Source organism: Abrus precatorius, unplaced genomic scaffold, assembly GCF_003935025.1.
Source record: "Abrus precatorius isolate BTA unplaced genomic scaffold, Abrus_2018 Scaffold6, whole genome shotgun sequence".
NCBI lineage: Eukaryota > Viridiplantae > Streptophyta > Magnoliopsida > Fabales > Fabaceae > Abrus > Abrus precatorius.
In genome coordinates, this window is record NW_020874406.1 from 8,812,910 (window position 1) to 8,957,088 (window position 144,179).

General features: G+C 32.8%; 6 protein-coding genes and 1 non-coding gene across 8 annotated transcripts; 1 reads left to right on the top strand and 6 right to left on the bottom strand.

Moving 5' to 3' along the window:
* Positions 1 to 13,383: 13,383 nt before the first annotated feature.
* Positions 13,384 to 15,156, bottom strand: LOC113869668 (cysteine-rich and transmembrane domain-containing protein WIH2-like). 2 transcript variants are annotated; one of them, XR_003505489.1, is made up of 4 exons: positions 14,979 to 15,156; positions 14,574 to 14,799; positions 13,753 to 13,856; positions 13,616 to 13,714 (listed from the first exon to the last, which is right to left on the bottom strand). XR_003505489.1 is itself a non-coding variant. In XM_027506113.1 (3 exons), the coding sequence occupies exons 1-3, from the start codon at positions 15,028 to 15,030 to the stop codon at positions 13,811 to 13,813; spliced, it is 324 nt and encodes a 107-aa protein (XP_027361914.1). In that variant the 5' UTR covers positions 15,031 to 15,156; the 3' UTR covers positions 13,384 to 13,810. The 2 variants fall into 2 exon arrangements, 1 of the variants encoding a protein (XP_027361914.1); XM_027506113.1 differs by having other exon boundaries at positions 13,384 to 13,856.
* Positions 15,157 to 35,211: 20,055 nt separating this feature from the next.
* LOC113870001 lies at positions 35,212 to 35,971 on the top strand. The gene is made up of 3 exons (XM_027506589.1): positions 35,212 to 35,592; positions 35,711 to 35,794; positions 35,888 to 35,971. Exons 1-3 carry the CDS (start codon positions 35,212 to 35,214, stop codon positions 35,969 to 35,971), a joined length of 549 nt encoding a protein of 182 aa, XP_027362390.1.
* Positions 35,972 to 41,307: 5,336 nt separating this feature from the next.
* Positions 41,308 to 45,979, bottom strand: LOC113868363 (magnesium transporter MRS2-3-like). Its single transcript, XM_027503826.1, has 4 exons — positions 44,880 to 45,979; positions 44,654 to 44,782; positions 44,158 to 44,565; positions 41,308 to 41,833 (listed from the first exon to the last, which is right to left on the bottom strand). Exons 1-4 carry the CDS (start codon positions 45,381 to 45,383, stop codon positions 41,546 to 41,548), a joined length of 1,329 nt encoding a protein of 442 aa, XP_027359627.1. The 5' UTR covers positions 45,384 to 45,979; the 3' UTR covers positions 41,308 to 41,545.
* A 527-nt stretch (positions 45,980 to 46,506) lies between these two features.
* Positions 46,507 to 51,043, bottom strand: LOC113870114 (serine carboxypeptidase-like 18). Its single transcript, XM_027506712.1, has 13 exons — positions 50,856 to 51,043; positions 50,579 to 50,724; positions 50,317 to 50,396; positions 50,085 to 50,207; positions 49,711 to 49,813; positions 48,590 to 48,627; positions 48,363 to 48,464; positions 47,896 to 47,982; positions 47,657 to 47,818; positions 47,488 to 47,559; positions 47,291 to 47,409; positions 46,922 to 47,183; positions 46,507 to 46,815 (listed from the first exon to the last, which is right to left on the bottom strand). Exons 1-12 carry the CDS (start codon positions 51,041 to 51,043, stop codon positions 47,012 to 47,014), a joined length of 1,392 nt encoding a protein of 463 aa, XP_027362513.1. The 3' UTR covers positions 46,507 to 46,815; positions 46,922 to 47,011.
* A 1,941-nt stretch (positions 51,044 to 52,984) lies between these two features.
* Positions 52,985 to 74,661, bottom strand: LOC113870115 (serine carboxypeptidase-like 18). The gene is made up of 17 exons (XM_027506713.1): positions 74,172 to 74,661; positions 62,511 to 62,580; positions 62,151 to 62,287; positions 61,941 to 62,017; positions 61,687 to 61,809; positions 61,434 to 61,536; positions 61,305 to 61,342; positions 61,093 to 61,194; positions 58,243 to 58,327; positions 56,885 to 57,177; positions 54,307 to 54,393; positions 54,077 to 54,229; positions 53,881 to 53,952; positions 53,566 to 53,684; positions 53,334 to 53,447; positions 53,165 to 53,219; positions 52,985 to 53,068 (listed from the first exon to the last, which is right to left on the bottom strand). Exons 1-17 carry the CDS (start codon positions 74,659 to 74,661, stop codon positions 52,985 to 52,987), a joined length of 2,202 nt encoding a protein of 733 aa, XP_027362514.1.
* Positions 74,662 to 91,383: 16,722 nt separating this feature from the next.
* LOC113870116 (LEAF RUST 10 DISEASE-RESISTANCE LOCUS RECEPTOR-LIKE PROTEIN KINASE-like 1.1) lies at positions 91,384 to 107,129 on the bottom strand. The gene is made up of 4 exons (XM_027506714.1): positions 106,381 to 107,129; positions 93,400 to 93,444; positions 92,446 to 92,697; positions 91,384 to 92,348 (listed from the first exon to the last, which is right to left on the bottom strand). Exons 2-4 carry the CDS (start codon positions 93,419 to 93,421, stop codon positions 91,384 to 91,386), a joined length of 1,239 nt encoding a protein of 412 aa, XP_027362515.1. The 5' UTR covers positions 93,422 to 93,444; positions 106,381 to 107,129.
* A 15,613-nt stretch (positions 107,130 to 122,742) lies between these two features.
* LOC113870607 lies at positions 122,743 to 122,849 on the bottom strand. The gene has a single exon (XR_003505627.1). It is a non-coding gene; the product is annotated as a small nucleolar RNA R71 (small nucleolar RNA).
* Positions 122,850 to 144,179: the final 21,330 nt, after the last annotated feature.

The following is a 144,179-nucleotide window of genomic DNA, read 5'->3' on the forward strand; positions in this document are numbered from 1 at the left end:
TAGGAATACTAAAGACAAAAAGGGATTCATTAGCCTTCTCTTCAGTAATTACATTACTTTGTGAAGACGCAGGAGTAGAGTTTGGTGATTACCAAGAGAAAATCAGAGCTGCACCATCCATTTCTGCAGCTCTGATAAAAGAGACTTATGCAACTATTTCCTGCACCTCTGCAGCCCCAATTCCTTCACAATTCAAGAAAGAGAAACTGATGATGATGAAGGACACTATGAAGCAGCTAGCTAAAGGGCAGAATCAATTGGCTGAAAGGCAGACTGAGCTGCACAATAGCCTCAAAGCTGGAGTTATGTTAATGGAATGTATTATGCTGAATATTGGTCAGAAATTGGGAATGACCAAAGATGAAATGTATTATACTCCAGACTTGGTAGAGAATGCCCATTACCTTCGTTCTTCTGTTTTCAAGAATATGCCAATATACAGAACCCACTTTCCTCAGCCACCATTTGAAGAGGTAGTGGAAGAAGAAGAAGAAGAAGAAGGTTCTGAAGAGGAAAGCTCAGAGGAAGAAGATGCAGCAGAAGACTAGTTTAGGAATTTATTTTCTGTTATTAGGAGTTTGTAAATTTCTGGTAGTTTTAAACTTTTTGGGTTGTAATCACTAATTGGTACAATTTGGGTTAAATTTCACATACTTGTTCTGCATTTATATTAGTTTTCTAACTAATTACCTTTCTCTTGCTGCAAATTGATGGAATTCTGGTGTTTTTGTGCAAAGAATGTCACACACACAACACTCACACAAATTGGATGGCGACTCTTGCACAAGCTGCCATGAAAGGGGGGTTTCATTCTCTACCTCTTATTCATGTGTTAGCATCACATTACACTGAATTGTTTTTGAAAAACACTAAAATACTAGAATAAATAATAAACTGTCGGCTGTGAATTCTATGTGAATTTCTTTTTAAGTTATTTTTCCCAGTCTCAAAATGAAATCACACTTGTATTTTCAAAACGAGGCAGTCTTGCCACTAGGTGCATATATTTCTGAAAAGTGCATTGTGTTTTCATTAATCCACATGATCATTTATAAATACCTAGTAAGATTTGAGCTGTATAATTCTTTTTCTTGTGTGATTAATCATATTTGGCTGCATTCTCTAGAACTTGCCCCTGTTCTTAATTGAATATGCATGTTACAGTTTTCACCCACATGATAGAGGCCATGATTGATATCCTTAGTTAGCCAAAAATGCCTTCCCTTATGATTATTTGTCTTAGTTCACCCCTTTGAGCTTAATATCTCTTTTCTTGAAATTACCTCACTATAAGCCTTGCTGAAAAACCAATTTTACCATTCAAAGGAAAAGAGGCATAGTGAGTTTAATCAAGAATGAGTTTTAAAACTAAGTTTGGGGTGGCATCCACATTTTAATTGCTTGAGGACAAGCAAGGTTCTAAGTTTAGGGTGGGGAATAGCAAGCTATCTAAGTTTGAGTTCAAAAAGTCAGAAAGAAAGAACAAAAGTGCTGCAGAAAAATGAAAAATTATGTAGCAAAACTGTAAAAATAGTAAAACATGAGTTCAAAAACAGAATCTGAGTTGAAAAGAGCAAAATGGAGATCAAAAAGAAGAAATTCGCAGTAAACTGTTGCAGAGAAAAAGAAAAAGAAATTCAAGGAAAAGAAAAGAGTAAATGGAAGCAAGAGAAAAAAAAGGAAAATGAAAATTCTGCTGCACAAACAATTTATTTGCTGCATAATTGAGGGATTTAATGTGAATTGATGCTAAACCAGACTAGTTTTAAAGTCATTCACTCAAAATGCCTCTGATCTTTTGAAACTGCAACTTGTTTCTTATTTTGTTCAGTATCTACCTTAACCTAAGCCCTGTTATAAACTATAAAAAGTCCTCTTGATGTGTGATTGCCTGTACTAAGTAGAGGAGATGGAGAAATTGGGCAAGCATATGGTAGAGTGTAGTTGAATTGATGATTAAAGAGAGAAAACAGTACCTAAACACTGCTGAGAAATGAGGGAAACACTGTCCAGTGAGAAGTGATCATGATTTTTAATGTTTCTCACATGAACTTGGCTGATATATATTCACTTAGATAGCAATTATTACTTAAAACTTGAGGAATGTATTGTGATTGCCATGCTGAGTAATTGGAAGAACATCTTAAATGAAAACTATGTAGAAAACACAGAATTACAAATTGGAAAATTCTGATATAGCAGTTTGTGAATTGGTTTTTGAAAATTGGAAGAATTACCCTTGGTTTAGTTTGATTTGCTTGAGGACAAGCAAAAATTCAAGTTTGGGGTAGTGATAAATCTATATTTTGACTGATATTTTAGCATAATTCTAATACATTTGATAAGAAAAATATATAAAGAAAGCAGAAAAACTCAGAAAAAGAGAAGGAATTGAAATTTTGTTTAAATTTGTAGTTATTTTAGCAATTGTGAATTTTTTGCTTAGGAATTAAGTTTTTAATCTTGTTTTTGAAGGAATAATTTGAGCAAGGATCATATCCATGGAGGTTTGATGACAAGGAAGAGGAAAGAAGCAAGTCTGGACTCCAAAAACACAAGAATAAGAAAATGCAGACTGGGCGTAATCACTATTGTTAGTGAAAGTGATCACTTCAGAGCTCAAAGAAGAAGTGAAACCTGGGCGTTACCACTTTTATCATTAAAAGTGATAGTTCTAGAGAGGCAAAATATTAGTAAAGCTCTGCGTAACCACTATTGTCATCAAAAGTGATCGTTCCAGAGAGCCTTTAACTTGGCGAGTTACGCGTAGTCACTTTTATCTGTAAGAGTGATAACACGCAACTACTTTGGTCTACATTATCACTTTTATCAGCAAGAGTGATAGTTTCAGAGAGCTCTCAATATCAGGAAGTTGCGCGTGGCCACTATTACTGGGAAAAGTGTTAACGCGCAACCATAAACCCTCTGCGTAACTACTATTTCTTATAAAAGTGATGACGTGAAAATCTGGAAAATTCTATAAATACCAGAAACGATCCGGAAAGAGGGGATTCTGTTCATTTTCAGTTTTTTTAGTTAGATTCTTGTTAGAGGAAGTGAGAGAGAGGAGTGGGGATTCGAATCTCAGAACTTCACGAAGAGGAATTGGAGTGGAGCAAGCTTCCATGGCGATTCTGATTTTCTTCTTCTCTTTCTTTTCTTTTCTCTGCTGCCATGGCTGTGTAATTTGTTCATAGCTAGGGATTGTAGATCTGGAACAAATATGTTGAATTGATTTTGGATCTAGATTTCAAGCTTTGAATAGATTGAGTGATTGATTCTGCACTTTACGTAAGAATTGAATGGAAATTTGATTAACTAATTTCAGAGGAACTCTTGTCAATGGAAATTGAATTTGTTCTTCAGATCTGAACCAATCACAAAGATTATAGTTTTCTTAGGGATAAGAAACTTTGATCTTGCAATCTTTTGGTTTCTTATACTTAAAACAATGTTGAATTAAATCAGATCTAAGGAATTAGAATGTTTTAATTGAATGTTAGGCTCACTGAGTTAAGGAATTAACCTCTGAACAATAGAACGTGAAACTGATTGTCTTTCTTTCCAAATGCTTGTTAATTCAGAACTTTATTGATTAAACATTGGAGTTTTGGTGAAGCAATTCCCTAGCTATGGTTTCTTATACTTATCACATAATTGTTTGTTCATTGTTCTGTTTTCTGCAAGTTCATTATACTTTTAATTGTTCTAGTTTGCTGTTATTACATGTTACTACTCTAATTCCAATTTCAAAAAATCTTAAATGGTTATAATTCTATGAAGTGGTATTTGAAACCTAAATTCCCTGTGGAGACAATATTTGGATCTTAAATTTACTCAGTACTTGTTGCAATCCTAGTGCACTTGCTAGTGTTAGATTGCGAACAACAAGAGACTAGCAGAACTGTATATCAAGGAGGTAGTTAGGCTACATAGAGTGCATACAAGCATCGTATATGACCGAGATCTGAGATTCACTTCTAAATTTTAGGAAAGCTTTCAAGGACCATTGAGGACTAAGTTGAAACTTGTTTCAGCATATCATTCACAAACCGATGGACAAACGGAGTGAACTATCCAAACCCTTGAAGACTTGTTACGAGCTTGTGTGATGGAGCAACAAGAAACTTGGGAGGATTGTCTATCCTTGGTGGAATTTACCTATAACAATAGCTATTAAGCTAGCATCGGGATGACACCGTACGAGGCATTGTATGGAAGGAAATATATAACACCTTTATGTTGGTACGAGTCTGGAGAAACAATTCTTTTTGCACCTGGTTGAACGATTAGATCAAGCTGATTAGGGAGAAGATCAAGGTTTCTCAAGATAGATAAAAGAGTTACTATGATGGCCGAAGGAAATCGCTAGAGTTTGAAATCGGAGATCATGTGTTTTTGAAAATTTCACCCATCGCTGGAGTCGATAGAGCCTTGAAATCAAGAAAGTTGTCGCCTAAGTTTATTGGACCCTTTGAAATCCTACAAAAGGTTGGCTCAGTAGCTTACCAAATTGCCTTACCAGCCACCCTTTCAAATTTGTATCTAGTCTTCCATATGTCTCAACTTAGAAAATACATCCTGGATTCATCTTATATGATCGAACTTGATCCTATCAAGTTCAAGAGAACCTCTCTTATGATGTGTTTCCAGTGAAGATCACTAATCGTCGAGTCAAGCAAGTAAGAGGCAAAGAGATATCTTTGGTGAAAGTGATATGGGGGGTGCAAATGATGAAAGAGATTGCAACTTGGGAACTTGAAGATAAAATAGAGATGGCTTATCCCCATCTCTTCCAAGCTAGTAAATTTCAGAGGCAAAATTCCTAAAAGGGTGAAAGAGTTGTAACACCCTATTTTTGTTGTTTATTAATTCTGTTTTGTATAATAATTATTAATGCATATTGCTTGAAATTATAAGAGTTTTAAGGGTGTGAGTTGTAGGATTTTTCATTGTAGCGAGACGTGTCTCGCTGTAGTGAGAAATGAGCATCCAGAATCAGGCTCTCTGACGCTCTCTTACTATAGCGAGGATGCTTTTGTTGTAGTGAGGAGCTCTCACTGTAGCTAGAATGACAGATAGTAAAAGGGGAAAAAGTGTCTGATTTTTTCGCTGCAGCAAGAGAAGGTTTTGTTATTGCGAGAATGTCGTGAGTTGAGGGGTATTTAAAGGTTTCCAAGTTGAGAAACTTGGATTATAATCCAAGTTACGATCCTTCTTCATTTCCTCTAAGGATGGTGGATGCTCTTCTTGAATTGCACCTAACAAATGAGAGCAAGAGCACCACAGGCCTCACACTTGTTTCCTGACTTAAACTCCTAACCATGCTTTTGCTAAGAGGGGCTAGGTCGACACACGTTGTATTTGTGTAGTTGTGGCTATCCAGCAACTATCTATGCTAAGGAAGACCTCGAGGGATCTTAGAGAATAGTCAAAGTGTGAAATGCAAACTCTGAGTGTTAATAGACAAAAAATGTAATAAGTTGGATAATTAATGACTTTTACATGTGTATGAATATGACTTCGTGGTAGGATTGATTGTGTATTGACTTTGCTTATATTGTTTGATGTGATTGTGAATGTATGTTTGGTAATTAGAATAGAGACTCATCCTTATATAAACCTTTTAGGGGACCAGGATGACAACACCCAGAGAGAATATTAGGCTCATAGATAGTTTTGTATAGCGTAGGTTAAATTATGTATTTAACAAGTACCATGGATTTTTACTATTTTAAGTTGGTCTTACATGTTGATAATGTACCTCGTAACATTATTATGCTAGAAATAGAACTATCCTATAGTGTACCTTTTGATTTCCCTATAAACAATAGAATCCACAATACCTTATGTATGCACCTTTATCAAGGCAGTTAGAACTCTGGCAACTTTAACCTACCTGTTCACATCTCATGATCACGATCACCTCGAAAGACTAACTCGATGGACTTTTGAGCGAATAACTGGTAGGCAGGCCACTACGGATTCAGGCAATCATTATCTTAAATTGAATGATGATCTCAATTTCGAAGACCTTATAGCGATACAAAGATGGCTTAGGGACAACTAGTATCTTTTTCAGCCTTTTGGTGGATAGAATGCTCACTAGAACTTGTTATATTTTGTATCTTATAAATGTTATAAATGAGTCCTAATGTATTTTGATGTATATTTTGCTAATACTAACTTCTTGTAAACTCTTTAGAATTTTATATATATATATATATATATATATATATATATATATATATATATTATTGCACATTTCCTTTTAACTTGTCTATTCTCATTTTTGCCATTTAAATTTTTATGAGTTTGTTAAAGTATCACTAAATGTTTCAAAATTTTCACACGTTGTATTTGACTTGCAATGAGTTTAATCTAAATATTCATTCTAAACTATGAAATTATTTTCTAATCATATTAAATAAAATAAGGATGTTACAAAGCTTGTGATGACGCGATTTTTTCTTATGTAGGGACAAAAATATAGTAGCAGTGGATACCTTGGAATGAGAGGAGAGAAAAGAATAAGGAGGAGGAATTTAAGTGCAGAAAAATGTAGAATGTGTGGATTACTCACCTGGGTACAGTTTTGGTTCTTTTCGCTAGTAAACATTGATTATGAGAAAGAAGAAGGTAAGGATGGGTGAGGTAAAATGGAAAAGCTTGAATCTGAATTCTGTAGAGTTGGAATAAAAAAAAATAAGAGCTTTTCTTATTTAAGTAGTGTGAAACAAAATGAAAGTGGAAGAGTAATGAGTTGATTTCTTTGGTCTTGTCTCGGTGGATCACTTAGTAGGAGGTTTAGTATCCTTGAATTATAGTGATGAGTATCACAGAGCTGAGAGAACACTAACTAGCAAGTGTACTAGGTAGTTGTAGAAAGTAATAAAATTTGGAATTCAGTTTGAGTCTCAAGTACCGTCCTTAGGGATTAGTTCTTTCAATTATCACTTAACGAATCAATAACTATTTGAGCCAAATGAATATTGGAGAGATTTTGAATCATTTAACAATTGAAGTAGAAAGTGCAAAAAAATGCAAAGGTTCAATAAAACAGAGTGTAAAGTTTAGAAATCAGATGATATGTGAATGAAGTAAGGAATGGTTTCACCTCTTTATCAATTGCAAAACTAAATAAGATCTGAACTCTAAGTTTCTTAATTGATTGATAATCAATTTCACTAGATTAATCAAAGTTCGATTCCCTGACTCATTGATCCTAATATCTAATTACCTACCCTAATTTCTTAGGTGTAAATCAATCAAACATTGCATTAGGCATTAGGCATTAGAAATTAAGCGATCACAAGATCATGAATTCTTATCCCTAAGATACCTATAACCTTGACATTCAATTCATATATGAGAAATTGATTCAACTTCAATTGATGAAAATCTTCTAGGTTCAATTCAATTGAATAGTTAATCCAAGAATTGCATTAAAACAAGAATTAAATATTCAATACAATCAAGATTTTAAATCCAGATCCACAATCAATTTACAATATCAAAATCAGATCCATCAATTCTTAACATAAAGAAATCAGAACATGTTCTTAAAAGAAAAAGAGAAAGAAAGAGTAGAAGAAGAGGAGCTGCAGGATTTCTTCATAAATCCAATCCCCAACCTAATTCCTCAAGGTTTAGAGCTTGGAAGTCACGCCTAATCTCCCTCTCTAACTCTCCTAACTCTCTTAGGGTGTAGAAATAAAAAAAATGAGAAAAGATTTCAAAAGATTTGAGTTTCTAGCTTTTTATAATTTTTGTGTCCTTTCTAACGCTTACAATTTGAATGGTTAAAGTGTACACGTAGAAGGTCTTCTGGAATCTTCCTAGGTTGAGGTGAGCACTTTAAATGCTTAACATGAACACTTAAAGTGATTCTGCAAAATTTTGTGTTGCGCATTAACACTTTGAACGTTTGAAGTGTTAACACGCAACTTTCCCATAGCCAAAACTCTTTAAAGTGAACACTTTGAATGCTGAAAGTGGTAACACCAAGCTGTTTATGATGCGTGTGTTAATTTTGAGCGTTTGAAGTATTAACACGCATGCCTTTTTGGGGAATTAAGGCTGCGCGTGATAACTCTAAACACTTGAAGTGTCAACACGCAACCTCCCTTGCATTTTGCTACTAGAGTGTTTACTTTGAACACTCAAAGTGTTAACGTGCAAGGGCTTATTAAATTTTCACCTCTGAAATGTTCACTTTGAACACTTTAATTGTTGTAGAAAACACTCCAGAATTGTCACTTTATGCTCCCAGAGTGATAACTTTCAGAATTCATCATTTGATTCTTTACTCTTTTTGTCCAAATTTGTCACTTCTATTTTCTCTTATTGAATCTTTATCCTCAAGTTTTTATAGCTTGAAATCTCCTGCAAAACTAGTTCAATCAATAAAATTACATCAAAACTTTATTAAACTCAAACAATTTGAGTTACTAAAGACAAATATTGACTATTGAATATTGATATATTTTTGTGCAGTTTTCACTTTCCAAATTACATTCTTCTATAAAAAACAACCTAGAAACATCGTAATATTTGGATTTATCAATAAGATAGATGTGCAATATCACTATTTTTTCTAAGCCACTCAGCTATATTGAAAGGACAATGGAAGCTTTCATTATTAACTACAAAGTGGGAGGTGAGAGTTTCTCCTAGGCACCGTGTGGCAACTAGCCAAGGAGAATAAGTGAAAGGATGGATAATTATGCAACATTTATATGATGAGAAAGTGTAGGATAGTGATACAGTTTTGTCCTCCTCCATTACATATACAAAGGCATGCAATTTAGCCACTTATTTGTCAAAACCATGAGTGAATAATGGAGAAACACACATGCAGCCCAAAGATTAAAACATTTGCACCCCTTTCATGCAATTAATGAGTGGAAATCAATAATGAGGAGGATCCAAAGAAAGAGAACAAAAACCTTTGCTACATATGATATTTCATGATGCTGTGAGATAATCTAGGCAATTTTGCCTTCTCCTTAGAAACAAACTTTTCAGCCAACACTAATTCATAATTAAGACTTGGTGAGTGGAGAGTTTACACATGCAATCCAAGGGTTGTGCCATTTTCACTTTCTCCATGCAATTTATAAGTGAAAACTGAGAGTTCTTTGTTGCATTTCACGTTACGTGGTGTTAGGAGGCAACTAGGAAAGTCTGCCTTCTTCATAGAAACATGCTTATGCTTACATTTTAGCTAGCTAAGTTTCAAAATTAAGACTTGGCAAGTGAAGGAATGACACGTGCAATTTAGTGACAATGCCAACTATACTCATTTCATGCACATGGTAGTAATAAATTTAGGATTGAAAGAAAAATGGGTGGAAGAGTGAAATATGTACAACATTGCATATTATAGTCATACACGTGCACACATAAATTGAGAATAAAGTCAATGTTTTAAAGAGGAAAAGAACAAGGGAAAATGACATTTAGATTATGAAATTAAAAAAAAAACAAACTTTCTTAAGTATTTTGGGTAGCATTAGATTAACATGTACTAAAAGATGTATGCTAGATTAGAATAATAATTCAAATTTTCTTAAAGAAGACAAAGTGAAAATTTTAGGGTATTACAACTATACCATAATTAGTTAATGGATCTCTAGGATAAAATGAAATAAAAGATTAGGTGGACAAATAAATCTTTCTCTTCCAATTGTTATTAAATTAACAAGTTCATAGACACTTTATACTTTCTTTAGTTGATATCTTTTGCATAATCATTGTGGATGTTAATTTAGAGAAAAGAAAATTAATATTACATGACCATTGGTATTGATAATATTTGTATGAATGATTAGTAATTACAAAAAAATTGGATTTAGAGTTAAACAAAAGAATAACATAAAGGATTGAATGAATAAACTCATATGTCTAAGGTTCTTCTCCTATAAGTTCAGTCAAGAACTGTGTTGTGTTACTTGCTTTAAAGTTCATTGATAATTGATTTTATATTTGAATATTTATTTTTATTTAATTTCACATCTTTTAAGCTCCAACAATCAAATTAAAAAATTCTTGGTAATTAGAAACAGTCCATGTGAGACGATAATTTGGAAACTTAATTTAAAAATCCTTTATTACTTTTCAATAGGTACACTTGCCCATAAACATTGTTCATATTATCCATATTCTTAATTCTAAGCCAAAGGCTCATATGATCATATTTCAGTAAAGGAATATGAATCATAGAATTGTTTTGAAAAGAAGTGTGTCAATCCTCATTAACTACCCTGTCAATCCTCTCTTTAATATTATTTCTCTGTCAGGTAAAAAGATACCCTTTAAACTCCAAATCAATAACCCATAATTAAGCAAGCAATTAGAAAATTTTCTTATTTGGTGGATATTAGGGAGGCTGCTCCAGTTTTTTCTTTCTCATAAAGAATGGAGTTAAAATCCCTAGTTACACACTAGAGATTACTAATAGATTGGCTAAAACTCCTCAACTCATCCTAGCACTCATTCTTAAGACACTCTTGACAACTAGCATAAATTGATGAAAGAAACCACTCAATCGACCATGACTACAAATTTTTATCTGAACCATATATTTAGATTTGGAAATTACAGAGATGTTAGTCCTATTAGGATTCTAGAGGCACTAAATCCCTCTTGAGAAGCCAATGGCATCGACCTTTGCACTACCTTTAAAATTAATCTTGTTAATTATTCTATCGGCTTTGTCCAAACTCACCCTAGGTTCAAAGAGGGTTAAGAAATCTAAATTATACATTACTAAAAGGTCATTAATTAGCCTAGAGAAGGATCTACTCTCATCCTCTTTATAATTCCAGAAAAGACAATTCATAAGAACAACACTTATCTCTAATTAGTATCTTCAAGATACTAAGGACAAGGCAAAATAGGGCTAGCTCTCTTTAAATCACCAGAATTTATGGGTTATTTTTAGTTAGATCATCCACCGAGCCTATTTCCATATAAGGGATCCTATCAAGTGGTCTATCTGTGGGAATATTAATAGAGTTACTAAGATGATGCCAATGACTTTTAAGATTAATACCCATTAGGTCTTAGATGGAATTAATTTTAGGAGCATTACAAATATCTTGTTGAAATCTATTCATTAGGAACAAGATTTGATTCTGATCTTAAGAACTATTATCTGAGCTATTCATCTCAGTTACATGAGGATTACAATCATTATTTTTTAGGTTAACACCTTTTTCCTCCCCCAATTTATCAGTTTTGGGTTTAAATTTATTCTTAGAATTTTTTTTGGAGTGGGTAAGAAAATTAGGGTCTAAGGGGCCTTTACTTAAGACTTAAGTTTGGGTATTTCAAATAAAACCTTTCCTCATTATATCCCATATTATGATTATTATCTAAAGGGATAGGTGCAAGAGGCGTTCCTTGTCCTTCTTCCTAAGCAAAGTCATTTAGAACCTCAAATTTGGAACCTAGAATAGATTCATTACCCTTCCCATTTTAGGTAGATGTTCCACTGGATTAGGATCCCAAGTTTCTTCCTAATAGGTCCTCGAAAGTATTTGCTCCTACATGCAAGAACTTTGGTCCTCTATGGCTGAATTTAGATCCATCTTCACTTTCTTTGTGCTACGAACCATCAAATTTGTCTCCTCAATTGAACATTTCTCCATTTCCAACCGATCCATCTCTTTGTCATGCATCCTTCCAAGATCTAAGGAAGAACCCTTCCTTGAGTTGCCAGTAGCACCACAACCACAACAACGTTAGACAATTACAAAGAAATTAGGATTAAGGAACCTAGCAGAGCAAAGAGACATTCTCTCCACAAAAATAAGAAACTCAATCTTAAAGCAGAGCAGGCTCAATAAATTATTAACATTTGTTTTATTTTAAATAAATAAATTTTGTTTATAAAAAGATAGCATTAACTTGGCTTAAATATATTTTTAGTTTTTACATCTTAATGATTTTTTGTTTGAGTTCCTCTAATTTTTTTTTATTTTCATATTGTAACAAATTATTATTTGTATTCCCTCTTATTAACGTGGTCTAATAATAAATTAACACCTGACAATCATTTAATACGTAAAATCAGCAATTGAAACTAAAAACATAAATTTGTAAAAACGTAATGACCAAAGCAAAAAAAAATATTATTTGAAGGAATTAAAATAAAAAAATTTGTTGAAATATGAGAAAAATATATTTAAATCTACTAATTTTATGTGATGTAAACATTTATTTGTAGGATTTAAACATTATTAAACTTTAATTTTCTTTATATGTGAAGTATATTTATATCCATAGCTTAAATAAATATTATATTTTAACATAAAACAAGCATATATGCATGCAGTAAAATTAAATTAAAAATTAAAATATGTTAAATTGTGATTTTTTTTTAATTCAAAAGATTCATTATTATAAAAAATATAATAAAGTAAACAATAGAAGTATATTTATAATTACTTTTTTAACTACATATATCTTTCACACGAATTGAGTACAATCACAATAAGAGTTAATTAGGTTAACTAGAAAAGATATTATTATTATTATTATTATTCAACTTCATATGTAGGGATGATGTGATTAACTAAAACATTGTGATGTATTAATTTTTATGCCATATGGAATAAGATACCATCTTCATCTGTAAGAGAATGGAGAGAAGAAACAGTGAGAGAAGAAATAGTGAGACGAGAACTAACAAGAGTCAGATTATTTTTTAATTTTAAAAAGAAAAAACTCTTTTAAAAATGTAACCAAACTCTAATTTCTAGAAATAATTTCTGTTTTCACTTTAAATTATACAAATCAATAAAAGTAAAAATTAAAAGGAAAAAAAAATATTTTCTGAAGCCTATATAATTTATACCGTCACTCATATTTTCAACGTAGCCAATGGAGCTGATTTGACGAGAAACATCTATATATATTATACCTTTTTTTTTCCGTGCCTCTGAAGTTAACCTTCAACCATCGCAAAGGTTGGGGCAATCCCATTATTATATCTTTTTTATTTAATTATTTTTGCCGTGACATTAGTGTGTTTAGAAAAAATAATATGGATTGCAATGAAATGGAGGGACTATATTTATTGTGCTCATATATATTAATTCTCATACATAGGTTTAGTCGATTTTAGTTTAATTTAATTTTGACTTGATATTCAACCAGATCATTCCTCAATTGATAACTGATACAGTTAGGACCTGATTAATTTCGGCTGGTCTGATGCTGAGAAACAATTTAAGAATTAAACAATATGCTGCAAAGTCATAACTAACAGTAACGAAATGTTTGACGAGTACCTGATACCTTTTTTAAAAGAGAAAAATGCTTCGTTTCGTATAATAATTAACTCATGAGAATCATTTGTTGTTCTAACAATCAACCACGATTTACTCCATGATCTTTGAAGGTATAACCAAAGTCCATTCAAATTGAGTTGCAACACAACATGCAAAAATAGAAGTAAACGGAATTTTCGTTACAGGCTAGGCTGGCAACAAAAATGTGCCATGAATTGCAGTTGAACCCATTTTGGTGTTTTTTCCTTTTTTCTTTTTCCAGTGGCTCATTATTTAGGGTTTGATAACGGGGTGTGATTGAGGAGGACCATCAGAGAAACATGAAGCTCTGAATCAGGTAGTTTGACCTCTGGAAGCAATATTTGTTCATATTATTTATGAAATAAACAGCGAACAAGGAGTAAAACAAAGAGAAAAACTAGAAACACTTGTCATTGAGCTCAATGCTAAAACACACTTGTCATTGAGCTCAATGCTAAAACACACTTCAGTCCAATTAAAGTAATGTCTCCTCAGAAGCAAGCATCCAATAGGCAGCAGCAGCAGAGAGCAGCCAAACTGCACTCATTTATAGATTCAAACAGATTAATTAATATCAGGGTAGAACAAACTGACACAATAATAAGAATAATAATAATCGAAAGCTACAAGACCTTCTTCATGCATGTTACCTGTTTCTCCCTATCAAATATGGAAGTTTTAAACTTGATCATTGAGAATTTTCTATTTGAATTAGTGCCAAATAATTGCCTTTTATTTGTTTAATATCTCTGCAATGTTCTTCATATGCGTACAAGACAGCAGTTTTTTGACAGAAAGAAAGGAGAAACTGTACTCAAACAAAAACTTCAACCAAATTTGAGTAAAAGAACACTGGCGATGAAAATGAAAAACATAAATTTTATCATTGAAACGTTTATATTGCGTGGAAAGATATACCTACTTTAAATCTATTTTCTTTAAAAATATCTGCTGCTATGGTTTGAATGTGGGACGATATTTTAAACAAAAAAAAGAAGGAAAAAAACAAGTGAAATTGGAAAAGTGTTGGGTTGGGCTGGCCCACGGAAACAATATATTTGGACCACACAGCGTGGTCCGTGGGTGACGAAGACTCCAAGAAAAGAATCTAACTAACCACTAACATCGTGCGCAGCGCACCATAGCTAAATGTAATTATGTCTAACGGTGCGCCCGCAACGCAACGGCCACCGAGTGGACTCGCAATTCCGATCTGACTCAGCGATTCAAATGAAAGAATTACAGGATACTCACCAGCCTTCCAAGCAACCAGGGCCTGATGAATTTTGTTGTTGAGGTGGCGGAGGCTGAGCGTATTGAGGCGCATAGGGCGGAGGATACCCCTGCGCTGGGTACGGCGGCGGAGGGTACCCTTGCTGCGGAGGATATCCCGGCGGTGGGTATCCCGGCGGGGGATATCCCGGAGGTGGATATCCCGGCGGCGGAGGTGCGTCCTTTCCGTATCCCTCCGGTGGATAACCTATCCAACAAATTAAAAGAAATGTAAAAGGAAATTAGAATGAGAAACTCAAAGATCCATCGTCAAATTCAACATAATGAATCCACAATTCCACACCCACATGCAGAGAGGGATACGTGATATAACGCACTTGAGACGCATAAAAATAAAAGAAAAAGAAAAGGGAAAAGAAAAGAGACCGTGTGGCGGTGGAACTCCGACGGGCGGTTGCTGTTGGTTGTAATAACTCATTGTGGGTTGTGTGTGTGTTTGTGTGGCCTTGAGTTTTGGATATTTATTTTATTATTTTGAAGAGGAGAGTTGGAGAATGAACGATGGAAGTCGTGATCATGACACGTCACGTGGTTACTTGTTTGTGAATGAAATACTTTCCTCATCAACGGTGAAACTTACTTCTTAACTATTTTTATTTATTTATATATTGTTTGCTGGGACCGTACTGTATCAAATACGGGTACTTTGCTTCCATGTGATCAGATTAATGCCAAATGCAATGCGCCTTACCATCAGTGATGGAAATTTGCCAGCCTAATTCTATTTAATTAATAAATTTAATTTAAAATTTTAAAAAAATTTAATTAAATAAATAGATCAAATTTAAACTTAAAAAATATTTATAAAAACTATTAAGATAATTTATTTATAATAATATATTAAATAATTTTATATAAAAATTATAATATAATAATATATTAAATTAATTAAATTTTAAATAATAAATTTTAAATTAAAAACTTTAATTTTTTCATTAGAATGGAAGAAGATCTCTATTACATATTTATATTGTAATAGTTTATTTAGTTGGATATAAGTCTTATAAATTTTAAAAAGATATATTTATTTAAATAGTTTAATAACTTATTTACAAGGAAGTTTAATGATATATTAAATGTCTCAATATAAAATAGACTATTAAAAAGGTTAATAGGCTAAATCATATTTTTAAAGTCAAACTAAACTTAATAAAAAATTTATAATAGGTAATAGATTAAGTTTAAGTTCTAAAATTATTAAACAAGCTAGACCTATTTATACAAAATCTAACCTAACCTAACTTATTTTCATTCCTACTCACCATCACTTGGGCTATGCCTCACTCTAATTTTTTTAATCTAATTATTACTGTTTTATAGGTAATTCTCAAAATACCTTATTTTATGTGTTTCTCAAGTAAGATAATTGTTAATATTATATTAAATATATATAATCAATAATTGAGTTAATAATTATTTTAAAAAAATTAAATATTTTAAAAATTTTAAGATATTTAAATAATCATAATTATCGATAAAAAAAATATAAATTGTACTTTCAAGTTATAGAATAATAATAAACACTTTTTTTTATTTATTCCATTAAAAAATTTAATTTGATATGAATGATCAATATTACTTTCTAATAAATTAAGTTCACATTTGAAGTCATTTAAGGGGGTCATTTATTAGCTACACCAAAAATTTATTATATTTTTAAAAATTTAAACCATATATTTATTATCATATTAAAAAACTTAAATTAATCAATAAAAAAAATTTTATGTCTGATAATTTCTAAGTTTGTTGATTATTTAAACGGCATTTTTAAATATACATATACTTAAAATATTTTACTAAATATAGTTATAAATAATTTTTCATATTAAGTCAATGTTGTATAAACATTGGATAAAAAAAAATTAACTGTAATGTTAGCAATTTATATTTTTAGTTAAAGAATATTCTTAAATTAAAAATGATTAAAAAGTGTGTTATTAGATTTGAAATTTAAAATAAAAAAGAGAGAAAAAATAAAAAATAGAGAAAATTATGGGTTATAGTTTAATTAACAAGAGTTAGATCATCGTTAAAATATGGTATTGCCGCTGTATAATCATTCGATGAATTGATACACCGTGCCAAACAGTGTTCCATAGGCTGTCATTATAACATTGTTTGATTGGCCATGTGCATAAATTGCACATTTCGCTGTGATTTTTGAATATTCCATTATTGAATGCAAGTCGAACAACACTCGAACAAAACACATGATCAAAAGGCCATGCCAGCATTATCGTGGGTGTCAAAGTGGAGAAAGTTGAGGATCAGTCCAGAATTTCTATCCAAGTTCATGAAATTTAAAAATTAATTAATATTTCATCACTTTATATAACATGTTATTTATAATATATTATTAAATTACATATTCATAAATATTTAAATTGTGAAAAAGTTTATATACATAATCGTAAACAAGCATATATTTCAACTTCGTTGAGCCTAATATGATTTGTTTTGCTCGATTATAAAGCCTAAAAAATGTTTCAATTAATTAGGAAAAATTAATTTTTTTATCCCTTAACTTTAAGGTAAAATTCATTTTCGTTCTCTAACTTTTTTTGTTCATTTTAATCCTTTAACTTTTACAAAAGTTTCAAATAGATCATTCTCCGTTAAAAACCTTAATTTCGTTAAATAATTTTGTTGTTTTATGCAACGTATACTATGCAGTATTGTTCATCATCTTCCTCCTCAGATCTTCGACATTATTTTTGACACCTCTTTCTCTTCTTTATCTCAATCATTCTCCCAAATACTACAACCTCAGAGAAAACAGTGCAAGGTTCTGTGTTTTCTAGCGCCAATGGCCTCAAAAACAGGCATAGTGACGCCCAAGATCCACTTGAAGATATAAGCGAACGATGACAAGGTCAAGAGCTAAGAAAGTCCAAGAAGCATTAGCACATGAAATACATCCATCCATGGAGTTAAAGCCCATCACTTGTCTTGTTCTTGCTGATTTTGAAGGACATAAGCCCAATGACTCTATTTGAAGTTTTATTTATTTTTCTTTCTTTTTAGTCCATGATTAAAAATATATATATATATATATATATATATATATATATAAAGTGTTTTTAGCAAGACTTGAACTTATATAAAGTGTTTTTAGCAAGACTTGAACTTAGGTACTTGTAGTTAAGTGTTACCTAATAACCACTAGGCCATCTTAGTTTACTTGTACTAAGGGTGTTTTTGTTTTTCTCTTGTTTGATTTTAATTAAGCAAACTCTTAATTTGCATTGTACTAAAAACACTTTGGATTGAATGGAAAAGGGGAATTCAGATTGAACAAAAAATACATAACTGTTAGGTTTTCTCTCAAGGCTAGGGTTCTTCCTTGCTTCTAGGTCTTATCAAGAATTCACTTTCTTGTGGCGATCAACTTAAGCTTATCAACCAATTAGGTTTGTGGCTCATATCCTTTGTTATTTCTTTTTCTAATCCTTTGTTTTTATATAAAATACAATGAGAAACCTTAATCTGACCTAGGGATAAAAAATATGCAAAGTTTCATGATAATCCTAAAATTTCGTTCATAATTAACTCAGATTATATCTCCTAAAATACAACTTCTTTTTCGGTGATTCTTAAGTCAAAATTGCAGTTTAAAACGTGAACTTTCACCTCGTTTTGGAAACACTGTAATCCAAATTTTGTAGCGTGAGATACAGCCTAAATTTAATTACGTCTGCAGTTGCATAATTCTCTTCTTGTTGTTGTTTGTTTTCTTTGCTCAAGTTAATTATGTCCTCCCAATTTCTAGGGTTCAAGATATTCATTAGAAACTCTAATTTCCTCTTTTAATTTGAGTGTTCCTAGTCCTAGTTAGGTCTTTTTCTCTAAGGGGTTTGAGAAACGCCATCACATAGAGTGATGAGACACGATGACTCTCGCACTCTCGCTACAAATCATAGGGTGCTTCATATCCTTGCTATGGTAAACATACTGTTGGAGATAGAAAATAGGTATTTAGAAAGTTGATTTGTTTATGGTTTGAGATTTGAGGATGAGTGCTTGGTATTAGTGGCAAGAAGATGGAGTTTTGAGTATAAGAAGATGAAAATAAAAGGAAGAATGAAGAAAAAAAGCTGCCAGAAACCAAATCAGAGATATGAGGAAGAAAACAATGAACAGTAACACACAGTACACTTAACACAAAATGACAAAATTTTCTAACGAAGTTAGGGTCTTTAACAGAAAAGGACATGTTTGAAACTTTTTTAAAAGTTAGAGGACTAAAATAAACAAAAAAAAAAGTTAGAAAACGAAAGTGAATTTTACCTTAAAGTTAAGGGACGAAAAGAATAATTTTACCAATTAACTAATATATTTATGTTTGTTTGAAAACTATTTTGAAATATATATATATATATATATATATATATATATAAATGTGATTTTAGGCTCTAAGATTTGCTCCAAGATCCTTTCGTCTTAAGTTAAGAGAGAGACATTTTTGAGTGTTCTGCTAGAGTTTCCTTCACCCCAGAGGTTAGACACACCTCAAACATTGTTGTGGCCTTAATAGCCTCTCAATGGTCATTATAAGGGTTTTTCCTCCAAAACCCTTGCTACGTTAAGGATGCAAGCAATGTTGTCTATGGAAGATTTGGACTCTTGTATGCAAGAAGACAACTCTAATAATGGTGAAACGAACCAAGTGTTTTTGAACCCTAACCCCTTCTACTTGCATGTCATATAAAGATAAAGTACTAGCGATTAATGACATAGATATAGTCCTAGGTGATGAGGAAATAATTAAATCTATCATAGAGGAGTTAAATATTCCTCTAGACTCCGAAGAACTTATAATGGAACTGATAATAACATTAATCTCTGTCCTGAGCTTAGGATCCAATTAGAGGATTATGAATCGTGGTGTAATCCATGAAAATTTACCTTAATAGTAAAATTTTTAGAAAAATCAATTAGTTTTAATTTTTTAAGTCAAAAACTTAATAACATTTAGGGGAGAAATGAGAATTTCAAAATTTTAGACCTTAACAATGATTTCTTTCCTGTTAAGTTTGAGAGCATAAAGAACTACCAACATACCCTTTTTGAAGGGCCTTGGGTTATAATGGACCACTACCTTTTGGTTTAAAGATGAAGGCCTTTGATTAGGCCTAAAGAATATAACCTTAAAAAACTTGTTGTTAGGTGTATATACCAAACTTTCCTCTTGAACAATGTAATGAAAAAATTCTTGTGGTAGGTAGGTACTTGCCTAGAATCAATGTTGAAAATTGATTCCCACATTTCTTTTCTAGTTAGAGGTCGCTTTGCTAGAATTTGTGTTAAAATTGACCTAAATAAAAAGCTAATACCATCATTTAAAGTGATAGGGCAAGTATTTAGAATAAAGTATGAAGACTTACATCTTATCTATTTCCACCGTGACAAATATGGGCATAGGTTAGAATCATGTCTAGAGATACCTATTTCCCCATAGATAAGATAGTTCCTGATGTAACATCCTTGTTTTTATATTTATTATTATAGCATTGAATGTTAGTTATATTTGTGAAGTTATTTGAATTTTAGAGTGTTTAAATAATGTAAGTTTGGGAACTACATCAATCAACTTCAAGTAAGTTTTTGAAACTTTTTATTTCTCTTTTTGGTTATTTTCTAAGTCTCTCCCTTCTCAAAATTTTTTCTTTTATGATATCTAGGAAGATCTTGATCCTTTCACCAAAACCCTTCACGAAATCTCTTTCAAAACTTCATTTCAAGGTAAGGAGGGCTCTATTTTGTAATTTTAAGCATAATAACTATTTTGTAACCATGAGAGTACTTTATGTATGAATTCTTGTATAATTCTTATGATTGATTGACATTGAATTGTTATGAAAAATATGTTTGGCTGATTTTGGGTGTTAATGATATGTTCGAGTAGTCTATTGTTTGGATCTTAGTCCGGAAGTTCTTTATGAAGCACGATCTCTTACTTGAATAACAAGTTTAGTACGAAGGGAAGTATGACATAAGTGTAAAAAACTAAATGGATCTAGTGGGAATAGTTACAGAGATACACTAAGGGTATAGAATCTGGAGACGATAGGAAATCTGGGAGAAATGTAGGGTGGTGAGTAGCATTTGCACATGTGTATACATTCTTTCTAAGAGCGAATGCATCACATGACCTCACACTTGTTTCCTGACTAGACTCATGACTATACTTTTGCTAAGGGGCCCGTTATTGTATACATATGCATGGGATAACCGGCGACTATTTACCTAGTTGTGTAAGACCTTAAGAATTGTTGGAGGCATTGTATATCTGTGATCACAGTGCACTGGGAGTGCGTATCTGCAATCACGACTGCTAGAGTTCTCACAGTACCAAGAAATATATATACACAGAGGTATGATATTCTACTTATAGGAAAATCAAAAGGGATATTATAGTATAGTTCCATTTCTATCATAACGATATTCCTAGGCATATCATCAACATGTACAGCAATTCTAAAGTAGTATAACCTTTGATATTCGTTAAATATATAGTTAAGTCTATTATGTACAAAACTATCTACGAGCCTAATTCTCTCTGGTTGCTGTCATCTTGGTCCCCTGAAAGGTTTATGTAAGAATGAGTCTCTATTCATATTACCAAGTATATATTCACAATTAATCACATAGTAAAACAAAGGTAATACAACAATCAATCATATTACAAAATCATATTCATATGCATGTAATTATCTTTGAATATTCAACTTATTACTCTTCATTTCTCTCTTAATACTTAGAGTTCTCATTATGCACTTTCACTGCCCCTGCAATCCCTCGAAGTCTTCCTTAGCAGAGATAGTCATTGGATAGCCGCAACTACATGGATACAATGTATGCCGACCCTGCCTCTTTTAGCAAAATCATGATAAGAAAATGAGTGTGTGGTCTGTGGTGCTCTTACTCTCATTTTTTTTGCGCAATTCAAACCAAGATTTCTCAATCGTCTCCATCTTCCACACCCCAGTATACCTCTGAACTATCCATACTTGTCCATATCATTTTTCTTTTCTCATTCCATTTCTCTATTTCACTCAAATTCATTACTATGTCATATATTAATTAATCATTGCCAAGAGCTGGTCACCCTCAGACTCAGTCACTCAAAACAAGGTTCATACACATTGTAACGCCCCGAATTTCGGTAATATTATTTATTGATAATTATATAAATCTAAATATATATTCATGTGTGTATTTTTAGATATATGTTGTGAATATGTATGTGTGTATATATGTGTATGTATGACTGGATAGGCTAAAAATGCGCTAAGTGCCTAAATAGGAGGCGAGATACTGGGCTGTTCTTGCTGCAGCGAGAGGATTCTCCTTGTAGCAAGAGACGTCTCGCTGTAGCGACAGAGCGACAGTTTGGGGTACATTTCTGGGTGCAGTCTCGCTGTAGCAAGAAGGCCTCGCTGTAGCGAGATTCTGTAGAAACCAGAGTGCAGTTTTCTCTGGTTTTTTCGCTGTAGCGAGAGGGCATGTCGCTGCAGCGAGAATATCTTGCTATAGCGAGAGTGTCGCGACTAGAAAAGGATTTAAAGGGGGTTAGGGGAGAGTTATTCCTCCCTCTCCCTTCAATCCTCTCATGCCCAAAGCCTTTTTCACCGATTAAATTACCTCCAAAGCCGTTCGGGAGCTTGATTGAAAGTTGAACCCATGTGGGGAACGCTTGGAGGACGAAATCCATGAGGGAGAGTATTTTTTGGTAGATTTAGCGTGTGGGACGTCAATCCGAGGTAAGGGGGACTCTACCCTACTCTTTGTATGCGATTTACCGTTATTTAGTTGAATATTGTGATGTGGCTGACTAGAGGATAGGAAATTACTGTGAAATATGATGTGGCCCATGCCGTGATATATGAATATTATGTGTATGGATGAGAGAATATGTTGTTAATGGAATTTTGCTATGTATTGTGGTGTGTGAACAAATGTGGGCCCGAGGGCCGTGTAATATAGATGAATGTTGGCTATGTGCCGTGTAATGTGAAATAAATGTGGGCCTAGTGCTGTGTATTTAAATGCAATGTGGCCTGGGTGCCGTGTGTAAACATGATTATTGCATGCGTGAATGGAATATGTGTGAATGAGCGTGTTAGCGCCGTTGTAATGTGCTGTGAATGGTTCAGCGATACACTGGGGTATGAGAGATGAGGATGGTAGAAATACCTTGAGGAAAAGGGAGTGGTGGTGACACCGACTGCGGAACGGGTACACCACGGGCCACACACTCTCTTCCTGACTAGACCTTAGATCATTACCTTTGCTGAGCAACCCGTGACTGCTCACGTGATATCTGTGAGGCAGGGGTAACCGGCGACCATTCATGGTGTAAATCTGTGATCACAGTGCTGCAGTGAATGTGGCTGGCGTGCATATGCATTGGGTTTATGAATTATACTTATGGATGTGAAATGGTGCTTTGTGCTTGGTTAATGTATTGGAAATGTTCTGGAGGTGAGACTCTATGTTGACTGTGTGTTTTGGGTAGTGTAGAGTACTCACCCTTACATTCATTTTTCAGGTAATCAAGAGGATCAATACCGAGCTCAGGGAAGGGGTGGATGAAACTGTTATAGGACTTAGGACATTATTTTGGAAAACTGTTGTATTAGAATAAGTCATGTAACGACTATTTGATATAATTTGTAACTCCTTTCTTTATTTGAAATGGTTGATGAAACTTGAATTAAAATGAAAATTTTATTATTTCAAAAATTTGCGAAATTTCTTATTTATTAAAAATTAAATTTAAAGTGTTACACACATCATCAAATACCACAAAACCTACTTCAAATATAACAAAAACATGTTCTCATCCAACATATACTCAAAATCATGCATTTCATCATAGCATTTTCATGAACACAAGCATACCACTTTCTTAATAATAAGATAGAGCTCTCCTTACCTTGAAATGGAGGTTTAGTAAAGGGTTTTTGTAACGGCGATGACGACCGTGACCGACAATCCTACTACTTTTAAATAACTTGACTTGTAATGTATACATATTGCTATTGAGAGTCTTGGACCAAATGGGATTTTTTTTTTTGAAACATGAGTGCATAGGATTATTCAACCTGGTTTATGGATACCATTATCATTCTTAAGTATTGAGAAACTTGCTTCTGATATAATTTAAAATGACATGCAGTCACGACATGGATCTTAATTCTTCATGCACTTGATAAGCAACAGTTTATAAAGATTCATGTCATACTCTTATTACTAATAATTACTCATGAGATTTTGTTTTCTTCATTTACTCATAGTTTAGAAAATCATAACATTAGTAAGTACCACTTGAATAATATAGCCATACCATGTATTGACATAACTATACAAGTGGACTCCAATCTTTTTCACCTGCTCATGAGCCAATTACTAATAATATGAGATACAACATGTGGTTTATCACTTCAACTAGAACTCTCTTATGGGACGAACCCACAAAGTTCACGTTCATTACCTGAATGCATTGAAGAACCAATTTTTCTGCCTATTTAATTCCATCCAAATAAAAATCAGAAGATAACTGATAAAATAAACCTGGTCATATAAATAATCTCATAATTATCAAAAGTAACCACAATTTATCTAAGAATCTTAAAACACAATCCACGAACATCAGAGTATCAAAACAAAGTACATTACACCCAAGCTACTAAATAAAATATAAAGTATCGAATTCTCCACCGTACAACAAGAGGAGTCCTTTAACAGCGGACAACAAAAGATATAACAAAACATCGGTCAGGACTCCTTGGAAGGGTCCTCTTCTATCTCCTTGGTATCTGAAGGATCCTCTTCAAATTAAGCTCAATGTGGAGAATAAGACGGAGAAAGGTCATCCTCAAGATCTGTGACAACTAAAAGAAAATGTCTAACACCACAACATATTTCAACAAAGAAAAGAAAGAGTGAGATATATTTTCAAGTAAATATTTTTCAGAAAAGAAATAAAACAAAGTAAGTACGAGTATACATCATATTAATAGAATTGTAACTTTTACAATCTAACAAAATGCAAGTCTAATTACATGATGCATGATTAATGCAAATGATAACTCTTGGTTTGGCAAAATCTTATTTTCATGCTTATGCGACTCTGGATCCATAACAATCCTATTGTTCGGAAGTTGTTGGGAGTTTCACTAACCAGCCTACATTTCGCATGTATGGTGGGGACTCGAACCTCCATCGACCGATCTAGCTCAACCAACAAGATAAACCTCAAGAGAAGATCAGGATAAAGGAGCATCACGTGGAGACTCCCAGCCAGAGTTCCGGGGCCTAGGACACTCATAGGGCTATTGGTAAGTCACCCAACTCCATTAAATCCCCTAGACGTCGAGGTCCTCCCTATTTTCACCAACAGCAGTTATAAAATAACCTCGTGACTTCCTTCACAGGAGAGTGGGATTTCGCACACATTTGCCTTCTGAATAGTCATGCACACTTTTGGAGTTTCACTTGGTAAGTACTTATATCCGTGCCTCAATGCACTTTCTCTAAGTGTTCCAAGCTCACTAGCTTCATCTCTTTCCTTGAGTTCCAACCATTATCTGACTAGAGTTACACTACTCATTTATTTTCAAAAAAAAGAAAGAAAACAAAGCTTTCACAAAGGTTTACTTTTAGTTATTGAATTCAATTATTGAACTCAGAGTTAAAGCTGAAACCATGGCCAAACTCCTTAGAGCGCATATACTTACATACCAATTTACTCTCAGCATATCATCATGCATTTTCCACCCTCAAAGGGCTCAAGTTCACAAATGGTGTCCACTCACCCTGCATATGCCTATATGCATATTCTTAGTGCTTCACACAACACATGCGCCAAACCATATATTTTCAAAGAGCACAACACATAAGATATCCTTTCAAATATACTAGGGATATTACTCATATTGGACATTTTAATAAAACATTTCATTTAATTGATCTTTGGTTTTTGACAAGCTTTGACTAAATAGTTCAATTAAAATAATTTACAATTTTCACAAAGCAATACTTACTCAAACATCAAGTGTAAAATAATTTTCAACCACAAATCAAAATTCATCAAAATCAAAATATACTCATAATTATATTTTAAAACATCAAAAGTCTCAAGTAAATATAAAAATGTCAATATTTAACTCCAACACCACATGTCTCCTAATACATGTGTTCTAGACCTCAGGGTTAAGGGACAACCCTCTTTGATTCATTTCTTTTCTTACTGTTTACTTGAAATACCTCCTCCCCCTTACCTTGGTGAGTGAGGTAGTCCGCAAGTTCTTTTTCTTGGGCTTTCCGGTGTCAAAATTTGCAGTTTCTTAGTTCCTTGCTTTCCTAGTTTAGAGAGAAGATTATCAGAATCCTTTGAGCCAAAATGGCCAAGAGCTAGTATTTTTAAAAATTTAGAAACAGCCATGCACTTATTGCAGAAAACTGGGAAAACTTCAGATTTGTGCAATGTTTGTAAAATTAAGTGTAACAGATTCAAACGATGTCCAAATCACGATCCGCAAATTTTTTTACAAAGCTAAGATCCTAAGGGTCAAAATAAACTTTTAAAAATTAAATTTTCACGCACAGTAAAGTGTAGAAAAATCAAACTTCACTTCTGTTCACGCAGTTTTTTCATATTTGCACCGTTTTTTGTAATTCATTTCGTAAGGTATGCAAACGAAGTTCAAAATTTACATAAAAATATGTGTTGGAAATATGTTTTCATGTAGTTTACAAAACTTAATTTTTCAGGTTGAAACAGATCAATAAAGAGGGCATAAAAATTATTTCTTTACACTGTTTCTGCAGAAAATGTAGAAATGAAGGTGCTAACGTATTCTATGCAATGGAGGGGGCAAACGATGTCGGATTCGAGCTCAAGATACACCGTTGGAAAGATAATTCTGCAAAGAATACATAAGGATATTGCATGTCAGGTTTTGAAGATCACAGAAATGAGAAAAACAGTCTCCTTTGCTGCTGAAACACTAAAAACGCAAAACAAGGAGTGATCTCACCATTTTCACTATAACTTATGATTTTGGTGTCCGTTTTGAGTGAAACCAATTGCGTTTGAAAGATATTTTACTGCACAATCCAAATATGCAGAGGTTAGCTCAAACAAAATATGTTCAGATGGTCAAAATTGATTCACTCAGTGGCTGGACGCAGAAAGATCCATGCTTTTTCATGGAGGAGGTGCAAAATCTTCATCTCCTTTCTTTGATTGGTGAAAACATTGAGAAAGAAAGATGAAAGAGTGTTTTTACCTTGCTTGGATGTTCAGAAAACAATCAACACACTCCTTTCAACATGCAAGGGCAAAAGAAATGAGTTTCCTTGGTGCAATGGAGGTTGCTATTTCAAGTTTTGTAGAAGGAAAAGTAGGAAAATCTTGCTCCAAGAATGGAGGGGAGAGTGTTCAAGGTTTTTGGCTATGGAAGGAGGTTGGTTTCCAGCACAATGCTTGCGGCAAAATGAGAGAAAATGGTAGGGAGAGAGAAGACAAACCGAGAGAGAGTGAGAGAGCTTTGCAGAAGGAGAAAGAATGCATAACTTGGTTTAAAGACGAATTATTTTAACGAAATAAAAATAAGTACTTTTACCAATATCGTAAAATTTTGCAAAAATGCATTTAATTACCTTTGAAACAGATTAAATCGTGCTAACACACATGAATATGGAGGGAGTAAAAATTAGGATGTTACAGTTTTTAAGGATTCTTGCTTAAAAAGTGAGGTTCTTCCTAAATATTACAAGAAATCTCATTTAGAGAAGGAGAATCAAGAAAATAACTAAAGAAATGGAGAACTAAGCTCCAAGAACTTACCAAGAAGCAAAGAAAGTGAACTCCCAAGTTTTGATAAGAGAAATGTTGAGATTTTTCACAGATTTTTTGAAAAAATAAGGAGAGAAGTTAGAGAAAATGTAGGAGGGTCGTAACTTGGATTATAATATAAGTTTTTCAACTTAGAAACTCTTAAATACCTCTCAACTCGTGACATTCTCGCTATAGCGAGCGATTTTCACTATAGCGAGACATTCTCTCGCTACAGCGAAAAAATTAGATAAAATTACGCTTTACTTTCTGTCATTTTAGCCACAACAAGAGCTTTTTACTACAGTAAAAGCATACTCACTACAGCGAGAAGATCCTCGCTACAGCAAGAGAGCATCATAATGCCCGAGTTTGGATGCTGATTTCTTGCTAGAGCGAAAACTCCTGCAACTCACAAATCTAAAACTCTTCTAATTTCAAGCAATATGTATTAACAACTCACACTAAATACAAAATTAATAAATAATAAAATAAGGGTGTTACATAAGCCCTTTCCAATAACAAAAAAAAAAAAAGTACTAAATAATTTAAGTGATAGAAGGCATTAATTTTTTGGTATAATATGTATTAATTTGATTAATTTTTTAAAACTATTTCTTTAATTCTAATCATATGATTTGAAAAAAATGTGAATCAACAACGCACAAATTAATCCGTAACGAATATTAGGAAACTGGTCAATATTGAACCCGAATGGGTAAACTAAGTTTGTATAACACATGAATATTACTTAGTACTTGCATATTATTCTTGTAAGGTTATTTTATTAATTTATTTAATAAAAGATTAAGTAAGACAATATTCATGTTTTATCATAAAATTAAGTCAGTCTTAATATTCTCTGCATGTATTTGTTTCATTTTGATTTTAACTAATATTTTCATATTAAAAGTTTCGAGTTATTATTATTATTATTATTTTACATTTTACTTTCAAACGCATGCAGCAATTTTATAATTGAGTTTAGCCCAAGCGCGGGCACACGCATGGAAAATATTGTTTGGTGTACAATGAAGTAGACAATGAATTCATGATTAAAAGAAGGTTTAAATTGTAAAACGACCTTTTTACCTAATTCCTTGGAGCTTGAACGAATGTGGAAAATGAAGTATGGAGAATTTAGTTTTAGATTTTTTTTTTCTTTTATTATTAATTTAAAGAATTTAATTGAAAAAATGACACCATATTTTTTTATTTGATTTCCTGAAGTTTATACATAGAATAATAAAATAATATAAAGCAAAAATTAGATGATATATTTATGATTATTAATATGATAAAATGTTAAGCATAACATTCACAAAACGGGCTTTTTTTTTACTCTGAATAGGCTTGAACCACACATCCTCTAACATATAATTTAGGGCATGACCAAAAATATTGCAAACAGCCAGGGTTAGTTTCAGTGGCCCATCAAGTTGTTCGACAACACACTCTAAGTTTTGATATAATTCATGACAAAAAAAAGCTGTGATCCGATTCACGAACTAAGAAAAATGTTGTGATGTAATTCAGGTTTACTTAAGATTAAAAAGAGAAGGAATCGATACCATTTTACTTTCGAAAAGAACAGTTTAGAGGAAGCTCCCCTTGGTGGAATTATAAAACAAAAGACCAAATATAGCAAACTCATGATTTTACGAGGTGCTACTCTCTTGCTATAATAATTTGCGGTGGTGTGTCTACTCGCATACGAGGGTCATGAGACATGGTAAGGGCCAGAGATGTCAACAGGTCTGTCCTAACTAATTTAATTCTAATATATGTGAATTAGAGAAAAAAAGCTCACAATATAAACAAAAATTATAGAGCCAAAAAACTCATAAAATTAAGTGAACTAAGACTAATCCATAGGCCAACTACTTTTCAAAAAAATATTATTATTAAAAAATTTTATTTTACAAAATATATTTTTTTATTATAAACTAATAAATAAATATAATTACTGAAAAATAGATAAAAATAATTAATTTTGTATGATATTAAATATTTAGAATAAATTATTTTTATTAAATAATATTAAAAAATATAATAATTTATTATCAAATTAAATTACATCTAATTTTTATCTGCATTCTTGATAATTATTAAATTATAGTAATATTTTCTATTTATATAATTTTATAAATGATTTCTTAACACATTATTTTATAATTTTATTTAAGTATTTATGTTTAAATATTTTTATTTTTATTATTTATTTATTTTTATAAAATTATCTTAAAAATACGTATATTTAATAAATATTTTTAAAGTTATAATAGAGATATAAAAATGATAATAAAAAATATCGTTAGCTAAATTTATTAAGTTGTATATTATTAAAATACTCAAAATGATCTATTTAAATGAAATTTAACGTGTTAGGAAAAAATAAACATAACACTATCATTATAACTTAACAAATTTTGACTCATTTTAATTTGATAAAATATATTTTTAAAATAAAATAACCTGATTTCATTTTGAATTGATAGAATTTTTTATATTTAAAATATAGTTTTTAATTAATTTTAAATAAAATAATTTAATAACAATAATAAATAAAATATATATATTTTTATTAAAACTAGTATAATATTTATTAATTACTCTCTGAAAAAAGTGTTTATTTATTTATTTATATAAAATTATTATAGAAACATCACATATTAAATAAATATTTTTAAAGTCACAATAAAAATATAAAATTAACAACAAACAAAATAAGTTAGCTAAATTTGTTAAGTCATCTATTATATAAAAGCTTAAAATTATTTATTTAAAAAAATTTAATATGTTAAAGAAATAAATACAACACTGTAATCATAAAAATCATAGATATATGATATTTAATATTACAAAATTCATAAATATAGAAAAATAACTTGTAAACTTAATAAAAATCAATAAATGTTGGTAAATTAAAATTTTAGCTCACCTTAATTTTATAAAAAATTTTACTTTTTAAAATATAATTTTTAATTAATTTTAAATAAAATAATTTAATAAAAATAATAAATAAACACATTTATCTTTTACTAAAAATATAATATAATATTTATTAATTACTCTTTAAAAAAGTTAAACTAACTCACTGTTAACCCTAACTTATATTTTTACTTCAGGCCAAAATAAGCCCATTACACATAGGATTAAAAAAAATCATCGTTGTGGAATGGGTTGTGAGCTTGGGACTATATTGCCAGCTCTAGTAAGGGTACTATGTTGGTTAAAACTTAGCACATTTGTATGCCAACGAGCGGTGATGAAGGTTTCTAGTCATAAATTACTTTGCTTTGATATCTGCTACTTCCTCTCGTGTGGAGGATTTGTGGGGTGGTATGAGTTAAGTTTAATAAAAATTACGATAACTTTCATTTAGATATTTTTTACACTATTTGGACATGATAATATAATCCATCTAATAAATTATTCGGTGGGCAGAAGTAAATCAAAATTTGACCAAGTAATAAAGTGAGCCAATTTTGGTAAGTTCCCTTTAGTGACAAATTTTCTGTGAGTTTACTAAACTCGCTTTGACAACTTATGTAAAATTAATAATTGTGAACGATTTCATTCTTTATACACTTATGTGAAATTAATTACGGGATATTATACACTTATAAACTCACTTTGACAACTTATAAATTCATTTTAAGAAAGGAAAATTGATGTTTTGGATAATTGAGAAATAGACACCATATTAAATTAGTAATAATGAACATATTTTAATTTTACAAAAGAATCATTTGCATAATGAATAAACAATTATTTTAATTCTTGAGATTTTAAGTTTTATTAACTAAAATAAAGTTTTTTTTATAACATTTGATAAAATTAAATGTTACAATATTAAGAACTAAAACGAATAAGATTTACAATAATTACTAAAGTAGTAATTTACTTTTTGTCTATAATACCCACACAAAAAGTGTAACTATGGTCTCCAGCTAATTGACGTTGACCCATTGGATGGGGACTAAGTCAAAATAGTCATGGGCTCGAAGCTGTTAAGAAGTCCCATATCTCCACCGTCAAATGGTGGCCCATATGAGCTGGATTTGATCTGGGTGCCTTTAGACATATGCCCCCAATAGAGAGAAATGGTACAAGTAATAGAAATTTCCAATTATTATGCCCTCCTTTGGGAAAGTTCCACAAGGACAGGTTTGATGTTAACCACTCCCTTAAGATATTAGATTTGTTTGCACTGCCCTCTACCCATAAACAATGAGGATCCTAGGGAAAACTGCACATGGCTTTTTAAAGTCTTATCCCTCTCCTTTGTTAACATTCTTTCTCCTTAAGTGAACACTCTAAGCACCTGGCCATGCACGTACTCATTTACACTATTGAAACTTGGCTGCTCCGTAATCCACTCTACATCTTCCTCAAATAAAAATAGACCTATCAACAACCGGAAGCTTCTTTAATTCACACTTTTTTTTTTCATTTATAAAGTAAAAACATTTTAAAGTGTGATTGATCAATTAATGTTATTAACCAAACTTTGACCATTTGCGTCTCTGCATTGTTTTAATAATGATGATTGGTGGCTGGACCATATGACTGGTAAGGAGGTTCGATCTATAATTGGTTGATCTCTAAACATGTTAAGTAATAAATCAAATTTTTTGAAAACTCTGCATATGATTATCTGATGGAGCTGTATAGCACTTTCAAGATGAAGCTTTATCTGAGTGTAGTACTTGATCTTACCTTCATTCACTCAAAGATGAAGCTTGCTAAAGAGGTTATATATATGAGTTATGGCTACTAAAGTAAGTATCATCTTTAATTTTCCTATAATCTATTTGTTGTCTTGGATCTTACATATGCACAACGTTTATAAATAATATAGAGCTACCTGGTGTACAATGTAAAAATAATTACGGAGCTATGTAAACTTCGCTCAAGTATCTGGACAAGTGCAAAATTGAATGAGAATTTTTGCATTTATATGCCAACGGCACGACATTCTGACGTTGAATTAAAAATTTATATTTTTTAAGAAAAATAATATAATTTTTTACCATGCATAATTTTTTACAAAATTATAAGAAATTGATTATAGTCCAATTTAAGTGAGTTTTTATAAATTATTTGTAAAAAGAGGCAGAATAAATAATTCTTTATAAATTAAAATTAACTTATATTATTTTACTTTTTTTAAGTTTTAATTAATTTTTTTAAAATATAATATGTATAAATTAATTTTAATCTATAATTTTTTTTCTTGTTAGTGTTTATAGAAAAATTTCATCGAAACTGAATCTATATAAAAATCAATAACAAAATAACACATTTCCTTTTTATTCTCTTAAAATCTATATCTATATATAATCACCTATTTTATTTTTTTAATTTATGAAAAAATATTTATTATACTAATATTATTTCTTAATTTGTATCTATTTACCATACTTTGTGAATGAGACAAGTAGACTCCTGTCTTTTCCCTCCTCCTCTCGTCTTTTTTTTCCCCAAATGTTTAAAAAGTGCTTTGACCATCTACACGTGCACAACACCTTTTAAGATAAGAATCATCGCTCATATTGCATCAAAATCATATTCACGGGATATTCCTTTATTGCCAAGTCAGTTCTCAAAAATTATTTTGAAGCAAAAATCATAACTTTTGTTTAAAAATAATCAAACTATTTAATAAGTTTTGATATGTCTTAAACGATAAAATAACTTTCCTAGTTTCATTACTGTTCAAGTGAATTTTAAGGTACATCGCATTCGTTTGTGAAAAGATACAAATTTGATACAAGAGCAGTTTAAATTATTAAATATATTACTTCTAAAATATGTAAAAAATCTATAACACACATCGAACGAGTTCTTCGTCATTTAAAATATAAAGAAAAAAAATTAAACTAAATAAATTTTATGAAGTTAGTTGAATTAAATAATCAAATTTATTTTTAGGTACCCGTAAATTTGATAAGGTATTTTATACTCTTTTTATATTAACAGCATGTAATTTTTCTAATATTAGATGAAAAAGTATTAATACTTTTTTTTAAATAAACTATTAATTTTATTATTTGTTAATGTAAAATTAACAATTAAGATTATTTTACGTAAGAGAATGTATCAAACTTTCTTAATTAATTAACAAGATGTCCTATGTTTTACCTTATTTTTATTTAATTTAAGTCAACTCAATTTTAATAAATTCGTTTGTATAATGTTGAATTTTAATCTGATTAAACTTGAACGAATCCAATCACCATAAATACTTATTCTATTAAAATAAAAAAGTTGAAAAGATATCGTATCAAAATAATTTGTTTAAACAGATTACACATATCATCCTAATTATATAACCCAAAATGTTCCTTTGGTGATGAGGTTAAGTTAGTTAAAGTTCGTAAAATAAAAATATATTTTCTCAACTCAAATAAATTTAATCAGTTTTATTTTTATTATTAAAAAACCGGCCTGACTTGAACCGTAATGACTGTATAGTTTGCTGTTAAAAGAATTTTGCAAACAACAATTTAAAATTCAACTTTTATAGAAGAGGGATTTGGATAAAAGTGCGTGTGCACGTGCAGACATGTGTTTGAATATGTGGAAGCCCGCATATGAATATTATGCACACGTGCCCACATGCTTCTGTGAATCCTAGTAGAGTAAATTCTTGAAAAGGAGAGAAGGATTGTGAATGTGATTGCATGTGGATTCATAAAATCCCAGTCAACTGCACCGTGTCCCAAAAAATTTTTACACTCTCTATTGTCGTAGTTCTGCCAAAGCCATTTTTATTTTTATTTTTTCCCCTCTATGCATGCTTAGTAATAGAATCTCTTTACTGTTTTTCTCTGTCACATACACACGCAGAGAAAAAAAAAAAAGAGGGGGTGGTGGTGGTGGTAATGTTTTTATTCGGAGGATGAGACTGACATGAAAAAACAAGCGGCACATTTTGCTCTGCAGTATAGATAAATGGCAGTACAAACTATAAAAGAGAGTTATGTTTCCGTTGTGTGATTCTTTAATCGTGACACATGATGGGCACAAAAAAGGTAAAAGGGGCACAAGGATACTGAATAATGTGTGCTGTTTATGTCCGGAACAGCATATTTCCTTTCCACATTTGCACACTAAATCAGATTTTTAGATACTAAATAAAACCCATTTTTAAGGACCACTTCTGCTCCAACTAATATTGTTCTTAGCTACAAACAACACCCTTTACTAATCATATCTTAGTAATACTTATCCTACATTACATTGGGACTTAGAAGAGAGAGAGAGAGAGAGGAGGCATTACTGCTGAAGGGATAGGTGTCCATACACTGTGGAAGGGGAAATGGACGTGTACCCGGTTTTGTTAAGAGGGTACACAGTGCATCGCTGTCTAGCATGTGAAGGGGTTGTGGTTTTCTCTCTTTCTCTCTCTTACATGCACCCCTCTATAACCCACCCATCTGGCAGTTTGCACATACGGGAGGAGAATCAGGACAAAACTAGTCTAGGATTTGAGTCTGATTCTCTTGGTTTTCTCCAACACTTTATCCAACTTGGTCATCACCCCAAACCAAAACTAGACAAATTGCCACGCAGTTAATAATAGGGTCGAGTATGTGAGTGTTTGATCAAACCTTTTACTCTTTACTTTTATCCTTTTTACCAATGCTCTTTCATCATAAATTGGAGACCCCTACATAGTAGAAAACAAGAATAACCAACCAACCCATTTTAGATTCCAATTCCATTCATTTCTTTCAGCCAAGGAAGATGAACGCGTTGGCTTCAGAATGCAGTAGTGGGTGCGAGTCTGGTTGGACTCTTTACCTGGAGCACTCTTTCCACCTCAACCACAATGCTTCTTCACATAGACCTTCGCAGTTTATTGAAGATGACGGCTTTTATGACCAAGAAAAAGACAAGAAAGCTAAAAACGAGGACGCTGAGGAAGAGGACTTGTCCATGGTTTCTGATGCTTCTTCTGGGCCTCCACATTTTCCAGATGCACAAGATAATGCCCACTTTCATTCTTCATCTAAGGCAGCAAAACTGGCCAAGAGAAGTAAAAAGAAGCAGAAAGTTAGAGAAAACCAACACCTTCCTTCTTTTCTTGATGACACTGCTAGCTCTCCTCTCTTTGACTTCTCCATGGTGAGTTTCAGCTTGCTTGCATTGCCCTATATACCTCATTTCCTCGTACTAAAAAAATCATGGGTTGTACTTGTATTGTATATGATATATACTCACATGACTCTAGACAATTTTTCAGAACAATGCTACTGTGACCAACCAACAAACTTCTACAGAGAGTATGCTAGATTACTCACAAGGTTTCTCTGCTACTTATTTCGAGGTGCTTAATTACTTGGCTTGATTCTTTCTTTGTTTTTCTTTGAAGGTTAAATTTTGTTTGAAGTCATATCTGAAATCATTTGTGTTCTTGCAGGAGAGATCCTCGTTGCAAGACCATTTTGGTTTCTTCCAAGTCCAACCATCTCTATCAGAAAATGAAGTTCATAACAACAAGTAAGCACGTGCTTCTTCTGCACACTGGACAAGTCATGATAGCCCCATGACCTGTATCCATCCCAGCAGTATTTTCATTTATCATGCGTGACCATTCAATTGCATTCTGTGTTTAGCAGATGGTACGGAGGGAAAGAGATGGGAATGATCTAAAGATCACTTCTACTTGTGGCTATCTCAGTTATTGAACTTGTTACACTGGAAGTTACTGAAGATGGATGGAGGACAGAGAATCATTGATGGTGTAGAAGGAATTTCATCTCAGAAGGGATTCTGTTCCTTTGTTTTCTTTTATCTTCTCTTTTAGCTGTCAATGCAGTGCCAGACAACTTGAAAGGAAAATTTAGAAATAAACTTTTTTTTTCTTTCTCTTTCATAATTTAGTTTTCTTGTCAATGAATAGAGCACACAAGATAGGTAAGTTAGGCAGGTTCTGTATAAGCATGCACAATCCTTGTTTTTGATGATGCCCCATGCTCAATTTATATCAGCAAAGCAGCACTAGCAACTTTTGCCAAACAAACAAATAAAACAAATACTCTATTTAATTCTTCAATCTCATTCTCCAATAATAAAATGACCAAACCTTTGTTTTCTCTTCCGGGTATTAAAAACTAACGCTCTGATGAAATGCGAACAACTTTAACTCTTCAGGAGCTATAGTTGCAAATGCCAGGTTAGGTTTAAGTAGAGTAGATCTTGTGTCCATATTCAAAACACATGAGGGCAGGGGTACCTGCTTTCAGTGCTTTGGAAATGCAAAAGTTTCTTTAACAGATAAATGCTATCTCGGGGTTTACATGTTCTTCAGTTCTGCATAGTTTTTTAGATCTAAGCTACGCACAGAATAATCACCTTAAATGTGTTCTAAGTAATAGTGTGCCAGATGGCAGTGATCTGCTCCAATCTCAGAAAATTTGGAATTAAAACTTATACCTGCCCATCTCAAAATGCCAAAGGAGCTCAAAAATTGAACAAATTAATTAATACCAAAAAAGTATGTAACTATTAGAGGAAGATGTCGTCTATCATGAATAAAATTATGAATTTAGCAATCAAATTATAGGGCTTTTCCTCTCTTTTCTAAATCATAAATCCATTGTTTTTATTAGTGAGGCGAGACAAAATTTAGTACTGCCCGCTGCACCTCATGACACAAAATTCAGATGAAGGCCATGTCATCCTAGTTGATTAGGTAGGATTTGTTTACATCTAGATTTGGATCTTTATTACTAAGCTGTGAATAAATTAGGAGAAAACGAGTTTAGTGTGTTTTGGATTTAGAGTTGAGTATAATTAATTTTGAGCTATTAAATGTAATTGAGAAGTGTCTAAATTAATTTGAACTACGTATTTTTTTTATTGAAATGTGGATTTTTTTTATTGGAAAGTATAAAAATTGATTCTGTTACTTTTGGAACAAATGGGGCCTTGATCATTAATAGGGACAAGGCCTTCATGCACGTTTGGAAGAGTCCAGACAATGCTCCATTTATTCTGAAAGTTCTAGTGTTTTCCTATAGGTGAAAATTAAGGGCTAAGGCTTAATCAGCTTCTAAGAGGATAAAAGATGATAAAGCGGGTTATGAGATATGGGCAATCAGGACAGTGTACAAAGATGAGGAAGAAATGCTAATCTTTATGTTGGAATATTTCATATGCATCTCTTTAAATCTTTTCTAAGCTTAGGAGATCCTGCCTGAGATCTTCCTGACCCAGAGGAACATGCCCCATTTTGTTTAGTATGTCAACTTTATCTCGTTTGGAAGGATCCCATTTTAAAATATCATATATGATGTTTTTTTATGTCTTCGAGTCTGTCTGCCTGGAAGCTGTCATAGGACTAGATGTCATGCACAATTATGTGTCTCTTTGAATTTTTTTTATTCCTTTGCTTATTCCCAGTCAGTTCCTGCTCAGATTAAAAAATCTAATGCGAGTCCAGAAAGGTTGAAAAAGCTAAGAGAAGAGGGCCATTGGGAATTTAGGATGTCAATAAAATCTCTGCCCACATGTTGTTTTCTCATATATATAATTGAAGTTTGGCAATGAGAGTCTTGGATAAAAAAAATAAGGCTAAAAATAATAGAGGAAGCTAGGCTAAGGACAAATCAAACTCATAAACTTCTAGATAAAGAAATTAATTTAAACGTGAAGATAGTCATTGCCTGGCTGCATTCCATCAAATTGGATAAGAATCCAAAAAGGTATGGGAAAACAGTTTTGGCCCTTCCAACCACCGCCAAACCAAACCCCTCTACCACTGTTTACACAGAGGAGATAGGAAGGGGTTTTATAACTTCCAAACACGTGTTTCATGTTTTGATCTTCTGTTTCTGTGACCAGTGCCAATTTAGTTTTGGATGTTTCTATTTCTTAGGACAACACCCTGCATCTCAGAGACTACAAAACGATCACTAGCAGTGACTCATATGGTAATAACTAAAACTACAAAATTACTCTATCTTAAACTGTGGCTTTCTTCAGTGTTTTATTTCTCATCAATACACTACAATTAACCAAACTAATCAAAGTCCTTAAGGCATAACCAAAATATAAACTCATGGCCCACAGAAAAGAAGCAACACTTCAAGGTGTACTAGCCTTTCAGGTAGTACACCAGTATAGAATTAGTGACGGAATGAGAAAAGAAAGCAGGTAGGAAGGAAGAGAGGCGGGCAGATACATGTTAAAATATGGATCATTCTCCTGAGATTAAATCCTCCGTGTAGAATTCTATACAAAAAGACACACTTGAAGTCAAATGAATTTGAGTTCCTTGCCCATGATTTGAAATCTCATAACAAACTTTTACTGTTCATTGTTCAATATTGGACTTCACATGAAGATGCAGCACTATTCCCCTTTGATGTTCCATTTGTGGACTAAATAAAATAAAAATTCCAATACTACAGTTTCTGCCACTGCCATCGGGGATGTAATAATAATAAATATAGGCAGATACAAGAAGTTACGTGAACAATGTCCATGTGGACCCTGGATAAGGGAAATTCAACTCTTAAAACAAAGTTCCTCCCTCAAGTTATGTTCATCAGTGATCACCTTAACACGAGGGACTCTGGTAAATTGGTCCAATGTCATGGTCAGATTATGCAAACCAAAAGTGACATTATGGAAGATCTGGTTCAGATGTAACTCACATAATGCCAATAACAACAGTGCCACAAAAATCTGAGTACAGAGTAGTTCCCAAAGACTAAACTTGGGTTTTGTTCTATATATATATATATATGTATGTTTTAGGTGTTGATTTTCAATGAAAAACACAACAGGTGTAATGATTATTGCACGTGTTATATTTTCATTAAGGAACAATTGTACTTATTTAGTTTTCATAGGAAAATAATGCGGAACGTACCAAAGGACAATACTTAAAGTCTTGTTCCTGAAACCACAATTTTCATGCATGTGAATAATAATAATAATAAACAAAACCATTTGACTTTAGATACCCACACATGAGCTAAGAATGCACGTGTTGAACCTAAAAGTAGTGTTTGGCTGCACTACCAAATAATTCATTAGTTCAGTCACATAGATCCTTGATGCTGTTGAGGAGTGACTTTCGGGCCTCAATCAACCAAAACATTTCTTGCTCCTTGAACAAGTCATTTCAATCCAATGAAATTGGTTTATCTCAGTAGCGACCCATCTTGCACGAAAGAACTACCTTGATATCGTGTAATCGTGATATCCCAAGAGAAAAATAAGAAAGTGAAAGAAAGAAGAAATCCCAACCCAAGGATGGAATTGTTGGATGGAGCCAATGAAGTATTTAAGGTATGATTCACTATTGAAGAATGGATGCCAATCTGTGTCAATTCCAAGTCAACTACTTGAAACGGTTGCACTTGTAACATACAATTCAGAAGTTGCGGCAACAAAAATAAATTCAATGTCACCAAAGTACCAGGTGGCAATCAGATGACTGGAAATTAACAATTTTATTTTACAGCAGCGCTATTTAGTTCGAAAATATTTAGATGAAAATATAAAAAGTGGGATTAGACTTATATATTATTGCAGATCATGAATGGTGGGTGAAAACCGAATATTTGTTTTTGCTAAAATTTTGACATATCAGTTGGCGCAATTTTCGTAAAGCATAGCTTTTATCTTTTTTCTATATTTATTCTTTTATCTCTCGTTTGTAATAAAGTATACAAAATATTCTATAAAAAAAAGGTATACAAAATACTTTTAGAAAAAAAAAAGTGTATCAAATCTTTGAAAATTAAATGAAAGTAAGGACATTAAAAAATAATAATTAATATTTTCCTTTTTTTAAATAGATAAATATAAACATAATTTCTATAAAAATAGATAAATAGAAAAGAAACATTGGAAATTGTGCTTTTCCATGCCTTCTATGACCTGCCAGCACATTGGATTAGTCGTTTACTGCTGTAATTCATAATAGTATAGTGCAATCCTTTGACACCACTAAAAATAGAGAAACATAGGAAATAAGAAGAAATAAAATAATAAATGTAACGTCTGATGTAATAAAAAAAAATTGTGAAAGTTAAGGGTGTAAAAAAATTAAGATTGATCAATAATATGCCTTGCTCAATCGACCTTGTCAGATGATTAAATTAGTTTCTACTCTCACTTCTTTTACTACAAACACCAGTTCTCCAACATGAATAATGGAGATGAGGCTGCACATTTGGTCAATCTGTGCAAGGACAAAGTTATCTAAAGAAAGGAAAAGAAACCCATTTTCCCCTAAAATATTCCCATTTTATTATTGAGCTAATTTAAAGCCAATGAGTAGACCGAATTTCCTTGTTTATAATGGGAACCAGAAAGACACGAGACATCAATTCAAAAGAAGGATAATGTAATTATTACCAATAATCATACGTAAAAAGAAAGAAAGAAAAACTAGTTGTTATACTTTGGCCCTCACAAATCCCTGTCAAACTATGAGATGCCCTGAGAGACGACGGTCACATGCATGAAAGTTAGTCAGGCATTTGTATGTGCAAGAATTAAGTATCATTTTTTCCTATCAATTATATCTTCAAAAACTCTTCTGTCTGTCCTTCAGAGGCTCAATGTCACTGCCAAGGCTTTCAACTCGGTCAAGGATGCTCTTATTCCCATGGGCATAGAACCATAAACGAAAAACATTTTCAGGCTCCCACTTTTTATTAACCAGGATAGCATTATAAAAAAACTGCTGGCTTGCAGAACATAAAGGTTTGTGACTCCCAAGTGTTATTGAATGAGAAACGTTATTTTCACAGAAAGAAGCAGACTTCCCAAAAAACAAGAGAGCAATTAAAACTGGAAGAAAACAAAATATAAATAAACGTGATGAAAAATTTGTGAATTCTAGAGGGAAATCTTTGTGGAAATAACATAAGTGTTATTGGAAGGTAGCATGTGCGCATAAAATCGATGTTTCTGTCCACGGATGAACAAAGTATACAAGAACAGGAAGCAAGCGGACACTATAACGGTCCGGAATAAAAAATTATAGCACAAGAGAAAAAGGTAATTTTCAAATTATATTATTACATTTCTTTATGGAGCACAATTGGGTGCCCGGTTACTCCAGTAAGCGTTTGTGCTTACACCAGGCAATGGCAACCACATACAAGAATATGGTCCCCGCAGTACTGCCACCAACAGTCCAGAGGAATTCTCTCATCCCAGATATTTCAGTATCAAATAGTTCAATATGAATATTCATGCCAAAAACACCAGCCACAACAACAAAGGCACTCACAACCAGGGTTGCTGTGGTCAACATAACTCCCATTTGGAGGAGATGGTTCTGTTTGTCATCCAGCATGATGTTGATGTAATCCTCTGTGTCATCAACGTACTCCCTCAGCTTCAAAGGGGCAACCCAAAAAGCATAAGAAAGTGATAACAGAGGTCATTTTCATTTCATCCTTAAGATAACTGGTAAATTATATCATGTCATATTATTATAGAAGAAGAAATGCTAGGAACATACACTTTAACACACTTTCAGTTATTGACTAAAATTTATTAAATACTACAAAAGTATAAAAAAAAATCATTAAATTAAGAGTGAGAAATAGTGACCTACATGATTTTTGTGATTTTCAATAAATTTTAACAAATAATTAAGAGAATGTTTGATTTCATTTTTTAAAAACAGTTTTTAGTTTTTAAAAATAAAATGTAGTATAAAAAGTAAATCAAACATGCTCTAAGAGTATATTGCTAGCATTTCTCTTATAAAAGATAACCAACCATATTGGATCAGAACTGTTCAAAGATCACAACCTAAAGCTACCAAACCCCTAGACTTGCCCAGCTCCCTTAAATATAATTCATCCTTCAGATAACTGATAAATTATATCATGTCAAATTAATAGAAGAAAGAAATGCTAAGAACATACACTTTAACACACTCTTTTGACACACTTTTAATTATTGACAAAAAATTATTGAAAACTACAAAAGTATGAGAACAATAATTAAATTAAGAGTAAGAAATCGTGAGAACCACATGATTTTTATAGTTTTCAATAAATTTTAACAAATAATTAAGAATATATTGGATAAAAAAAGTTCAAAGATCACAACCTAAAGCTACCAAAGCCCCAGACTTGCCCAACTCCCTTAAATATAATCCATCCATCTTACTAGCCACATTACCCAACTCATCCAACATTAGCAAAGAACAGGAGATTGTTCGAAAGATTTGAAATTAAAGGTACCTTCCCACATGAGCGAAACATCAGTTTGGTTCAGTTTGGTTCTTGAAAGATTCTTGGCCAGTCAAGTTTGTCCCTAAAAGATGAAAATTGTCAACTCCATCCTTGAAAGACTAGCCTTTAGGTCAAATTAGTCCCCATGTTTACTCCCATAAGCATTTATGAATAATGTGACATGGAACGTTAAATGTCACAGTAGAGGTCCAATAGGCATGAAAACTCACTCCTCTCCACACATCCAAAATCGTCATCATTTTGGTTCTCTTAGGACTAATTTTCCCTTTCCCTCTCCATCATGTTCCAAAGCTTTTATTGTCAAATTTGAAGCAATAGTGAAGCTTGATTTTGGGTGATGAGGTTTAACATGGTTACTCGCACAATGATGTGAATTTTGAGTCTAGTAGGTTTGGAGTTTGAACATTTATTAAGAAGGCCACCGGAGGAATCGGTGAAAAAGGTTGACTGTATGATTTTTAATCCTATAAAAGAGTAGATGAAGACAAAAAAATCCTTGATCAAATCATCAAAAAGAATTTCATGATATTATTATTGAAAATTTAATTTTTGACCAAGCTTAATGTGTATTTGTTTACCATTTAAAATCAATCTTACACAATGTGGCACACATTCCAATGTAGAATATGAGGTTAGGACTTATGATTAATTTGGAAACATTTCCAATAATATTCAATGGTTCAAAATCAATTTTACCAAACTTCAAAAACAAATGGGCATGGAGTTGCTCCTAGAAGGCACAGAGGTAGAGAGATGATAACCAACAAACAATCTCATCTCCTTCACTACTGAAACCAAGCTCTAGTCAACTAAATCTTATCTCTCAGACGCTGTGTTTTCCTTTGGGATTAAGCCATCATTTTATTCCCTGATTTCTTTCAGGGACTAGGTTGACATGTAGAAGAAATGGTAATCCATAAGATTCTACATGGCAATTAATGGGCCACACGAGCATTTCTATAAAAATTTAACATTAACTCATGCTTCTTAATGTAGGGACCAATTTGATGGATGGACAACCTTTCAAGTTTGTTTTTAACAATTTTCATCTTTCATGAACTAACTTGACCAGTTCTTATCTTTCAGACTAAAATGAAAATTTACTCCCAATACACTTGTTTCTTACGCTAGAAATCTTAGGTGTATTCCTGCCAATCCAAATTCTCAGATGCAAACCAGAAAGTGCCCTCATTTACTATTGGAAATGGAACTAATGACTCATTTTATGGATTCTCCAATATTATATGTAACAACTGTTCTAGCATCCTTCGGATAAGTTTCCCCAGACTACTTGATCAGAAAGCATAAAGTGTTTTATTTTTTATTTTGAAACCGCAACTACTGCATTTGTGGTGAAACTAGTTGGACTATCTAGCTACTCAAAGGGGAAAAACCTGATAAAAACGGGGTCATAAAATAACAAAAAGGGATAAAATGAAGTTGCAGAGCATACCGTAGATAGCTTGTTCAATGTGCCATCGATCTGCACAAAGTAAGCTTCCAGGAGCATCTCAAGCTCCTCTACATCAAGTTGCTTAGTTACAGCACTGTAGGTAGCGCTACCACGGCCATGGCTGTCCCTGGCAAGTAGATGAGAGGCGACAAACATATGGTCGGCAGAGTTGTGAGCATTTTGATGGTCGTCATAACTTGCAGTGGCTCCAGCAGTTTCCAATGAAATTTCAGGAGCCGTCCTGTCATCCATATCGGGTTGAACAAGATTCTGGGTATCGTCCTCGTCTTGTTCGTTGAGGGACGAGGCAGAAGAGCTTTCCACCTGCTGTTCAGCTAACTTGTCGGTGAGATACATCTCAGCCATATCTTCATCATCATCCAGCAAGTGTTCCAATTCATCCCTTACCTAGTGGACATTCATGCATGAATCAAAACGGCTGATGTGAACGAGGCACCAATATTGAATTATAATAATCAAAGAAAAGAAGAGGAACCTTCTGAACACGACCAGTGATGGCGACTAAACGACTCTTAATTTGACGGACGCGTTCCAAATTGAGAGTACTAATCTTCGAGGTGAGCTTATCCAAGGCGGGATGAGCCTCCTGCTCCAGCGTTTTAGCCTGCAAATAGGGAGGGCGGGAGGGAGAGAGAGAGAGAGATTAGGGTCTGAATTGAAATGAGAAAGAGAGAAAAGAAAGCAAGGTGGGGTGGAGAGACCTCGTTTTCTAAGACGCTACAAGCAGCCTCGAGGCAGGCCTCAAGGGCTACGAACTCGAAGGGGAGAATCTTGGTGCCATCGGGATTCTGGAGATCTTGGTTGGGCTGGGCCTGAATGGGAGGGTCTTCGAGAGAGAAGAGTTTGGGGTTAGAAGAAGAGGCCTGGTGGTGACGTAGGATGCGGGCTTGAAGCTCGTGAACGAAAGGGGTGACGGAGGGGTCGCGGGAATTGAGGAGAAGCACTTCTTGCGCTGTTATGATGGCTTTGATGTGTTCCAAGTTGATGACGATGGCTCTCTCTCGCCCCAGAAGGGTTGAAGGGTAGGAGAGGAGAGGGTCCAATATCCTCAGGTCACGCGCCGGCAGACCCGTCCTCCTCATGATCGCGTGCTTCCCCGCCTCCACCACCTGCGTCCCCCCCGTTCCGTCCAGCACCAGCCATGCTCTCACTCCCGTTCCCTTCTTCCTAATCCCCCCCGTTCCACTCACTGTCTCCCCCCTCATCCTATTCCTATTCCTATTCCTCCCTCCTCATTTCCTACCTCATCCCATCCCTTATTTACTTAATTTTTTTTCATTTCCACTCCCCCTAATTTCACCATTTATTTAAATATATAATAATTACTGCTTCAAATTCTAAGACTAATCGTCTGAATTATTCACAACAGACACTAATTTTAATATTGTCAACTTATACAGAAATATTTTAATAATATAACATCTCAATATATATAGAGTATCTCGTAAGGCTGTTCCAACTCTGTAAATGGGGTTCACAATCACAAGCTAAAAAAATCCTGCAACAATTTACATCCAAGGAATGCTTTATCCATCAAGTGAAGTGGGCTATCCTATTAGAAAAGGTCAACTATATGAACACTAAATGTTGTCGCTGAATTCGATTAGAAATTAAAATTTCAAAGATATAATCAGAGGAATTGATGAAAAATAACCCGGAAAGGTTTGTTTGAAACAAAATTGAGTTGATTGAGAAACAAAACTAGTTATTCAGTACTTGCCAGACAGTGCTGCTACAATTGGAAGGTCATAAAGTTGGGCCGCCGATATTGTGTCCAATATGTCGTAACCTCCTTACCTTCGGAGGTTTTTGCACAGGATAAATATATATTTATATGCTGGTGAACTACGATACAATGAATATCTTAGATAAAATAACATGATCACATAATTTGCTTGAAAATGGGTCTTTGAGGACGAAAGAAATAGCCTTCTTCCACTAGTATCTGTTAAACCCGATGTTCGAAAATTCCCATCAAAATCTTGGACAATGAACAAGTATTAAATTGGAAAATGTTAATTCTATGTATGACTCGATCACATTCATATTTGTTCATGGTTATGCCCGAGCTTCAAATAATCATAGGTTAGTCACATCTAAGGATAATTCAATGTTTAGCACGGTAGTAACAGTATATTTATGATTTATGTCATCGTGACATATTATACATATTTTCTTATGCCATGCCCTCACTTCTTATTTTGGTCACTCTAGGTAAATAACCATAGTTGAAGAATGCAGTTGCATTAATTGTAACTTCGATAGTGATCTTTTGCTTTCTGTTTCATGGGACAAATAAACAGATGAGAGGGGGAGTAAGAAAGGTGACAAGATAAAAACATAAGATAAATATATATTAGTACAATATAAGTGGTCAAAGAATACATTAAAGTGACAGATTTCTTAACAAATTCCTGTCTTGAAGAACTCGAACCGGTGCGAAATGGGCAACATAGCCTGTCTCTGTGACTACAAATATCACACATTAGCTTAGGAAGTAACACTAGGCTTTCTTATTAGATGAATCTAGCCCTCCAGTCTCTCACCCGAGCGCTAAAGATTGTAATAAGCAAACCACCTACTCATCATGTTTAAGCATTCCTTGGGTTTGTACTCTGGAGCTGTGTGCCCTGCTCCCTGCACATTTGCAATTCAAAGGGCACGCATCCATCTCATTAGACTTAACTATTCCATTGATTTAAAAAAAAGTGAGTGAGTTTGGGATGATCAATGCTTTTCTTGCCTTCACAGTCGCAAATGTTAAACTGTACTTTTTCTTTCGGTGTATCTCTGTATAACTGCAATAATAATAAACCACAATTGAACTGATCCTTTATTCATTAATTGGTGACCAAAAGCGGAATTGCAGGAATATTGTTACTAACCCTGCAACTTGCCCATCCACAAACCATGGCCTCCACTCCTCATTAGAAGAAACAGTCAAATTCAGATATTGTATCCATTCTTGGGTGCCCACGTATGGAACAATGTAATCATGATCTCCACTGTGTCACAAGTGCCAACCTTGTATTTGTCAGAAATTTATATTACCATTTACCAAGCACTCACATGTGCTATATATTATGGAAGACAATGTCCTTGCCATCATCACCTGTAAATGATAGCTCTAAGATCTTCGTTTGTGAAGTTTCGATGATAATCAAAGCTATTTAGTATGTCATATTCATAACATAAGCTTCTATTGCATCTTTCCCACTCTTGTTTAGTTCCCTGGTTGCATAACATCAAAACTATAAGAGCGAGTGGTTGAATTGAAATCTTGATAATTTCCATAGCTTATATACTTACAATTCTAACGTGTAGAGCTTCCTGTACTTGTTTTTCATTAGCCCAAATGTTTAGGAACAAATAGTTATAATCCTGTAAAGAAAAATGGATTAGGAATAGAATCAAAGACCAATATAGCGCATTGGGTGTGCTAATTTGGTCTTTATGATTAAGTTACTCGTTAAATTACCCTGCACCATTGCCCAGTACGATTAACTTCTAAAAGGAGTGGATCTGGGTCTGGGAAAACAACACCGCTATGGCTTGGTTCCCAGTTAAGCTTGTTTGGCTTTGCAGAGGAAGCGAGGCACAGTGGTTCCAACACCATGGCAGGGTTTATGTCATTTAAGCACTACAAATACAAGTGATGTGTATTTTAAATTACAATACTTGAAGAACTAACATATCCTTAATTAGTATCTTACTCACCAGATCGACTGTCTCAAGATTCTCAATACATCCAGCATCACTTTTATTTGGGTAAACATACTCTCCATGACAATCCAATTTAGTTTCCTTAGGAAAGATAGGAGATTAGAAAAGTGGTTGAGTAAATAATATGGAGGAAATATAAGCGGTAGATCGATAGGTAATTCTCCTTGTCTAGCACAAGATTAGCACACATGTATAGTTAACTAATTTACAAAATTCATATACAATATTCCAAGTGTTAGTTTTCTTTTAATTTAATTAGAATTTTGTTTACGTGATTCATTCAATAAAAATCAACAGTATGCCACAAACTCTAATTTTAATTAAAGAAAAAAAATAGTATCAAAATCACGTCAAGACTTAAATTTTGTCTTTAATTTACCCCCCTTTTAGAGAAATTTAGATACCTTTCAGAACAACATCGTAGTGATGAAGTCTTCATGTATAAACGAAAGATAAATTACCTCATAGAGTTCATCAGATAGAAGTCCAACTCTGTGAGCAAACTTAATTCTTGAGTTTTTATCATGTTGCTCATCGGTTAATGGGTTTCCTAGAACATAGCCCTGCATCAAAATTCAGAATTCATTCCTCACTTTAATTTTAAAGAGATAAGATAACATAAAATATTAAACGGTGGTCCAAAACAATCCACAGAAAATACCAAAAGATGAAAAAAAGCAATACGTACTTTGAGGTTTATTAGCGGTAAATTTCCAGCTTTGATACCTACAGTACAAAAAAGTATTAAACTTTGTCTGGTTTGAGAAAGAAAAAAAAAAGGATTTTTTTAATAAATTTTAAAGTTGGATATAAGAGAAATCTGAAAGAAAATGAAAAGAAAAAATATAGATATTCTTAAAATTACCTTTCTGCCATTGAAAAGAATATAAATTTTATAATATATCACTAATTTTATTCTTTTATCTATCTTTTTGCTTCTTAGTTGTGTTTTTCTAACGTGAATAGATAAAATTGTAAAAGAAAAGAAAAGGCTAATTAATATATTTTTTTTGTCTCTACAAAATTTGTATTTTTTTAATTTGCTTCTTTATTTTTTTTCAAATGGATAAAATGTTTTTATTATAAAAGTTTCTTTTTTTAATATATATTTTTTATTTTTTCTAAATATTGATGGGTTTTTTTAGTTTCTTATTTCAGGAGGATAAATGAAAATTTTATTATATTTGTGAGGACAAAATGAAAAAAATTGTGATATTCAAAAGAGCTATTTTTTTTATATTTAAAGGAATCAAATAAAAATAATGAATTATTTAGTAAAAAAATTCTATAAAATATTTTTGTGAAAAAAATAAAAATAAAAAATTAAATAAAAATAATAAGTTTAAATAACTAAAAAGATCAACTAAACCTTAAAATAATTAATCACAAAGTCGCACAAAATCGCACCTCTCCGAAGGTGAGAAGATGCTTGGTGGGTTCCACGAAATTATTTTCTTTGCTTACTTTTTTTCACTAAATGAGTGCAAGAGCAATGCTAGTAATAAATTTACGCTGTTATTTAAAATTTATTGAAAATTATATAAATTTTAATTTTCAAGAAATTTTAGGTAAATTATGCGGATGGCTAGCATTCATAACAAATCCTTTCTTAACTTATTCTAGTGTACCAAACATGCTGAAGAGAAGCTAAGAAAGTTGGAGCGATAGCAAAGTAATATAAAATGAAAACAAGTTAAATACATGAAATTTTCCATAAAAGACCCATTGTTGGTTTTGGACAACACCTTCGATTTGGCACACTACATGTTTGTAGAATCGTCAGAAGAAACTCCATAAAACATTATTTACCATCAGAAATTTTCTTGACAGTGAGGGGAACAGTGATACCGGAGTAAGAATCACCAGCAATGTAGACGGGATTGGTTTGAAATTTTGGGTGAGCCAGAAGCCACTGCACAGTCAATACATCATGATCCAAATAAATAAATGATTGATTATATTTATTAAAAAATATACTAAAAAAATTATAGTTATGCATCGTCTCACATCTTAAATGTTAAGAAAAAGAAGTAATCAAGTTATAATTCTCTATCTTTTAAGTATTTTATTCAAATTTATTAAACCATCCTTTTAAACTATTTTAAATATCATATTTCAACTATTTTACTAAAGTAAATGACCCTAAAAAAATAAATATTGTAACACATTCGTATTAGACTCACCTTTCTTAGAAACATATACACGTCTGCAGTTGATTTTGTAGCACTAGTGTTGTATCCCGCTGAAGTATTTGCATATGAAAATCCAGTGCCAACTGGTGCATCCAAGAAAATAATGTTGGCAACCTATGAACATAAAGTTCCAATTTATTATATAAATATTCATCCTCGAATCATCTTATAATTTTTCAGATATATCTGGTGAGAAGCAAAGCATGATGCTGGAACCCGATACCTTAGTCCAGGAGTAGTCGTTCAACACTAAAACTGGTTTGTCTCCGTCAATTGACCTTTCATAGTCGAAACTGATTGGACCTACATACACGTTTCCAGCCAGTGAGTCCAATTACGCTATTCGCACAAAGAATGCTTCATCAAATCACATGTAAATTATATAAGGTCATTCATTGCAGAGATAAATTGCTCTGTAGTCATTTGCATTTTTATTTTATTATGTGGGTGTAAGGATTCTAACTTGTTACTGCAGAGTAGCATACCGATTTCATACATGAAACCAGATAGAGCTGAGCAACCAGGGCCTCCAGTGAGCCAAAGCACAAGTGGATCAGTTGCTGGAAGCCCCTCCGATTGGACGAAGTAATAGAAAAGCTGAATATCATCTAGTTCTCCTACGCCAATGTACCTGAGTTTGTGTTCCATAATGGACTTTAAATACACATGGAGAGAGAGACAGAGAGATGAACATAGATAGATATGCTGAATTAATAATTAATTCATGATTAAAAGTAAGACTTAATGAAGGACACTACTGACCCAGTTTCAAGTAGGAATGGTAGCTCACCGGAGAAGCCCGGTAAGGTTTTGACAATGGTAAACGATGCAGCTGAGTTAGATAGAGCCAATAGGAGAATGAAGCCCCAAAAGAATTTGATGCACTTGCTGTGAGTGAGCAAGCAATATTGGAGCTGATAAGCCGTCAGTGTTACTTTTGCCGGTTCCATATCTAAGCTATTATATTTGCCTTTACTATCCCACTCCAAATGAGATAGAGGGCCTCTGTTGTTATTGAAAATATATGGACGTATAGATTATTGTGAGATCAGAGACGAGGACAAGAGTAAGCGGTCATTGTTTGTCCACGACTTGTCTGAACCAACACGTGGATGTAAATGTCGCTGACCTAGAACATCAATCATCAGAATTTCTTAGTTACATGTGCACACAATGGGTGCATGTCCGTCCATATATGTTTTTTCTGATGCACCTACCATTCCACACGGGAGTTGCTGCAAGTATCACATTTGCACTAGTCATTCTATTTCAGATAATCTATAACAAATTTTCTGTCTATAACGGAGCGTTTGATTTTGCTAGGGAATATTAAGAAGAAATGTAATACCCCACTGCCACAACAATCAACACACATTAATTAGCGGAATAAAATACCATAAATTTAATTGATATTTTATTTTTTATAAGCCAGCATAGTGTTTTTCAGCTTTTAGGAATTAATATAATCAATCTTCTTTCAAGATTCAAAATATTGTCTCATGCTTGACTGACGAGCTGGATACGTTGAGAGTTTAATTTGTAGGCTCTCCTTAATAACAATGACATTTACACGTTACATTCAGTGTCAAAAAATTATAAAATATAAACAATACCACACATCATCCAATTTATTTGATTAAAGAGTAGCTTAGGAGGATTTTCTTTTTTTCATTTAAGGATAACATTCATGCGACCCATAACGTGGATTTCATTTCTTTATTATTATTTCTTTCTAATTCATGATAGGTGTATAAAACAGTTAAGAATTAAATAGAGATAATGATATAATTGGAAAAAAATAATATTATATTAAATTTTTAAGTATATAGATAAATAGATTTTTTTTTCTGAAAAATAGGTAGATAAAAAGAAATGAAAGAAGAAGGCACACATTCCATTCCATTCCATATCTTATATTTTATTTTTATTTTTATTTATGTTTTAAAATATTTGTTGATTTATAAATTCAAGATTAATTTATTTTTTTCAACTATATCTATATTCACTGTTATGAATAATTGTTTGAACTAGTCACTATAATTATATCTCATATTTATCACTTTGTTTTTTATTTACCTATCATTATTTAGAAACTCATGGAAAATTGTAATGCTTTTTGAGAAAACATACAGTGTAAAATTTTTAGTGTGGCTTGTAGGAAGTTAAAAATGCCAAATTCTACTAAGTTTATAGGAAAATAGTTTTTTTATTCTAAAAAGTTAATTCAAATTTATGCAAAACATTTTATTCATTTTATTTCATTAACTTATTTTATCATTTCTATAACTGTTTCTTAGGAAATTTATTCAAAATATTACAAAAATGGTTTTCTTTTTCAAATTAACTCATTTACTTTATGCTTTTGAAATATTTCTAACTGCCGGATAAGTTAAGGACATAATCATCAAATTATGGTTTTATTTTAATTACTCGTTAAAAAGTTGTTACATGCATTATGAAAGTAAAAATATTAAAGAAATATTTTGTAATAATTTTTACTATATTCTATAAATTAAGAGAGTATTCTATATTTTTATACTATGTAACAATTATTTAAAAAAGATATAAATATTTCTTAATCTTAAAACATAAGAAGAATAATGACAAGAATAGAGTACTTTTTCAACTTTATAGCAAACACTTTTTATTTCATGTTCAACCAAACCTTCATTAAACTCTACTCTTGGAAAATAAAAATAAAAAATTCAAACACACTTAACGCTCTAATTATAACTGGTTGCCGATATCCATCACTATGTGTACAAGGAAAAAGCAAACAGAAAGATAAATAAAATTATATAGTGATTGGGAAATTCCCGGAACGGTTTTATTTTGATAAATCCTCAGATAACATCTCGGTTCTAGAAGTCATTACAGAGTGGCGTAGAGAGTTACAGAGGGTAGGCATGGAGCCATCTTTGAAACATTTCATAACATTCCCTGCGGTTAAACTCCGGAGCTGTGTGACCCGCACCCTGAATATCACAAGAGACGAACCAAACTTAGTTACATCTTTTCAGAGTCATGTCACTGCCCCTAATTAACTTGGAAATTTAAAGCAGACACTTAACTTTCAGTGTTACGTATGTTAAACGAAATCCATTTTCTGAATACTCTCTTGTGTATCTATCAATCAAGAAGGGGTTAATCGAACAATATAAAGAAACAAATTGATTATCTGATTCAAAGTCATTTTCAAGTCGAAATATAATCCTTGAAAGACCACCGATATCCACATACCCTGCAACTTGGTCATCAACATACCATGGTCGCCATTTCACAACAACAGTCAAATTTAGAGCCCTTAACCATATCTCAGTACCCACAAAGGGAACAACCATGTCGCGGTCACCACTGCGCAAAAAGACATCAAAGTTAATTTCAAGAACAGCGCCTGAACAAAACACAATTAAATGGCCTAAGCCAATCCAATTTTAAGGGTTCAGACTGCACGGCGAGGATGTTTAATTACCATTCCACGAGAACGGTTAAGTTCCTTTTGCTAAGCCATTTGTGAATGTGGACCACACTTTGGACATCATAAGTGTACGAGAGACTCTTGTTGCACCGATCCCATTCCTTCACCTTGCCCTTTTTTCACGTTGTAAATGAAAAACATCTTATTATGCGTTTGCAAATTCTATAACCATAGATCTAAGGCAGAAGTTACAGCTAGTAATTAATTTTAAAATAGATGTGAATCTATGTTCATTCATACGTGAAATCAAAATGCTATTAGACAAAAACAAAACTAATCCTATGAAGTTCATAGACACGATAGGAGTACCTTCCGAACATGCAAGGCTTCTTGAACGCTGCCATCATTTGCCCAAGAATAAGATAGTGCATAGTTAAAAGCCTACATAAAGAAGACATAGTTATATATATAATACTGTTTTTCGATCAAACCATAAATATCATACTTTCGAAAGAAAACAATGCTACGAGTAGTAGGACTAGGGAGTAGAATATTAATCTTTTACCCGACACCATAATTGTGGAATTCTTGGTGGGGAAAGCACAAAATCTCGAGGATTTTCCTGGAGTGATTTTTTATGTACTTGCAGGTAATGCTGGGTAGAAGCCAATTCACAGTTGGGTTCCAAAATGTCACTGGACCATATACCTTTGATGCACTGCAAACAAAAATTACATGTTATTTTTCTTCATATAATGAATGTTAATGGGATGAGAGACTTTATGGTTATGTTACCTTCTCGTACTCAGCAATAGCTGCAAGACATTCTACATTAGATGGATCCACGAACACATAGTTCCCGTTGCACCTTGATTTGAGTTTCTGAGCAAGCATAGACAAAGGCCGAAGACACATTTTTATTACAAACTTACTGGTTAAGATTGGTTTATATATTGACTTTTACTCGATTATAATATGTCATAAGTTAGATTAAGACGATCTAAAATATATATATCCTTAAAGTGCCTATATCATTGATAATATCAAGTCATCATCTTTTAATGATTTAAATTAATCGGATCATGGCGGTCATAAGTCATTTGACGATATGATTCCTTTCAAGTATCACAGAACTAATTCAAATCAAAACAGCTTTAATAAGTCATACTATAGACTGTAATTTTGATGTGTTTTTAACACTCAACCTATTATCAAACTCAAACCATACATGTACATTAACACAATTCAGATAACAAGTAAACAAGTAGAAATAATACTTTTATTGAATTCCCAAAATATCTACAATAATATGAGCAAAATAATCTATACACATATATGTGAATCACACAATCATGCTAACAAGGACTTGTCTATAATGCCCATTCTACCAACATGGCCAGAAAATGTTAGGGGACAATCCCTTAGTTAGTGGATCCGCTATCATTAAATCAGTACCAATATGCTTAATAGACACTTTCTGTTTCCGCACTTCTTCTTTCATTGATAAGTGTTTTAAGTCCATATGCTTTGCTCCCTTTGAATACTTATCATTCTTAGATAAGAAGACGACTGCCGAATCATCGCAATAAATTCTCAACGGCTTTTCTATATTATCAACAATACCAAGCCCTAAGACAAAGTTCTGCAGCCACAAAGCATGAATAGTAGCTTCAAAGCATGCCACAAATTCCGCTTTCATGGTAAACATAGCAATAATGGACTCCTTTCCACTCTTCCATGAAATCGCACCTCCAGCTAACAAGAAGATGTAGCCAAAGGTTGATTTTCTTGCGTCTACACATCCAGCATAGTCTGAATCCGAATAGCCAACCACTTCCAGTTGACTAGATCTCCTATAAGTAAGCATGTAGTCCTTGGTGCCTTGTAAATACCTAAGGACTTTCTTTGCAGCCTTTCAGTGGTCTATTCTGGTATCAGGCTGAGTGCATGTCTGAGCATACATTAAACTCCCGACCACTGATGCATAGGGAGTAGATTCCATTGCTTTCTGCTCCAACTTATTCTTGGGACATTGCATTTCACTAAACTTGTCTCCCTTTTGAATTGGAACTACCCCTGATGAGCACTTTTTCATTTTGAATTTCTCTAATACTTTGTTGATGTAGACTTTCTAAGACAATCCCAATAATCATTGTGATCTATTACGGAATATTTCTATTCCAATCACATAGGAAGCCTCACTCATATCTTTCATCTCAAAGTTCTTAGAGAGAAATTTCTTTACATCATGCAACAGCCCAACATCATTAATAGCAAGAAGAATGTCATTAACATACAAGACTAAAATGATGAACTTACTCCCACTGACCTTCATATAGATACACCAGTCAATAGTGTTCTTTACAAAACCATATGACGTGATGGTATCATTGAACTTAAGATACCATTGTTTGGAAGCCTGTTTCAACCCATATATTGATTTCTTTAACTTATACACCATACTTTCTTTACCTACGGTTAAGAAGCCATCTGAATGATCCATATAAACTCCCTCTTCCAAGTCACCATTCAGAAAGGCGGTCTTTACATCCATTTGGTGGAGCTCTAAGTCATAATGAGTCACCAAATCCATAATAATTCTTAAAGAGTCCTTATTTGAAATTGAAAAAAATGTCTCTTTATAGTCTATGTCATCCTTTTGAGTGTATCCTTTAGCAACAAGTCTAGCCTTGTATCTCTCAACGTTACCTTTTGAGTCACGTTTGGTCTTAAAGACCCACTTGCAACTGACTCGTTTTGAACCTTCAGGCAACTCGACTAGATCTCATCCTTGTTGTCACTCATTGATTTTAACTCTTCTTTCATGGCATTCAACCACTTTTCAGAATTGTAACATTCCATGACTTGCTTAAATGAGACTGGATCCTCATCAATACTCAAGTCACATTCATGCTCAAGTGAGTAAACTACATAGTCATTCGAAATAGCCGGTCTTTTCTGCCTTACGGACCTCCTTAATGCTATCTCTTATGGTTCACCTTCCTCTTGCTTACTTGTAACTTGCGTATTTTCAGCTAGTTCATCCTCTATATGTTGTTCTTGTGGATTTGAAACATTAACTTGTTGTCTCCTTATGTTGTGTGACCGTGATACAACAAGAGGAACAACAATTGGAGAAAAGACACCAACTACAGGAGGTTTTGCACGTGTCTCTTTAATTTTCACCTTTCGTGTTCACCACTCTCACTAAACTGACCATTTTCAATGAACTTTGCATTTCCAGACTCAACTATTCTCATACTATGGTTAGGACAGTAGAATCTGTACCCCTTTGATTTTTTAGGATAGCCGATGAAATAACCACTTATGGTTCTAACATCAAGCTTCTTTTCATGTGAATATATAATCTTACTTCTACTGGACAACCCCAGACATGAAGATGTTTTAAACTGGGTTTCTTTCCTGTCAACAGTTCATAAGGAGTCTTTGGAATTGCCTTACTAGGAACTCTATTAAGCAGATACGCAGCGGTCTTTAATACGTACATCCACAAAGACATAGGTACAGAACTGTAACTCAACATACTCTTAACCATTTCTATGATAGTACAATTCTGTCTTTTAGCCACACCATTTCGTTGTGGTGTACTAGACATGGTATACTGTGCACATATGCCTCGACTTTCTAGAAGTTTTGCAAATGGACCTGGACATTGTCCACTTTCATCACATTTTTCATAATATTCACCACCTCTATCTGACCTCATAACTTTTACCTTTCTATCTAGTTGCCTTTCCACCTCATCAATGAACACCTGTAAGACATCCACTAATTGAGATTTTTCATGCAACACATACAGATAACAATAACGTGAGTAGTCATCAATAAAAGTATTGAAATATCTTTCACCACCCTAAGATGGGATGTCAAACGGACCACAAATATCAGTGTGTATCAACTCTAAGAGTTGACTGCTTCTTGTGGCTGAATTCTTTGATGTGTGTTTAGTTTGTTTTCCTTTAATACAATCCACACATACATCCAAGTAAAAAAAATCCAATTGAGGTAAAATTTCACTTTTCATTAACCTCATCATCCTTTCTTTGGATATGTGACCTAACCTTTGATGCCACAAGAAAACAGAACATTCATTACGAACATTCAAATTACTACTAATAGGATTCTCAACATGAAATAGAGATTTAGCAAATTTAACATTAAGATTGAAACGATATAAACCATCAATTAATGTACCAGATCCAAAATAGTGAGTGTTTATACAAAGAAAATGTATCGTTTTCAATCTTAAAATTAAAACCAAATTCGTCCAATTTTGCAACAGAAACCAAATTTCTAGGACATTCAGGAACATAAAGACACTTTTCTAGATCTATGCAGCAACCAATATGCAAATCAATCTGTAAGTCCTTATTCCTTCTATCCATGCCTTCATTCTATTTTCCATATACAAGAACTTTTCAGTTCCGCTTATGGGCTGGATCGAAAGAAATCCCTGCATTACATGTGACATATAAGTAGTTGCACCAAAATCTAACCACCAGGTATTTTTAGGTACCTCAATAAGATTTGATTCAAAGCATACTGAAACATAATATATAACTTTCCTTTCGAACCAAACCTTTCTCTTCGGACAATCCTTTTTGAAGTGACCAGTCTTCTTGTAGAAGAAGCACCACTAGCCCTTCTGGATTCGGCCTTCATGAACCTTTAATAAGGTCTTATCCTTCTTGTCCTTGTTGTCCTTCTTACCTGGCTTAGCCTTGCTACTTCTAGCCCCTTCATGAAATGTTAGATGGACGGAGTGTTCTTTCACCTTCTTTAGCCTCCCTTCCTCCTAAACCAGCATGGCCTTAATTTCTTGTATGTTCCATTTATCCTTAATGGTATTGTAATTCACCTGGAACTGACCAAACTCAGGAGGGAGTGAGTTCAAAATGGAATGTACTAGAAAGAATTCCTTTACCTCCATGCCCATTGATTTCAACTTTGCCGCTTGATTGATCATGTCAGTCACATGGTCATGAATGGGTCGTGACCAATCAAACTTATTAGTAGTCAGCTCAGTCAACAGGGTGCCTGTAATGGACTTGTCAGTAATGTCCGATTATGCATACTCTTTTACCTTTGCCATAAATTTCCTAGCATTTTCAGTCTTTGGCATTGATGGCTTCACATTTTCAGCCATAGTCATCTTCAGCAAGCTCAAGCTCAGCCTATTCGACCTTTTCCAAGCCTCACGAAGAGTCCTTTCCTCTTCAGTACTGGTCTCTGTAATGGCTGCAGGCTCTTGTTCCATAATGATTGCTAGGTCTAAGTCCATAACACCTAGCTGGAATCGAACTTGTTCAGCCCAATCATCATAATTAAGCCCATTGAACTTGACTACGCCATTGCTCATGCCATATGTATTCATAGGGACTGAATCCATTTAATACATGCTTAAACATTTATGCTTTGAATAAACTTAATAGATTCAAGCAGCTAACCATTATTAATTATGCATATAAGTTTACCTTTGAGTAACGCCTAAATACATAATTTATCTATAATGATGCTAATAAACAACTTTAATTGACAACCAGTCACTCAAACTAATATGCAAGTTATCTTTGGATATACAAACATATTATGAAGTGCTTACATGTTTCTTTAATGTCATTAATCATATGTAATGATCCACCTTTGGGTGATCTCTTAACATTATAATTAATGAGCTAAATTGTTCACTCTTTATATTTCCATATAGCATCAAACAATTTTGAACAATTTACAACATATAATTAAATGCTTAAAGAACTTTTAAAGTCAAGCCACTTTGGTGACTAACAAGCTACCCTTAAAATTAAACACTAAATTGTGAAGTTCTCATAATGATAATGGAATTTAGAATTAATTAACTTGAGAATTTAATCACTTTGGTGAGTAAAATTCACTTTGATGTAATTCTAAAATTATCTATATATTTTATGAATTATATTCTTTATTCTGCCGTAAAATTCCTATGCACGACCTTGCTTTTACTTAATGCATGGTCGTGCTTCGATGAAGCAATGCCATGCTCATTTCTGATGCATGCCCTGCTTCCTGAAGCATGACCGTGCTTCCTGATGCATGGTCGTGCTTACAATATGCAAGGTCATGCTTCGATGAAGCATGGCCGTGCTTGTTCTTGATGCGTGGTCCTGCTCCCTAATGCATGGCCCTGCTCACTGATACATGACCCTGCTCATATTACAGATTCAAATCCAATATTTCTAGCTTCCAAAACCTTAGGATTTTCAATTATTAAATCCAAAACAATTATTCAACATCAAAATAATGCCAATCCATCATATAAAATACCTAGGGTTCATGTAATTTGGGGAAAACTTTAATGGAGAACCAATCTCTTATGGAGAATCGACGAAATTCACAACCTAACTCTGATACCAACTGTTAGAATTTTCTTTAACCCATTATGTAATTTTCATTATGCAATGACTATTATGAAATTACCTTTTCTCTTAGAGATCTTAATTAAATTACGTTGCTCTCAGAACACAATATATGGTTCTCATGCAATTAAGGGTTTAGAGAGCACTAACCTGAATTCATTGTTCCTTGATGTTACCTCTCTCTTTGATGTCATTGATCCCTTTGTATTTTCTCCAACTCTTCCTTCCTCTTTTAACTCCTCTCGAATGGTTGAGAGAAAATTCATTTCTTACGTTTACCGTGAGCTCACTCAGAGACCGTGAAAGTGAACCAATAGAGAATGTTGTAACCTCTATTTGGTAACCGCTATTTAGTTTATATAAAGGAAGATGGAAGAGTTTCCTTATAATTGTATTTACAATTATACCCTCAATGACTCTATATTTTATATTTAATCACCATCACATTAAACCCTTAATTAGAGTCATGTTATAAGTTACATATGTCACTGTAATAAGATTATTAAAATAATCTAACATATATATTTACTTTTACTCGATTATAATATGTCATAAGTTAGATTAATGCGATCTAAAATATATACATCCTTAAAGCATACTAGAATCTAAAATTTCTAAATCTATCAAAATTAACTTCTCATTGAATCGAAAAGTTGGGGCATGGCATATCATAAACACTCCTAATTTCTACAGGTGTTTGGGCTTGGGCGGCTGCAATATTGCATCGACTTTAGTATGCGTCTTCTATCTACTCATTTATTAATTTACTAAATTTAATGCATTAATAAGATTAAATGTTACGACTTTTAATAAACATTTATTACTCCTTAATTTATTAAATTTTTATCACGTGTCTAAGGACACATCTTAAAAGAGTTGGCAATGTTTTCTTAAATAAAAAACATGAAAAATGGAGAAAATGATTCAAGAAGAGAGAGAGAGAGAGAACGGAAGTTAGTGAGGGGGACGGTATCATTCTCTTTTAGTTGAAATGTTGGACGATATGATATAATGTTGGAATTTGGATTGTAGAATATTATAGTTACACGGAATAAGACTGTCCATCAACCGCAAATCAGGAACCGGTTGATAAGAACCTAACCTATATTATACAAACACCTTCAACGGTAGCAAATATTCATAAGCAAGGCTTCTGCAAAATTACCTCATAGAGTTTGTCTGAAATTAGTGCCATGCGGTGAGCAAATGGTATTATAGAATTACTGTTGATAAACTCATCTGTGTGAGGGCTCCCTACCAAATATCCCTGGAAAAATTTTCAAATAACATTAACTTGAAAATGCAAAAATCTTAAGACATTAGTCAATCACATTAATCAGAACTTGTTAGACAATTTAATTAGTTTATGGCATATACTTTAAGATTCAACCGAGGCTGCAATCCGGCTTCATTACCTGCAGGCCGTGTACATAAATTATTTTCATGGGAGAGAAAATAAAAAGAGATATTTTGGTTTTTCTTTGGATAAAATAATCATGCAGTTACCTTCTACAACCAACTTTGTAATCAAAGGAACAACTAGACCTGAATAAGAATCACCCGCAATAAACAGTTGGTTTAAGAGATAGGGTGGATTTTCTTCCAACCACTGAAAGATACACATGAACAACATTAAGTTCAACGTAAAACCGTAGCAAAAATACAGTCCCGTTGCTTATGACTAGCTCATCTTTCTGCATTGACTCCGTCATCATTTAATTAACTTGTTCTTTTTTTCTCAAATGCTAATCTCACCGACCTTCCTAAGGAAGTGATAGGATTGCCAGGCCGATGCTGAGTCCGAAGTTTCCCAACCTTGTGTAGTTTTGGAATAGGAGAAGCCAGTACCCACTGGAGAATCGAGGAATATGATGCTAGCAGTCTGAAATCATGCAGATAAAAATTTATTATCATGTCCAACGCTCTCCCACATGTATGCGTAATTGGAAAAATTTTCAAATGATGGGGTAAAAAATTACAGAAAACTGAGGAGTAACAAGTAAAATATGCTACCTTTGTCCATGCATATGGATAGTATGCCAATTTTGGTAATCCCCCGATATAGGAATTAATATCAAACTCTATAGGACCTGCAGAAAAGTACTACTATATTCAGTTGTTGATTTAATGATTTTTCTATTTTTGTCTGACTTTTCACCCTCACTTATATGTTCAAAGGACAACACCAGCTTTATTATACGTAATTTTCATTGAAAACGATACCTGTTTCATAAAGAAGTCCGGAGAGAGAAGAACAACCAGGGCCTCCCGTTAACCAAAGAAATAGAGGGTCCTCTTGAGGATTTCCATGTGACTCGATGAAATAGTAGAATAGTTCAGAATCATTCACGCTTATGTATCTGAACATATGTTAAACCAATCAACCTTTCCTTCAGAAGAAGTACTCTTGTAATATAATCAAATTTACAGAAACAGTAACATTCTTTTTTTAGTAACCTATCCAGTGTCAGGTTTCAATGACAGTTCATCCTCAAACCTATTTTTATACATCTGATTTATTCGACAGTGCCTGAGAAGTGAAAACAGAAAAGGTAGCTAAACATGTTCTAGAAAATCACTAACCCCGTTTCGAGTAGGAACGGTAGCTCGCCAGAGAAACCCGGTAAGGTGTTGACAACGGCTTTTGATTCAGCTGAGTTGAATAAGAGAATAAAGCCACAGAAGATTATGATGCACTTGGTGAGAGTAGCCAAGTACAAGTAGTAATATTGGTATTGGCACACTAAGGCTCTGTGCGTAGCTGGCGCCATATCTCAATTATAAACTCACTATGCCACCTCTTGATCAGCTACTGTCTAAAATAGTTTGATTTTTTGTTGTTGTGCGAAACACAGCAGCTTCTAACATGCATTTATGTTAGACACGTAAAAACATAGAATGAGAACGCGAGACAAACAAGAAAAGGTCGTTGTTACATTTCTAAGACCAGAGGTTGCTAGAACTGTGATTGGAATTAGTCGCATTTAATGACTTGCCCTCATTAGCTTTAGTTCGCAAACTTCATTTTGGACTACATAATATAAATTTATTTTATAAATTATTTTTAAAAAATTAGTTTAAAATAAATCGTTTTAACTTATTTTTCAAAAAATATGATTAAAGTTAATATAAAATTTTTAACCTAATATAAAAGCCTTTTTATACTTTTAATCAAACCTTTTAATGCCAAAATTAATTTTAATGTATTATAGTTAAACTCTTTTTTTCGTAAGTCAAATTTATGGTAATAGATGCACATGTGAGTTTGGGACCACCCATAATGCACTTTTGAGAAGTGAAAGTAATTTCCAAATAATTTACTTGAAATAACTATCATAAAAGATTTTGTATACAGATAATTATTAAATATGTTTAATTTTAAAAATACAATTATAATTAATTAAACTAACACTCCTTTTTGAAAATTCATCGCTCTCAAATGAGAGTATATTAACAAGTATACTAAGTCATCAAGTAATAAAATAAAATAAGAAATTTTTATATTTATAGAAATAATTTAAATACCAATTCTAATTAATTAGATAACAAATTAAACAATTGAAAATAAATGATATCAAAAGAAATAAAGACTAAAATGTTAAAAAAATATAACAGTAATATAAGAATTAGCGTTAAGCATTATGTGTTAACAAAATGCAACATAAACATTAATATGTCTTGTAGAGTTATTAAATTGTTTAATAGTATGGTCATTATGTTATTAAAATCTTTCTTAAGATGGTTTAATGTCACTCAAATAAAGTTAAGCACATAATCTTTTAGCATACGTAAGTCTATAAGTAATTTTTAAATCCTTAATATCACATGAATTATATTTTGTCTATTTTTAGGTGTCATTCAACTCATAGCATTGCATTTATGGGCATGATTTTTATTCATTTTTTAAAATTTATAAAAAATTCCTATAATCATAAATTAGTTATCAAGCAATTCAAGATAATTAAATAAACTCAAATACAATACTCACTATCAAACAAGAACAAAATATAAATTCATTCACTTTAATATAATATCAAATACATAACCTCCATAAATCACCTATAGCAAAGGATTTAGTTATAAGTCATAAAAAATAACTTACACTGGACAAAAATGAACAAAGATGAAAAAAAAAATTATGAACAGAGAAAAATACACTAGGAGTTGAGTGAGCAAAAATCTCAAGATACCATGTTTTTCTAAGTCTGTGCCAATCATAAGCTATAAGGGTTAGTACATACGCTCATCTCACATATCAATTCTGTGTACCCATGTTGTGGCATAGCTATGATCGTGCTGGAGTTTGACTTAAGTTTAACAACCTACGTCTAAATTTTCTAATTCTTCTTTTAAAAAGCTATAAAACTAAAAGAAAATATAACTAAAATGCAAGGTTATATGTGAATATAATTATACAATAATTAAAATTGAATAATGTAAAAATGGTAATCAAGGAAACTAAAACAAACTATCAAGAAACTAAAAATTTTAAGAAAACTTAAAAAAAATTAAGAAAATCCTAAGGGAGTTATCAAGAGTATTATTTTATTTAATTTAATAAAAACAAAAAATATAATAAAATTCAAAAATACTTTCTTAATTATTTAGTGTAATAATAATTTTAAAAACTAAATATTCCAAAGCCATAATAATTTTGAAACAGAAAAAGAAAATAAATATTAAAAAGGTAACATTAATTTACAAAAATTAAACACGTATTTGATAATAACTTATTTATGTAAATATTATTTTAATATAAAGATATTCTAAAATTTAGTTACATTTTTTTAAAAAATCAATATAAAAATAAAATTATCTCTTGTAAGAAATATCTTCAACCTATGAAAACGAAAAGCTATTGCTATTATCAATCTGTCAAAAACCGATAGTCAATTGATATGCTCCAACTTTGAAGTTCCTATCTAACACATTTTGTTAATGCACATGCATCACAGACAGAACTTCTGCTGCACCAACCTTTCGGACATCGACGAAAGGAGGATGCTTCATACATCGCATTGAAACTGAGAATTATATGTTGGGATCTTAAGGCATCTTACAAACTTAAAATAGCACTTCTATAGGCTATAATGTGAGTTTCTAAATGGAGTTTAAATCCTTTGGAGTTAATGAAAAACTGCACACTGGTGCAGTTATGAAACCAAAATACCTTATGAACTAGTAAATATGTCGGTGCAAAGCACGGATTTGTTTTATTTTTATTAAATAAATTTATTTTAAAATAAAAATATATATAAATATAGTAAAAAAATTATTAGTGAATAAATAAGTGAATTTTTAATATATATATATATATATATTGTGATATATATTATTAGTTATTTTAAAATAAAATATAATAAATAAATTTCATATAGTAATAATTATAACAATTTTTAAAAGATAAATAAATAAATATTAACATGCCTGAAATTTTTTTAAAATTTTCTAAATTTTAAAAAAAATTAATGATAACATTAATAAAAATTTTATTTACTACTTAAAATGTATATATATTTTATGATTATGAGGAATAAATTAATTTATAAAATTATGATACATAATAAATTTATAATAATATACTACATATTTTTAATATTTTTTATTTTTAATTATTTATTAATAGATAAAAATAAATAAAATTAAAATGCTAGACTAAAAGAAACATGTTGATTAAGTAAAGTATAAATAAAGAAATTTTTTTATTGCTAACATAATTTTATTAAAAATAGTAATAATAATAATTTCAGCATAAATACATAAAAAACTATATAGTAATGTATGCAAATTAAAATATATTAATTTTTTTATTGTTATGTAAACAAAATTTATTTACAAAATATATCATAATATTAGAATAGTACTGTAAAATTAAAATGTGTATAATTTAATATTTTCTAGAGCTAATTATATTTAATTTAGAATTTTTGATAGACTAAAATAAATATTTATGATAAAATTATGAAAATAATTTTAAATAACATAAAAATTTTTATTTTTAAAATTTTAAAATAAAATTTGTATTGTTTCATGATATCATAAAACTATTTGTTAAAAAAATTTAAAATAAATAATTATAACAATAATTTATTAAATATATAAAAAAATTTAATAAATTATAATGTTTAAATAAAATACTCTATAATTTTTGACTTATGCATTTGTTTATATTTGTTAACCTAAATTTATATAAAAAATTGTTTATTTATAATTATAATTTAAAATTTCTAATAAAATTTATACGATATCATAAAAGAATGATATAATATTTTTTTTAAAAAAATTAACTCATCCAACTAATATATACAAAAATAAAATTATATATTTTTAACTAATGTATAAAATTTTAAAAATATTATTTTAATATAAATATATACAAAACTACATGTTAATACCTAAAAATAAAAATATATTATTTTTTTGTTACATAAATAAAATTGCTATACAAAAACATTGTAAATAAAAACTAATAATACAATATATATTCTTAATTTAGAAGTTTAGTTGCTGTTAAAAATAAAAAAAAAAAATATAGAATTGAATTTTTTTAAAGTAATTAAATTATTCTATATTAATTAATAACTTAATAGAATTAATATTGATTAATATTATAAATTTTTTTTATTAAATACTAATTAAGTATAAAAGTTATGTAGTGTGATTATAAAATTAAATAATAAATTTATTTTTTATGCATTTGTTTTCAATTTTTAAAATAATTAATATAGTTTGTTGATGATATTAAAATATTTTAAAAAATTTATAAAAATAAAAAATATTAATTTAAATAAAATTTAGAAAATAATTTTAAAATACTAAATGAAATAAAATATGTAAATTAAATTAAAAATAAGTAAAAAAAATGCATATTATTAATTTATTATTAGGTTCATAATCATTTTAAAAATATATAAATATAACTTCAATATAAACACCTTAAAATATTATAACGTTATGAAAAAAAATAAATTTGTATTTTAAACATTTTGATGCAAATCTATGGATGTGTTTGAGATTTGATGATTGCTTTCAGATATATTTTTTATATGATGTCCTCGTGTCTGTCTATGTGGTATAACGTCTAATATGTTGCTTGGTTTTACATGAAAAAAAAAATAGTCAATAATTAGTGACCTTAATTTTAAATATTATTTTTTAAATTAAAAATTGTATAATTTTAAAAATATAACATAATAAATAATTATATTAACAAAAAATATATTTATATTGATTTAATTTTTTTTTACGTATAATAGCTGTATTTTAATTTATATTTTGAAAATTAATTGTAAGTCCACAAAATGACTGAATTTTTCTACTAAGAAACACTGTTTTTCACGTTTGTAATTAGAGATAAAAATAGGTCAAATCTTTCAACAGGGCTTACGGCCTAATCTATTTAAACCCTAGTCTGACCTATCTTATTTAATTAATAGACTTAATTTAGGCTTAATGATCTTGCGCACTTGTTTATATTATATTATATTTTTAATAATTTATTTATAAAGAAGCTTAATGATCTATTGAATATCTCGATATGAAGTAGGCCATTAAAAAGGCTAATAGGCCAAATAAGGCTTTTAAAAAGGTCACGCTAAACTTAAGAAAAAACCTAAGACAGGTAATAGGTTAGGCTTATGCTTCAAAATTATTAGACAGACCAAGCCTATTTATGCAATGCCTAGCCTAACCTAACCTAACCTAACCTAACCTATTTTTATCCTTATTTGTAATTGAATGTTCTCAAAAAAATTTTAAAAAATATTAGAATTTTTTTTCTAATATGAAAATTTTGAATAATCATATAGAATATGGAATACTAATAAATAAATATAATTTGATATGTTAATATAGAGAATAATTTTATAATTTTTTAAACACTAACCTTTGTCTTTCTCACATTGTAAGTCCTTCTATGAAGATTTAGACTTCATACTCATAAAATTTTAAAACTACATAAAGGTAAATATTTGAATGTGAAGAAAAGATTAAAGGAGCAAAAAATTCTAATTAATTTTTGAAACAAATGATATATATATAAAAATTAAATATTAAAGTCAAAATTAATTCAAAGTTAAAATGTTATATTTTTTATACTTATTCATTTATTATGATATAAAATTAAATATACAAATCGAACGGTTACTTAAAGATTTAAATATTAAATCATATTCATCTTCTCATGAATAGCCATTTTCATTGTTATGATATTTAATAATATTTAACAGGTATCTAACCTTCAACATATTGTGTACTAATGTGTTATTGTCTGATAATTGTGATGAATTGTAGATGATGCGTTATTGTTTGAGGTTATGTAATGAAATAAAAGAATATGACGTTGATATGAATATAATGAAGTTTAGGGAATACTAAGAAGAAGAGATGTATTAATGTATGAATCAGAATCTGGTTGATATAGATATGAATTACTGAATATGTTTTGATGGATTTAATAATGACAAAAAGGGAATGAAAATGATAACAGTGAATAGAAGTATATGAAGTTGATTTCTGCAAATTGTGCGATATGGAAAGTGATGGAAGAAAAATTGAAACACTAGTACATGTGTTACAAATACACCGATTGATGCGATTATGATATTTGAGTTATAGTACATCAACGAGTGAGATTATAACTCATATGTTGTAATACATCAATTAGTGTAATTGCTACATATGTATTAGAATAGTATAATATGATGTGCCACGATTGAGATACGGTATGGATAGTTCAGGGATACATTGGGGGTATAGGGTCTGGAGTTCATTGTGGAAATCTGGGAGAAATGAGAGTGGTAAATGCAGTTCACTAATGTGTACACGATGTAAAAGTAGGAAGCATTTACAGGCTTCAAGCTCATTTCTTGACCGAACTTTTAACTATACCTTTGTTTGGAAGGCCGTGAACACACACGTTGTATCCGTGTATGGTTTGACTCACCAACGACTATTCATGTTGCTTAAGTCCTTCGTAACTAGAGAGAGAGTACGTTGGCAGCGATTAAGGGGTCTGAGAGTACCGTTGAATTAATGAAATATTTAGATGAGAAATAGATAAAGTGGCACAAAGTTATGGATTGAATGATGATATCTGATTAAGTGTATAGTAATGTGGCACAAAATTATGGATTGAATGATATTTGGCTAAGTGTAAAGTGATATGTCTTCATGTCTTGTGATTGTATATTTAATTGAGAAGTTAAGTGTGGAGCAAATTGATGTAAATAGATTAATTATTTCTCAAGAATAATAGAACTTACACTGCATGTGCATGCTAGAAGAAGTAGAGAATGTATAAACCTTGAATAGAAATTTAGAAATATATTGAAATTAATATGATAAAGTGGAATGAATTGAATAATTGAATTATAGTATTATACAATGAGAAATGGATGTTAATTAGTCAAATGACGACTAAATTTGTTAGAAATGGAATGTATTTGATTTATTGTATGCATTGTTTCTTTTATGTTATAATTTAAGATTTAGTGGGCAAAGGATGCTCACTCTTACAACTATTTTTCAGGTAAAGAAGGTCTGTCCGTTCTCAGGCCCGATTCTGAGGGTAGTTTAAGAGTGCGGTCGTCAAGGGCTCAGACTTAAAAGGGGCCCAAAATAAAAATTGTATTATGCTTTTATGTAGGGAACAAATTTAACTCTTAATTGTAATTTGCAGTTGAAAACAAATAGAAAATTAAAAAAGACCTTTCAATTCCTCACACAGTCACACCTTGGTTGCTAAAAACATAATTAACTCTTTGACTTCTCCAAACTTTTTAACAGTGTCGTGTGCAATTCTGCATTTTGCCATAATCCAAAACCACCATTATTGCAGGTATTTCTTTCCTCCTCCATGTTCCTCATTCGACCATTCCCTTATTCTTTTCTTATGAATTATATTATATAGTTGTTGGAAGAACAAAAATTTCCATCATAAATAATAGTATACTTTGCGATTTGTGGATTGTGGTTATCAGATTATGCCTTTATGAAATATAGTATATTATATATAGCATGCTGCATACGATTATAGTCTGCAAGTATGCAATCTGTTGTTATGCCTTTTTTACGAATTGTAATATATAATATACGACTTTGAGATCTTAGTTTGCATTTTATGGCATTTCCACTATATAAAAAATCCATTCTTGCAAAGGATTGTTCATGGACGAAGTAGTAGTACTATGGTAAATCAAGTCTGTGATTTCATTGAATTTTCTAATTCTTATCCCCCTAATTGATTATCATAATTATATTTTCAGTTTCCTAGTGACTGGATTATGCTTTTGGAATTTGCATATGTTAAAGGCTGAAAGTGAACATTTAAGTTGAATTCTTCTACCAGGTGTTATTGCTCTTTTTTCCTTGTTTTATGATTGTATTGTATTATTTATCTTTTATGTGCAATGTTGCCTAAAAAGCGTTTATCTGGAAGTGAAAATGGAAAGAAAAGAAAGAAAACGTGCTGAAGAGTTTAAAAAATCACAGCAAGGTGCTATTGACAAATTTATTTTAAGAATGTAGTTTCTCATGAAAATTTAGATCAATCAAATGAAAGTTTGCAAAATGAAGTCAATGAGAATAATGAAATTAATAATTCAAATGCGTCTAATGATATGCTAAATATATCTAATGTTGAAAATCTTGGTTCTCATGAAGAACAAACAATTCCTTTTGATATTGGCATTGATGAAGAACAAACAATTCCTTCTTTGAATATTTATGATCCTTGAAATTGGGCTAATCTTGATAACAAAACAAGGGATATTTTAGCTGAAAAGGGACCTATAAGAGAATTGAATCCCGACTTTCCTCTTGATAATAGTAATAGGCATTTTTCATATTCTTATTTTTCAAAGAAGTTGAGCAATGGTGAGATTAGCGATAGAAAATGGTTAGTTTATTCTAAACATGTTGACAACTTTTTTAATTTTGTTGCAAGTTGTTTAAATCTATTAATAATAAAAGTTTGTTAACAAATGAGGGTTTAAGTAATTGGAGGCATATTAGTGAGAGGCTCAAACACCATGAAAATAGTAGTGAGCATATGACTAATATGAATACTTGGAATGAAATGAGAGTAAGGTTGGATAAAAATGAAAAAATTGATAAAAGCTTGCAAGAAGCAATTATGAAAGAGAAAGAGCAATGGAGACAAGTGTGATGAAACGAATTTAGCTACTCGTCATGCAAAAGATTGTCGTTAATCCTCATCAAATATGCAAGAAATGAATGCAATACTAGGGTGTTATCCTAGGTTGTCTCTAGGGAATTTTTGGTTGGGAACATACATCGAACAAGTGTAAACATGGATTTTAAAGCAAGTAAAATGGGGGGGGGGGATTTTTGTTAATTTCTAGATTTAAATCAAGAATGAAATGTGAATTAATGAAATTCAATCAATTAAAATGAGTAATTCCTAGTCAATCAATGAGTTCCATTATTAATTTTTCAAATGATTCAATAATCCCCTTTCTTTCCCTTGAATTAAGTTAATCTATCAAGCGAAAATTAACTTTAACATCCCAATTAAAATTAAGTATCTTAATGGGCTCCAATCTCTATCCCTAAGATTAAGCAACCTCAAAGATTAATCAAAATTAAGCAATTTTGAATTAGAGTTTCGTTGGGTAATTTAAGGTTCATTAAGCAATGTTCCCTTCATGCAAATTCCATTTCATTCAAAGATTGGGGTCAATAAATTCAAAGAAAGAAAGATTTGTATTGCAATTAATCCCAAGAATTCAAGATTCAAGTGTATTGACTAGGAATTACTAGGAAGTTTAGCCCTCCATGTGGATGGGCTTCACAAATGAAAGAAAGAAATGCAAGAACGTAAGAAGCATTAGTGTAAATTCAACAAAAATCAAAAGGGAAATTAGAAATTAAAACCTATAGAGGACCCTTGGCTGTCACCCAAGACTCCAATATTCTGAGAAATTGTCTCAATTTGGCAAAGGAAAAATGTGTAAAGTGTAAAAAGTCCCGTACCCTAATTCCTAAAACCTATTTATATTGGATGTCATGTCAGCAAAGTGTCCACTTTTTGCTTTGAAAGTGTCCATTTTGGGCCAAAAGAGTGTCCACGCAGATGAAAGGTTTGTTACTTTTCTGGAGATGCCACTTTTTGTGTTGAAAGTGGCTACTCTGGTGCGCGTGGCCACTATTACAGCCAATAGTGTTCACGCGCAAAAATGCTTCCCAAACGGCGTCCTGGAGTTCCCTGGAGTGATCACTATGAGAGGCAATAGTGGCTACTTTAGGTCCTTTAATTTCCAAACTTGCTGTAGTTGCCACTTTGAAGCCAACCTTCATCCAAGGGCCAAGATTTCTCAAAAATTAACTTGGGGACTCTGCAAAATTATTAAGAAAATTAAAATTGCAATCTATATCTATGTAATTAAATGCAAATTAACTAAAAATTAATAAACCTATGATTTTTACTCAAAATGTAATTTTTGTACTATTTACACTATATAAGTCTAATTTTTCTATTAAGGAAAACTAAAAAGACAAGTAAAAACATGATAAAATGTGGATTCATCACAACCCCAAACTTAAACTTTTGCTTGTCCTCAAGCAAATCAAAACTCAAGCAAATTAAATGAGGAGAGTTGGATTTATCCAAAAAAAAAATTTTTCAAATTTTTTTATTTATTTCAACTTCATGCTTTAATTGGCAATTCCAAAATTTTCACAACCATAGATTCATTCAACAGAGAAATCACGTTCATGTCAAATATTTCATGTAAAGTCCCACTAAATTAAAACAAAAGAATCAAGCAAGGCTTCATGTGACTCACATAATGCAAAGAAACTATCCAGCTCACAAGGTGGTGTTTCACTCATCACTCAATAACATTTCAGGCTAAGTGTTTTCCCTCAATTCATGCATTTTACCTCACCCTACCATAGGCTTGCCTATATCCTTAATCTCCTTTGCCTAGACATAATGAACCACCTATCATGAGGGCTTTGTTAGTCACAAATAGGGGTTATGATAGGTTCAAATTTAATCAAGGAGGGTCACAAGATCAAGGGGGTATTTAAGAGGAGGAAGTTCTTTTGAGTGATTTAGTACAACAACTAGAGTGGAATGCCTTAAATGATGTAGCTTAAGAGGTTCAAGCATTCTTTCACCACATTTTTCATTAATTTGCTTTATGTGGGCATCTTTCTCAACTCAATTGCCTTGCTATGTTTTTCTTTCTTTTTCTCTTTTTCATTCATTCATTTTTTTTTGTTTTTTTTTTTTTTGTGATATCATGGACTTTGACAATCATTCTTTTTTTTTTTTGACATGTATTATTAACATGTATGCTGTCCACCACCCCAAACTTAAGATGTTGCTTGTCCTCAAGCAACTACACTCATAATCTGCACCCCAAACTTAGTTGCTTGCACTAAATCTTGAGGCAACTAAAAAGAAATGCCTATCTTAAGGAAGGGAAATTATTGGTGCAGACTAATTTTGGTAAAAGTAAGACATGGGGAAAAAGGGAAAGGAGGTGCAAGGGTGGGGGGCTATGTGCAAAGAAGGCCTCAATCATTTAGATGAAAAATTGCACAATGCATATTCAATTAAGAAACAATGCAAGTTCTAGAGGATGAATGCAACAATACATGTAATATGCACACAGAAAAAGAAGTAAGAGGCCCAATTCACTACCATGGTAAAGGTGACAAGAACTTGCAATAATGTGAGCACAATTCACCCGGCAAGAAAATATGTTCAAAATGTTAGGAACGGAAATATGTACAAAAATGAGAATGAGAATGGGTTGGATGGGAAATGCAATCAGAGCATAAAAGCAAAATTATAAAACAGGACTAGATTAAAAAGAAAAGAGAAGGCATGAATGAGGAAAAGTAAGCGAGAAATAAATGCAAAACAGGGACAAAGAGTTCACCCCCTTTTTTATAGATGATGTATTCAAAGTTCAGGGTAAAATGATGCTCCTCTTGATGGAACTGAGGGCATCTCTGCACAATGATAACAAGAGTTCAGTAAAAGAACGAAAGGGAGGTAACATAACTGTTTGAAGGAAAGTAACATAAAAGCAGGAAGGGAAAGACAATAAAAGGACAAGTGGTTCCTAATTACTTGGGAAAATAAAAGAAAATAAGTACAAGCAGAGAAATAAAAGAAAACACAAAAGGCGGACTAAATGGCATCTTTATCAGAGGTGGATGAGGTGGCGCCTTCATCTTCCTCTACTTCTTCTGCTTCCTCTGAGGAACTGGAGTTGGGGGCATCTCTGGGGGCATTGGGATTGAATGGAGGTAGGTCATGCTGGGCAGCAGCTCGGAGATGAGGGGCAGGAACGGTGAGGGAGTAGTAGATCTGCTCCGAAGTCATCCCCATCTTCTTGTCAATGTTCAGCGTCATGGTTTCCAGTAGGAGGAGCATGGTGTTCTGGCGAGCATGGAGGGCAGTCTGCCGCTTAGCTATCTGGTGCAGCTGTTCCTTGACTGGGAGAGCTAGCTTAGGCCTGAATTTTGCTGGGAGAGTGAGGCCTGGGTCTGAAGATTTCTGGGGCTTAAGCATATCCTTCACCAATGCAGTGGAAATGGGGGGAACTGCTCTGATTCGCTGCTGATAATCTCCAAAATCAACACCTGCATCCTGACACAACAAAATGATGAGGGAAGGAAAGGCTAAGGAATCTCTGCTCCGTTTCAGGACGTCCAGCATGGCACTGCAGATGACCTCCCCAACATGGATGGGCATGCCAGTGAGGGTAGCATATATGAGTTCAGTCCTCTTCACTGCAATGGTGGAGGTGTGGATGATTGGCATGAATGAGCTGACAACGAAGATACTCCACACCTTGGCAGCAGGGAGAAGGTGTTTAGTGGTCAGATTCTTGGGCTGCATTTTACAATCAAATTCTCAATTTTCTCCTTCAATGCAGATTGTTTGAATAGGCTGGTAATCCTTTTCCTTCTGTTTGCGAAATGCAGTGAAATCCAGCTAGTCAGGTTGCTTCTGCAGAGGAGGGATGTTTAAAACCCTGTGGATGGTGGCTGGAGTAAAACTAACTCGTTTCCCCTGACCATGGTGTGCCTGGGGGGATAAGGGTCATCTGCAAGGCGCAGGGCATTAGCATAAAATTCCTGGGTGATGTCCTTCCACCCATTGCCTGCACAGGAGGTGAAAAGTCCCCAGCCACGCCTGTCTATTTCCTCCTGAAACTGTGGAAATGTCCCCTGCTGGATTTCAAAATTCCTGTCTTGGACGATCTGGCGCCTCAGGATGTTCTCCCTGAAATACAGTTCATGCTCTGGGGACCTGAACCTAGGGTCATGGGTAGGAGGGAGCTGAGAGGAAGAGGCTTCAGTTGTCCTGCTCCTCTTGGTTCTGGGGGCGTTCCTTCTAGGATTGCTTGACATTATCTGCAGAGAAGAAAGAATATGTGAATGGGTAGTGCAGGGAAATTGGGTCAACCCTCCATGGTAACACATAACAGCAAGCAATCAAAACAGGGGCTGCAAAATAATTTGATACCATCCTAAGTAATTTGTGTGCAAAAAGGTGTATAATGCTACATATGACTCAGAGAGAAACCAATGTCAATCATGGTACATACCCTACAAACACATTCCATTCCATAAAAAAAGGCATTATGTGGGCAAAGCATAGAGCTTAAATGGTACAGACAAGAACAATTAAGCACAGAGAATGGTGTGGCATACGTTCACTATGTATAGCAATCCATTGTATAGCAGAATATGGCTTCTAAGCTCAAGGACCATAATGCAGAAATTAGTGAAATTAAAGTCACGAAAAGCATGTTCAACACCCAGAAAGATCAACACTCATGGTTAATTATGTAATGTGCATGAGGATCAAGTGCAGCAAAAGTAAAATGGCATGGAATTGAAAAGCAAAACAGCAAAATGGAGGGGCCAAAACTAAATGGAAATGGGCATGAACCAAATTCAGGCACTAACATACATGAACAATTAGTAGCATTATTGGCATGTTTAGAGCATAAAAATGAAGGAGGAGAGCATAAGAAAAACAACAAATGGGAGTCATGGCAAAAGAGGAAGTGGGCGTGGCCACTATTGGGGGCAAAAGTGGGAATGCCCAATTGGATGGGAATAATACACCCCATTGGGTGTAATTTAGGGACCTCACCCTCTCTAATTCATGTAAGAATGCTCAATTACACAATAATTACACCTCAATTTCAATAAAAAATAGGGTAAAATTGAAAAGCCCCAAATTGGGGAATCTAAGAACCCTAACCATGAATGAAGAGAAATTGAGAGAATTACCTTGCTTGAAGATGTAGATGTGGTTAGGGAAGGTGCGTCTTGGGACTAGGAGTGAGTGGGTGTGAATGAGTGTGAGTGGTTGTGAGTGGGTGTGTGAAATTTGGACGTGAAAGTGGGTGCGTGCTGGGCGTCGTGTGAGGATTGTGTGAAAGTGGTGAGCGTGTTTACTTTCAAAGGAATTAGTGGCTACTTTGGGTTGGGCCCAAGGGGAATAGTGCAAATGGGGTGTGGGCATGCCTACTCCAAACAAGAAAAGTGGGAACACCAAAGAGGCTAAATTGGAGGGCAATTTGCGCGTGTCCACTTTCAATTAAGAAAGTGGGAACTACAGAGAGGCTAAATTGCATTCCAATTTGTGCGTGGCCACTCTTGATTGCTAAAGTGGGAACTACAGTGAGTTAAGTTGCACTCCATTTGCGCGTGGCCACTTTTGGTTGGGAAAGTGGGAACTCCAGAGAGGCTAAAATGTAAGGAGATTTGCACGTGGCCACTATTGGTCTCTAAAGTGTCCACGCACAAATGATTAAGCTCCTGGGCGCCAAAGTGGACACTCCCACTCTTAAAAGTGGAAACTACAGAGAAAGAATTGCTTACCTTGAGCCAAAGTAGTCACTATAGCCTATGAGAGTGGCCACTTTCACGAAGGATGAATTGTACCCAGCAAGAATGAGTGCCCAAAGTGGTGCTGCTGCTATAATTCCTACAAAATTGTGAATCCACAAGGAATTATTTACACAAAATTGAAGCATATCAGAAATTTCTTAGCTCATTACACCTCAAATAAAGACAAATATGTAATTGAAAGAATGCAAAGGGGAAGTGAGGGAAAGACAAAATTGCTTATTCACTTGTGAGTTGCCTCTCACAGAGCGCTTCTTTAACGTCACTAGCTTGACGTGTGAAGTGATTTACTCTTGACAGGGGCCTTGGTTGAAGGAAATGATAGGAGAGTACACATCCACCTCTTCAACCTCCTCCAATGAAACTGAATTCTCCAAAAATTGTTTCAGGCGATGTCCGTTCACTGTGAAACTTTTGCTAGTGGATTCACTCTTGATTTCCACTGCACCATTAGGAAACACTTGTGTGACTATAAATGGACCAATCCACCTTGAGCGAAGCTTTCCAGGCATAAATTTGAGGCGAGAGTTGAACAAGAGCACCTTTTGACCAACACAAAATTCTTTTCTGGCTATCAACTTGTCATGGTACCTCTTGGTTTTCTCCTTATAAATTCTGGAATTTTCATATGCCTCTAGACGTAACTCTTCCAGCTCTTGCAATTGAAGCTTTCTTTGCTCTCCAGCTGAGTCATAATGCAGATTACAAGCCTTCACTGCCCAGTATGCCTTGTGCTCTATCTCCACTGGTAAATGGCAAGCTTTGCCAAAGATTATTCTGTAAGAAGACATGCCCAAAGGTGCTTTGAATGCAGTCCTGTGTGCCCACAAGGCATCATCTAGCCTGCGGCTCCAATCTTTTCTGTGGGGTTGTACAACTCTTTCAAGTATTTTCTTTATTTCTCTGTTGGAGAGTTCGGCCTGGCCATTCGTTTGCGGGTGGTAGGCTGTGGAAACTTTGTGTAGAATTTCATATTTTCTCAGCATAACTTCCATTGTCTTGTTGCAAAAATGACTTCCTTGGTCACTAATGATGGCACGTGGGATGCCAAACCTGCAAAATAGGTTGGAGCGAACAAATTCTGCAACAACTCTAGCATCATTAGTCTTGGTAACTTTAGCTTCTACCCATTTTGAAACATAGTCAACAGCAAGTAAAATGTACAAGAAACCAAAAGAAGAGGGAAAGGGGCCCATGAAGTCAATACCCCAGACATCAAAGATGTCACAGTATAGGATAGGTTGCTGAGGCATTTCCTGTCTCTTGGTGATCATTCCTCCTGACTTCTGGCAGCTCTCACAGATAGAATATGTTCGCCAAGAGTCTTTGAAAATGGAGGGCCAGTACAATCCTGAGTCCAACACCTTTCTTGCTGTTCTTTGAGGTCCAAGGTGTCCTCCCACAACCGAATTGTGACAAAACTGCAATATGGATGGGATCTCTTCATTAGGGACACATCTTCTGATCACTTGATCATTATAGAACTTCCATAAGTAAGGGTCATCCCACACATAGTGCTTGGCATCGCTCTTGATTTTGTCCCTTTGAATTTTTGATGCATTTATAGGAAAACTCCTGCAACCAAAAAATTAACCAAATTAGCATACCAAGGTATATGTGATGTGCACAACTCTAAGAGTTGTTCATCAAGGAAATCATCCTTGAGGGGAATGAGTTCAGGGACTCCCTCTATTCTGCTTAAATGGTCTGCTACCAAGTTTCATGCTCCACTTCTGTCTTTAATCTCCAAGTTAAATTCTTGAAGTAAGAGCATCCACCTTATTAGCCTGGGTTTAGAATCTATCTTTTTCAGCAAAAACTTCAAAGCAGAATGATCAGTGAACACCACAACTTTTGATCCTAACAGATATGATCTGAATTTATCTAATGCAAATACTATGGCTAACAATTCCTTTTCAGTTGTGGTGTAATTGGATTGTGCAGTGTCTATGGTCCAAGAAGCATAATAAATGACATGAGGGACCTTACCAACCCGCTGTGCAAGGACAGCTCCCACTGCATAATTTGAGGCATCACACATCAACTCAAAGGGTATTGACCAATCTGGAGATTGGATAATTGGTGTGGTGGTTAAGGCTTCTTTAAGGAAGTTGAAAGCCTCCTTGCAATCCTCATCAAAGTCGAATTCAACATCTTTTTGCAATAGCTTCGAAAGAGGAATTGCAATCTTGGAGAAATTCTGGATGAACCTCCTGTAAAATCCTGCATGGCCCAAAAAAGAACGAACCTCCCTCACGCATGAGGGGTAAGGAAGCTGTGAAATAACATCCAATTTTGCAGGATCAACCTCAATACCTTTTTTAGAGATTATATGGCCTAGAACTACACCCTGCTCTACCATGAAATGTCATTTCTCAAAGTTAAGTACAAGGTTAGTTTCAATACACCTCTTCAAGACTTTTTCTAAATTGACTAAACATGCATGAAAGGATGTGCCATAAACTGTGAAGTCATCCATAAAGACCTCTATGCAATGCTCCACTAAATCAGAAAAAATACTTAACATGCATCTCTGGAATGTGCCAGGAGCATTACATAGGCCAAAAGGCATTCTTCGATAAGTGAAGGTGCCAAAGGGACATGTAAATGTGGTTTTCTCTTGGTCTTAAAGGGCAATACAAATTTGAAAATAACCAGAGTAACCATCTAAAAAGCAATAGTGGGATTTATCTGCCAATCTTTCAAGCATTTGATCAATGAAGGGTAGTGGGAAGTGGTCTTTCCTTGTTGCCTGGTTCAGCCGTTTGTAGTCTATGCAGATTCTTCAGCTGTTCTTGACTTTGGTAGGTATCATTTCATTCTTCTCATTCCTGACCACAGTAAGTCCAGATTTCTTTGGGACCACTTGCACAGGGCTAACCTAGGTGCTATCAGAGATTGGGTATATGATCCCAGCTTGAAGCAACTTGGTGACTTCCTTCTTCACCACATCTAGGATGATGAGATTCACCCTCCTTTGAGGTTGTCTCACCGGGTTTAGCATCCTCTTCCAACAAAATTCTATGCATGCACATAGAGGGGCTAATTCCTGGTATATCAGCAAGTGTCCACCCAATGGCTCTTTTGTGCTTCTTGATCACTTCTAGCAACTTCTCCTCTTGATCACTATCAAGCTTGGTGGAGATGATAACTGGGAGCTTCTCATTTGGTTCCAAATAAACATATTTCAGATGCTCCGGTAGAGGCTCTAACTCCAATGTGGGAGGTTGCTCTATAGAGGGAAGTGATTTAGCATTTTCATTTGACAAAATTTCTGCAACATTCAAATCAAAGGGGTTAGATTCAACTGTATTTGCTAAATCCAACACTTCACATTCTACCCCTATGGAATTATCAACTTCATCAACACTAAAAATTTCAGAACTTTCATTCAAATAATCAGAATTTTCAGCACAAGTATCATACAAAGAATTTTCATATGATTCACAAACAAAAGCATCTACACAATGGGAAAAATTAAGAAAAGAGTTTCTCAAAATTTCGGTCCAGCTCTCATCCACTAATGCATCAAATACATCAATATGGAAGACAGAATGTTCTTCAATCGAATGTTTCATGGCATCCAATATGTTGAAGCGCACAATGTTCTCCCCGAATTCCATGGTGAGTGAACCGACATGTACATCAATCTTCGTTCTTGCAGTCTTCAATAACGGTCTTCCCAAAATGATCGGTGCAGAATTTTTGAGTGACTCTTCTTCTTGCATGTCAAGGATATAGAAGTCAGCTGGAAATATGAGGTCATTCACCTTCACTAACACATCTTCAACAAGTCCAGCTGGATGTGTTGTGCTTCTATTGGCCAACTGAATTACTACACCTATGGGCTGCAAGGGACCAAGAGATAAAGAAGAAAAAAATAGACAATGGCATAACATTAATGGATGCTCCTAGATCTAACATTGCATTGTCTATCTTATTATTACCAATGAAGCATGGAATAGTAAATGTTCTTGGGTCTTTACACTTCTCAGGCATTGTGGTTCTCTGTTTCTCAAAAAGTGCAAAAACATTCCTACCCATGTTGACCCTCTCATTACCCTTAAGACGCCTTCTATGTGTACACAAATCTTTTAAGAATTTGGCGTACTTGGGTATTTGTTTAATTGCCTCCAGTAAGGGTATATTTACCTCAACCTTTCTGAAGGTGTCCAAGATTTCTTTGTCACTCTCCTCAGCTTTCTTACTTGGTTTGAAGATCATAACCTTTTGAGGAAAAGGTGGTGGAATTGCCCTTTCAGCTTCTTCTACCACTTCTTGAGTGGTGGGTGCATTTTCTTCCTCCCTTTCATCAACCAAGGGGCGTGGGATCTCCTTTTTCCTAGGCATTTCAGGCTCTTGCATTACCTTCCCAGACTGCAGAGTAATTGCATTGATATTCTTTGGGTTTGTGACTGTCTGTGCTGGGAGGTTGCCTGAACCTTGGGACTGAATTTGATTTATAGAGGAAGTCAACTGTCCCATCTGGTTCTCAATTGTTCTGATACTGGCCTCTATTCGCTGTTGAAAATTAATGTTGCTCATGGCCATCTGCTTCACAAGCTCCTCCAATGAAGGCTCATTCTTCTGATAGGAAGAGGCTTGGGATGAGGACGCTTGCTGCTGTTGGTGAGGTTGTTGTCCATATTGTTTATCATTCCATTGGCGTGGCTGATGTGGCCTGCCTTGACTAGCTTGGTAGTTGTTGCTTTGCTGATTTTGCTGGTTGAAATTTCCTCCCCACCTTAAGTTTGGATGATTTCTCCAGCCCGGGTTATATCGGTTTGAAGAAAGATCCCAGTTTGGTTGTTGCTGCAGCTGTTGAAAAGGAAATTTGTTAGTGTAAATATTTGCAGCATAGGCTTGGAGGCAAGAGTGTCTGACTCCTGCAATGTAGGGCAACTGTCTGTGTAATGATCCGAAGCTGAGCATATTCCGCAAAGCATAGCTGGAATTGGTGGTGGAGGTGTTGCAGAGACAGCACTCTTTTGCATTGCAGCTAATTGCTTTACCATGGAGGCAAGCTCGTCAATCTTGTGCTCCAATTTGTTTGGTTCTGTAGCTTGAACTTCATGCACACCTCTAGTAACATAGGAATTATGTCTAGTTGCAAATTGCTGGGAGTTGGCAGCCATGTTTTCTATCAAGTTCCTAGCTGCCACAGGGGTCTTGTCTAACAAGGCTCCTCCACTCGCTGCATCGATCATACTTTTATCCATTGGGTGTAATCCCTCATAGAAGTACTGGATCAGCAATTGATCGCTAATTTGGTGGTGGGGGCAGCTGGCACATAGTCTTTTAAACCTCTCCCAGTATTCATAGAGAGTTTCTCTTTCTAGCTGTCTAATTCCACAAATTTCCTTTCTTATGGATGCAGCTTGGGAGGCTGGAAAGAACTTCTCTAGAAAGAGTCTTTTGAGGTTGTCCCAACTTGTAATAGATCCGGGAGGAAGGTAGTAGAGCCAATCCTTTGCGGTATCCATTAATGAGAAAGAAAAAGCCTTCAATTTGACATGCTCCTCCAGAACACCTTGAGGTCTCATGGTGGAACATACAATGTGAAATTCCTTCAAGTGTTTGTGAGGGTCTTCACTTGCAAAACCATGAAATTTAGGTAGAAGGTGAATTAATCTAGTTTTCAAAACAAAAGGGGCGTCCACATCTGGATATTGGATGCACAATATTTGGTATGTGACATCCGGTGCAGCTAGCTCCTTAAGAGTCCTCTCATCACCTGCCATTGCTCCAAAACTAGAGTCAAGTGAAAATGTAGAAGAGTAAACAGAAATTGGTGTCACAGATTGCAAAGATGCAGTAGGAGATGATGATGGTTCAGAGTGTTCAGAGTGATCAGAGTGATCCCTATGTGTCCTAATGTTTCTATGAAAAGTCCTATCAATCTCCTGGTCTAATGGATACAAATCTCCAGGGTTTGATCGGGTCATGCACTAGATATCAACTAACTAAATTGAAAGCAAATTGAGTAAATGAAATAACAAGAACAGTTTGAAATCTCTCTGCAGAATTATGCAGCAAAAGTGCAGAAAATTGAAAGTGAGTAATTGATAAGTTGCAGCACTTGAATGAAGAAAATGATGTATAAAATCTTGCAACAACAATGCAGAAACAGATCACAAAATTCGTATGACTTTCAACACAACACAAAAACTCAAAATAAAACAAACACACTAATATGCAAGACACAAAAACAGAGTACCAAGCATGTTCAACATAAGTTCAGCACCAAAAATTTCGCGGCAACGGCGCCAATTTGATGAAACGAATTTAGCTACTTGTCATGCAAAAGATTGTCGTTAATCCTCATCAAATATGCAAGAAATAAATGCAATACTAGGGTGTTATCCTAGGTTGTCTCCAGGGAATTTTTGGTTGGGAACATACATCGAACAAGTGTAAACATGGATTTTAAAGCAAGTAAAATCGGGGGGGATTTTTGTTAATTTTTAGATTTAAATCAAGAACGAAATATGAATTAATAAATTCAATCAATTAAAATGAGTAATTCCTAGTCAATCAATGAGTTTCATCATTATTCTTTCAAATGATTCAATAATCCCCTTTCTTTCCCTTGAACTAAGTTAATCTATCAAGCGAAAATTAACTTTAACATCCCAATTAAAATTAAGCATCTTAATGGGCTCCAATCTCTATCCCTAAGATTAAGCAACCTCAAAGATTAATCAAAATTAAGCAATTTTGAATTAGAATTTTGTTGGGTAATTTAGGGTTCATTAAGCAATGTTCCCTTCATGCAAATTCCATTTCATTCAAAGATTGGGGTCAATAAATTCAAAGAAAGAAAGATTTGTATTGCAATTAATCCCAAGAATTTAAGATTCATGTGCATTAACTAGGAATTACCAGGAAGTTTAGCCCTCCATGTGGATGGGCTTCATAAATGAAAGAAAGAAATGCAAGAACGTAAGCACCATTAATGTAAATTCAACAAAAATCAAAAGGGAAATTGGAAATTAAAACCTATAGAGGACCCTTGGCTGTCACCCAAGACTCCAATGTTCTGGGAAATTGTCTCAATTTGGCAAATGAAAAATGTGTAAAGTGTAAAAAGTCCCGTACCCTAATTCCTAAAACCTATTTATATTGGATGCCATGTCAGCAAAGTGTCCACTTTTTGCGTTGAAAGTGTCCACTTTGGGCCAAAAAAGTGTCCACGCGCAGAATGAAAGGTTTGCTACTTCTCTGGAGTTGCCACTTTTTGAGCTGAAAGTGGCTACTTTGGTGTGCGTGGCCACTATTACAGCCAATAATGTCCACGCGCAGAAATGCTTCCCAAACGGCATCCTGGAGCTCCCTGAAGTGGTCACTACGAGAGGCAATAGTGGCTACTTTGGGTCCTTCAATTTCCAAACTTGCTGTAGTTGCCACTTTTGCTCTTGAAAGTGGCTACTTTGAAGCCAACCTTCATCCAAGGGCCAAGATTTCTCAAAAATTAACTTGGGGACTCTACAAAATTATTAAGAAAATTAAAATTGCAATCTATATCTATGTAATTAAATGCAAATTAACTAAAAATTAATAAACCTATGATTTTTACTCAAAATGTAATTTTTGTACTATTTACACTATATAAGTCTAATTTTTCTATTAAGAAAAACTAAAAAGACAAGTAAAAACATGATAAAATGTAGATTCATCAAAGTGTTACTTAGAATATTTTCAGCTGTGAAATGTCTTGCTACTTATAATTTGGCTATTCGAGGATCCCATGAAAAACTCTATCAAGATAGTAATGGTAATTTCTTAGGATTGATTGAAATGATTGCTGAATTTGATGTGACAATGCAAGATCATGTTAGACGCATTCAAAATCGTGAAATTCATTATCATTATCTTGGGAATAAAATTCAAAATGAATTGATTTCCCTTTTAGCCCATAGTGTTAATTAAAACCACGAAAGAGGCAAAATATTTTTCCATAATTCTTTATTGTACTCCTGATATTGCTCATCAAGAGCAAATGACTCTAATAATACGATGCATGAATATGTCAACTAATAAAATAAATATTGAGGAGTACTTTTTAGAGTTCTTGAAGGTGGATAATACATCAGGATTGAGACTTTTTAATGAATTACAAAATGTTCTAAAGTCTTTGGATCTTAATGTTAATGATGTAAGGGGTCAAGGTTATGATAATGGTTCCAATATGAAAGGGAAGCATCATGGTGTACAAAAGCGATTTCTTGAAATAAACCTGAGAGCATTATATATGCCTTGTGCTTGTCATAGTTTAAATCTTACTCTTAGCGACATGACACATTCTTGCATTAGAGCAATTTCATTTTTTGGAATTGTTCAACGCATATATTCATTATTTTCAAGTTCTACAAAAAGATGAAAAATTTTGCTTAACAATGTCCTTCAATTAACTGTGAAATGTTTATCTAACACTCGTTGGGAGAGTCGAATTAAAAGTGTTAAAGCTATTAGATTTCAAACTCCCTAATTAAGATTGACTTTGTCAGAATTATATAAATCTTGTGAAGATGTAAAGTCAAAGAGTGAAGCGAAAAGTTTATATAATGCACTTGGGAGTTTTGAGTTTTTGCTTGGTATGGTTATTTGGTATGAAATTTTATTTACTATAAATATGGTGAGCAAGAAATTACAATCTAAATCTATGTGCATTGACACCACTATAAAACAATTAGAAGGTATATTGTCATACTTTCAAAAATATAGAGATTAAGGCTATACTTTTAGTATGAATAATGCTAAAAGTATTACCCTTAGTATGGGTGTAGAGTCTACCTTTCTGACAAAGTGTCGTGTTATTAGAAAAATATAATTTGATAAAAATAATCAAGAGGATAGAGAAATTCAATCGGCTGAAGAATTATTTAGAGTTGAATATTTTTTGGTTGCTGTGGACATGACAATTACTTCTTTGAAAAGCTGATTTGAGCAACTAAAAACTTTTGAAAGTATTTTTGTGTTTTTGTTTGATTCAAACAAGTTAAATTCATTGGATGAAAAGGAAATGAAAGAATGTTGTGCTACTTTTCACTATACTTTTTCTCATGGTAATTCATCAGATGTTGATTTAAATGATCTTTACTCATAATTGAAAGTCTTACAATTTATTTTACCAAATGAATTGATGTCAACCATTGAAGTTTTTGAGTTTGTCAAATCTACAGATTGCTATCCAAATGTTTCAATCGCTTATAGATTTTTTTTTTACAGTTCCAATGACTGTTGCATCAGCTAAAAGAAGTTTTTCAAAGTTAAAGTTAATCAAAACCTACTTGAGGTCATCAATGTCACAAGAACAGTTGAATGATCTTGCAATTTTATCAATCGAGAAAGAATTTTTGAAAAACATTAATGTGGATGTTATCATTAATGATTTTGCATCTCAAAATGCTCGTAGAACTCATTTTTTATAATTTTGTGTTTTTGTAATTAATAATGACATTAGAATTGTTTGAATAATTTTTTTTTTGTAATTTTATTAGAAAATTCTATTTACTAAAAACGTATTATTTTAATAGAATTATGCTTTTATTTTGTTCTATTATATCATATATATTTTTTTATAGGCCCCAATTTAGTATTTTGCCTAGGGCTCCAAAAAGGTCAAGAACGAGCCTATCCGTTTTAAGGCCATATCTGCAAGGAATGGTAAGAAGGGGATTGCTCTAAAGAGTTTAATTTATTTAATGGAGATTTGTAAAGATATTAGTAAATATTTTCTATTTAAAGTCATTTATCTTATGTAATTATATTAATGAAAGTTTTAATTGTTTTTAAAATTGTTGTTTTGAAAATCTTGAAATATATATATATATATATATATATATATATATATATATATATATATACACATATGAGGTTTAAATTTTTCACTTTTTCTTCAAATTAGAATCTAAGTATTTAGAAATAGTTTCTACATTCATCTATCTTTTAACTGTTTTAATAAAATAATTTATGGCATTTCCATTATTTTGTAAAAGATTGAGAGAAGGATGTTACAAACTTTAAAATCTCAGCTCAAGCTTCTGCACAAAAATTAAGTCTTTTTTAGTCAAATTGTCCATAATTGGAATAAAATCTAAAATTCTAAACTATTTACACAATTATGAATATTAATATAATTTTTATGGTATTTTCAAGTTTATTTAGTACTTTACTACTTATTTATTAACAAAAACTATGTACGCCCCAAATTGTATAATATTAATTATTGTTAGTTATGTAAATTTAAATACATATATATATATATATGTGTGTGTGTGTGTGTATAAGTGTAAATGAATATGTGTGTGTGTGTGTATATATATATATATATATATATATATATATATATGTATGTATGTATGTGTGGATGTATAATTGATTGGATTGGACTGGTCGGATTGAAAATGAGCTAAGTGTCTAAGTGCAGGGTGTAATACTGGGCTGTCCTCGCTACAGCGAGAGGGCCCTGGGAGGAAGGAACGAAACTGTCACCTTTTCGCTATAGCGATAGAGCGACAGTTTGGGGGTGCATTTCTGGGTGCAATCTTTCTGTAGTGAGAGGGTCTAGTTGTAGCAATAGGGTCTCGCTGTAGCGAGATTCTGCAAAAACCAGAGTATAGTTTCGTCTGAGATTTTCACTATGACGACAGAGGGTGTCACTGCAGCGAGAGATGCCTCGCTACAGCGAGAGTGTCGCGATCTGAGGAGTTTTAAAAGGAGGTTTAGGGAGTTGAGATTCATTTCTCAAATTCCCTCCCAAATCTCTTCAATCCTCTTAACCCAAAGCCCTATTCCACCGATTAATTGCCCCCAAAGCCATTCAGGAGCTTGATTGAAGGTTGAATCCGTGTGGGGAAAGCTTGGAGGTGAGTTTTAATGGTTAGAGTTTTGATTTGTCATCCCTTTCTCTATTTTCATGGTTTCCCTAGGTTCTTATGGAGTTTCCCCATGTGTTTAGGACAAAATCTGTGAGGGAAAACACCTCTTGGTGGATTTAGCGTGTGGAATGTCGATCTGAGGTAAGAAGGGACTCTACCGTACTCTTTTTATGTGTAATTGATTGAATATAGAGTTGTGGCTGAGTTAGAAGCTAGAAAACGTGCAGAGAATGAAAGTTGATTGAGAAATGAAACGTGGGCCATGTGCATTGATATGTCAATATTGTGTGTGTTTACCCGAAATTGATGAATGTGAATTGTATGCTAGATGTTGCATGATAGAATGAATATTGTAAACAAATGTGGGCCCAAGGGCCGTGTAATATAGTTGAATATTGGCCATGTGCCATGTAATGTGAAATGAATGTGGGCCTAGCACCGTGTATTCGAATGCAATGTGAGTTGGTGCCGTGTGTAAGCATGATTATTGCATACGTGAATGGAATATGTGTAAATGGGCGTCTTAGCTCTGTTGTAATGTGTTGTGAATGGTTTAGCGATACACTGTGGGTGTGGAAGATGAGGACGGTAGAAATACCTTGGGGAAGAGGGAGTGGTGGTGACACTAATTGTGGAACGGGTGCACCACGGGCCACACACTCTCTTCCTGACTAGACATCTGACCACTATCTTTGCTGAGCGACCTATGACTGCCCACGTTGTATCTGTGAGGCGGGGGTGGTGACCATTCATGGTGTTAATCTGTAATCACAGTGCCACTGTGAGTGTGGCTGGTGTGCGTATGCATGAGTTTGTGTATTGTACTTATAGATGTGAAATGCTGCCGATGCCGTGAATGCGTCGGTGTCAAATTGACATGAGCTGTGTGATAATGCTACCTGTGATTATATTTGTTTAATGTATTGGAAATGTGCTGGAGGTGAAACTCTATGTTGACTGTGTTTTTTAGTATTGTAGAGTACTCACCCTTACATTCATTTTTCAGGTAATCAAGATGATTAGCACCGGACTCAGTGAAGGGGTGGATGGAACTGCTATAGGACTTATGATATTATTTTGAAAACTGTTGTATTTGAATAAGTCCTGTAGCAACTATTTGATATAATTTGTAGCCCCCTTTCTTTATTTGAAATGGTTGATGAAACTTGAATTGAAAATGGAAATTTTATTATTTCAAAAATTTGCGAAATTCCTTATTTATTGAAATTAAATTTAAGGTGTCACAAACTATACTAAAAATGTAGATTTATCAGCCCTCTTGCTACAGTGAGAGACTCTCGCTGCAGAGAGAACGTAACAGATGCACACTTCTTTCCTAGGACTTTCTCGCTACAACGAAGATGCCCCTGTAGCATACACTCAGCCTACATTTCTAATCAGTCCAAACATATTCAATCTCAATCCATAATCAACATTCACATTTAAACCGTGATATACACACATATACATACATACACATATACATCCATATCACCACACAGAATCAAACGCACATTTAATTAAACCCACATATTTATCACTAATTAAAATATCATTACAAAATTTGGAGTGTTACAGATTACTTTAGATTTATTTAATTTCTTTGTATTTTAATTTATTAATTATGTTCTTGCTTGCATTCAAAATCTTCCCAATTTTGTGTGTTTTGTTTAGCATTTGTATCTAAAGTCCTCGAGAGAACAACCTAGGTTTGTCTCTTAGTTTACTACATCTAAATTGCTTTTTATTTGACTAAGTACGAAATCAATCATGTCCTCACCTTTATATAAATATTTGATTGGTTAATGGAACTCCTAACAACTTCCAAAGATAGGGATGGATCCAAGAATTACATGAAAGTTTTATTAATAACTTTTGAGCTAGACTACTAATAGTTGCACATGTGAATATTTAGCATGCATATTATCCTACATTGCATTAACCCAAAAATTTGACGAATGTGTTGTGTGATTGAACTATAATTTTGTTTTATTTCTTTTTTTGAATTTTGGTACTTGATGTTGCATCTCGCTCCTTTGTTTCTGTGGTGAATTGTTTGTTGTTGGCTTGCTCTTTTCTTTTTGGTATTTATAGATTTATCGAATGTTGATCTCTCAAACTTTCATGGATATTGAGATCATTTTTTAGAAGGATGGTGGAGAGTGGAAGGAGTATTGTCCCAACTACCAAAGTACCTTCTGAGGATGGGTCATCATCTTTACTAAAGTTTGTTATGGACTAGTCCTCTTACAAATTTACTTTTGAATCCCCCTTCGAAAGGATTAATAATGGCTATTTAATACTTGGCTAGTTAGTCCCGTAGAATGGATGAACTTTGTGATGTATGATATACGTGACTGCATTTTTAAAATATTTCAATATAAATAGGTAGAGAATCTAAGATTCAATTGCAGTTGACATTGATGATTAGTTGTGTGAGTGAAATTGAGTCATCCCCTAATAGAAAATAACCATTATTTATGTTGAAGTGTATTATAAGTCATGCTCTAGGGTGAAATAAGACTTGGTTTGGCTAACCTAGTAAAATTACTCAAAATTTCTCATAAAAGATCCAAAATCAAAGTGAATTTTAGGCTACAATAGAGCTATCCTTTTGTTCACTATTTTTTGTCATATGCGGTGAATAAGCTTATAACTATATTATACTAGATGTGGACATGTGGATTTGGTTCATTTGCTAGTCGTCACATATTCCTCCTTCAAATTAAAAATCCTTATCCTTGCCTTTAATGATCAATTTTGATTTAGTTTGTTTGACTAGTTGGTTCCATTTAGTAAGCTCTTAATGTATTTAATCATTTAGTCCAATTTTATTACACTTAAATGCTATAATTTCTAGTTGAATTGCAAGTCTTATTGTCATTGTTCAAGGCTTCCCATTTGCTTAAAATAAAATATTGATTAAGTCAGATAAATATCCCTACCTTTTAAGTTATACAAAGCTTAGTTTTCATTGGTTGTTAATGGTTGAGTTTCTTTTCCAAATTAAAGGCTTGTACTTGACTCTTATCCTTTCACTTAGTCGAATAATTGCATTCAATTTTGAATTCCATCATAAGCTTTGAAAAATGGCATGAAATAGGCATAAGATTGCTGTAAATTTAGTACTCTTGTAAGATAGTTTGTGTCTAACTTTTCTTTGACTTTTTTCATCAATTTTGGAATGTTCTTATGTTCGAAGAGAGTACTAACATGTAATTAAAATTCTAGGCTAATTTTTCCTAACAATTTATGGAACAAGAAGTTAGTTAATTTTCAAGACTTATAAGACTAGGCTTTTAGCTAGTTTTGTCAATTGTCATTCTTGTTTGTTTCCAGTTCATTTCCTTGTAGAGATACACGTATGTTCACGTGAATTTTATCTTGAGTAAGGGGAGACTTAATTATTTCTTAATAAAATTTCTAGTACATTTATATAATTAATAATTGTCTTTTTAAAATTTTGAATATTCAAATTTATATTCCCTAAATTGTGGGCATGAATATGGTATGTTGCAAAATATAAGCATTTTATATATAACTATACAAGTGAATCACAAGATAATGATGCTTAAATTCACTCGTTTTCAACTACTAATGAGTGCTAAAAATTGATTAGGCAAAAATAGGTTAAGTATTATAAGTATGCATGATAATAGGCTAAGTGATTAAGCATGGATATTACACGTAGTAGTTTTACTTTCCCAACTATCTGTAATGGATATTGATGAAGATGGTAGTTTCACATTCTTCAACAATCCAACTTCACCCAATTCAGGGGAGGCTAGTACAGTATTATGTAAAGCCTCAGAAGCATGGACATAATGCTCTAGCTCTGGATCATTATTCCAACTTTCAATTCTCTTTAATACTTGTAGCACTTCATCCATGGAAGGTCTTAATTCCCTGTCCGGTTGCAAACATTGAAAAGCCAATTTTGCCACCTGAACTATCATCCTTTTAACCTCATTGTCTGAATCAAAACCAAGAGAAGGATCAACTAGCTCACTTAATGCACTTTTTCTAATCTTCTTTATGGCTAGATTTGACAAGTTAATTTCATCCTTTTGCCTATTCATATCAACAGCTGGCAAAGATGATATTAACTCAATAAGCACAACCCCAAAGCTATATACATCACTTTTGCTAGTTAGCTGGTAGCATTGGTAATATTCTGGGTCAACATAACCTGGGGTACCTTGTGGTGCTGTGGAGACATGAGTGATATCATTGGAGAATAGTCTTGAAAGGCCAAAATCTGCTACTTTAACACAATAACTATTGTCAAGGAGAATGTTGTTAGTTTTGACATCACGATGAATGATCTTAGAAGCATGAAGATATGTCAATGCACTGGCAGTTTGTATAGCTATTTTGATTCGTACAGTCCATGGTAAAAATCCAGGCTTTGCTAATTCCCCATGGAGATGGCTGCCAACTGTGCCATTTGGAATATATTCATACACAAGCAATAGTTCACGACTTTGATATGAAGTGCAACCATAGAGTGACACCAGATTTCTATGGCGTAAACGCGTGAGGATCTGCACTTCATTTGTAAATTGCTCTACCCGTTTGTAGTTATGATCATATAAGTGCTTGACAGCAACTTCCCGCCCATCTTTGAGTTTTCCTGTATTTTAAAGATCTAAGCATAAATTATACAAGATGTAGACTAATTAACTTTTCAACTAACATTAAATTGACTAGTTTTTAATTTGAGTGCTTACCGAAGTAGACAGTGCCAAAGCCTCCATCTCCAATTTGTTTATCAATGTCAAAATGATTTGTTGCTTCTTCAAGCTCTTTGTAGGAGAAGAAGGGAATTCCAAAGTACACACTGTCACTTTCTACATTTGGATTTAAAGAGGAATTAGAGTGAGTTTTTCTTGTTTGGAACTCACTGTGTGAGGAACTATTTTTTCTTTTGAAAAGTAAGAGTAGCCCAATCATCAAGATGAATAAGAATCCAACACCTAAACCTGTAAAAAAGGTTAAAAGAAAATATCAATAGAAGATATATACTAAAACTTGAGCTTGTAGATCTGGATAAGTTATCTTTTAAAGAATATTTAAAAACATGTTCAATTTTTGTACTTCTGAAAGGGAGAATCTGTTAGGGCTACGGGTAAGGATATGGGCTCATATGGGGCAGAGCCAACAAAATGGAGGGTTTACAGTAGAAGAAAGAAGAAATGTATAGGCAAAAAGGGTGATGTGACAGAGAGAAAGTAAGTGGGTAAAGAGGGAGTCTGTTATAGTAGTGGAGTTGGTGTGTAAGAGGGTATCTTGTCTAAAAATTAAGAAATTAGTTATGGAGGGAAGGCATTAGCTCTCTATAGGAGCAGAGCTCTGGGCAATAATACTCATTATACTGATCTTTTCCTTTTTATATCAAGTAATATCAACTTTCTTTTCCTCTTTTCCTTGTTTATTTTTATTGGTTTGCATCAAAAACTAAAAAAGTAAAGGTTATACTTTAAATTTTTCAAGCTGATGAAATATTTTATTTAGAAAGGGAGCATTGGCAAAATAGTTAAGGTTACTATTTTGTGATTAGGAGGTCATAGGTTCTAGTCATGGAATCAACTTTGTTATCTTACCCTTTTATGAAATATTTGATTCAAGATAAATAAATTTAGATAAACACTGAATATATAAATATGACATAAAAGGTATATTACCTATGCCTAGTTTTCCTGCCATATTCAATCTCTTAGCTGCTGCAACTGAAGTTTGAAGAAACAATTAAATTAGATTAAACAATAAAGAAATGCAGTACGATAAGAGAATTCTTTTATTTTTCTCTTTTTCATCTTTTTGCATTATCATGTTTGTATGTGTTTAAAATCCCAATTTTTGTTCAAATTATACCAAGAATATAACTTATGTTTTACGAATCATATTTTACTTTTTTTTTTTTTATCTTGTTTTGTATTTTAAAACATCATCTTTTATCCCTTTTTGGAAATGTTGAAATCCAAATCTTTTAGAGTAAGATAATACAACTCTATTTATTAACTTAATTGAATCAACTCAAGAAAAGATCTACATTAATTCACATCATTATTTAAAGTTCTTATTAATTAGTACCAAAGTTTTGTCTCTCAACTACAACAATGGTACAAGTGGTGAGATTAATATTGCAATGATTGCTTGAAACTATTCACAAGGCTAGTGTACAACTAGCTTGTGTGGGTGTTGGTGGAACTATATAGTATGGTGAAATGTAAAGATTAGTAACGTACGAAACTTGAGTCTACATTGAAAGTGGTTCTAATGCAAGGTTTACAAGGCCTTAAACTATCACTACAATGACTATTTTTTGTGATGTGATTATTTCTAATTTTTATCATAGTAACTTAAATTAGACTCATTGATTCTTTCAAGTTTTGGTGGTATAATTTTCAAAACCTTTCCTTACTTGACCTTTCATGTAGTGTTTATGTTGTATAATCAAGAACTAAATTTTATAGCTTTCTATATATATAAAAAAGAACTATTATTCTCTAATAAATAAATTTACAAGGAAAATATATTCTTAGGGAGAGCAAATAAAGGCAACTACTACAAATGCAACTCTTTTGCACCATTGTAATAATGAAACATTATCATGTTGACATTGACCTTTGTTGTTTTAGTGACAATTTGTACGTAACTTAAATTAAACTCATTGATTTTCTCAAGTTTTGGTGGTATAATTTTTAGAACCTTACCTCACTTGAGCTTTAATGTAGTGTTTATGTTGTATAATCATGAACTAAGGTTCTGAGAATCATACCACCAAAACTTAAGAGAATCAATGAGTCTAATTCACAAACTTAAACAAAGTTGAATTGAATTTGAGACAAAAAAGGGTAAAGTAAAAGCTAGCAGGAAGTTAATAATTATAAAAGACTATATCACTTTTGGATAGTACTCATAGAGTTCTTTTCTCTCATATGGTCAAAGTAGTGGCGCTAGAAAACATAAAACTATTAAAACATTCTTTGTATTTTCTAGTTGGATCTCTCTAAGCTTACCTGAATGATCATCACTATTTTGTAGTCAAATATACTACAATATTGGTGTCTATTATTCATTTTAGGTGAAAAGGAAAACAATTGTCGCTAAGATATCCACACAATCAAATGAAGATGGACACTCTTTCTTAGTATCCTTTTCTATTTACAGCCACCCAAAGAAAGAGAGTGAATCGAGAAAAAAGAGCAAAAGAAACACCTAAATTGTGGCCATCAAAGACCACTTCACCTTCTTCACTTTATAACACCTTCCTATTCCATTTGACTTTGAAGATGACTATGAAAGATTTGCTAAAAACAAATTTCAGGAAAGAATTTGAAGTTCAATATTCACCTATTCACCAATGACTACGAATAGAAAGAAGTTTACTTTTGGACTCTATTTTCTTAAGTTGGGTACTTAACTTATTAGGATAAGTTTCATGGTAAATTTAAGGTTTACTCTTTGTTTTAGAAATAGGTTTATTGAATAAGTACTTGATTAAGCTATATATTCTATTTTAATACTTAAAAATAGAATTAATGCTGAAAAATATAAATTTTATTTTTAAATTAAGATAACTGTATAATATTTATAAAAATAAAAATAAAAGCTAACTTTTTATTTTAAAAAATGTGCTCAATAAATTTGCAAGTCAAATGCCACAAGAGAAAATTGAATATTCATAATTTTGTTCAACTATTGGCTAGAAAGTAGAAACTCTCAAGTACTATACACGCTTACATGACATCATCTATTAATTTTCTTTTCACTTACACTTTAATCATATAAGAAGGTCTTAAGTTAATACAAAGTTCAATTCAATTGGCAATGTCTTGTTAGAAAGATACTTCTCCCTTATGATTTTTAGCATCATAAACTAACACCTTGTGATAAAACATAATTTTACAATGAAAGGTGTTTACTTATCAAAATTTTGTTTTGTAATAGTTTATGTATTTTTCATTGAGATAATTTTGAACTAGCAAAATTTTTTAAAAATATTTTTAGAAACTTAATCTCAAAATCATAAATTAACATAATTTCACATTTATTAATTCATATGTTCAATATTTTATAATAAATTCAATTTATTAAATAAAAATATTTAATCAACTTATTTTTAATACTTATATAATATTCATGTCTTAGTTGAAGACTCTTTAAGATATTCATGTCTTAAAAATTAAAATAATACTTGTAATATGAGAATTATGCAAATGTCTCATTAGGCTTAGATGAATTTATTTATAAAATATCTAAAATATATTTATTGTTGACTTGATTTAAAATAAATTGTAATGTTAACTCTTTGAAAAATAAAAATTACTAGTTTTATTCTTTATTTACTAGCTCACTTTATAGCTGTCTTTTCATTAGTAATTGTTAGTTGAGAAAAAAATTGAGAAAAAGGTGCAGAAAATATAATATTTAATTTTAATAAATATATTAAAGATAAACATCATAAGTAAAGGGAGTAAGAATTCTTGAATCATGGATAATTCTAATAAAATACCTAGCTCTTTCATTACCGATCCTATTTATCTAAATTCTCTAATGTCTTTAGTAAAATCTTGTGTCAAAATAACTACTAAAAGAATACAAAACCTGATAAAATATATTTATATCCCTAATGATGATAAACTCTCTGAAACCATCACACCACTATTAAGTCAATATAATGACTTCGAAAGAAAAAAATTCAAGTCAATAAGATTAACATGCTTATTCTTAGAAAATAGTCTCTTATTAAGAAATGTGTTCAACCTTCAAGAATGGACTAGTGTGAACTGAGAGCAACTCCTTAAGAATAATATATAGATCTCAAAATTCCAAAGATGTTTATAGAATCTTAGAGACATGAAGGATATACATCTTTACCATTGGTGTTGTAAGACGCATTTTGTCTTTTCATGGCAAAAAGAATCTATACCGGTGATCACTAGAATAGCTTTCTTGGATACTACCTATCTTCATTATGAGCATGCAGTAATTGCTACCTTACTAACTACCCTTTATGCAAGGAGTGTAGTTTTGACATTTTTTCCCAACTACAATGTATCACTCAGATATTACACCTTTCCTAACAAGACTTAAATTCCAAGTCCAAATCACAAGAACACAGTTTGCTACCTTTCATCATCAGATGATTTATAAGCTTCAAAATGATGCCTATGATCTTTCAATACCAGTAAGTGCACATGACATGACAACTTGTTTATCATTGCCAATAGTGATGAAGAATAAGTTTCATCTATCATTCAAGTTCCTAGACAAATGTCTGAAGAAAAGTTCATCTCTTGAGTGGGTTACAAACTCTGAAAAAGGTCATCTAAACAACAGGCCCATCCAGACTTTTAACATAACATTTTAAAAATTTGTTGATGGATCTGTAAAAACCATATTCAAAAGATCAGAAGTTGAACCTAGCCAATTCTTAAGCTACTTCCAATCTATGACAGTAATTCTTGTAGAAAGGGAAGATGGAATTCATATTTATAGCTTCAAATATAATGGATCTATGATTTTTTAAAACAAGTTTGATAGACACTTTATATGTGATGTTGATCCTTCCACCTGTGATTCAAAATATAATCGGTGGATGCATGCTGGAGAAACCTTTGAAGAAGAAGATCAACCAAAACAGAAGAAAAAACCCTGCAAACTTCTTCCTAAACCCAGAAGGAGAGACCCAAGAAACACACCTTGGGAAGGAATCCACAAGAAGAGAGAACCTTTACCAATTTACTATAAAACTCACAGGATATTACGAAAAGAAAGTCTCAACCCAGACCCTTCAAATGATCCAAATCTTATCATATGGCCTCCTCCATCTAATTCATGTAAACCTACTATTATGACACTTGAGCCAATTCCATGCATGATGTTTTCATCCCATCAAGCCAATATGAAATAAGATTTTTCTTCCCTTGAAAGAAAATTTAATCTTGTTTTAAAAGTTTCTGCAAAGCCACTGATTATACCAAATGAGGTACACCCATATGAGAAGCTCAAACCCTAGTCCCAAGCTAAAGAAGTCTTAAATTGGCAATCTTAAAACTCCAAAGCTCATAATATCATCTTCAAAAGGATAGATACCAAGATTGACCAAATATTGAGCAACTTGGACAAAACTAATAAAAGACTAAAGTATTTATCTAAAAAAGCTTAAGAAATACTATAAAAAATAAAAAAAAAGACAAATAGAGAAGCTTGAAGAAGAAATAATAGAAAGAAATAACAGAAATGCTAAGAGATAAGGCCTACTTCACTAAAGAATTCAACTAGAAGGGGAGAGAAATTCAAAGCTTGAAATCTGCGATAAGAGAAATGGATGATATCATCAATTCTGAGCTCTAACCTCAGATTAAGGTTAAACCATAAATACATTCTTTCTTTGCTTCTCCACTAACACCTTCAACCTACTACTCTCCCTCTAAAACACTTTCATTATTCCCCATAGCAACATACACAACACCTTTCAATACACTTTCCCTCTACATATAGGCCAAAAAATTCTTCAAAGACAAAAGTAAAAAATGAGTCTTTCCTCTATTGGCACTGTAATTGAAACCTAACCTTTGGATTCCTCTAATACATCAATATTACATATAAATCTACATTTTACTACAATTTTAGCTTAATTTTTAATAGTAAAATAATAAATAAACATGAAAATACCATAAAAATTGCATTTATATTCATAATTGTATAAATAGTTTAGAACTTTAGATTTAATATTGTGATGTAACACACTAGAGGTGTGTCATTCCCGGTCCTCTCATACTAGGGAAAGGTCATCTCAATGCCCTAACACCCACACCGAATATAGACCGAACTATCTCACGACATTCTGAATCCAGCTCACGTACCTCTTTAATAGGCGAACAACCTAACCTTGGAACATACTACAGCCCTAGGTGGCGAAGAGCCGACATCGAGGTGTCAAACCTTCCTGTCGATGTGAGCTCTTGGGGAAGATCAAACTGTTATCCCTAGAGTAAATTTTATCCGTTGAGCGACAGCCCTTCCACTTGGCATCGTCAGATCACTAAGGCCGACTTTCATCCCTACTCGACGGGTGGGTCTTATAGTCAAGCTCCCTTATGCCTTTCCACTCGAGGGCTAATCTCCATCTTGCCCGAGAAAACCTTTGCACGCCTCCGTTACCTTTGGGGAGGCCTACGCCCCATAGAAACTGTCTACCTAAAACTGTTCCTTGGCCCGTAGGTCCTAGCATAAGGTTAGAATTCTAGCTCTTCCAAAGTGGTATCTCACTGATGGCTCTGGTCCCTCAGAAGGAGGCCTTCTTCGCCCTCCACCTAAGCTGTGCAAGAAAAGCCCAAAGCCAATTTGAGGGAACAGTGAAGCTTAATAGGGTCTTTCTGTCCAGGTGCAGGTAGTCCGCATTTTCATAGACATGTCTATTCACCAAGCCTCTCCCCGAGACAGTGCCCAAATCGTTGCGCCTTTCATACGGGTCGAAACTTACCCGACAAGGAATTTCGCTACCTTATGACCGTTATAGTTACGGCCGCCGTTTACTGGGACTTCGGTCGCTGGCTTCCCTATCATCAGGTCACCAACTTCCTTGACCTTCCGGCACTGGGTAGGTGTAAGCGCCCATACGTGCTCTTACAACTTTGCGGAGACCTGTGTTTTTAGTAAACAGTCGCCCAGGCCTGGTCACTGCGACCCCCTTTGTGAGGAGGCACCCCTTCTCCTGAAGTTACGGGGCTATTTTGCTGAGTTCCTTAGAGAGAGTTGTCTTGTACCCCTAGGTATTCTCTACCTACCCACCTATGTCAGTTTTGGGTATAGGTACCCTTTTATTGAAGGTCGTTCGAGCTTTTCTTGGGAGTATTGCATGGATTACTTCAGCGTCGTAGCACCTGGTACTCGAACATTGGCTCGAGGCATTTTCTCTACCCCTTCTTACTCTAAAAAAGTGGGGGCACCTTACGTCCTTGAACTGAATGACTAATCCCTAGATACATCTTTTGGCCTATTCCGAGTATATGAATTTATTCTAAGGATTCAAATTACACATTTTCACCTTTATTTTTATAAATAATAAAAATATGAAAAAAAAACCAATGCCAATGGATTTCAAATTTATGTGAAATGCATTTCTATTTCTAAAATGTCTAATATATATTTTACATCTTCTACACGAAAATGTTCTATTTCCATAAGGTCTTCTTGATTGTTATTCAAAAGTTCTAATAATGTATGAATATTGGATCTTTTGAGACAATTATAGATCTTAGGAGACAATTCTAATTGGTCAATAAAAATAGATTTCAATGCTATTCCTTTTTTATTTCTCCTCAGTTTATCCTTAGCCAATATATCATGAAAAGTAAAAAAGGGTAAAGTAACCTTGTCTTGATTATTTTTCTAAATATCTTCTTTTGCATGTAAAAAGGAAATAAATAAACCAATCAAATTTCGAGAGGCTTCATAAAGCGCCTCTTTAGGAGTTAAACTCCCATTTGTCCATATTTTTAATGCAATTGTTGGATTGATCATTCAATTGAATTGAACTTAAAGAAATTTTCATCAATGGAAATTGAGTTAGTTTCTCATATTTGAATCATATGTCTAGGTTATTGATATCTTAGGAATAAGCATTTTTCAGAACTCAATGCAATGTTTAATTGGACTGCACCTAAGAAATTAGGATAGTTTAGTTAGATATTAGGATTAATGAGGTAAGATATTGTCTTTTGGTTAAATAAGTGAAGTTGATTATCAATCAATTAGAATTTTTAAGAGTCTAGAACATAGTTATATTAAAATTGAAAATCTGGTGAAGTGATTCTTAACTACTTTTCACATAACATTTTAACACAAATTCGTATTCTATTTTTACATCACCTTTATTATTTTCTATTATTGTTATTTTTTATTTTTACATGTTACAAATCTACCAAATGAATTGTTTGACTCAACTAATTGTCAAATTGTGAAGTGGTAATTTAAAAATAAGATCATTATGAATGATACTTGGGACTCAAATTGAATTCTAAATTTTATTATTTGCTACAACTACCTAATACACTTGCTAGTTAGTAATTTTGCGTGAAGCACACTGCTGCAAATCAAATTGTAACAATTACCACCACAATTGTCCTCAAAGCTCAAAAAGGAAAAGGAAAAGGAAAAGGAAATTGATCAAAATCCTTTCCAAGGAATGGTCTCATTTGTTCATTATAAAGTAGAGACAGATGAATCTGAATATGATCATGAGCAGTTACTAGAAAAAGCCCATTCTAAATCCATAGAGGAAAATATCACAAACACTATTGGAATACTATTAGTAAATGTAGCTGAATCTAGTAACAAACCACCAAATTTTTGTGATTCTTTTAAAGAAGATGCTCCCAAAAGAAAAAATAGAGTAAAAAGTTAATGGTGGACCCTACTTCACTTTAGACGATCTTTCTCTAAATAAATGAAAAAGAAATGCTTGATTTAGGGTTTTGTTGCAAAATGATTGGTACCTTAAAAGAAGGTATCAAAATCTAGGGAATGTTAAACAAGACCAGCTCCACTAACTCCCTAACACTTGTTTTGTATTCGAAGCTATCCACGATAAATTTATAGGAGATATAGAAGTCTTTAACAGAAAAATGAGGCAAGAATACTTTGACATGAAATGTTGCTCATTAAAAGTAAAAGACCTTGTGAAGCACCACCAAAGGATGATAAAAAAGTTTTATCTGTTGAATGAATACAATGATATTAGCTTAAAAAACACCTATATAGCTTCTCTTCCTTAAGAGTTATAACCAAAGCTTCACAAGTTGACAACATCCCAAGATAGAGATTTTGGTGGAATGACTTGAGTCAAATTTACCAGATGACCTTAGAAGCTTGTGATAAGTTATGCAAGCAACACCAATTCTTTTCAAATGTAATGAGCCAAAGATCAAAGTTTACCAAAGCTTTCAAAAAGAATTACTTGGAGATAAGTTGTAAAGGCAAAAACTGTCTATTCAACCAAAAAGAAGTCCAACAAAGTAAAGAAATTCTCCAAGAACAGGAAAGGAAAAAGATTAAGTTTTTTAAAAAAAGAAGATAAAAGATAACAGAAAAAAGGTCAGAGATGTTTAATTTGTTGAAAAATATGGCGTTATAAAAAAAATGTCCTAATAAAAATTCAAAAGCTCTTAACTTGGTTCAATCTCTAGAACCAATTGATGGAGATATAGAATCATTGTTCACAGAACAAGAAGAGGTTGACCAAAACATAATCTTTGCACCTCAAAACAAATCTCTTTGACTAACTTTATGATATATCCAAGAAGTATGAGATTATGCTATCAAAAAAGAAAATTCAGCTTGGACAATCTTAGATTGATTTTTTAGGAATGCATTTTTCTCAAGGAAATTATTAACCTCAACCACACATCGCTAAAGAACTTATTGATTTTATAAATGAAAATCTCACCCTGAAACAGATTTAACAATTCTTAAGAGTTTTGAATTATATTAGAGATTTTATTCCTAATGCAACCAAATACACTAGCCAATTATCTAAGCTTCTTAAGAAGTATGCTCCTCCTTAGGGAAACGACCAAACCCAAGCAAACATTTACTTGAAAAAAATGGCACAAAATGCTCCTCTTCTTATGATCCCTGGAATGAAAAAAGAATTTTGCAAATATATGCTAGTAACCACTATTGGGAAGCTATATTGCTATAAGAAACCAATGAGAAAAAGGCATACAGTGGACATGATAGTGACCAATTCAAAGAAACAGAAAAGCATTATCATACCACATACAAAGAGACATTTGCAATTAAATATGGAATCCAAAAATTTAATTTTCACCTAAGAGGATATCATTTTGAGGTACAAATGGATAATTCCTTTTTTTCAAAGATTTTAGACTTTAAGAATAAAATGCCTTTTGATTCTCAAGTTCTCAAGACTTAAAAAATTGGTTCTCAAGATGACTTATCAGTCAAACATATTAAAGGTTAACATAACCTTATTCTAGGATTGCTCTACAAACCAAGAAAACTAATCCTGGTAATCTCCACTATTCATTCATTCCCTCTAATATTAATGGCTGCCCCAATAAAAGATTTTGCTACAAAGAAAAAGGATTTTCCTTTCAAAATTAATCATCATTAAAGGCTATCTTTATAATTCATAGGACTTCTTTGAATTATAGAAACCCATTGATAATCTCACTCCGGATGTGAAACAAAGATCAGTCAAACATCTTATTCAAATCAATACTTATAAGTATATTTTTAACGGAGCCTTTCAAATTTGTAAACATAATCATCTAGGACCTTCACTTGTTTGCCTTTTGCTAGAGATTTTTTTTTTCCTTCTAAAGACATTATATCAACTTAATAATGGTGTAATGATTTTAAAATGTTTAACATCATGAGAAATATAGATATATTCTATCATTTTTTTTTCAATAGCTATTTTGATGAAGGTTTTTAGTAAAAATGTAAAAAGAGTTTAAAAAAATATGGTTGGTAACGAGAGAGCAAGGTATTTAATTAGTATTATCCACGCAATTAATACTTTTGTATCCGTTACAACGTTACGTTGCTTTCTTCGAAACTTTCTTTTTCTTTTCTTTTGTTTTTTGGTCAACACATTGCTTTCTTTGAAAAGCAGGCACATTATAGAGTCAAATGGAAAAGTTGGGCCCAACCTTGGTTCAGACACATGGACATGGTCATACAATGACCTCGGCCAAAAAATGAAATGGTCATACACCAACCATGGTAAAATCAAAGTATCCAGTGTTCTTCACTCGCCACTAACAGGAAAAGCTTTGACCAAACAAAATAAAAGAAACTAGAAAAGCTAAAATACTTAGACCACACCACATGTCTTGAGCTTGATTCTAAGCCGCAAAAATCTGGTGCATGCTTAGTTTTAATTACTTTTAAAAAATATGATTTTTAACTCCATTTTACAATTATATATATTAAAGAAATATTAACAATATATATATACTAATATATTACTATTATCATTTTTCCGTAGTTATAAAAGACAAAGACCAATTTTAAATACATTACTTGTTAAAAAATTATATCCTTAATTATTATAAAATTTGTATCAACAAAATACTCACTCAGTTAATTAAATTATTTTTAAATTTAATAAATTAGACAAGAGTAAACATGCTATTATTATTTTTATATATAAAAATTGATAAGTCATTAATATCATTTAATTGTATGAGTATTTCTAAAATACAATATAGACTCATGACAAATAATTGTTTTTTTTATTGATTTTAATAATTTATTTATATATAGAAAATAGAAGTATATTTTTGGTTTGTCAGTAAAATTTATGTTAATTCAATTCTTAATTTCCACACAAAGAAAAAATCCATTCCTAATTTAAGGAGTGTTATTTTTTATTAATAAAATTTATATAAAATTTAATGATAGATAATGTGAGAAGGCAGGGTAGGATACTTGGAGTGAATGGTTATTGAAGAAATTTTTTGCAGTGTATTTGGGTGTTGATAGATAAGATTGAGAATTGGGAAGCCAATCTTGCAAGTAACCTCAAACCCTGGGTTCCCACAAAAAGGTTCTTGGAAAGGGTAGCTTATCCCACATGTCTTCGAACTTGGGATTCAAAAACAGAAAGCCAGTGAGTGTGGATATAAGATAGAAGAAGATGATGTATGAATGACAGAGGGGACAATAAAGAAACAAGAAGAGACTAATGAAGACGAGAAGTGTGAGGATAGAAAGAGCACGAGTTTGACCTGCAATTAAGGTCTAACTCGGCGACATTTTACTTTCATTGTAACGGGTGGGAATGGACGGTGCCTAGTTGTCGTTATCAGCCCCATATCTTAGACTTTTGAACCAATTTGGCATTCAGAGCTATTTCATTTTCACCTAAATGCCAAATGGGGCATCCTAGCTAGCCAAGTTCAACAACTTGACCAAAGTTGGAAATGTTTACGGTTTTGGAACAACTTAAAGGTCTGGTATAAGAATAAGCTTTTATTCTTATAATATTTTCTTATAACTACTCTTTTAGGCTATTCAGCTTCAAAGAATATTTTTAACTTTTACTTTTATTTATCGTATTATTTTTACTTTTTATTTTCAATGTTTCTTTTATAAATTTTAAAAATAAAAAATATAATATAAATAAGATGACATTTTTATATTTTAAAAATATATAAAATATTTTTTAAAACCAAACAAATCTTTTATATTTTCAGATCCACTTTCTTTTAAATTCAATTTTCTTACCTCTTTTTCTTTTTATCCTTCCATTTTTTTTATCGTATTAGTAATTATGTTTTTTCTTCCTTCCATCCCCCTCTTCTATCTGTCCACGTCGAATTGTTTTTTATTTGCTTATTCCTATCCCCGTTGAACAGTTGAACGAAAACAACTGAGATTATTCAAACCTTTGACATTTTATTTTATGTATTAACTATTATAAGGGGGTGCTTTCAGGAGTAACGATGGGGTTCAAAAAGGTCTCGGACACATGTCACTCTCAACTCTAATAACGCACTAAATTACTAAACAATGTGACTTAAATCTTTTACCAAAAAAATAATAAAATACTTGATTGAATTCACTATTTTTTCTCGTCTAAATAATAAGTAAATCTTTAAATCTTGTTTAAGTATGTATTACCTGAGAAGCCTTCGTGAGTAATAAAATCCACTTGTATAAATGATTAATAATTATTTTTAATAATCAATTATTACGAAGAATTGTAGGTCTAAGAGTTCTAAAGTACTAATTTTATTGACAACCATTGAATTACTTTCTGCTTTTTTGTTTGTTCTAAATGAATTGCTTTTTTAAACGCAAGAATCGAGCCCAAAGAGCCCATTTCCTAAAAAAGCAAGAAATAAATCTCATTGTAGAAAAGAGAAAAAATGGGAAAATATTCTTCAATAATCTTAATTTTAAAATGTTTTATTAATTAATATCTTTAAAATATTAGTCAGAAAATTTATAAATATTTTTTTTATGAAAAAAAATATCCTGAGCTGTATTGAAGATTATTGTAAAAATGTATTAATAATATTTAAAAATACTTATTAACTATGTATTTATTAAAAAATAATTTTATATTATATATTTTGAATAATAATTATAAAATTATTATATTGTTTCAATCTTTATTTCTTATTTTTTAAAAGTTGAAAAACGATAATTTATTATTATTTTTTTAAAATAAAAAGTGTCATTGAAAATAATTAAAAATAAAAGTTTGAATCTGGATTTACCTTAAGTATAATAACAATCACTTAAAAAAAATTAAACTGTTTTTAACGTACATGTACATGAGTAATAAATATGTTTTATTTCCAAATTCTTTCAAGAATAAATATTCTTTGACAAGAGATGTATGCATTCGATAAAAATAGAAAGATAAAGTTAGATGAATAATATTATAATAGTGTACAAAGTTGCAATAAAATATAATCTATAGACATTATCATAATTTCTAATACAATTTTATTGTAGTTTTATAAAAAAAATTATAGAACATCTTATTATTAATACACTTATTAGCTTGACTTCAGAACAAATTCATAGGTGTTATTCTCTGTTAATTTAAGAAAAGAAAGATGAAAAGTTATCAACCAGAAAGAGAGGCTAACCTGGCAGTGGTGGCGGAAGACGATGACATTTATCATCAGAAACATGATCAGGGCAGTAACACCTGAAAGCATATATTTTCGGGTTTAGATCGAATCCGCACCTTCCTCCACTGTTCTTACACTCATCACACCCACTGGCTATCCAATTCAACACAAACCCTCTTTGTAATGCCTTTTTAACTCCTCCTCTCTCATCTTCCACACTTGTTATCACAAACCCACCCGTGCAATTTTTCAACGCTATGCTCAAATTTTGATCCTTCCTATACAATCCCACAATTGAACGCGTTTTGTTTTTAGCTGAACACCCAATTTTGTGTTCTTCAGGAAAGAACAGTGAGTCACAGCCGTAGTACAATAACAACTCCTTTTGGTTGGGAGCAACACTGAACCTTCTACTGCGATGGGTGAAATTGCCTATTTTAGCAATACACTGATTGGTGCCGAGTTTTGAAAACTCAAGCTCAGACACTCGGAGTGATTGGTTTTGGTAGAAAATATTGTGAACGATGTATGGGGTATTGGATGTGTTGAGAATTGGAAAGCCATTGGAGCCACAGGTGAGTTCAAAACGAGGGTACCCACAGAAGGGTTGTTGTTGTCCTTTGATGTAGAAGGGGTAGCTTATGTTTTGGCTATTCCCACATCTTTTGGGCTCACAGGCTTGGAATTTCGGATCCAGATAAGAAGAGAAGGTGATTGTGGTTAGGCTTAGCAGAGAGAAGAGGATGATGGTGTATGAGTGTATAAGGGGAGAACAGAAGAAGTACGTTCTGGGGCTCATTATTTGGGACATGCGGTGATTCAATTCAGGATGGAAAGCGGAAGATTATTATGAAAAGAAGATCATCACTCAAATATTTGTGCATTCGCTGAATATGAAAGAATAACCAAGAAATGAGGCTACACTAAGCTGTTCTCAGGTTTATTTTAACTTATGTGGGTGTTAGAATAGCATTTTGTGATTATAAAATAATATTTTTATTTCACAGTTTTTTTTAATGTGTACAATAAAGTTACAACAACTAAATAAATCCACACTTGGTAATTAATTTTAACACGCGACAACTGTTGCCTTTTCTAACTATTCATTTTAATTTTTTTTAGTATCCATTGTGCACATATAAAACACGCATAATTTATATATTTTATATTTAAAAAAAATTATATTTTGAGTTAAACTAATTTTAGATATATATCTAAGTTCGAATAATGCAGCAAGTTCGGTTTAATTTTTTTCTTTTACTTCACTAGATTTTAATTTTATTTATATAGTTAGTAGACTAAAATCTCAACTTGTAGGGATTAGGAAAAATCAACTTTTTTTTAGTAATGACTATAATTCAAATTTTTGACATTTGTAACAAGAATTACAACACATAAATTCTGACTTGTTCAAAAAATGATAAAGATGTAACGACATGAATAATTTTCTTAATTATTTATTATTTTAATTTTGATGTTTTAGGCACTATTTGCTTGTAACGAATCATTTTAAAAAAAAATTAGTGATTCAAATATAAATCAATATAAGAAAAAAACTCTAAAATTATTAAAACTTGTAACTACATGTTATAAATTAACTAAAAGAAACTAAAATTTTGTAGAGAAGCACGATAAATAAGGCTTGATGGATTGAATAAGTCAATTAAAAAAGAAGATAGGATTTAATATTAAAAAGATTTTTATTGTTAGTGAAATTTTAAAAATATTTTTACAAATCTATTTGAATGATCAACTGCAAAAAATAAAATAAAATAAAATAAATCATATGATATCTGATGCAATGTCTATCTCAATAGCCTTTTATAGAAGGGGAAGGATTTTCTTACACCAGTTTAAGTCTAAAAATTCTTACTCAAGTAATAAATTTAATGGCTAGTGAAATAATAAATTATAACATGTTAGATTTAAGTTAAATGAAAGACTCAAATTATATGTAAGAATTTTTAAACTTACATCGGTGTAAAAAGATCTTAGCTCTTTATAAAATGTCAACTTTAAAGTTAGTGAAATTAAAAAAACAATTAGGAGAATCATTAAAGAAGCAATTTATTAGACATACATTTCACCTTGAAAAACTCTCATTTGTTAAAAAGAACTATTAAATACAAAGTTATGTCATAATATTTTAAAATTGAATAAACTAACTTTTGTAATATTTTAAAATTTTACTGCTTTTAAATTAACAAGTAAGGTGACCTTGTATCATACGAATAAGTTATTATTTCATAATATAAAATTATAATTAATAATTATAAAATAAAAAAAATAACTATATAAAATATTTATAATAATGTTTAAGTTATTTTAAAATTTAAAATTAATTAGTATATATTAATATTATTAGTAATAAAAATATTTTAAATATTACATTAAGACTTTTAATAAACTTTTAATTATTTTTAAATTAACTTTAAAAGTAAAAGAATTATACTAAAATATTATTTTAATTTATAAATTAATAATTTTAATTTTAATTTTATAGTATTTAAAAATGACCTTTATAATTAATTTGTAATAATGTAACATGCATACATACATACCACAACATTAATGATCAATAATAAAAAAATAATTTTAATATATTTAAAATTTTTTAAGACTAAAACTATTGAAGGAATAAAAAAATATTAACTATATTTATAAATACTAAAAACATATCTTATCTTACAAAATTATATAGCACAACACACAATTTAGGGATAAAAAATATTAATTCTCTTATGTCTAGTAATATGTCCATGCGTTGCACGAATTCGTAGATATATATATATATATATATATATATATATATATATATATATATGTGTGTGTGTGTGTGATGTAATATATTTTAAGTTTAGATTTATAGTTTTATTTTAATTTATAAACACTTTTCATATGCTTTATTTTTGGAATTTTTATCATTTTTTAGTTATTTAAATAAATTTAACTTGTTATAAATAAATGCTTTAATTTTTATTTTTGGTTATTCTAATCTTCTGTTCAATGTGCGAAATTCAAATGTTGTACATCCGATTTGAGTTCTGAGCCAAATTGCTTTGGGTTTGTTTTTTTTTTTTTTTTCTAATATCATATTTGTATATTACGATTGTTATTAACTTTTTGTGGTTAAAATTTAAATTATGATTCGATTGATATTCTAATTTGATAATTAATTCAGGTTAGGTTAAATGATAATTTGATTTAATCTTTAATTTACTTTAATTAGATTATTCAATTGAATTGGATAAACGTTCAAATTCGGATTAAAATCTTTAGATATTATGATAATTGAAGTTACACGCATTTGGTATTTTATGGACTGATATTACTTAATTTGTTTTTACTTAATTTTAATTTATTTGTAATTTAATTTAATTAATTCACAGTTTTCGCACCCTTAAAACCTTACTTTCATTCTTTTAAAAAAATTAAAATTGAATTTAACTAAAGATGTGTATCTATGAATCGACCTAGGTTAAACTCTATACTGCAAAATCCTTAACGAAACTTAGTTGTTTTGATAATGATTTGGCATCGTCTATTAATTAGGGATGACAGTGGGTAAAGTATCTGATGACACCCACAAAATTTACCTAGAATGAGTAGGGTATTTACCTATTACATGGGTATGGGTACGAGTATGGGTAAACTCCACAAATTTTAACGGGGATAGGGACGAGTATAGGTATGGGTAAACCCCACATATGCTTAAATTTTGTTCTACAACTATGTATTAAATTTTTGTATTATTATACTACTCATGTAAATTTATATAAGATTAATATAAAAATATATTTACAAATAAAATGAATCAAAAAATTTATTTTGGTTTATATTTTTAATAGAAATTTTATTTGCTATTTTATATCGTTTAATTAGGCCAATACAATTTAATTATTACACAATTGATATGAGATTATATTTTTTTAAAAATATTATTTATATATGACACATATATAAAATATTTTTCACATAAATATTTTTGTTAATAAAATTATATTAATATTTAAATCATAAAGTGAATGATAAATAATAAATATATTGTAAATATTTTATAAATTTTGCAATCACTTACTATTACCATAAACTTATTATTTATTGATAATTTTTAAATTTTATTTTTTATATTTCAATTTAAAATAATATTTTTTCTATGCAACATGTGTATTACAAGCACAATTATAATATATTAAATATAAATAATAATATTATTTTTATTATTTACATTCAACAAAGTTTTTGAAAAGATATAAAATATAAAAAAATATTGTTAATTCTTATTTATTAATTTTTCTTCAAATAAAAAAGTATAATTTTTTTATTATATACATATATTTCTTTATTATAAAATTTTATTGTGACAATTTATCTTTTATGAAATTTTTTAAAAATTTATATACATTATAAATATTTAATTCATTAAAATAGTTTTTTAAAAATTTGTATTTCTGACAAAATACTTTCGTCTAGTATATGAGTTAAAAATACTAGTATTAATATATATATATATATATTATATTATATTATATTAGTTATATTATATTATTTTAATTAAATATGTTATTTTTCTTACAATTTCAAATTCAAAAGTTAAAAAAAATATTTTATGTATCCACTTTTCATTGTTGTTTAGTACTTGAACTTCTTTGTTTAACTCTACTCTTATTCTCAATGTCATCTCATTAAAATCTACCAATTATGAAATGTTATTTATTAGAGTTAGTTGTCAATGTCGTCACAAGAGGTCAACAAGTGATCACACACGGAGGGTCACCCATTGTGCAAATCTATTTCGTTGTTACTCTGATGTTGTCGATCAATTGAATCTCAGACAAGATAGGGTTATCGCCGACAAATAACTTGTGTCTTTAGTTTTGCTTATTATTTATAAGAATTTTAGTTTAGAAAATTATTATATTAAGATACATTTAGTAGTTGTGACCTTTGAAAATTAATTTTTTTTATCTATGTACCTTGTTCGACAACTACTTATTGAATATTTATATTATTATGTTACTTGTGTGAAGTTATATAAACATATTTTCCTTTATAAATATTTTTTTTCAAATAAGCGTGGATAATAGATACAAGATGGGTATGTGGGTACCTAGATGGTACGGATACGGGGGCTGGGTGCAAGTATTTTTTTTTAAAACGCAGGTATGGAAATGGGTAATATAGTACCTTACCTATTGTCATCTCTACTATTAATATATATATATATATATATATATATATATATATATATATTTATTATTTAATATTACAAAAACATAAAAAATGTTAAATGAAAATTTTGATTATATTTTAAAATAAATTATCTATAAAAAATAAATATAACATTTAAAATTAATATATATGTGATTTTAAACATTGTAAATCTTAATAATAATAATTTAGGTATAAATTAGTAAATATATTTGTGTGTTACATAAATTTATTTATATTGTTTACTAAATTGTTTTATTTAAAATTAAAAAATTATAATTTAAATATAAAATATATAATAGTAAAATTTTATTATATTGAGCAATATCAAATATAATTAGATTAAAAAATATGATAAATACATTTTTATATACAAATTTTTATATATTTAAAATTCTTAATTGAGATTGAAATAGAAATAAAAGACAAAGATGATTTTATTGAATACAAAAATAAATCTTTATATCAATTAAAATTACAAATGTTAATATAATATGAGTCACATATAAAATATAGATAAATGTTATAATAAGAACAAAGTTAATTATTAATTATGAAATTAAAAAAAACAACTTTATAAAATTTTTATGATAGTGTAAACTATTTTAAAGTTTAAAATTAATTTGTATATATTAATATTGTTACTAATAAAATATTAATTATTTGAAAGAAAGAAATATAATATAAACTTTATATAAAATTATTTTACTTTCATATTGACTTTAAGTTATTTTATTTTGAAATTAAAATTTGACACCTTTATTTCAATCATTAATAATTTTAAAAATATACCTTAATACCATGCAATGACTTAAATTGGTCAATTAGACTAATACTATCAGCAAGTCTCTTAACATTGTATGAAATTTAATTGACATCTAAATTTGTTTGAGTAATTTTAACTTTGACTAGAAAGAACTTAAATAATATTGCGTCAATCTCAGGTTTTCTCGCTCAAGCGAGAATTCAAGATAAAAATGAGTATTTAAGTGATTTTGAGCTTCTAAAAACCCTATATTTCTAAGTAGGAAACTCTTCTCCTCTCTTTCTCTGTTCTCTCACTTCCTTTCCTTAGACAAAACTTCCATAAACCTTGAATCTCTTATGAATCTAAGCTCTAACATCCTTTCCTCTTGATCTCAAGTAAGATCCTTGGAGCTTTATCTTTCAATCTCACTTCTATTTCTCTATTTTCCTCTTTCTTAAAAGTACTTTTCTTTGTAATACACACACACACACACACACAGATATATATATAGGAAGAACTTAGTCTTTGGAAGATAATTTCGATTGGGACGTTGCGTTTTCCGCTATATCTCACAAAAAATGTAGTCTCAGAGACCCATTTCCAGGTAAGGGGAGTTGATCCCAAACCCTAATTCCTATTTATACTTTTTGACTTAAAATTCATATTCTTTTGCTTAGGATGGCAGATTCCTAATATTTTCTCAATAATTACAGTGTAAAAATAGATGTTTTTAGTATAGAAAACCTATGATATGTTTAAGAATGAGTTTTTAAGAAGATTTTCATAAAGGTATTATTCAATATATATGTATATGTGTTGGTAAAAAAGATAAACTGTAGGATAGATGATTTTTATAAAGATCGAGAGTGTGTGATCTCCGACAATGTATTCCTAAATTGTACGATTGGGTTGAGTCCAAAGGTATCTGACCTTCGGCATATTGTATTAATTTGTATGATGTGAAATTGATTGATGAAGAGTGTTTGACTATTTTTTAATAATGAAATCTATTATTAGTGAAAAGTAATGAAATCTCTTGTTTTATTTCATTTCTTGATCCATAACATGTACACATTTCACAAATTAGTCATGCTAATACAAACACTAACAAGAACAAAGTGGAAGAATTCTGCATGCGCATGGAACACCCATTACATTTAATCCAACAATCATTCATATAGCACAAACTAAGATCATTCAGCGTTTTCCATTTACTTCCCCTCCGGTCACTTAGTAACAATTATATCTTGAGAAATACATCTTGTAGTACGACTTTCATATGTAAGGATAAAAGACATGGGACTATCCAATTTCTACTTAGTATCAATTTATATCTCTATACTTGACACATTATTATTCACTATTTTTCTAGTAAGGATGACAACTTCATTAATTTACATGCAGTGAAAATTTTAACAGAACATGCAGTAAAACTCAACAAGGATTTTCAACCAATATGGACCCCCCTTACTTGGTAATAAGAATCTTGTGATAGGAAAGGAGATATTAGGTGTGGAGAGTCTCGGTTTAGCTCGGTGTAGGCCTTGATGAAATTTTCTGAAGTGATAAAACAAGAGAGACGAGGTGTAGGAAGATGAGGAAGTGCAAGGAGAGGAAAAAATGTTAAGATTTATGGCCAAGTGTTTTTCTAAAAGGAAAAAAGGTTAAGATTTTATGGCTAAGTGTTTTTCTAAAAGGAAAAAAGGTTAAGATTCCCTTGTTAAAATACACACACTTTTCGCCCTTGTTTGCATGCAGGATATACTAAGGTCGGCTTCTTTTAGTGATTTCTTTTCAATGATGAGAGTTCCTGAGAGTGTGGTGTAGGAAGGGTTTAAATTGATGGGACTATGAGCAGTTTATTGTGATTTCCAAGGTTACTTGGTTGTATGAATGACTAGTGCGACAGCTAGGTTATGATTGTGGAAGAAGGGTGTAGTAGTGTGGTCATCTCAAGGTTAGAGTAGAATGTTTATGTGGCAGATACAAAGATAGGAAGGAGACACGTTTTGTGCGTAAGTGAAGGGTGTATTTATTATAGGATTTGCACTCCATTTCGCTAAGATTTAGAGAAATCATGCCCATTCTCTACTATGTATTAACGTTATTGTAGGACTTAGCAATTTAGCAAAACCGAGGATGATAGGTAGTGGGGTACACATATAGTGTGGAAGGATGGCCACTTGAACTTACGCCATGCAAGACAAGATAAGGGTTGGAGACTCCTTTGCAACGTTATAAATTTACATGTTTAAGGGAGATATTGAATGGAAACCTTGGGAAGTGATCTAACAATTTAGAGGTTTTTAAAAATCGTAACTTCTTGATCAAAGAAGTTGGACGTGGTTCTTTAGGGTAGTAGCTTATTCCACTCTTATACGGCCTATAATTGTCCACCCAAACTGTACCCTTTGTGGAAGGAGGAAAATCTGATTGCAGATTAAACTAAGTGCGTCATGTACAACCATTATTGAAATTCGAGGTAAAAATAAAATATTGGAGAAGGGCTTCGTGTGTTGCCAACGTAGTAAAATCTTTGCTTTATATGGCTTCATCCACACTATGGCTTAGATAAATACTAAGGAGAAAAAACTAGAATAAGAAGAAGAAAATCTCTAAACATATATATATATATATATATATATATATATATATATATATGGATAAGATCCATTGACACCAGGTGTAAGTTTAAAAGACTTACACCAAATCCCAACTGCACAAATCAATAATCTAACAGTTGAAAAGTTATCTCTTTCTACGCGGTTGTACTTTATTGCTTTGTAAGGTTGAGATTTGGTGTAAGTCTAAAAATACTTACACTTGGTGTCAATGGATCTTAATCCATACACACACACACATACACACACATGAGAAAGGAGTACAATTTTGGGATGTTATATTACGCATGAAAGTGATCTCCCTGCCCTTACGTTATCCCTTTGTGCTTAACACAAATGTTACTCACTTCTTTAGCCATGTTTTCTCCGCAATAAGGTTTTTACATCTCTTTCTCAGCATTTTTTTCATTTCCTATTCCCCTACAACCCACCTCAGCAAGCATGGTACCAAGTAGGTAAGTGATTGGGTGTCGAGAAAGCCACGTGGAGTGCTAAGCTGGCTCTTTATTTGCCAGCTCAGCACTTAACAGAGAGAGGGTTAATAGTATGGACTAAATCTTAAATTTTCAACTTTACACGGACTAAATCCTAACAAAATTTTTTTATAGGGACTTATCACAAAATAACCTACATTTATAGGGACTAAAAACATAATTAAGCCAATAAGAAAATACCATGATTGGACCATAAATAGGCTTCAAAAAATTTAAAATAATTAATCACATGAGTGGTAGGACCAAAATAATGTTTTTGACCATATTGAGACTTGGACAGTGATTTAGAGGCAAGGGAAAAATGTGCTAGACAACTTGAATTCATCAAGTTTGATAAAGGACCTCTTTGTAATTAACGTAAAATAAAAAAGACTAAAGTGCAAATGATGTAAAATATGAGACAATCTTTGCAACAAAAAAAATTAGTATTTTATTCATGTATACAATTGAATTGTGAAATTTTTTTCACTAGTTTTACTTTATTTGGATTTAAATTGAATTAGTTATGATTTTTCTAAGTTTCTCCTACATGAAAGTAGTATTCTAGGAACAATATACATTAACTCAATTTATTTTTGATATTTGTGTGTAGCTTTATTTTATCTTTATTTTTATATGTAAATAGACTTCTTAATGGAGTTTTTATCATTTGTTTCACTTGATTTAGGTTTAAAGCAAAATAGATATGATGTTTTGAATATTGTGATACATGTAAATAATTTCCTGAGAACAACTCACTTTAAATTTTTTTCATCTTAAAATTTATGCATGAAGTTATTTTAATTATATTTTCTTACGAAATTTTAATTCATAAGGAAACTATGCTCACTAAGTTTGTTCAAATTGGGGTCAAAATGAAATAGTTACGATTTTATCAAGAAGTTGTTGTATGAAAGTAATGTTTTGTGCATATTACTAAGAAATCTATTTTGTTTTAAAGGATAAAAGTGATATTATTTTATTAATATTATTTTTTATGAAAATAGATACTATAAGGAAAATATCCTTATTAGTTTGACAAATTTTGGATTAAAACAAAATAGTTATGATTTTTTCTATTTAACTGATTTTGAGAAGTAAATTACTGTGAGTAATAAAGAATGGTTATGACTTGTTCTGAAATATGAAAGTGATTAATTTTTAATTGTATTTTTCTGTGAAACTATATAACTAAAGTGAAAGAATACCACTGGTTTCATGAATTTTGGTGGTGAAGTAAATGACTTATGATTTTTCCAATATATTGCTGAATTATGCTAACCTATGACATATTGATGAATTAAAACATGAATTAATCTCTGTAAATAGTTTGATTTCAAAAGTATATATACTTAAGATGATTCAAGAAAGATGAAGGATGCACAGGATAGGCAGAAGAGCTATTATGATAAGAGGAGGAAACCCTTGGAGTTTCATTTGGGTGACCATGTGTTTTTGAAGGTCTCACCTGTGATTGGAGTTGAGAGAGCTCTGAAGTATCGGAAGCTATCTCCTAAGTTTATTTGGCCATTCAAAGTGTTAAGTAGAATTGGTCCTACTGCGTACCGGATAGCATTGCCTTCAAATCTCTGAAATATACATTCGATGTTCCATGTGTAACGCCCTGGATTTTTGTAATATTAATTACTATTATGTATATATATGTATATAAATATGAATGAATATTAGAGTGTGCACTTGATTGCGTAATAATGATATCGATGTATATGAATGCATAAGAATGAGTATAATTGTAGTTGTATATGATTGGATTGGATTTATTAGGCTGAAAAACAGGTTAAGGGTGTAATACTGGGGCATTCTCACTATAGCGAGAGAATTTTCGCTGTAGCGACAAAGCGACAGTTTGGGGTGCATTTCTGAGTATAGTCTCGCTTTTGCGAGATTCTGCAAAAACTAGAATGCAATTCCCTCTAAGATTTTTGCTGTAGGGAGAGAGGGTGTCGCTGCAGCACCTCACTGTATTGAGAGTGTCGCGACTATAAAAGGAATTAAAGGGGTTAGGGTTTAGGGAATATTCATTTCTCACTTTCCCTTTGAGATTTCTTTGACTCCCTCACTCCCAAACCTTATTCCATTGATTAAATTGCCTCCAAAGCTGTTCGTAAGCTAGGTTGAAGGTTAGATTCGTGTTGGGAACGCTTGGAGGTGACTTTCCATCTTTCCATGGTTAGGGTTTACGATTTCTCATCCCCACTCACTGTTTTCTCAGTTTTCCTGGGTTTTCATGGGGTCTTCCATGTATTTAGGTCAAAGTTTGTGCGAGAGAGCGTTTACCTTGTTGATTTGGTGTGTGGGTCTTCATTTGAGGTAAGGGGAGACTCTACCCTATCTCATTTTGCTTGAAAACTCATTTATTACTATGTTTTGTAATGTGATTGAGATAGGATGTGTGAATTGATATATTGAGATAGATAATGTGTGGTGGGTATAATTGTGATGATTTGAAAGTTGATTTTTATGAAGAATTGATGATTGAATATGAATGACTTGTTGAAATGTTGTTTACATGGAATGGACATGTGTGTCATGTGTGGTAAATGAATGTGGGCCAGTGGGCTGTATATTGTGATTGAATGTGGGCACTTGTGGCGCGTATGCGAATGGCTATGGGCCCATATGTCGTGTAATGTTAATGACTATGGATATTGTGTGAAATTAGAATATGTGTGAATGGGGCATATAAATGTCGTTGTAATGATGCTATGAATGGTTCAACGATACACTGGAGGTGTGGAAGATGGGGACGGTAGAAATACCTTGGGAAGAGAGAGTGGTGGTAACACTAACAGTGAGCGTGGGTGCACCACAAGTCACACAATCTCCTCCTGACTAGACCTCTGACCACTACCTTTGCTGAGCAACCCGTGACTGACCACGTGGTATCTGTGAGGCGGGGGTAAATAGTGACCATTCATGGTGTGAAACTGTGATCATAGTGCCACAGTGAGCGTGGCTAGGTGCGGTAAGCGCACGTGTGTGAAATGTTGATGCAATGAGTGTATCGATTGTGTTTTAAATTTAAATAGATGATGAATGATGATTGTGACTGAGATTGAGATGCTTGTATTGTGAATGCTTGATTTAAATATGATAGTAAATGTGTAGTATTGAGGTGAGTCTTTATGTTTATCTGTGTTGGATAGTGTAGAGTACTCACTCTTACATATATTTTTTAGGTGATCAAGACGATCAATATTGGACTCAGTGAAGAAAGGATAAACTGCTATTGGACATAAGTTGTATTTTGAAATATTATGTAACTGAATTAGTCTTGTAGCAGTCTTTGATATAAATTTGTAATTCTTTATTGTTTTGAATTGTTTTGTGAAACTCTATGATGAATCCATATTTTGACTGATATTTTAGCATAATTCTAACACATTTGATAAGAAAAATATATAAAGAAAACAGAAAAACTCAGAAAAAGAGAAGGAATTGAAGTTTTGTTTAAATTTGTAGTTATTTTAGCAATTGTGAAATTTTTGCTTAGGAATTAAGTTTTTAATCTTGTTTTTGAAGGAATAAATTGAGCAAGGATCATATCCATGGAGGTTTGATAACAAGGAAGAGGAAAGAAGCAAGTCTGGACTCCAAAAACACAAGAATAAGAAATTGCAGACTAGGCGTGATCACTATTGTCAGTGAAAGTGATCACTTCAGAGCTCAAAGAAGAAGTGAAGCCTGGGCATTACCACTTTTATCATTAAAAGTGATAGTTCCAGAGAGGCAAAATATCAGGAAAGCTCTACGTAACCACTATTGTCATCAAAAGTGATCGTTCCAGAGAGTCTTCAACTTGGCGAGTTGCGCGTAGTCACTTTTATCAGCAATAGTGATAACGCACAACTACCTTGACTCTGCGTTGTCACTTTTATCATCAAGAATGATAGTTCCAGAGAGCTCTCAATATCAGGAAGTTGCGCGTGGCCACTATTTCTGGGAAAAGTGTTAACGCGCAACTAAAAACTCTCTGCGTAACTACTATTTCTCATAAAAGTGATGACGTGAAAATATGGGAAATTTTATAAATACCAAAAATGATCCGGAAAAAGGAGATTCTATTCATTTTCAGTTTTTTTAGTTAGATTCTTGTTAGAGGAAGTGAGAGAGAGGAGTGGGGGATTCGAATTTCGGAGCTCCATGATGAATCCACTTTTTATTATATTTTTACTTGCCTTTTTGGTGCTCCTTGATAGAAAAAAATAGATTTAGATAGTGCAAATAATATAGAAATCACATTTTGAGTAAATATCATAGGTTTATTAATTTTTGGTTAATTTACATTTAATTACATAGATATAGATTGCAATTTAAATTATCTTGATAATTTTGCAGAGTCCCCAAGTTAATTTTGAGAAATCTTGGTCCTTGGATGAAAGTTGCCCCCAAAGTAGCCACTTTTAGGAGCAAAAGTGACAACTACAGCAAGTCTGGGCATTAAAGGTTCCAAAGTAGCCACTTTCAAGACCAAAAGTGGCAACTCCAGAGAGTTCCAGGGACGCTAAATTGGAAGCATGATGCGCGTGGCCACTATTGCCTTTCAAAGTGGCTACGCGCATCCAAAGTTCTCACTTTCAAGACCAATAGTGGCAACTCCTGAGAATTGACAGATTTACGAGAATTGCGCGTGGACACTTTCAAGGCCCAAAGTGGACACTTTCAAAGGCAAAAGTGGACACTTTGCTGACATGTCATCCAATATAAATAGAATTTAGGAATTAGGGTACAAGACTTTTACACTTTACACAATTTTCCTTTGCCAAATTGAGACATATTTCCAGAACATTGGAGTCTTGGGTGACAGCCAAGTGTCCTCTATAAGTTTTAATTTCCAATTTTCCTTTTAATTTTGGTTGAATTTACATTAATGTTACTTACGTTCTTGCATTTCTTTCTTTCATTTGTGAAGCCCATCCACATGGAGGGCTAAACTTCCTTGTAATTCCTAGTCAATGCACATGAATCTTGAATTCTTGGGATTAATTGCAATACAAATCTTTCTTTCCTTGAATTTATTAACCCCAATCTTTGAATGAAATGGAATTTGCATGAAGGGAACATTGCTTAATGAACCCTAAATTACCCAACGAAATTCTAATTCAAAATTGCTTAATTTTGATTAATCCTTGAGGTTGCTTAATCTTAGTGATAGAGATTGGAGCCCATTAAGATGCTTAATTTTAATTGGGATGTTAAAGTTGATTTTTGCTTGTTAGATTAACTTAATTCAAGGGAAAGAAAGGGGAATATTGAATCATTTGAAAGAATAATGATGGAACTCATTGATTGACTAGGAATTACTCATTTTAATTGATTGAATTTCACTAGTTACATTTTGCTCTTGATTAAAATCTGGAAATTGATAATTCTCCCCCCAATTTACTTGCTTTAAAATATATGTTCACACTTGTTCGATGTATGTTTCCAACCAAAAATTTCTTGGAGACGACCTAGGACAACACCCTACTACTGCATTTATTTCTTTGCATATTTGATGAGGATTAACGACAATCTTTTGCATGACGAGTAGCTAAATTCGTTTCATCACTTCACGAAGAGGAATTGGAGTGGAGCAAGCTTCCATGGCGATTCTGATTTTCTTCTTCTCTTCTTCTCTTTCTTTTCTTTTCTCTGCTGCCATGGCTGTGTATTTTCTTCATAGTTAGGGATTGTAGATTTGAAACGAATGTGTTGAATCGATTTTGGATCTGGATTTCAAGCTTTGGAATAGATTGTGTGATTGATTCTGCACTTTACGTAGGAATTGAATGGAAATTTGATTAACTAATTTTAGAGAAACTCTTGTCAATGGAAATTGAATTTGTTCTTCAGATCTGAACCAATCACCAAGGTTATAGTTTTCTTAGGGATAAGGAACTTTGATCTTGCAATCTTTTGGGATCTTATACTTAAAGCAATGTTGAATTAAATCAGATCTAAGGAATTAGAATGTTTAATTGAATGTTAGGTTCACTGAGTTAAGGAATTAACCTCTGAACAATAGAACGTGAAACTGATTGTCTTTCTTTCTAAATGCTTGTTAATTCAGAACTTTATTGATTAAACATTGGAGTTTTGGTGAAGCAATTCCCTAGCTATGGTTTCTTCCTCTGTTATCACATAACTGTTTGTTCATTGTTCTGTTTCTGCAAGTTTCTTTTACTCCTAATTGTTCTGGTTTGTTATTATTACATGTTACTACTCTCTTCCAATTTCAAAAAAGCTCAAATGGTTATAATTCTATGAAGTGGTACTTGAAACCTAAATTCCCTGTGGAGACGATATTTGGATCTTAAATTTACTCATTACTTGTTGCAATCCTAGTGCACTTGATAGTGTTTGATTGCAAACAACAAGTTTTTGGCGCCTTTGCCGGGGTATTTTGCATTTCAATATCATTAGTAGTAGAAAAGTAACTAGATTGAGCATTTATTTTGTTGCTTTGCTTTCAAATTGCTTTCTGCATAATTTTACTGCACCTTGTGTAGTATTCTGCATAATTTTTTGTCTGCTGCATAGAATTTTTACATCCTTGTTTACCTGCATAATTTTAGTTTTCATTGTTCTTCATATTTGTAATTTCCATTCGGCATATTTTTACATGATTTTACAATTCTGTAACTGCTAGATTTAAGTTTCTATACGCTTTTACTGATAGATTTTGCATGATTTCTGTTGTGCATTTCTGAATATCAATTGTAGTCTAAATTTGTTTTAATCTAATTTGTATATGCGTGGTAAAAACAAGAATAAATCAATTCTGGTCTTTGATCCTAACATAGACATAACTTTGAGAAGATTGAGAAAAGAGTCTAGAGTAGAAAAAGCCATAGGGAGTGATAGTGAATTAGAAGTTGTCCATTCTCTAGAATTTCAGAGTAATCCTAGAGTGAAAAGAACATCTACACCCTTGAGACAACCAAATCCAACAATAGAAATGGCAGAACAAAACAGAATTAAAACATTAGGGGACTATGCTATTCCTAACATGCAAGGTTTTAACTCTTCTATAATTAGGCCAACTATTAAAGCCAACCATTTTGAGATTAAACCTGCCCTACTACATTTAGTCCAACAAGATCAGTTTTCTGGAGGAAATTCTGATGATCCTAACTTACATATTTCAAATTTTCTGCAGCTATGTGACACCATAAGAATGAATGGAGTTAGTGAAGAAGCTATCAGATTAAGACTATTTCTTTTTTCCTTGAGAGATAGAGCAAAATGTTGGTTACAAGCTCAACCACAAGGAAGCATCACAACCTGGACAGAACTTGTGAATAAGTTTCTAACTAAGTACTTCCCTCCATCCAAAGCTGCTAAGTTGAGAGGAGAAATTACATCTTTTGTGCAGCAAGAAGGAGAATCATTGTATGAAGCTTGGGAAAGATACAAAGAATTACTTAGAAGGTGTCCACATCATTGTATCCCAGATTGGATGCAATTGGAAACTTTTTATAATGAGATGAATGCAGTAATAAGAACAATGGTTGATGCTGCTGCTGGAGGTTCATTAAATACAAAGTCCTTGGAAGAAGCTCAGAGAATTATTGAGATGATGGCATCTTCAATGTATCAGAATTCAAACTCAAGAAATCAAGGAAGAAACTTTGGTCATGAAGCTAAGGTTCTGGAAACTTTTCTTGCACAGAATCAGCTACAAAATCAAATGTTTTCAGAACAATTAGCTGCCTTAACACAACAAATCAGCAATCTGCAAACAGGGAGTATGCCTACCAGTCAGCTAAGTTGTGATTTTTGTGGAGGAAACCATGTAAATGGTGCATGTGAGGCATCCACAAGTGAACCACACGAGCAAGTGAATTATATGAATAATTTTCAGAGACAACAGCCATCATATCCCCCTGGATTTCAATTTTTGAATAATAGAACTCAGCAATATTCTAATTGGAATAATCAATATTCTGCTGCAAAGAATTCTAACTCAAATTTTCTTTTTTCTAATGCAGGTCCAGCAACACAACAACCTTATTTTCAGAGGAATTCATCCACTCAACCTCAAGGAAATCAGAAATTTTCCAAGCCTATGAATGAGAGGTTGACTGAGATGGGAGAAACTATGCTGCAATTCATGAAAGTGACTCAAACAAGCTTCAAGAACCAAGAAGCTTCCATGAAGAAACTAGAAACACAAATCAGACAATTAGCTGAACAACTATCCAGCAGGGATGAAGGAAGATTTCCAAGCAATACAGTAATCAATCCTAAAGAGCAATGTCAAGCCATAACTACAAGGAGTGGAGCTGTAGTTGCAAGCCCTAAACCAGCAGAAAAGAAAGTAAATGATGCAGCAGAGAGAAAAATTGAACACGATCTGCAACAAGGAAATTTTAAGCTATTGAAGAAAGACCATTCAGAAGAAAAAGTAGATGTTCCTATAAATTCTAAGAGGAAAACCAAAAAGTAACTCTTTGAGGAAGCTTGTAAGCCAATAGATCCAGAAAAATACAAGAGGCTGCCTTATCCTCAAAGAGTCCAAAATCCTAAACAAGAGGAACAATTTGAAAGGTTTATGAATGTCTTTAAGAAATTACAAATTAACATTCCTTTTGTAGAAGCTTTGGAGCAAATGCCTTCATATGCAAAGTTTATGAAAGAACTATTTTCCAGAAAAAGGAAGCTAGAGCATGATAAAACAGTACCTTTGACAGAGGAGTGTAGTGCCATTCTCAAGAGAAAGCTTCCTCAAAAGCTGAAAGATCCTGGATCATTTAACATTCCTTGTGAAATAGGAAATTGCACTGTGGGAAGAGCATTGTGTGACTTGGGAGCAAGCATAGATCTGATGCCATTGGCTGTTCTGCAGAAACTTGGGATAGAGGAAGTGAGGCCCACCAACATTACACTGCAACTAGCTGATAGATCATACACTTATCCATATGGAGTTGTTGAAGATTTATTAGTTAAAGTTGATAAGTTCATTTTTCTTGCAGATTTTGTAATTCTGGACATGGAAGTGGATTCCAACATTCCTTTGATACTAGGAAGACCATTTCTTGCAACCGGAAGAGCCTTAATAGATGTGCAGAAAGGTGAACTTATGCTTCAAGTTCAAGATGAGAAGGCAGTGTTTAATGTGTTTGAAGCTTTAAAATATCCAATTGAAGATAGTACAAGTATGAAGGTAAATATACTGGATGCTTTTATTACACAACGCCATATTAATGAAATTGATGAACTTGCTGTGTTAGAAGAAATAATATCTGCAGGGAATAACAAATCTGAACTTCTACATGAAGAATACATCATGGAAGTGTAGCAGCAACTAGAAGCTCTGCCAATTCAAAAATCTGCAGAAAATTCAGTGAAGGAGAAGCTAGAAAAGGATGATAAAGAAGAGGAAAAGCAAAAGCTAGAGCTGAAACAACTTTCTTCCTACCTGCGGTATGCATTTCTGGATGAGAAACATGAAAATCCAGTCATCATCAATAATGAATTAAGGAAGAACAAGAGGAAAAACTGCTGAGAATTTTAAGAGAACACAAATCTACAATTGGATGGAGTATTGCAGATCTAAAAGGTATAAATCCTTCATTTTGTAAGCACAGAATTTTATTTGAAGAGAATTTTAAGCCTATTGTGCAGCCACAAAGGAGGTTAAACCCAGCCATGAAAGAGGTAGTTAAAAAGGAGGTCATGAAGCTGTTAGATGCAGGAATAATATACCCTATTTCTGACAGCAATTGGGTAAGTCCAGTCCAAGTTGTTCCAAAGAAAGGTGGTATGACAGTTGTACCTAATGAAAAGAATGAACTTGTCCCTACTAGGACTGTGACTGGATGGAGAATGTGCATAGACTATAGGAAATTAAATGATGCAACCAGAAAAGACCATTTCCCACTACCATTTGTAGATCAAATGCTAGAAAGACTTGCTGGACATTCATTTTATTATTTTCTTAATGGGTATTCAGGATACAACCAAATAGCTGTGGATCCTTTGGATCAAGAGAAAACTGCATTTACATGTCCATTTGGAGTCTTTGCATATAGGAGAATGCCATTTGGTTTGTGTAATGCCCCTGCCACTTTCCAAAGGTGCATGCTTTCTATTTTTTCTGATTTGGTAGAAAACATCATAGAAGTGTTCATGGATGATTTCTCTGTTTTTGGTGATTCTTTTGATGATTGTTTAGCTAATCTATCCACTGTTTTGCAGAGATGTCAAGACACTAACCTTGTGTTGAATTGGGAGAAGTGCCATTTTATGGTACAAGAAGGCATTGTCCTTGGTCACAAAATTTCAGACAAGGTCATCTGCAGCATCAAAGAGGGCTAGAACTGATGGTGTCTCAAGTTCCTCACCTATTCAGATCTCTGAACCCTCACCTTCTCCTTCACCTCAGACAAGGTCATCTGCACCTGCATCTGAACCTTCACCTTCTCCACCACCTCAAACACAATCTCCTGCACCTTCACCTACACCATCACCCCCACCAAGAACAGCTGCACCCTTAGGATCTTCACCACCCGCCACACATGATCCAAGATTCAGAAGTTTGGCTCATGAAAACTTTTTCAGAGCCAATATTCTAAGAAGAAAAATTGTTCCTGATAGAGCATTCCAAATAGCTGGGAACAATTACCCTGAATTCAAGGAGGAAATCCAGAAAAGAGGCTAGGAATTCTTCTGTGCAACAGCTGGCCTGGGTTGGAGGGAAATAACTCAGGAATTCTATGCCAATGCCATGAGGTTTAAAGGAAAAGGAATCCCTAAGTTCAGCTCCATGGTCAAAGGCATGAGGATTGACTTCTCTCCAGCAAACATCAACAGGGTGCTGGAAATTAATTCTGCACAACATGCAGCACAACTAGACTTCAAAACATTTAAGGAAAGTCCAGATATTGATTTTGTGCAAATTCTGGAAAGGATTTGGAAACCAGGCACCACATGGGAGCTCAACCAATCTAAGAAGTCAAAGCATATTGTCACCAAGAATCTTCTGCCCTTTGCCAAAGTATAGAGCATGTTTATCTTAAATTCTTTCATGACTGTAAAACATAGCTCCACACTAGCTGTGAAGAGGGCTGCTCTGCTTTTTGCCATAGTCTCCGACATCTACATAGATGTGGGAGAAGTAATAAGTGAATGCATTTTGGGAATACTGAAGACAAAAGGGATTCATTAGCCTTCCCTTCAGTAATTACATTACTTTGTGAAGACGCAGGTGATGAATCCATATTTTGACTGATATTTTAGCATAATTCTAACACAAATGATAAGAAAAATATATAAAGAAAGCAGAAAAACTTAGAAAAAGAGAAGGAATTGAATTTTGTTTACATATGTAGTTATTTTAGCAATTATGAAATTTTTGCTTAGGAATTAAGTTTTTAATCTTGTTTTTGTAGGAATAAATTGAGCAAGGATCATATTCATGGAAGTTTGATGACAAGGAAGAGGAAAGAAGCAAGTCTGGACTCCAAAAACTCAAGAATAAGAAATTGCAGACTGGGCGTGATCACTATTGTCAGTGAAAGTGATCACTTCAGAGCTCAAAGAATAAGTGAAGCCTGGGCGTTACCACTTTTATCATTAAAAGTGATAGTTCCAAAGAGGCAAAATATCAGGAAAGCTCTGCATAACCACTATTGTCATCAAAAGTGATTGTTCCAGAGAGTCTTCAACTTGGCGAGCTGTGCGTAGTCACTTTTATCAGAAAAAGTGATAACGCACAACTACCTTGGCTCTGCGTTGTCACTTTTATCATCAAGAGTGATAGTTCTAGAGAGCTCTCAATATCAGGAAAATGTGCGTGGCCACTATTTCTGGGAAAAGTGTCAACGCGTAACCAAAAACTCTCTGCGTAACTACTATTTCTCATAAAAGTGATGACGTGAAAATCTGGGAAATTTTATAAATACCAGAAACGATCCGGAAAAAAGGGATTCTGTTCATTTTCAGTTTTTTTAGTTAGTTTCTGGTTAGAGGAAGTGAGAGAGAGGAGTGGGGATTCAGATCTTGGAGCTTCACGAAGAGGAATTGGAGTGGAGCAAGCTTCCATGGCGTTTCTGAGTTTCTTCTTCTCTTCTTCTCTTTCTTTTTCTTCTTCTGCTGCCATGGCTGTGTAATTCGTTCATAGTTAGGGATTGTAGATCTGAAATGAACATGTTGAATTGATTTGGATCTGGATTTCAAGCTTTTGAATAGATTGAGTGATTGATTCTGAACTTCACGTGTGAATTGAATGGAAATTTGATTAACTAAATTCAGAGGAACCTTTGTCAATGGAAATTGAATTTGTTCTTCAGATCTGAACCAATCACCGAGATTTTAGTTTTCTTAGGGATAAGGAACTTTGACCTTGCAATCTTTTGGTTTCTTACACTTAAAGCAACATTGAATTGAATTAGATCTAAGGAATTAGAATGGTTTAATTGAATGTTAGGTTCACTGAGTTAAGGAATTAACCTCTGAATAGTATAATGTGAAACTGATTGTCATTCTTTCCAATTGCTTGTTAATTCAGATCTTTATTGATTAAACATTGGAGTTTTTGTGAAGCAATTCCCTAGCTATGGTTTCTCCCTCTGTTATCACATAACTGTGTGTTCATTGTTCTGTTTTCTGCAAGTTCATTTTACTTTTAATTGTTCCAGTTTGCTGTTATTAGATGTTACCACTCTTCTTACAATTTCGAAAAAGCTTAAATGGTTATAATTCTATGAAGTGATACTTGAATCTAAATTCCCTGTGGAGACGATATTTGGATCTTAAATTTACTCATCACTTGCTGCAATCCTAGTGCACTTGCTAGTGTAGATTGCTAACAACAGCAGGAGTAGAGTTTGGTGATTATTAAGAGAAAATCAGAGCTGCACCATCCATTTCTGCAGCTCTGATCAAAGAGATTTATGCAACTGTCTCCTGCACCTCTGCAGCCCCAATTCCTTCACAATTTAAGAAAGAGAAACCGATGATGATGAAGGACACTCTGAAGCAACTAGCTGAAGGGCAGAATCAATTGGCTGAAAGGCAGACTGAGCTGCACAATAGCCTCAAAGCTGGAGTCATGTTAATGGAATGTATTATGCTGAATATTCGTCACAAATTGGGAATGACCAAAGATGAAATGTATCATACTCCAGACTTGGCAGAGAATGCCCAGTGCCTTCGTTCTTCTGTTTTCAAGAATATGCCAATATACAGAACTCACTTTTCTCAGTCATCATTTGAAGAGGTAGTGGAAGAAGAAGAAGAAGGTTCTAAAAAGGAAAGCTCAGAGGAAGAAGACGCAGCAGAAGACTAGTTTAGGAATTTATTTTCTGTTATAAGGAGTTTGTAAATTTTTGGTAGTTTTAAACTTTTTGGGTTGTAATCACTAATTGGTACAATTTGGGTTGAATTTCACATACTTGTTCTGCAATTATATTAGTTTTTAACTAATTACCTTTCTCTTGTTACGAATTGATAGAATTCTGGTGTTTTTGTGCAGAGAATGTCACACACACAACACTCACACACATTGGATGGTGACACTTGCACAAGTTGCCATGAAAGGAGGGTTTCATTCTCTACCTCTTGTTCATGTGTTAGCTTCACATTATACTGAATTAATTTTGAAAAACACCAAAATACTAGAATAGATAATAAACTGCTGGCTGTGAATTCTGTGTGAATTTCTTTTTAAGTTGTTTTTCTCATTCTCAAAATGAGATCACACTTGTATTTTCAAAAATGAGGCAGTTGCCACTAGGTGCATATATTTATGAAAAGTGCATTGTGTTTTCATTAATCCACATGATCACTTATAAATGCCTAGTGAGACTTGAGCTGCCTATTTCTTTTTCTTGAGTGATTAATCAGATTTTACTGCATTCTCTAGAACCTGCCCTTGTTCTTAATTGAATATGCATGTTACAGTTCTCACACACATGATAGAGGCCATGTTTGATATACTTAGTTAGCCTAAAATGCCTTCCCTTATGATTAATTGCCCTAGTTTACCCCTTTGAGCTTAATATTCTCGTTTCTTGAGTTAACTTCATTACAAGCCATACTGAAAAACCAATTTTACCATTCAAAGGAAAAGAGGCATAGTGAGTTTAATCAAGAATGAGTTTTAAAACTAAGTTTGGGGTAGCAACCATTTATGTTGCTTGAGGACAAGCAAATTTTTAAGTTTGGGGTAGGGGAATAGCAAGTTATCTAAGTTTGAGTTCAAAAAGTCAGAACGAAAGAACAAAAGTGCTGTAGAAAAATGAAAAATTATGCAGCAAAACTGTGGAAAGAGTAAAACATGAGTTCAAAAACAGAATCTGAGTTGAAAAGAGCAAAATGGAGATCAAAAAGAAGAAATTCGCAGTAAACTGTTGCAGAGAAAAAGAAAAAGAAATTCAAGGAAAAGAAAAGAGTAAATGGAAGTAAGAGAAGAAAAAGGAAAATGAAAATTCTGCTGCACAAAAATAATCAGTTTGCTGCATAATTGAGGGATTTAATGTGAATTGATGATAAACCAGACTAGTTTTAAAGTCATTCACTCAAAATGCTTCTGATCTTTTGAAATTGCAACTTGTTTCTTATTTTGTTCAGTATCTACCTTAACCTAAGCCCTGTTATAAACTGTAAAAAGTCCTCTTGATGTGTGATTGGCTGTACTAAGCATAGGAGATGGAGAAATTGGGCAAGCATTGGTAGAGTGTAGCTGAATTGATGATTAAAGAGAGAAAACAGTACCTAAACACTGCTGAGAAATGAGGGAAACACTGTCCAGTGAGAAGTGATCATGATTTTTAATGTTTCTCACATGAACTTGGCTAATATATATTCACTTAGATAGCAATTCTTGCTTAAAATTTGATGAATGCATTGTGATTGCAATGATGAGTAATTGGATGAACATCTTGATTGAAAATTTTGCAGAAAACACAGAATTGGAAATTGAAAAATCTGGGAAAAGCAGTTTGCTAATTGGTTTTTGAGAAGTGGAAGAATTACCCTTGGTTTAGTTTGATTTGCTTGAGGACAAGCAAAAATTCAAGTTTGGGGTAGTGATGAATCCATATTTTGACTGATATTTTAGCATAATTCTAATACATTTGATAAGAAAAATATATAAAGAAAGCAGAAAAACTCAAAAAAAGAGAAGGAATTGAAGTTTTGTTTAAATTTATAGTTATTTTAGCAATTGTGAAATTTTTGCTTAGGAATTAAGTTTTTAATCTTGTTTTTGAAGGAATAAATTAAGCAAGGATCATATCCATGGAGGTTTGATAACAAGGAAGAGGAAAGAAGCATGTCTGGACTCCAAAAACACAAGAATAAGAAATTGCAGACTGGGCGTGATCACTATTGTCAGTGAAAGTGATCACTTCAGAGCTCAAAGAAGAAGTGAAGCCTGGGCATTACCACTTTTATCATTAAAAGTGATAGTTCCAGAGAGGCAAAATATCAGGAAAGCTCTGCGTAACCACTATTGTCATCAAAAGTGATCGTTCTAGAGAGTCTTCAACTTGGCGAGTTGCGCGTAGTCACTTTTATCAGCAATAGTAATAACGCGCAACTACCTTGGCTCTGCGTTGTCACTTTTATCATCAAGAATGATAGTTCCAAAGAGCTCTCAATATCAAGAAGTTGCGCATGGCCACTATTTTTGGGAAAAAGTGTTAACACACAGCCAAAAACTCTCTGCGTAACTACTATTTCTCATAAAAGTGATGACGTGAAAATCTAAGAAATTTTATAAATACCAGAAACGATCTGGAAAAAGGGGATTCTGTTCATTTTCAGTTTTTTTAGTTAGATTCTTGTTAGAGGAAGTGAGAGAGAGGAGTGGGGGATTCGAATTTCGGAGCTTCACGAAGAGGAATTGGAGTGGAGCAAGCTTCCATGGCGATTCTGATTTTCTTCTTCTCTTTCTTTTCCTTTCTCTGCTGCCATGGCTGTGTAATTTCTTCATAGTTAGGGATTGTAGATCTGAAACGAATGTGTTGAATCGATTTTGGATCTGGATTTCAAGCTTTGGAATAGATTGAGTGATTGATTCTGCACTTTACGTAGGAATTGAATGGAACTTTGATTAACTAATTTCAGAGAAACTCTTGTCAATAGAAATTGAATTTGTTCTTCAGATCTAAACCAATCACCAAGATTATAGTTTTCTTAGGGATAAGGAACTTTGATCTTGCAATCTTTTGGTTTCTTATACTTAAAGCAATGTTGAATTAAATCAGATCTAAGGAATTAGAATGTTTAATTGAATGTTAGGTTCACTGAGTTAAGGAATTAACCTCTGAACAATAGAACGTGAAACTGATTGTCTTTCTTTCCAAATGCTTGTTAATTCAGAACTTTATTGATTAAACATTGAAGTTTTGGTGAAGCAATTCCCTAGCTATGGTTTCTTCTTCTGTTATCACATAATTGTTTGTTCATTGTTCTGTTTCTGCAAGTTTCTTTTACTCCTAATTGTTCTGGTTTGTTATTATTACATGTTACTACTCTCCTTCCAATTTCGAAAAAGCTCAAATGGTTATAATTCTATGAAGTGGTACTTGAAACCTAAATTCCCTGTGGAGACGATATTTGGATCTTAAATTTACTCATTACTTGCTGCAATCCTAGTGCACTTGCTAGTGTTAGATTGCGAACAACACTCTACGATGGGATCTTTTTATTTAAATGAAAATTTTATTACCCCCATTTTGTGAATTTATTAATTGAAAATTAAATTAAGGTGTTACACCATGTGTCAAAACTCAGGCAGTATATGGCAGATTCTTCTCATGTGATTGATCTTGTCCTAGTTCAAGTAAGAGAAGACTTGTCTTATCATGTGTATCCAATGAGGATAGCAAATCATCGTGTTAAATAGCTGAGGGGTAAAGAGATCTCTTTGGTGAAAGTGATATGGAGCTCAAGTGATGAGGGAGATGTCACATGGTGTGTGTGTGTGTTGGAAATGCTGTGCGTTGAAGTAACGCGAATGAATATGGGCACTTATGCCATGTGTTGTGAACGAATGTAGGCTTATGTGCCGTGTAATATGAATGACTATGGGCATTGTGCTATGTGCTGTGAATGAATACTGTATGTGGTTGAAATGTGTGTGAATGAGGCATGTCAAATGGTATTGTAATGATACTATGAATGATTCAGCGATACACTGGGTGTGGAAGATGTGGATGGTAAAAATACCTTGGGGAAGAGAGAGTGGTGGTGACACCAACAATGAACATGGGTGCACCACGAGCCACATACTCTCCTCCTGACTAGACCTTTGACCAAAACCTTTGTCGAGCGACTCGTGACTGTCCACGTGGTATCCGTGAGGTGGGGGTAACTGGCAACCATCCATGCTGTGAATTTGTGATCATAGTGCCACAGTGAGCGTGGCTACATGCGGTGAGCGCATGTGTGTAAAATGTTTGGTGCTGTGAGTGCATCGATCATGAATTGAAATGAAATGCTTGGAAGTGATGCTTGTGATTTATTATACTTGTGTAGAGTGTATTAGAAATTTTGTGAAATATGGGCAAGGTTACTCTATGTTTGTTTGTGTGTTGGATAGTGTAGAGTACTCACCCTTACATTTATTTTTCAGGTGACTAGGATGATCAGCATTGACTCAGTGAAGGAATGGATGATACTGCTATAGGGCTCATATTTTATTTTGAAAATTTAATGTATTTGGATTAGTCCTGTAGCAGTTTCCTTGATCAAAAGTTGTAAACACTTATTATTTTGAAATACATTGACGAATCGTGTGTTGGGAAAACCTATTTAAGATAAAAATTTTATTATTCCTATTTTGTGAAATTTATTATTTTAAAATTATATTCAAGGTGTTACAAAAAACAGAGAAGAGGGGTGAAAACTGAAACCCTAGCCATCGAAACTTGCCTCCAAACGCTCTAAACATGATTCCAACCTTTAATCTAGCTCATAAATGAATTTGGAGACAGTTTAATCGATAAGAATAGGTTGGGAATCGAGAGAATAAAGACAGGGCTCGAAGGGTGAACTGGGAAATGAATTTCCCAAACCCTAAACCTCTCAAATAACCTATGAGTCGTGACTCTCTCGTTATAGCGAGATCCCTTCTCGCTGCAGTGAAAATCTCAGATGAATCTGCACTCTGATTTCTGCAGAATCTTGCTACAGTAAGGCTGCATCCCAGAAATGCACTCCTTCTATTGCCCTCTTGCTATAGTGAGGGCCTTCTTGCTACAGCAAGAATGCCCCTGCAATACACACTTAGCCTATTTTCTCAATCAATCCAAACTAACCACAAGTCAAATATTCTCAATACGGAATCAACATTCACACTCATGCTCATATAAACATATTCATATACATCAGCGTCATCACACACATATATACTTATGTTCATATCATCACATACGTCATCATTATATAAATCAAACACACAAACATATAGCAATCCATATATTTATATTAACAAACAAAATACTATTACAAAACTCGGGGCGTTACAACTCTCCCCTCATTTAGGAAATTTCGTCCCCGAAATTCAACCAAACTACACAAATAATCCCAGATATAACTCCCTCATTCTACTTTCTGTTTCTCATGTAGCATCTTCCTTATCATTCGAGTTCCATATCACCTTCACTAACAAGATCTCCTTGTCCCTTAACTACTTAACATGGTGGTCTGTAATCCTCCTTTACTTGAACTAGGTCAAGATCGATCACATGAGAGGGATCCGACACATACTTCCTGAGTTGAGACACATGGAACATCGAATGTAGGTTTAAGAGATTCGGAGGTAACGCTATCTGGTAAGCTGCAGGACCAATTCTACTCAGCACTTTGAACGGCCTAATAAACTGAGGAGATAGCTTTTGAGACTTCAAAGCTCTTCCAACTTTGGTCACAAGTGAGACCTTTCAAAAACACATGGTCACCCACCTAAAACTTCAAAGGTTTTCTCCTCTTATCATAATAGCTATTTTGTCGATCTTGTGTAGCTTTCATCTTTTCTCTGATCATCTTAATATGCTCATTCTGTCTCTAGATCATGTCTGATGCACACAGAGTCGTCTTTCCAGTCTCATACTATTACAAAACTTGAGGCGTTACATCTGAAAATTGCATCATGTGAACAGTAGTAAGAAACTAGGTTAAGTATTACATTCTATGTATGAATTATTTATGTGTGTATTTTGATTGCAAAGAAGATACGTAAATAAAGAGAACCCTAAGTGATTTCATGATTTTTGGATTTGTATTGAATTAGTTATGAATTTTACAAGTTAGTGCAATGAAATCTTAAAATATCTAAAAATAGCCTTGTCCATAAAATGAATGATTATCTTTTTTGAAGGATTAATGATTATGATATATATGTATCCAATGGATAAATTAAGGGTTAGAATTTGTGTTGTGATTATGAGATAATTTATAAAGATAGAGGATGAAAACGTCAGGTAGAGGCGGGGGGCAAATGGTGTTGGTTTTACCATAGATGATAGCAAAGTACCCAAGTCCTAACAAAAGACCAAACCTAACTAATTTGTGTAGTAGGAAATAGAAAATATGCTAAACAATCTTGACAGTCACTAGAGCATACCAAGATTGGTTAAAATGTGAATAGCTAGGAGTGACCATAATAGATTTTGAGCACTCTTACTTGGTTCCCTGTTTGGGATGTTGTACATATTTGGGTTATGGGCACAGAACTCCTAATTCTCAACCCAGAAATTAAATGGATAATGAATTGCTTCATGAAGAAAAGAACAATATAGATAAAATATCTTGAGATGCTTGTTTTTGAATTTATTAGTGATTATATTTATTAAGCAATTATTATTGTCTTATGAAATAATTTATGAATATTTTACTCACAATTTCTTTCTTTGTGTCTATTAACTATATTATGGATGTAAAATGAGTACTGGAAATATGTCCATTACTAAGCAAAACATGACTTTTAGCTTGAGATTAGGAACATGGAGCCATACTAATGCTAATCAAACTATTATCTTTACAGGTTGTATGATACTAACTATTACTACCATTAACAACCCCTATATTGCTCCTTTAATTATGTAGAGTCCTGTTAGGGTTAAGATTTCCTATCTCATGTACTGTGCAGTAGCTTATCTGACCTTCATGTTGATCCTCCTCCAGATGGGCTAGATGACTAGAAGAGAGTGATATGCTAAAAAAAAAGGAGGGGTATATTTAAACTATGAGTGCTTAGGATCTTTCGCATGACTTTCATTTTCCTTTGATTTGTAATATACCTGAATAACCTAGGATAGATAGGAGGTCTGTATTATATATTATCTATTGTTGAACAATAACTATATGTATGCAAATGTACATTATGTGAAGGATATATGCCTTCATTTATTTATTTAGCAGTTTGAATTTATTAGTGTCTCTAAGTTTGACATAGTAACATAATAATTAGGATAAAACTATTAATAATAATAAGGAAGTTCCGTAGTCACTCTCTAGAATAAATGATTTGATGGATCAGTTACAAGATTATGTATTATTCCTAAGATTAATCTTATGTTTGGATATCATTATATTAGTTAAGAAAATTGATGTACTTAAGACAACCATTAGGACTAGGTATGTACACTATAAGTATATAATTATATCTTACGATGTAATTAATGTTCCTGTTACTTTATGGACTATATGAGTAGTATATTTCATGATTATAGTTTTGTAGTAGTTTTTACATATTTTATAATTATTTAAAAGTTTTATGTAAAGTTGTCTAATTTTAAATTCTTTTTTAAGGAAATTAAGTTTTTAAGGTATATAATTTCAAAAAATTGAGTCTTAGTGGACCCTTTTAAGATAATTGTCATAGTACAGTGGGAATAGCTTAGGATTATAACAAAGGTTACTTGAATTGGCAAGTTATTGTAGTAGATTCATAGAGATTTTTTAAGCTACCTTTACCACTCAAATAAACTAATCTATAAAGGATAACCTTTTATATAGGATCATAGGTATGAATTTAGTTTTTGAAAATTGAAACATATATTGGCCATATTGTACTTGTTTGTGTGCAAGTGTACCTATCGAAAAGTAATAAAGAGTTTTAAAAGAAGTTCTCAAGTTATTGTCCTATAGACATTATTTTCAAGTACCAATAATACTTTAACAGAAATTGGATAAGATAAATTAAAATCAAGAAGAATTTAAATTTAAAAAGTAATTAAAAAGACAAGAATGCAACTATTGATAGAATTTGGATGAAATGAGTCTAAGGCATATGGTTTCACCTATTACGCCTTTCTATGTTTTATTTAATCTAATTCTAATATTGGTTTCCCTATGTTTGCCATCACTCATACTTATTCTATTAACACTCAATGATTATGTAAGACAATAGGTAGAGAAAGCATTAAGAGCTTGTGGGTTTATTAATTTAATAACAATTGGAAGAGAAGAACCTAGTTTGATCCACCTAATTCTCTGTCTTATTTTATCCTATAGTTGCACTAATTACATGTGGTACGGTCTCCTACAATGCAACTAATTATGAGACGTTAAGGGTGATCAATTCTTAACATGCAAAATGTAATTCAATACAATAAAAGCCGAACATGAAAAGAAAACAATATTGTCATTAAATATAAAAATCATATAGAGTATGCAATAAGATTTACCATAGCCCTAGCTATGTTTAGTTAGTCATAATATAGCAAACAATAAAAACTATTATAAATAAATTACTCAAAAGGAAAAGAAGATGAAAGAAGTTCTCATTCTCTAAAAGGCGCTCAATCACTTGAATGGACTCTGAAGGAACATCGTCCTCTTTGTAAACAATCTCTCACTCTTCAATAATTCTTAATGGTTGATTAAGTCTAGATTTAGAAGATGCAAAAGCATAAAGCCTCTTTATATACAGTGTAGAATGAGATACAATATAGTGACTTGACCTCCAAGAGATAAGCTTAATCTCTAAGAAAGAAGAGTTGTTTTGCCAACCTTCAAAATCTTACTTGAAAAACTAATTCGAATCTTCAAATCTAAATTTGATATTCAAATTTTTGATTAAAAAATTAAATTTAGAATTTGAATTCCAATTCAACTAGCACGGCTATGCATAGCCTCTAGCATGTCTGTGCTTGAAGCTTCGAAGCACACCCAAATCAAATTGCGAAGCAAGCCCGTGCTTGTTTACAGACGGGGTTCTTAATTTCAACTAAAATTTTCTAACTTTTGTCTAGAATATTTTTATAACACACTGATGACTGCTTGAGGCTCAACTGTAACAATAAATAATATAATTAGTATGAAACACTCATAAATTAAGTTTTAAGTGTATAAATTTTATGATTTACTATGAATGCTAAACTGACTCTTATGAGCCTCTTCGAGAATCATCTGCCTAAGTCCATCCTTATCTGGCATGCATATCCTCTCCTTATATTTGATTAATCCTCGATCATCTTTATGTATGTTGAGTTCTAGCCCTGTCTTCTTGGCTTCTAATCTTTCTTGGAGAAATTCATCTTGCTTTTAAGCAGCCTTGATCTGGTCTTGGAATTGGTTGGTCACTCAAAGCACTCAATAAATCAAACTGTTAGGCTTCATTTGAACATCTAAGTTGAGGCTTTGGAAGTGTTCAAGGAGTTCAAATTCTTTGACCATTATTGTTGAGGCATGCAATGTCATTTTACTCAATGTATCTACTACGACGTTAGCTTTTCCACAAAATTGTAGTCCTTAAGGAATTCCATCTATCTTCATTGACGCATATTCAACTCCTTTTGATCGAAGAGATAATTCAAACTCTTATGATCGCTAAACACTTCAAACTTAGATCCATAAAGATGATGTCTCCAGATCTTGAGGGCGAAAACTACTGCAACTAGCTTAAGATTATGCGTTGATTAGTTCTTCTCGTGAGGACATAATTGTCGAGATGCGTAAGCTACCACTTTCCGTGCTTGCATCAACACACATACTAGGCCTTGGTAAGATGCATTACAGTACACTTTGAACTTCTCTTGAGGGTCTGAAAGAATCAATATAGGAGCTGACGTTAATTTTCTCTTCAATTCTTGAAAGCTAGTCTCGCATTTCTAGTCCCACACCAAAGGTTGGTCCTTTCGAGTTAGAAGGGTAAGAGGGGTGGCAATCTTTGAGAATCCTTCTATGAATCAGCGGTAATATCCAGCAAGTCCCACAAAACTATGGACTTCGGTCACCATCTCGGGTGGTTCCCAGAGCAGAACAACTTCTACTTTTGATGGGTCAACAACAACGCTTTCTTTAGAAATGACATGTCGCAAGAAATTCACTGCTTCTAGACAAAACTCGCACTTCGAGAGCTTGGCATACAATTGCCTCTCACGTAAAAGTTCCAAGACAGTTATCAAATGTTGTGCATGCTCCTTGGGGCTTCGTGAGTAAATGAGAATGTCATCAATAAAAACTACCACAAACCGATCAAAATAAGGGTGGAACACACGGTTCATGTAATCGATAAACACGGCTAGAGCGTTAGTCAGACCAAAGGGCATAACTAAGTATTCATAGTGACCGTATTGATGAATCCACATTTTATTAGATTTTTACTTGTCATTTTGATGTTTCTTAATAGAAAAAGTAAACTTAGGAAGTGTAAATAACATAAAAATATCATTTTGCAATTTTGATCATTTGAATAATTGTGCATGAATTTCTAGATTTTTTCCATGGATTTTTAGCATTTGAGAAAGTTTAGGGTGAAAGTGATCACTTTGGATCCCATAGTGAATACTACAATAAGTTAAGTCCAGAAGGGCAGACTAAAGTGATCACTATGAACCCATAGTAACAACTACAAAGACCCAATTTGAAGATGTATTGCGCGTGCTTACTTTGGAACCATAGTAGACACTTTAGAGTAGCCAAAGTTATCACTCTGATACTAAAGTGACAACTCCAGAGAGGCCAAAAACACAAGATTTGCACGTGGCTACTATGGAGCGATAGTAACTACTATGGAACACTGCGCGTTATCACTATGAAACCATAGTAGTTACTATAGGCGAAAATTTCTGCACTATAAATAGAATTTGAGAAATTAGGGTACGAAGCTTTTTCATAACTTTAGATTATTTTGCCACTTTGGGGACACTTGGAGAGCCTAGGTCGGCCTTGGGTGACAGCCAAAGGTCCAACCTAGGGTTTGAATTCCATTTCTTCTTTACTTTTCTTTGATTTTCAGCTTGATGTTATTAATTTCTCTTTATTTTCATCTTGTAACGGTGAGACCTATCCTTATGGAAGGGTAATTTTCTTGTAATCTCTAGTGAGTTCATATGGATTCTTGAATTCCTAGGTTTTGAATGTTAATATAATTCCTTTTCTTTCATGAATTTCTTCTTCCTAATCTCTTGAATTGAATTAATGGTTGAGCGAGGGGAACATTGCTTAATTAACCCTAATTTGTTTTAATGGTATTCTAAACTTGAATTGCTTAATTCTAGGTTTATTTCTAAGGTTACATAATCTTGGGATGAGAGATTGGAGCCCATTGAATTGCTTAATTCGTATGGAAACATAAGGTTAATTTTTGCTTGTTTTATTAACCTAATTCTGGAAGGAGAGGAAGAATATTAAATCTTGAGAGGAATAAGGATAGAGTCCATATGAATGAACTAGGGGTTACCTCTTTTTATTGATTGAAATTTATAATTTTGTTTCTTTCTCTTTACATTGAACTTGAAATCACAAAACCTCCTTTTTTTTTTACTTGCTTTCTGAATACATTGCATACTACATGTTTGATATTTAGTTACTCATCAAATGATTCATGGGAGACAACCTAGGTTAGCATCTAGATACTACAAATTTTTCTGCATATTTTGATGAAGGTTGACGACAAATCTTTTTGCAAACGAAAAATCGTGTCATCATATATCGCATTCAAAAAGCCTTCTTTGGAATATCACCCACCTTAACTCGAATTTGATGGTATCCTGACCACAAGTCTATCTTAGAAAACACAGAAGCTCATCTAAGTTGATCCATTAAGTCATCGGTCCCAGGCAAAATATATTTATTCTTGATGGTTACTTTGTTGAGTTGATAGTAGTACACACAGAATCGCATACTTCCATCCTTCTTCTTGACAAGTAGAATTGGGGCTCCCCATTGTGAGACACTGCCTAATAAATTGCTTCTTAAGTAGTTCTTCCAATTGTTGCTTCAGTTTAGCTAGTTCCAGCAGTGACATTTGGTAGGGTGCCATGGAAATTGGACCTACTCTAGGAATCAAATCTATAGAAAATTAAACTTCTCTCTCAGGAGGCAGTCCGGGCACATCTTTGGGGAAAAATTCAGGGTATTCATGGGCAACAAATATCTCGTTAAGTACAGGATCATCCTTAGGGTCGTCAATAGCAAGAATTGCAAAAATTTGAACTTCTGCATTTCTTGGAGTACAAGCATACTGAGCTCCTCAACTTCCTTATTTTCATCCTTGGTCCTTTCAACATTGTACGAGCTAAAAACTAACTTCTTATTTGGACAATCTAACATGACATGGTTAGTAGAAAGCCAATCCATACCTAGAATGACATCCAACTCAAAGAAAGGTAAACAAATCAAGTTAACAAGGAATTCTCGACCTTTTAACAAAAGGTGGCAATTACGACAGACAAGTGAGGTGGTAATAGAGGAACCGGCAGGGGTAGAAACAATAAGGTTACCGATCATAGAAGAAATAGGCAATTCCAACCATCTAACACAATCATTGGAAATAAAAGAATGTGTCACCCCCGAATCATACAACACCCTCAAAGGAACATCATTTATGGTACACTCACCTTAGATCAAGCCGTCAGAATGAATGGCCTTAGTACCACTCATCATGTACACGCATCCTCTTAGATTGGGTTTCCCAGGAGGATTCTTAGAGTTACTAGGGTTGGGTTAGTATCAACTCCCCATCTGATTCTGGCCGCCATTGTTGTTACGACCTCCATTCTAATTCCTTCCCCTATTACTTCCTCCCTCATCATCCCTCGACACATGGCAAGAGGAATTGAAATGACCTTGCTGACCACATTGATAAATCCACATTTTGCTACATTTTTAGTATAGTTTTTGTTAATAAATAAGTAGTAAAGTACCAAATAAACTTGGAAATACCATAAAAATTGTATTAATATTCATAATTGTGTAAATAGTTTAAAATTTTAGATTTTATTCCAATTCTGGCAATTTGACTCAAAAATACTTAATTTTTGTGCAGAAGCTTGAGCTGAGACTTTGAAGTTGATATTAAAGTGGAAAAAGGTGAAAGGATTGAGCTTAAAGAGCAAGAATCAAATGATAAGTGTTGGGTGTAACCACTTTGAGTGCTTAGAGTTAACACTTTGAAGAAGAAAATCCATGAACATCAAGTGAGTAGCAACTCTAAGTGCTGAAAGTGAACACTCTAGTAGCAGAAATCCTGAGGAGTCTTGTGAGTGTACACTCTGAGCACTGAAAGTAGCCACTCACTCTGCATGTGGACACTCTAACCACTAAAGTAGCCACTCACTCTGCATGTGGATATTCTAACCACTAAAGTAGCCACTCACTTTGTGCGTGGACACTCTGACCACTTAAAGTGTCCACGAAAAATAACAAATTTTTGAAAATCACTTTTAAGTGTTGACTTTGGATGATTTGAGTTCTTACCTCAGCTATAGAAGTTTCTAGAAGACCTTTCATGTTATAATTCTTAGATATTAAAGTGTAGAAGTGAAAAAGATGGGAAAAATATTATAAATAGAAGTTAAGAGTTCAGATTTGGGAGTCTTTTATCATTTTTTATTTTCTTTTCATTTCCACACCTTAGGAGAGTTAGAGAGAGAGAGAGATTGGGGGCGACTTCCAAACTCTGGACCTTGAGGAATCAGACTGGGGATTAGATTTATCAAGAAATTCTGCAACTCCTCTTCTTCTACTCTTTCTCTCTCTTTTTTTTTTAGGAACATATTCTGATTTCTTTTTGTTAGGGATCCATGGATCCAGATTTGATACTGTGATGTAATTTTGGATTTGGACCTTGAGGTTTTAATTGAATTGAGTATGTGATTCTGTTCTTAATACAGTTGTGAACTAATCCTTCATTCAATTGAACTCAGAGGAATCTTCATCAATGAAAATTAAGTTTATTTCTCAGATCTAAATCATATGCCTAGGATATTAAGATATTAGGAATAAGTATCATAATCTAATAATCCTATAATTTTTAGAACTTAATGCAATATTTAATTGAATTTCACCTAAGGAATTAGGAAGTTTAATTAGGTATTAGGATCAATGAGGCAAGGAATTGTCCTTTGGTTAAAGAAGTGAAATTGATTATCAATCAATTAGAATTCTTAAGAGTCCAGAACATTATTACATTGCAATAGAAAATCCAGAGAAGTGATTCCTAACTATTTTTCATATTGCATTTTAATACAAAATTCATATTCTATTTTTACAACATATTTGTTACCTTTATTGTTCTTATCTCTTATTTTTACATGTTACAAATCTCTCAAATATTTGTTTGGCTCAACTAGTTATTGATTTATGAAGTGGTAATTGATAGAATTAATCCCTGAGGATGATACATGAGACTCATATTGATTTCCAAATTTTATTACTTGCTACAACTACCTAGTATACTTGCTAGTTAGTATTCTCTAAATTGTGTGACGCACATCTAAAACAAGTCACATGATTATGACGACAATCCCGTTGGAGATGAGGTCCCCCACAGTTATAGCAGCACAACTCAGGTCGTCTCTACCCTCTATGATCTAGTCGTCTAGCGTAAGAAGGATTCCTCCTCTGCTGGTGATTAAGGCGGTTATATGGCTTTTTCTTATCCCGAATCTCCTTCCTTTTGAAGTTAGAGTTCTCCACACACCTCTAAGGTCCAACACTCTCCCACTTTGCTTGCCTCACCTTGGTATCATCCTCGTATATTCGACACTTATCCACCAGTTCAGGAAAATGCACAATCTATTGGTACCCAATTGCTTGCTTAATGTCGAGTTAAAGTCCACTTCCAAACTTGGAGCATCTAGCTCGATCATCAGCATGAGTGAAGTAAGAGCAATACCTTGATAACTCGTCAAACTTGGCTACATACTCTCTCCCTTGTTTCAAATTTAGAAACTCTAGTTCTTTCCTCCTCCTAAGGTCCTCAGGAAAATACTACTCGAGAAATTTGCAACGAAAGGCCAGCCAATCTATGGCAGTCCCATTTGTTACCAATTGTTGATGAGCAATTCTCCACCAATATTCTGTCTCACCCGTGAGCATGAAAGTAGCATAGACAACCTTCTCATCATTCGGACATGCCACGACCTCAAATATCTTCTCCAACTCCTCCAACTAGAGTTGGGCTCCATCTGGGTCAAACCCACCACAAAAATGAGAGGTCTTATTTTTACGGAATTCAGACAATCCTCAGTTTGGAGCTGGTTCATGTTGCCTCTCCAGGATACTCACTACTCTTTCGAGTAGGGTATTAACGGTCGCATTCCTCTGTCTCTAAGCCATAAAAACTCTGAAAGTAAGTCACAAGCAGGTAAGAAAGTTGGAATATCCTAAGTTTCAAATTCACAAGTCAATCAGGGTAACAAGATAAACATACAGCCAAATGGATTGAACTACTTTGATACCACTAAAGTGTAACACCTAATTTCCACTAAGGCTCTATCTTCATCAAGTCAAAATAACAACCTTAACAAGACATGTGCGAACATACATGTGTACATGAAATCACTCCAATTAACATCATAACATATCCATTAGACA

Bases quoted from the DNA above. Each gene is read 5' to 3' on its own strand.
- LOC113869668 (XM_027506113.1), bottom strand. From the start codon at position 15,030: ATGAGTTATTACAACCAACAGCAACCGCCCGTCGGAGTTCCACCGCCA. The intron at 14,800-14,978 runs GTCTCTTTTCTT...TTTGTTGGATAG, and splicing joins CGGAGTTCCACCGCCACACG to GTTATCCACCGGAGGGATAC. The intron at 13,857-14,573 runs GTGAGTATCCTG...AAATGAGTGCAG, and splicing joins CCTGGTTGCTTGGAAGGCTG to TTTGGCTGCTCTCTGCTGCT.
- LOC113870001 (XM_027506589.1), top strand. From the start codon at position 35,212: ATGAACGCGTTGGCTTCAGAATGCAGTAGTGGGTGCGAGTCTGGTTGG. The intron at 35,593-35,710 runs GTGAGTTTCAGC...ACAATTTTTCAG, and splicing joins CTCTCTTTGACTTCTCCATG to AACAATGCTACTGTGACCAA. The intron at 35,795-35,887 runs GTGCTTAATTAC...GTGTTCTTGCAG, and splicing joins TCTCTGCTACTTATTTCGAG to GAGAGATCCTCGTTGCAAGA.
- LOC113868363 (XM_027503826.1), bottom strand. From the start codon at position 45,383: ATGAGGGGGGAGACAGTGAGTGGAACGGGGGGGATTAGGAAGAAGGGA. The intron at 44,783-44,879 runs GTCTCTCCACCC...CCCTATTTGCAG, and splicing joins GTAGCGTCTTAGAAAACGAG to GCTAAAACGCTGGAGCAGGA. The intron at 44,566-44,653 runs GTTCCTCTTCTT...AATGTCCACTAG, and splicing joins TCACTGGTCGTGTTCAGAAG to GTAAGGGATGAATTGGAACA.
- LOC113870114 (XM_027506712.1), bottom strand. From the start codon at position 51,043: ATGGAACCGGCAAAAGTAACACTGACGGCTTATCAGCTCCAATATTGC. The intron at 50,725-50,855 runs GTCAGTAGTGTC...ACACAAACTCAG, and splicing joins CCATTCCTACTTGAAACTGG to GTACATTGGCGTAGGAGAAC. The intron at 48,465-48,589 runs GTACGTATTGCT...ATTTTGATGCAG, and splicing joins TACCGCTAATAAACCTCAAA to GGCTATGTTCTAGGAAACCC.
- LOC113870115 (XM_027506713.1), bottom strand. From the start codon at position 74,661: ATGCCCATCCATGTTGGGGAGGTCATCTGCAGTGCCATGCTGGACGTC. The intron at 62,288-62,510 runs GTTAGTGATTTT...ACATATGTTCAG, and splicing joins CCGTTCCTACTCGAAACGGG to ATACATAAGCGTGAATGATT. The intron at 57,178-58,242 runs GTAAGAAGGACA...GACAATGTCCAG, and splicing joins AAGTAGCAAGGCTAAGCCAG to GTCCATTTGCAAAACTTCTA.
- LOC113870116 (XM_027506714.1), bottom strand. From the start codon at position 93,421: ATGGCAGGAAAACTAGGCATAG. The intron at 92,698-93,399 runs GTAATATACCTT...CCTTTTTTACAG, and splicing joins GGCAGGAAAACTAGGCATAG to GTTTAGGTGTTGGATTCTTA. The intron at 92,349-92,445 runs GTAAGCACTCAA...TTTAAAATACAG, and splicing joins CTTTGGCACTGTCTACTTCG to GAAAACTCAAAGATGGGCGG.